General features: G+C 41.1%; 11 protein-coding genes across 25 annotated transcripts in view; 5 read left to right on the plus strand and 6 right to left on the minus strand.

Moving 5' to 3' along the window:
• Tollo (Toll-like receptor Tollo) overlaps positions 1 to 1,840 on the plus strand; it is an 8,185-nt gene extending 6,345 nt beyond the window's left edge. The window contains exon 3 of the mRNA XM_065482060.1: positions 1 to 1,840. This exon is cut by the window's left edge and continues 812 nt beyond it. Coding sequence (XP_065338132.1) covers positions 1 to 1,006 — 1,006 coding nt within the window. The 3' untranslated portion in view covers positions 1,007 to 1,840.
• A 44,880-nt stretch (positions 1,841 to 46,720) lies between these two features.
• On the minus strand, positions 46,721 to 47,964 carry LOC135934092 (uncharacterized). Of its 4 annotated transcripts, none has more exons than XM_065475613.1 (6): positions 47,841 to 47,964; positions 47,319 to 47,784; positions 47,216 to 47,251; positions 47,126 to 47,167; positions 47,024 to 47,071; positions 46,721 to 46,944 (listed from the first exon to the last, which is right to left on the minus strand). In XM_065475613.1, exons 2-6 carry the CDS (start codon positions 47,703 to 47,705, stop codon positions 46,861 to 46,863), a joined length of 597 nt encoding a protein of 198 aa, XP_065331685.1. In that variant the 5' UTR covers positions 47,706 to 47,784; positions 47,841 to 47,964; the 3' UTR covers positions 46,721 to 46,860. The 4 variants fall into 4 exon arrangements, with proteins under 4 accessions (XP_065331685.1, XP_065331684.1, XP_065331683.1 ...); XM_065475612.1 differs by having other exon boundaries at positions 46,721 to 46,970; XM_065475611.1 differs by having other exon boundaries at positions 46,721 to 46,973.
• Positions 47,965 to 49,635: 1,671 nt separating this feature from the next.
• Rich (Guanine nucleotide exchange factor subunit Rich) lies at positions 49,636 to 59,178 on the plus strand. Of its 4 annotated transcripts, XM_065475604.1 has the most exons (23): positions 49,636 to 49,892; positions 49,952 to 50,059; positions 50,320 to 50,472; positions 50,562 to 50,739; positions 50,797 to 50,930; positions 51,004 to 51,095; positions 51,633 to 52,008; positions 52,157 to 52,369; positions 52,423 to 52,623; positions 52,684 to 52,840; positions 53,093 to 53,319; positions 53,534 to 53,750; positions 53,855 to 53,964; positions 54,017 to 54,148; positions 54,305 to 54,544; positions 54,695 to 54,809; positions 55,228 to 55,847; positions 56,491 to 56,800; positions 56,864 to 57,029; positions 57,083 to 57,271; positions 57,746 to 57,873; positions 58,647 to 58,712; positions 58,866 to 59,178. In XM_065475604.1, the coding sequence occupies exons 1-22, from the start codon at positions 49,755 to 49,757 to the stop codon at positions 58,703 to 58,705; spliced, it is 4,263 nt and encodes a 1,420-aa protein (XP_065331676.1). In that variant the 5' UTR covers positions 49,636 to 49,754; the 3' UTR covers positions 58,706 to 58,712; positions 58,866 to 59,178. The 4 variants fall into 4 exon arrangements, with proteins under 4 accessions (XP_065331676.1, XP_065331675.1, XP_065331673.1 ...); XM_065475603.1 differs by having other exon boundaries at positions 58,647 to 59,178; XM_065475601.1 differs by having other exon boundaries at positions 57,746 to 59,178.
• Positions 59,179 to 59,247: 69 nt separating this feature from the next.
• On the plus strand, positions 59,248 to 60,653 carry LOC135934090 (uncharacterized). The gene is made up of 5 exons (XM_065475608.1): positions 59,248 to 59,478; positions 59,531 to 59,615; positions 60,000 to 60,148; positions 60,209 to 60,250; positions 60,310 to 60,653. The coding sequence occupies exons 1-5, from the start codon at positions 59,290 to 59,292 to the stop codon at positions 60,622 to 60,624; spliced, it is 780 nt and encodes a 259-aa protein (XP_065331680.1). The 5' UTR covers positions 59,248 to 59,289; the 3' UTR covers positions 60,625 to 60,653.
• Positions 60,654 to 60,696: 43 nt separating this feature from the next.
• Positions 60,697 to 63,796, minus strand: LOC135934091 (uncharacterized). The gene is made up of 4 exons (XM_065475609.1): positions 61,547 to 63,796; positions 61,405 to 61,489; positions 61,202 to 61,344; positions 60,697 to 61,143 (listed from the first exon to the last, which is right to left on the minus strand). The coding sequence occupies exons 1-4, from the start codon at positions 61,649 to 61,651 to the stop codon at positions 60,778 to 60,780; spliced, it is 699 nt and encodes a 232-aa protein (XP_065331681.1). The 5' UTR covers positions 61,652 to 63,796; the 3' UTR covers positions 60,697 to 60,777.
• Positions 63,797 to 63,946: 150 nt separating this feature from the next.
• Tnpo (transportin 1) lies at positions 63,947 to 72,286 on the minus strand. 3 transcript variants are annotated; one of them, XM_065475607.1, is made up of 16 exons: positions 72,157 to 72,286; positions 71,911 to 72,096; positions 71,488 to 71,563; positions 71,327 to 71,424; positions 71,105 to 71,263; positions 70,725 to 70,940; positions 70,366 to 70,668; positions 69,216 to 69,713; positions 68,645 to 69,064; positions 68,098 to 68,332; positions 67,674 to 67,772; positions 67,515 to 67,610; positions 67,016 to 67,091; positions 66,450 to 66,624; positions 66,041 to 66,166; positions 63,947 to 65,506 (listed from the first exon to the last, which is right to left on the minus strand). In XM_065475607.1, exons 2-15 carry the CDS (start codon positions 72,019 to 72,021, stop codon positions 66,059 to 66,061), a joined length of 2,670 nt encoding a protein of 889 aa, XP_065331679.1. In that variant the 5' UTR covers positions 72,022 to 72,096; positions 72,157 to 72,286; the 3' UTR covers positions 63,947 to 65,506; positions 66,041 to 66,058. The 3 variants fall into 3 exon arrangements, 2 of the variants coding, with proteins under 2 accessions (XP_065331679.1, XP_065331678.1); XM_065475606.1 differs by having other exon boundaries at positions 68,098 to 68,344; XR_010574064.1 differs by lacking the exons at positions 63,947 to 65,506; positions 67,016 to 67,091 and having other exon boundaries at positions 68,098 to 68,344.
• A 466-nt stretch (positions 72,287 to 72,752) lies between these two features.
• LOC135948221 (F-box/WD repeat-containing protein mec-15-like) lies at positions 72,753 to 75,434 on the minus strand. Of its 2 annotated transcripts, none has more exons than XM_065497384.1 (8): positions 75,361 to 75,434; positions 74,678 to 74,753; positions 74,464 to 74,608; positions 74,269 to 74,405; positions 73,943 to 74,172; positions 73,517 to 73,886; positions 73,240 to 73,458; positions 72,753 to 73,178 (listed from the first exon to the last, which is right to left on the minus strand). In XM_065497384.1, exons 2-8 carry the CDS (start codon positions 74,717 to 74,719, stop codon positions 73,092 to 73,094), a joined length of 1,230 nt encoding a protein of 409 aa, XP_065353456.1. In that variant the 5' UTR covers positions 74,720 to 74,753; positions 75,361 to 75,434; the 3' UTR covers positions 72,753 to 73,091. The 2 variants fall into 2 exon arrangements, with proteins under 2 accessions (XP_065353456.1, XP_065353457.1); XM_065497385.1 differs by lacking the exon at positions 75,361 to 75,434 and adding an exon at positions 75,211 to 75,235.
• A 236-nt stretch (positions 75,435 to 75,670) lies between these two features.
• On the plus strand, positions 75,671 to 77,540 carry LOC135946064 (uncharacterized). 2 transcript variants are annotated; one of them, XM_065494108.1, is made up of 3 exons: positions 75,671 to 75,808; positions 76,223 to 77,264; positions 77,321 to 77,540. In XM_065494108.1, the coding sequence occupies exons 2-3, from the start codon at positions 76,262 to 76,264 to the stop codon at positions 77,512 to 77,514; spliced, it is 1,197 nt and encodes a 398-aa protein (XP_065350180.1). In that variant the 5' UTR covers positions 75,671 to 75,808; positions 76,223 to 76,261; the 3' UTR covers positions 77,515 to 77,540. The 2 variants fall into 2 exon arrangements, with proteins under 2 accessions (XP_065350180.1, XP_065350188.1); XM_065494116.1 differs by having other exon boundaries at positions 75,671 to 75,800.
• On the minus strand, positions 77,530 to 79,787 carry dUTPase (Deoxyuridine triphosphatase). 3 transcript variants are annotated; one of them, XM_065494144.1, is made up of 5 exons: positions 79,684 to 79,787; positions 78,313 to 78,395; positions 77,976 to 78,112; positions 77,768 to 77,913; positions 77,530 to 77,708 (listed from the first exon to the last, which is right to left on the minus strand). In XM_065494144.1, the coding sequence occupies exons 2-5, from the start codon at positions 78,393 to 78,395 to the stop codon at positions 77,652 to 77,654; spliced, it is 423 nt and encodes a 140-aa protein (XP_065350216.1). In that variant the 5' UTR covers positions 79,684 to 79,787; the 3' UTR covers positions 77,530 to 77,651. The 3 variants fall into 3 exon arrangements, with proteins under 3 accessions (XP_065350216.1, XP_065350199.1, XP_065350208.1); XM_065494127.1 differs by lacking the exon at positions 79,684 to 79,787 and adding an exon at positions 78,503 to 78,663; XM_065494136.1 differs by lacking the exon at positions 79,684 to 79,787 and adding an exon at positions 78,496 to 78,627.
• LOC135946057 (DNA (cytosine-5)-methyltransferase PliMCI-like) lies at positions 79,035 to 87,582 on the plus strand. Its single transcript, XM_065494097.1, has 22 exons — positions 79,035 to 79,184; positions 79,246 to 79,495; positions 79,573 to 79,764; positions 79,829 to 79,947; positions 80,051 to 80,301; positions 80,492 to 80,815; positions 80,869 to 81,002; positions 81,055 to 81,246; positions 81,616 to 81,783; positions 82,255 to 82,405; positions 82,474 to 82,572; positions 82,620 to 82,860; positions 83,230 to 83,423; positions 84,137 to 84,370; positions 84,420 to 84,551; positions 84,822 to 85,024; positions 85,079 to 85,184; positions 85,594 to 85,761; positions 85,823 to 85,977; positions 86,614 to 86,845; positions 86,904 to 87,020; positions 87,274 to 87,582. Exons 2-22 carry the CDS (start codon positions 79,335 to 79,337, stop codon positions 87,331 to 87,333), a joined length of 3,633 nt encoding a protein of 1,210 aa, XP_065350169.1. The 5' UTR covers positions 79,035 to 79,184; positions 79,246 to 79,334; the 3' UTR covers positions 87,334 to 87,582.
• Positions 87,583 to 87,900: 318 nt separating this feature from the next.
• On the minus strand, positions 87,901 to 119,214 carry LOC135939633 (fibroblast growth factor receptor homolog 1-like). Of its 3 annotated transcripts, none has more exons than XM_065484115.1 (17): positions 119,079 to 119,214; positions 101,838 to 101,995; positions 95,132 to 95,318; positions 94,590 to 95,023; positions 94,351 to 94,526; positions 94,094 to 94,241; positions 93,636 to 94,034; positions 91,815 to 92,008; positions 91,222 to 91,357; positions 90,954 to 91,083; positions 90,762 to 90,897; positions 90,301 to 90,541; positions 89,749 to 90,050; positions 89,327 to 89,520; positions 89,062 to 89,202; positions 88,899 to 89,004; positions 87,901 to 88,709 (listed from the first exon to the last, which is right to left on the minus strand). In XM_065484115.1, exons 2-17 carry the CDS (start codon positions 101,926 to 101,928, stop codon positions 88,617 to 88,619), a joined length of 3,108 nt encoding a protein of 1,035 aa, XP_065340187.1. In that variant the 5' UTR covers positions 101,929 to 101,995; positions 119,079 to 119,214; the 3' UTR covers positions 87,901 to 88,616. The 3 variants fall into 3 exon arrangements, with proteins under 3 accessions (XP_065340187.1, XP_065340203.1, XP_065340195.1); XM_065484131.1 differs by lacking the exon at positions 91,815 to 92,008 and adding an exon at positions 92,218 to 92,402; XM_065484123.1 differs by lacking the exon at positions 119,079 to 119,214 and adding an exon at positions 104,354 to 104,375.
• Positions 119,215 to 121,896: the final 2,682 nt, after the last annotated feature.

A 121,896-nucleotide genomic window follows, 5' to 3' on the forward strand; every position in this document is an offset into this window, starting at 1 on the left:
CCAGCTGAGCAGCTTCGCCGTGTGGAAGCTTAGCGAGCTGCCGGCGCTCAACGTGCTGACGCTGGGCAGGAATCCGTGGTCGTGCGAGTGCGACTTCATCCAGGACGTGCAGCCGTGGCTGGCGCACGTGGACATGGTCAAGGACGAGCTGACCTGCTTCAACGGCACCGAGGACGCCGTGCTGCTCGTGACGGAGCCGGAGTGCGCCAACCGCACCGAGAGCAGCACGCCGGCCGCCACCGCCGAGAACCCGACCTTCGAGCACAAGACCATCCTGACGCAGCACCTGGACCAGCTGCCCGTGCTGGCCGGGTGCGCGCTGGCCGTGCTCGTGTTGCTGATCGTGATCGTGCTCGTGTTCGTGTACCGCACCGAACTCAGGGTGGTGTGCTACTCCAAGTACGGGGTGCGGCTGTGCCAGAAGGCGGCCGCCGAGCCGGCCGTGTTCGACGCCTTCGTCAGCTACAGCTCCAAGGACGAGGCGTGGGTGCTGGAGGAGCTGGCGCCGGTGCTCGAGCGCGGCGACCCTCCGTACCGACTGTGCCTGCACTACCGCGACCTGCCGGTCGGCGCGTACCTGGCCGACGCAATCGTGCAGGCGGTCGAGTCCTCGCGGCGCACGATCATGGTGCTGTCCGAAAATTTCATCCGCTCTGAGTGGTGCCGCTTCGAGTTCAAGTCGGCGCACCACCAGGTGTTGCGCGACCGCAGACGCCGCCTCATCGTGGTGCTGCTTGGCGAGATTCCGCACAGGGACCTCGACCCGGACATCAGGTTGTACCTGAAGACCAACACCTACCTGCAGTGGGGCGACAAGCTGTTCTGGGAGAAGCTGCGATACGCGCTGCCCGACGTGCCCAACAACCAACGCAGAAACAACCTGGCCGCGGCGGCGGCCGCCGCGGCAGCGCCCATGCCGCTCAGTCAGCGCCCGCCCAGCAACAACTCGAACCTGCACAGGCACAACCAGCAGCAGAACACCACCTCAGTCGCCATTCATATCTAGTGTGCTTCCTTTTTTAATTGTAATACGGAAAATAATTAATTTTATAAAATACATATAAACGACGACGACGAGAGAGAGCAGTATTTTTTAATTGTGTTTTAATTTGTGCGCGAGTGACTTGTGATAAATAAGACTGCAGAGCTTCGACCGCGACTGCTGATTAGCGGAAAGTTTGCACGACTGAATTTTGAACACCATTGTTTCTGCCGACATTTATTAAAATTTATAAAATTTTATTCCGCACAGTAATTTATAATTTATAAAATTTTATTCACTTCGTTAAGCATTTCTACAAGCAGAAGCATGGTTTTCGCTTTTTCAATCGTTGGACTTTCCAAACAGCAATCTGATTATAAAATAACAACTTATTAGTTAAGGGCCGAAGAGAATCAAAATTCAAGCGTCTCTCTCCTGTGTACAAAATTAATTTATTGTTTGTTTCGTTGACGAAAAATTCTAATTGACTTTACTGTGATTTTTTAATGTTGGCTGAAAATTGATGTTAGACCGAGTATGAGTTTGTTTTGACCGTTGCAAGTCGTATGTGCTCGCCTTTTCGCATGAGAGGATTCCCCAGTTTTGTGATATGAAAACCAAGACTATAGAATATTGCTTCCTTGAAATGGAATTGAACCTATTTCCTGGCAGCGTGTATCTGCACAGACTTTAGCGAGCGTCCAACACCTGCTACTGCCTTCGAGTTTCCCTCTTTTGTGCCTTCCTTGTCCCCAGAAGCAGAATAACTTTTTGTACACTGACCATCGCATTTTTTTCTCATCAAAGGTGCTTGCAGTGCGTCGCGCAATGTGAAATAAAATTCTTTGTGAAACGAAACTCCTGTTATTTTTTTCTCCTCCACCACTTCATCACTCAAAGGGCACTTTTCCGAGAAGGAAAATTCTGCATTAGTCTGTTTGCATTGGAAAGCAAATTAAATTTCCATGCTTTGTTGGTGCAAATTCCAACGTACACAATACCGGCGGCGGCCATAATAGCTTTGCCTTGCCATACTCTGCCGCCGCCGCCGCCGCACGGCAAATTTTCTTTTCTTACGAAATTGGCATTGAGACTTTATTAAGTTTAACAATGGGCCGGCAAATTAAGTACGCTTTCTTGTACACAGAGCATCTCGCGGCCAGCGAACGAACAATCGACTAGCCAGCCCGGGGCCAACAAATAATGCCCAACTCGCCTCTCACTCGCTTCTGCATGGCTAGATCACTATTCGATTTTCGCTGGAAACCGTGCGTTCGAGTCTCCATGAAATTTCATCTCGCCGCCGCCGCCGCCGCACTAAGTTTTTTTTTCTGACAAAAAAGTCAAAAGGCGTAATTGAAAGTTCGTAGAAAGCCGCGCTACGGAGTAAAGCGACCTTTAAAAGAATGAATAAATTTAATCAAGCGATTTTCCTTTCAGCCGGTTTAATTTATTTTTATGAGCTGGCACATTTTCATGAATAAATATTTTCAAGCGAGTGATAAAAAACACGAAAATGCCCAAAGAGTTGCATCGGCGCAGCATTCATCAAATTTGTCAGTGAGCGGCACGAGTGGAATCTTGATTTATCTAGCGCAGAGAACAATAAATGTCAACTCACGCTGGTAATTAATTAATTTTAACAGGCGCGCAATAAATCCGAGGCGGAACAAAGCCGCCGTATTTTTCTTTCGCAATCAAAATAATTTAGGCTGTATAAATCTGATAAGCGAGCCGCGCGTAGCAATAACAATATTTTGCCCACGAAAAACTGCGTGAGAGATGCACAAAGAGCTGATGGGAAAAATAAGGAGCTGGCGGCGCGCGGGAGTGATTGATTGACGCACCGGTCGCACTCTCACAATCGCGATTGACTCCGCGGACCGCCGAAGAGACCAGCGGGGGTCGACCAACTTTTTCACTCTCCAATTGTTTCGCCAGAATGCGAACCTAGCCAGCAGGATTGACTGATGGATGGATGAGGATCTCCGCTTGAAAAATTTGCAGATAAATCAATTCGATGCTATACAAAACCTGCCACTGGTGATTTTCGATCGATATTTGGCACGCAAGAAATTGAATGAACAATAAACGGTTCCACAATGGGCCAAATGAGCAGTTCCTGGTGGAAAGCAGAGGGAACGCCCTCTTAATTTTTAAAACTGCTTTGAATGGGTTACAAATTTTACCAATTCAATTTAAACCGTTCGTTTTACCAGTGAATTCATTCGCTCTACTTATGACACTAAATCAATTTAAAGCCAAATATTTTGGAAATAAATTTGAGAAAAGGAGTTCTTTCCCATGCTCTGTTGACAATGTTGCGGCCCTTGAGGCTTCGTCTTCAGTAATTAACCTGCAAAAACCACACTGCTGAGGATGTTGCCTCACCGGCCATTGAAAATTAGTTAATCAATTCGCAATTTTTCATTAAAGCGGTGGAAGAAGCTTCTCATTTTCTCATGATTAGGTGCGTGGGCAGGAAATTTCACAACAAATTTAATACACGCGAGTTGCTGCTCAGGAAACACTGCACGTACAAACGGCGAGCTAAAGAGCGAAATGTGCGGAGCGTGTATAAAAGTTGAGTGTGCATGTATGCGAGAGAGAGAGAGAGAGAGAGAGAGAGAGGACTTTGTATATAGGTGCCGCTTTTATTGCCGATGCTTCAGAATTAGTGCCACGGTCGTAGATTTTCGCGATTAATTTTTTGTTCGCACCGCTGCGCGTTGCCTCAATAAAATAATCTTGCCTGCTCCTTCCCTTTGCTCTCGGCGTGTGTGAGAGCGAGCAAGAGCGCAAAAAGCCATTGTTTACATGCACAGGCGTGTTGGTTTTTCTGCTGCTCTCCTGGCTGCGGCGTCTAGCTCGTTGCAATAAAAGCAGAAGCGCGGCGGCAGATGTGCCTTGTCATAGGCCAAATTGCGTCCAGCACGCTCTCAACCACTTTTGCCAGCCAAGCATGCATCCTGCTGCTTCCGCCGCCTGTCAAAATAGCATTAGCAAAAATTGAGCACGCTGCTGCGTGGGACACGAGCTCCGACAGCTCCAGGCGCAAGCAATCAGTCGTGAATTATTATATTGGACGGACGTTTAAACTGCATCAAGATAGCGGGCGAAAGCATGCAAATTGATGCATTCAACTTGCATTTTATGTTTTTCCTCCTAGAGCGTTTTTAAATTGTTAAATGGGTTTCTCAAATGTGATTAATGAATGTGGAACTTTTAAAAACAGAAAATCAAGGAACATTCTGAATGGATTAGAAAGTTTAAGAGATGTAGTCAAGCCAGCTACCCTGTACGATTTGAAATAGTTAAAACTAATGGCAAGTTTTCAAACGTACAGCAGAATTGAAATTGTTTTGGTATTTTTGTTTTTTTCTCCTTCCATACCCTATACAAGTTTCCCTCCAGCACATAGCAGAACGACACCAAAGAACTAATGAAAGATATGAAATAAATTGTAGGATTATTGTATTTTAAAAAAGACATAATGTAAGAATTATATCTGAAAAACATTCCAATCAGTCTTTTGCACCGAAATGGCTGTCTTGGTCTGACCTAAAAAATCACAAACGGAATAGGAAAACCCGTACATATCTAAAGTAGCGTGTTATTAAAAAATATTTTATAGCTTGACTGTATAAAAAAAGTTAATAACAATTTGTATCATGCCTTGGCAATAGAGAAGACACTTCCAATTGGCCGATTAAATTTTCTTTCAAAATATTGAGAGTACTTCAGCTTAAAATTAGGATTAATTTCGCCCTGAAAAAATTTACCATGTCGTTTTTTTTTTTTTTTTGCTCTTTTTATCCCTGTCCGAGGACCGGAGGACCGGGAAGGGCGCGCACTGCACTAGCACGAATGCTGAAACCCGGGTCCCAATAACACCGCGAACGGATAACATGGGCGCACCAGGCCGCACATTTCAGGGACGCAGCCCACTCAGGGCCACTTGCCTCCGCACCGAGGACCGCATTCAAACGCTAGACATTTGTCCCGTGAAGCCAAATCACGCATGCTGGAAAGGTGCAAACCAGCAAGTAGCGAGTCGGCGCCGGTGCGCCTCCCAGCCCGTCGAGCAATTTGAGCAATTCGAGTCACTAAACTAACCACTTTTTGCCATCTCTGACATTGGGTAGCCAGTATTAGATCTCCCAACTGCTCAAATACCTCTCATTGCTTTGACACTCCTGAGTGTCTGTTTATGAAAAGAATTAAAGGAGATCAATTTGCTCTAGTGCTAACAAGTAACCCAGATAAAACTGTTAAATTGTTTTTGCTATAACAGCGAAAAAATAGAAAAAGTCAGTAAATCCAGGAGAAAATTAAATCAGGTACGAATTAGTTACGGTATTGCTCAAGTTACAACTATAATAATACTTTTCTTGATTTTGCCCGTTCGATCTGACACCCTTTCCATCTATAAATGTGTTTGTATCAGAAATTTTAAGCGAAAAAGAAAATTATCTAGAAATTCTCCAGCTACAAGTGAATTTTTCGTATTTTAATCCCTTTCTGCGTCAGCTCTTGTGCTGTTGGATTATAAGTAACATGTAGAGGTGAATAGACGTGGAAAGCAGAATGGGACGGCGTCGCGCATTGGTATGGAAATGTTATGCAGACAGGCAAAAACAGCATTTTTGGCCATACCTGCGCGCGGTGCGGCGCGGCGCGGCGGCGGCGGACGAGGCAAAGGCGCTGGCCGCTCGCCAAACCCGCCGCGACTTTTTGCCGACGACCTAGCTGCGCCTCGGGAGACACACACACACACAAGTACGCGAAGCATTATTATTACACACTATACACACATAATGCATCCACTCGGTCGGTGCTTCAGGTGGAACTCGCTCGCGTAATGACGATGACAAAGTAGTTATGCTCTTCTTTATCAACGCTGCCGAAAAGACGGCTGCTGCTGCTGCTGCTGCGAGTGTATGTATTACTTTCGCAATTCGCGGCTACGTGCGCGCAGCCAAACAACACTTTGTATGCGCGCAGACGTTATTATTCATTGCGTTTTTATGCGCAATCATTTCATTATGCAATCGGTAATCGTGAAAGGAGGAATTCAGGAGCGAGGCCGGAGTAGGCTCGTTTAAAAAACGACCACATATTCAAGATGAGGTATTTGAGGCAATTTTAAAGCTCACGAATGCTTTTAAGAGTTAAAAATGTTGTACAGGGATCAGTTCTTTAAAAAAATAATAGAAATGAGTCCAAATATTTTCTTTTTTCATGGTTTTACTTGTCCATGATTCCGTTTGGAGACAAATTTCTATTTAAGTTATTGAATTAAAACTGTGTAGAACGCCTTAACAGAAGAGATATTTTCATAACTCTGCAGAAAATTTACTTTAACCGATTGATTTTAACTTCGTGTATTTCATAAATCTTAAAAACCAAAGTTCAGCCCATTGGCTTTAAGTATTCTCAGGATTGTCATGCAATGGGAGATATTATTTGAGCATACTACTAATATTAGAGATGACAGATGCACCTGTCCAGTAGTTTTAGGGACAAAACATTTAGGGAACAAACTACACAAACAATTGCATACTAACTGGATTTGTTCAATTTAAGTATTATTTTAATGTCATGTCGTCCAACGGTTTATATTCAATGCAGAACAAATTTTTGCTAGACAAATAAAACAAATTCATTCCGAAAATGCAAAATTAAAGAACTTGATAATGGAGGCTCTCAACCAACAACAATTTTGTGAGTTCTCTAAAATAAAATTTTCAAGGCAAGAGCTATAGTGAGTTGTAAGATTCAGCAGCAAAGCATCTTTATAAAGATTGGTATACCAAGAAGTCTAGCTTGAGCACTGCGTTTCATCTACAGCCGCTCAAGGGGAGAGGTTAAATAATGGTGAATTGCACAAGAGAGGAGCTGGGTACTGGGAAGAAGTTACGCATAAAGGTGCGCAGTTGAGCAAAAAGCTTGGAAAAAAATTACCACATTTAATTTAATAACGGTGTATTGCTGACAATACCAGGTCGCTTTCTTGGCAAAAACATGTTGTGATCTTAAAAAATCAAATTAAAGTATGTCCTCTCTATTAAACGTTACATCATCTGATCGAAATGTCCCTATTGAATTTGTTGTGAAATGTCCATCCTGTGAGAAAAGCTACGAGCACCCCGTAGAGTCCAACGCTTCCTGCCAACAGGTTCCAGTCTGCTAATTGCCAGTCGGTATACCAAGAGAGGAAAACTGGCTGGGAACCGTTTGGAGTTTCCAAGCTCAAATTAACCTTATTTGGCGCGGCAAGCAGCAACTCATAATCGGGACGCAGGAATTTGTGGAAAATGAATTTCCACGGCATAAATTAGCAGTTTGCCGGAGACTTTTGTGCGCTTTATTTTATTCCAGCTGGCGTCGTAAAAGTGCACAATATAAAAACCGCCGGCGTCGCTGGACTAGGGGCGCTCGCTCGCAATTTGCGCGTTTATAAATTACGAAAATGAGGCTGGCTGGAATTCTTGTGTCCGGGCAGCGCAGTAAAGAGCTGGGAAGGAGCGTCTCGCGGGACGCGGATGAATGCACCCGCACACGATTCCACCCGGCGGGTCAGCGGCGGCGGCGCAGAATGAGCGAATAAAATTTTACTGCCGAATTATGTACGCACACCATAATGGACAATTAAGTAAGCCCAGCGAGAGCGGACACGGCAAGAATTTTTATACTGCCGTCGCCGCCGCGCGTTTATTATCAAAGGCAGCCAGCAATTCTCATTAAGCATTTTTATTGGCCCGATGCTCACCTCGTTTATCACCAAGGTAGAGATGTGTGTTATTATCGCCATCAATTACCACCGACGACGAAAAGAATATCGTTAAACATATCAGGTGACGCGTCACCTTTAATGTACTGGACACACATCTTGCGAAAATAAATGCTAATTGTACTCGAATGATTTTACAATGGCTAATGCCACAATTGAACAAACGGGCTGATGGATTTGTCGCCACGCAGAAGACACCGTTTTTAGAATCATCGTCGAGAAGAATCCTGAATTTAACTAACAAAGTCATTATTTACCAAGATGTGTCATCTTGAATTATTCTTTTAAATTTAAATCGATGTTATTTTGATTATTTTTATCCACAGCAAAGAGAAAAGTCAAAATGAAGATCAAATTAACTCCAACAACAAATAAGAACATTTAAACTTTATAAACCTACACATATGCCTGTTGTATTTCATCCTTTTCTGAGCCATTTATATGGTGATAAACCTAAAAACAAAATTGGTGAACATTTTTAACTGTCTTTTTTTATTTAAAGTCTATTCGCATTAAATTTTCTATTATGTAAAAAACCGTTCACAGAAAAATTACAAGACTCTACACTGTATGTACCCAGGATGGAGTGTGTTTTAAACAAATGAGCAATTTGTGCAACATTGCAATCTGCTGACTTGTTCACGGCAAATTAAAATAAGCACCTTGCGATTTGCTGGTTATTAAACTCAAAATCACCTGTGCGTTGTCGAGTTTGAAGGCTGTTTAATCACCGGAATCAGCGGCGATATATTGTGGCGAGAGGGGTTTCTGCAGATTAATCGGTCCACTGTAATTACTTGGACAGCAGCTTAAATAAAAACAGGCGGTGTTTTCGCGATGGAGCTATTTATCATGTCGGTGCGCGCGGCGACTGCTTATACTACTATTTGGTGTAGCGGCATGCGAATTTATCATCAAATATTATAAAGCGCCCCGTTTAATGAAACAACACTCTCGATCCTCAGCGCACAGGCGAGGGTTAGTACAAAAAGTCACGCGATTAATTAAGCTGCAGCATTGCTCGCTCTCAACTGCTTTTCGCTGCCTGGCTACAGAGGGGCGCTGAAAAGACGCCACGCGGTTATTTACTCTTTGGAAATTGCTTCCACTCACACTATTCAGCAATAACTGCTGTCAAGGTAACTGAATTTTTTGCCCGTTTGATGTAGGCATTAAGCGCGCTGACCGAGGGGCCAAATTAATAGGCCCCAAACTTTCGTCGGCGGTTGTAAATCAAAGTCTGAAGTATGTGCACAAATTTACTTTTGATGTGGTATTAGACTAGCCCTATGTGATTAAAACCTACACAAAACCTGACAAAATTTTAGCTCTAAAAATAAATGGTTGGCTGTTAATTAATGGCTTTTGCATTTTTTTTCAAAAGAGGTATATAATATGCTATAAAAATCATAGCAGAGTGAAAAATATTTCGAGTGCCCCCCACCGGGGGTCAGGTTGCGATCTGTGTTGGTTCCCGCCGGTCAGAAGTGAATATAGCGTCGAAATAACGGAGGCCAATCAGGAGACAGTCCAGCGGCCAATCAGAAGCGTAAAAAAGAGGCGTGCCGACCTAATAATTTCATTTCCGCGTATTTTGTTACATTTCCATTAGCCTGATGTGCCATCTAATGGTCGATTCGCCAATTACCAGGCTAATCAGCTGGTGCTAATGAAATAAATACAAAAATATTCATTGTGCTGAAGCTATTTTCATGATAAATTTTTAAGCCAATTTCATTTTACGTTTTTAACTTACCCGCCTTACTCTACCAGACGCCATATCTGCACGTCGCGTGAATCCAGCCCCCGGTGGTGCCAACAAGCATAAAAAAATGAATTTTCGGTCAGTATATCTGGTAAAAGCGAAATACCAGATGAATCTTAAAATGATGCTGAATTATTTTTAAGACGCCAAAGTAATAATAAGTTTCTTCTGAGTAAGTGCAATGACCAGCATTCCTTTAGACAATGATTTTGAACAAACCCGTTGGAATCGCTTCCAAGAGAGCCTTTATTATCCTTTTTTTTATCTCCTCTTGTGAACGCACAGTTAAAATTCCATATTCGCAAATTCAAACACACCACCAGGTGGCATATCGTAAAAACTGGCATGCTCGTGGCAATTAAAATATTCAAAGCGACGCTTTTCGCTTCGTAAGCACGTGGCAATTTCATATGAATGCAAATAAAGAGAGGCCAATCTCTCACAGTAAATCTTCGCCAAACGGGGGCCTCCTCTCGCAATATTATATGCGATGGTGTGAGCAAATATTCCCGGAATAAAAAGCCGCGGGAAACAATGGTCGGTCGGTCGAGATGATGAAGTGTCAGGTAGGATCATTTCAATTTTGCATCTCGCACAGAGAGCGGCGAGGAAAACGCGAGAGGCATTTTATCTGCGCCAAAGATGAAATGGAGCGTCTGATGAGCCGCGCACAGTCCACCGGACACACACGATCATGGCACCTCTGGATTCCGCCAAACTGGTTCCAAGTCAAACGCCGCAACTGCTGCTGAATTATTTAAAGCGAAAAATCAGCTCCCTATTTGGCAATTAAACGACTCGAGCGCCGGCGAAAAATGAGCCCTCGCAATCAGCTGCCATCTTTTTTTATCAGACCGTCTCGCGTTTCGCTGCTAATTAGGTAGCTAGGCCATTTTGTCTCCTGTCGACAACTGGTTTCGCTTTTACTCAATTTTCTGTACTGAAGTGAGGATCTCATAATCAAGTTAACGAATGGAAAGTGGCTGTGAATTAACTTTACATCAGAATATCAATGAATGAAAAATAATTTAAATTCCATTAAAAAATCATTATATAGAGGCGCTTTAAAATTGAAAGGTATCGATTTTTTTAATAACCCTTGAGCAAGACTTACAACTTGCAAATGACTTTATTGCAGGGATTTTTTTGAGAGTCAAAACTCTAAATTTGAAAGGGTTTTTATAATTTTTTTAAGGTAAAAATTCAATTTTAAAAGACTTTATGGCCGGAATAGCTGTTGTCTGGCTCAGAAAACTTGCAAAAATCTTCCATGAGAGATATATGCTTTTTATTTATTCTTCTGCTACAAGTCTTACACTTTGGAGTTTTTTAGAACCATAAAAAATTTTACAATTTAAATTTACAACAGAAGACAAAAACATTTTGCTCTATTTGACCCTGAGGTGGCAGGGGTTTCTCTAAAGAAGACATAAATCGTAGGTAAGCACATAAAAGTGCAAAGCTCATTTTTATTATTCCGTAGAAACCAGGAGCAAAAACGACTATTACTGTCATTATAAGATTACGAGAAGATAAGGAAAAGCATGCAATGTCGCGCCGGCTGTGAAAAATAAGTTGTCTTAGAAGTTAATCGTAAAAATTTAGATCTGAGACACGTCCTGCGTATTTCAAATTACGTTTTTATGCCTTTTGCTGGAAAGCGTTTATTCGTTATTAAATTGTTTGAAATGCTGTGAACTGAACAGCTGCTATTTCATTTTTAATGACTTATTCGTAGAGATTTTCTGAAACATTTATAGCGTCAAAAAATACAACGCACATTAATATGTTAAAAATTCAGTGCACCCCGAGCTATTTTGCCAGGGAGGTACGTAGCTAGATATTAATTAATTAAACAACCTTGGGGAAAATTATGTAATACAAACAAAATTTGATGAATCATAAAATCGTGCTGGCCGCATGCTCTCCTCGGCGTTGCAAATTGTAGCATAATTTAGTCTGACAATTTTTTGTGGCAAAAAAGCTAATTCAACAAAAATTGCGCCTTTGCGCATAAAAGATGTGCATAATTTAAGCAAGGAAAACACATACGCATTATGTATGTACGGCAAGGTTGGACAATTTGGCAGACGAGAGAAGGAGAAAGAGAGATCGTTTGCTAATTTCGCATGCCCATTACGGGCCCAATTTCGGGCCCCCCAAGGCGTAATTGCATTTCCTGCGTGTCAGTCGCTCAACGCTGAGGCAAAATGCGAAATCGGCGTGACCGGCACCCGCTCCCTCAGTCAGCTCGTTGGGCGTTTTTGCTCAACGACCAGGGCCATCTTGAAAGAGGGCCTCACAAAGGGTTTTTTGTTCTACAACTTGTCTCAGAAATGCAGGAGAGGGATACCGATATTAAATTCCTTCCTCACACGCAGCGAATAAGTTACCAGATTATTTTATTTTAATTTAAAACCGGCACTAAATAAGTTAAGCATAAAACAGAGTTTTAAACTCATTTGTCAGAACCTTTTGCAACCGCAGAAAAGATTATTCTGGAATGATCTTTCTTCCATTTGTTTTTTTCAATACTTCAAGAAATATATTTTCGCCATCGGTGAGAACACTTGACAAGTTTTTCGAGATAATAGTATAGTTTAAAATATTAAAAATCTTTCAATTTAAATATTTAGATTCCTTCCATTCAGGGTTATTTGTTTGTTGTTTATTTTTTTGCAGTCGGCGAGACTATTTTCGAGGAGTCTCTTGAGCACACATTCAGCGCTGGCAGTCGGCACTCACCGCTGTACGCGATTTTCAACTCTCTTTACCTTTACCTTGGTGTCTGTGAAGTTGAGCGGTAGGGGGCGGGGCGGCTTTGAAGGCCGGTGAGTGCTCGTTACGGGCCCACTCTTCAAATCCGCGAACATGCAGCCGGCTGGTCGGACGGACGGACGGACGGGCTGCTTTTTCGTCTTCCAATTACTCCAGAGATTTATTTTGCACACACATATCTTGAATTTTAATCGTCCGTTTCGAATTTAACAGTAATAAAAGTCAGCCGGCCCTTCTCTCCTCTTTCTCGCGCGCCTCTCCTTACGCAGTTATTTAGACTTTTGTCTAAAATGATCACATGCCAGCGCTCTTTTAGACTTAAATTTGACGCTAATCAACGAAGCCAGTCGATAAATTGTTCCGCTTGGATTTAGATAGAATCAATACGAGGAAAGAAAAATGATGTAAATAAATATTGCTAGCTCAAACACCACCACTTCTATTCTAGCTTCTAACATAATAGGACTGTTGTTGTGAAAAGATAGAAGTAATAATTTCAAAAGCGTGATCATTCGGATTATTTTCAGTAAAAGATCTGCGTAAGAATAGAAATTAATCATCCAGCATAATCATTGTAATTTATTCTCCTGCGGTGATTATACCTATTTCTTGATTTGTAACAGATCATAAGAAAATCATTCACAATCAATTCTAAAAGTCACGCTTCCTTTACATTGCCTGTCTCACGATGCAAATCGATTTTCTATAAAGTTTTACCCCTCCATTCATCTTGTAAACGTGCCTCGCCCAGAAATGCCTTTCTGCTTTTCTGTGAGACAAAGTACAAATTACTGTCCATTTTTCAGGCAAGTATCTCATCTCATTTCCTCTGCATGCTCTCAACGCCCGTTGTGCAATCAGCCATTAATTCAAATAATATAAATGCACACACACATATACTCTGCTGCAGTAAAGATAATCCGCCTCTGCCTCTCTGCGAAGGTCGGCGCAAAAATCTCGCTGCCGTGTTTCTGATATACATTTATTGCCTTTGCCCAGGCCGAGAAGAAAGTGCATTTTTCATGCATCAGGCGAGCAGAAAACACAATTTATTACACGTTTGATTAATGCCCCTTAATAAATCATCGCAAGCGGTCTCTCCTCTCTCTCGCTCGTTCGTCGTCACGCGGTGCAGCAGCTGAAGAAAACATCATGGACACAAAAAAGGCAGAGAAACGATATGGGAGCCAGATGCAATGACCTTTTATAATTATTTGTTCGTGCCGGTGAGTGGCAAAAAATTCAATGATATCAGCCTCCATATTTTATTTACAACGACGAGGATTAAATTGAAGTGGAAATTCATCTGTGTGATTTCTGATTTCAGCGGAGATGGATTTAAAACTTGTTGGTAGCATCATAATAATCATAAACAATCCAAAGTCGATTCTGTCCTTTGTGTCATAGAATGAATTGCAGCAACTATAAAGACCGGTTCTCAACCAGCACTAAAAAGGTCAGAAAATAAATTTCAAGTTTAGAGATTTTAAAATTCTGCTCACTATCGCAGTGTTAAGTAATTGCATTTTTTATTTGTGAAATATAATTGAAGACGAATTTCCATGCAGCATGCCGCTCCGCGCGCCTCCAGTAGCAGTTTTATTAGTTTTAAAATTTTAATAAGGACGCGATTTTGCTGCAATTTAAATTTCAAATGAGAAGCAAATGGCCGAATTAAGCGTCTGAATAGTTTGCAAGTTGCGTTGCAATTAAGGGCGGCATTTTCTCGACGTAAATTCGCGCATTACTTGCGCTCGGTCTCGCTCGTTCTCAAGGCGATCTTAAATTCAAATGTTGTTTGTAGCCGACCTGTAGGACCCGCAGAATACATTTCCTTCAGAAATAAATAAATAAATCGTCGCTGAGGCGGGCGGCAGGGCACCTGTACAACATTTGAGTTTCCCTTTGCGTGCGTGTGTGTGTCTGTGACGGCCATTATTCACCGGCCAGTTATCTTTCTTCTCTATAACTGTATAGAACCGAAAGATAAAAGACTGGTATTCTCTCTGTGTGTACATACGAAAACGCCGCGGAAATTTATTCGCTTGTATTATCGCCACGAATTTGCACATTTCGCATGCGGGAGCGGCGCGAGATTTATAATTTCCTCACTCTAGCCGCTGCCTCTAGAACCCTGAGGTGCTACAATTTTTATTTTATTTTGTCATCACAGCATTGAAGTTTTCAATTTCTTCGATGACTTATTTTAAAATTTATTTATCTACATAATATTTTCGTGATTTCATAAAAAAATTGGAAACAGTTGGCAATAAATTTTTCGTCAGTCCTTTACTTTGTTGAAAACTAATTTTGATGCATATTTGTCTCAACAAACTCTTTGCTATCGTGAACGCTGGAGGTTTAATTATATACTCTGTAAAATAGACAGTAAACGGAACCGCTCAGGGCTCTAGTCTATGGTAAATTGTGGCATGAGATGTTTTCTATTCTTATTCGGTCGATGATAAATGAAGGGAAGTGGTCGTTGCAGCATGCTCACGGAGACGAGCGCGGACATTAAGCAGTGACTGCGCTGCTGCTGGTGCCGGCGGCTCAAAGAAGATAATAAGGTGAGCGCACAATTAAGGTCGAAGGGTGCTTCTGCGGTGGCACGCAGCGGCAGGTGATGAGCGAGCTTCAAAATTAATTGCAATGATAAATTGAAACATAACGCCAGCCAACGCGCGAGATGATGGAAAAGTAATTGGACCGCCTGACTTTGTCAGATCACACAACTCCGCGAATCATGTGCGCAGGTACGCGAGACACTAAATTTGGATAGCGCGTTTTAACCAACCCTTCCAACTTCCAAGATGATTTTTTTCCAGAGAAATTAAAGAAAACCTGGTGTAACTTTCCTGAATTTTAAGCTGGAGTAGTTGATGGACGGAGGAATTTGATTACTGAAGCCATAAACAGCCGTAATTTAAAAATTTATTTGCAGTTCAATGAGCCGTGAAAATGGAACAAAGATCAAATAGATGCGCTGCGATACAAGAAACTCATTGAAGTCATCAACGGCACTGGAATATCGGGAAGATCGTCCAGAATAAAGTACAGGATGGTCCAAATGGAAAAGCGCTCCAAATGTGACTGTCAAGGTTGCTTGCGTTATGAAGCGGGCATTTTAACATAAGTTTAGCCTTTTCTTTAAATGGTAAACGAGGATAGTGGAGGAAGGTTTGGTTTTCAGGAGTAAAATAGAGTAAAATTTGTATGGGCAGGAAAATAATGCAAAAATTCTAATAACTTAAAAAATTTTATTTATTCACTAACAAGTAAATAGTCTTCACTGTTTTGTACAAAAATCCAAATGATTTTATTCCTCGAATATCATAAATGCTCCAACTTTCATTTAAAATATGTTGATTAATTCAAAATAAAATTTTCTACCACTAGAACACCGTGTTACACTAAAAACAAACGTTGTTTCTAAACTATGTTCCTAATGTCTCTTTAGAAAGGCAGTTTGCATTCGGTCCATCCTGTACGTGTTGGTCAGATTCAGATGATATACCTGGTGCCTGTGCACTAACTGTGAGGAGAGTGCAGCAGTGTGTGACAAAGCGACCGACTGGCTCGTCTTGATGCGGATACACGTCGTTTGAGCCGCAGGTGAGAGCAAGTGCACTGCCCAAGTGCCCACCCGGCAGATTAAGTGTGTGTGTTCGCTCTGTTGCGAGAGAAAGATGACACGGACTGGCAGTCTCTGCGGCTCACCAGAGTGCGAAATAATTATTAAGTGCCCGGGAGTTGTCTTCGTGTGAGCGAGCAATCTCTCTCTCTCTCTCTCTCTCTCTCTCTCTCTCTCTCTCTCTCTCTCTCTCTCTCTCTCTCTCTCGTCGGTCGTGCGCTGCAGTGCGGAGATAGCATCGGCGGCAGCACCGGTTGCATACATTCTCGATGATTATTGCGCGAGTGGCGTGTGCTGATTGCACGTGACACTAATTGAAACGAGAGTGCACTGCTGATGCGCCTCTCTCGCACGTCATACGTACATGAAAAGCAACTTTGAACTTCTATTAGTTTCTGCAATTGGGATGAGTGTATGTTGCACAAAGGTGTTACACGTCGAATCACGATTTAATTAAATGATTTATTAATCAATTAAGACTAATTCTGCTTCTTGCTGTAGGGAAGCTGACGCAGCTGAACAAATATAATAGACGCACAGTTTTCATGATAAATTTTCTCTACGTTGTAATGAATTAATTATCTTTTCATTTATCAGGAATCTTAATTTGTCAGAACAGTTTTCAAGTTCTTTAGAGTGCTGACTGATGTATTACGAGTTTCATCTATGTATAAAATGAATTAATATGATAATGGAATGTGAACAAAACTTTCGAAAGAATAAGTTAAAATCCATCACAGTTGATGTGGTCTCAGCTATTGTGGCGGGCTTCAATTTAATTAGCAGAGTTTTCAAACTATTAAAAAAACTAATAAAATTGAATAGGATTTTCAATAGCTCTTTAAATTAATAAATATTCTATTTTTTTATAAATAACTGAAACAATTTCTTCCAAATATTAAGACACGATTCATGTAAACATACCATCTTGTAAGTTAGTGGAAATTACTGAGATTACCTATATTCATCGGTCATTCAATCTGATTGAATTTGCGCGAAAAATAACAATGTGATAAAAGAATTCTTTTACATTATTAGAATGTTTTCCGATTAAATTTTATTTTTATGCATTTTGATAGCTTCCAGGTAGAGGGTGAAGATCTTATCTGAAATTCTCTTCTGTGAGCAAAATTGGAAGCGAAAAGCGAAGCAGCTAGCTCCAATTTGCATGGTGCCGCCTTCGTCTTTCACTTTCCGTGTGTGCGCGCTTTGTTGTCAGAATGGAAGCCGGACAGTGCTGAGTATTCTGCTCACACTGCACTGCACCGATCCTATACATTCGGTGCCGGTGCGCCGAGAGTGAAAAAGGCCAGTCAGCCAGCCATCCAGCCATCCAGCGTGTTTTGTAATTAGATTTACAGATCTCATTACACTCACTCACTCTTGCAGGCAGCATCTCGCTGGCGGGTGTGAGAGGGGCAATAAAATTTCTGCCTTCTCGCTGGCTTTGAGCGCGTCGCTGAAGCACGAAAGACGATAAATTACAGACAACAAGCCGGCGAGATGCTTATTGGAATGGAGAGGTGTGTGCTGCACTTGAATTCGCGTCGCGATCGAATTCGCCTTTAATTAACGCCCGCTCGAGCAGGCCTTGCCAGAACTAATTCTTTATTCATACTCTGCGCACACTATATACGACGCGCAGTGTCATGAAAAGGCGTTTTTCCTTTTCCCTTCGTGCTGATTACTTGATTTCCGGTTCCTTTTCAGCAGAGAGTATTTTTAATTAAGTGTAACCTTTACTGGTTTTTTTCACGTCGTAAATTACAATTAAATAGCTATAGGCTGATTTCCGCCACCATTCAGGAGTTTAATTTGATCAATTGTCAATAGAAAGACCTTTTCAAATGTTTCCCTCTGGCTGACAAACTCCATTTCTGTTCGTGGCCCTAATTAATAGCAAAATTAAACGCGCTAAGTTTTTAAAATATTGATATCTAAATAAATAAATTAGGAATATCTTTTTTAACTACTGCTAAGTCCAAATACAAAAGAGACAAATAAGTGACGGATTTTATATATGAATGTCACCACTCACCCTTCCTTTGACACAATCCCCTTTTGTTTCGTTTTAGCTCTTCACTAAAGTAAAATACGTCGGAAATAAGTTTTTCTCTAATGAAGCATCCAAACCAAATCCGATTGCATGACACAACACACAGGGTGCAAATTGACTTGTAGTATGAAGGGAAGAAAACGCCCCGCAGAGCAGGTCGGTAACCGCAGATAAATGGAGCGTCAGTAGAGTAAAGAAGCGGTCTAGACGCACTAGGAGCTGGTTGGAGCAAAAAATAGAGACGCGCGCGCGAGAGAGATAAAGGATATTTGTTTCCATGCAGCCACAAATTCTTTGCAAACAGAGTGTTACGTTGCACTTTGCGCAACAGTGTTTTGTGTTCGTAACGCGATCCCATTCATTGTTTGACCCCATTTTCCTTTGGGATAACTTTTAATGTGCTTAACTGGAAGTAAAGGCATTGAGGATTAAAGGAAAATTAGACGCATCGAGTAACGAGAGTTTGTTGCCTTGGGAGCTGACATGAGTAGTATATAGTGGCAAATAGTGACATTAGGTTGTAGAAGATAAAAGAATATGTACTAATTAATGCAGCAATTCACAGATGAGTTTCCAGCTGAGTTAAACAAGGAAAACCAAGTTGGTTGGTTGGATGGATGTAAAGGAAAAACTGCTGACGGCGGCGCCAAGAGAAGTGTAATCATAAAGCGCTCAACAAATTTTAATTAAAACTGCTGCTTATGTTTACTCTCTTAACACAAATTCTTTATTGATATATAATGGCAAAATATTAGCCAGAGAGTTATTCTTCTGCAAAGCTATTTCATTTTTGCAGTGAAAATGAGAATGTAATTATTTGCACTGGCAGCGAATTGAAAATATGTATAAAATTTAAACTTTCAACTTTATTCATGCTTTATCTCTTTAAAAGTCACATTTATGTGCTTGGTTTTGCCGTAGTAAAAATCAGTTTTCACTCACACTTGTTTCCTAACAGACAAATGGCACATTGCTTTTAGCTAAAATAAAATAATATTAACCAAACAATCACTGAAATGATAACATGATTTTTGACCAGGGTTCGCTAATTTTGCAATGCGCAAAAATACACCACTATTTTATTGCGCAAAAAGACACACCAGTTTTGGGTTTTTCCGAATTTAACCTCGAAAAGGTTGCATTTTGCCCCAAATCATTTATTGGTCTTCTGGGGAAACCAGTGACTTCTATGCCAATTTTGTAAATATCCCTATTTTTAGTCATCCGTCATGATAATTTTTAATCACCATCAAAAATGCATGGTACTTCTTAAAAATGCGCAAAACTGCAGGGAAAATTTCAAAAAAAAAAGTTTTTTTTTCGGGAAAAATGCGGGTGTTTGCAAACCCTGATTTTTACGCAAGCGTTTAAACCAAACTAACAAATACTGATTTCTGAGCCATGATGCTTAAACTCCTGGCTGTAGCAATTCATTCAAAGAATCCACTTACATTTTGCAATCTTTTCTACTTGTAATTAGATATTATAATTATCTGATTCCAAATTTTAGCTTATGTTGTCTGGCTGTTACAAGCTTTGTCGGTTAATTGCATTTTCAGAGAGCAATATTTAAGTCAACTTTAAAATGAAAGTATTTCCTACGAAAGACTTTACTTTTTGTATGTCAACAAACCAAAATGCACCGAGCTTCGGCGACCTTGGACACCATGCAGGAAATGCACAGCACTCCAGATTTTATCGAAAACAAATAATGTTGTGCAAGTAAGAGAGTGTATTTTGCCCTTTCTCAAGAGACATTATTTAGAGCTTTGCGGTCTTGCTCAAACAAGGTCCATTGCCCTGTGAAAGCAACAACAAGTGGGCTGGTTGGGCAACTCGAGTGGCCACTGCGCTGCAAATAATAGACTGCCGAGTTGCGCTAAACCGCAGACAAAGTGTGAGCAAACAAAGGTTTATTGTCCGCGTGCACGATTAGCAGGCAAAGCGAGGCAAAGAAGCGCAAAATAAAATAGACGTAGGACAGCTGCAAGTAATTCGATACTCCAGCCGAAATTTGCGTGTTTGCGTTTTTGCGGCCGGCGTGTGAACCGAATTGGTGCGGCGGCCCGGGACATTCAATACACTCATGCTCACTTTGCGGCTTGCGCATTTTCGCACTCACGTACTCAGCCAGATTCCTGACGAAAATCACACCCAACTTTTGTGAGCTTGGGAAAATTTCACACAAAATCGTACTTGGTTTCAGGAGCAAAAAGCACGTTTACTAAATTCCATTTAGCCCCTAACAAGATATTGATTTTCAATGCAGACATGCAGCTTGAATATTTCGAAGTAAATAAATGGCTTCATGAATTTTTGTGGTTGATCCGGTCAGCAACGAAAGACTAAAGATTATTCACTATGGGCGATTAGACTGTGAACAAATCAAGTATAGTGTACTAAATTCATGCGCTTTCCCGCACGATGTAAATTTATATCGCCACGTAAAAATTAAATATTCAACACAGTTCGCAAGTTCCTGAACTCAAAAAGAGTGAGTTAATCCGTAATAGCGTTAAAATAGGATTTTAGGAAGGTGTGTTCGTTCAATTGTGCTGCTATGTGGCATGATGATTTTCTTTTAAGAATTTAATATTGATCGTTTAAGTCTTTTTCTTCTCTTTTTGAAAGTTTATTATTTTTTAAGTTAACAAAAGCACAAAAACCATTAGTCTCCAGATAATTACTCAAAATGTTCTTATTATTTGTTACAATGCTGCTTTTCCGGATATAGAAGTAACCAAAAGAAACGTCAAAAAGATAATCAGCTGTCGGAATACGCACAGGTATTTGTGCTCTATTCGTTTGTTCGTTTTAAGGTGCATTTTTATTATGCTTTTTAAAATTTTGCTTCCTTTCCCAAGTTCGTTTAAATTGTTGAATAGAAAGATTTTTACATGTCCCCATTATGAGTTCAATATGTTGGCTTCTGGTCGAACTTAAAATTACGTATAATATGATATTTCTCAAATATTGTTAAGAAATGGTGCAACCGTCTTTCGTCTTCTGCAAGACCATACAGTGAAGCATGTAAAAAGTACGAGTTTCAGCTTAAGGGAACGAAATGCTTGCTTTGAACGCAGCTAATAGACAAGCTAAGTGATTTAGAAACTTCCCCGAGGGCTATGATTTTCTCAAGTTAAAGGAAGTTTGGCAAGACACCACAGCAACTAAAACAATCTCGTCGTTGCGGTTTCATTTTTAGAAAAAGCCTGGCGTGTGGGCAGGGTAGGTTTTTTCCATCGTGCTTTAGCGCGAGCTGCAACTTGAGGATTATCTTTGCGCTCAAAACCTTTACCGCATTTACGCAAACATACTTGCTGCGGATTAATTATTAATCACGAGCCTGGAGTGAGCCAGAAAGACCGCAAAAGCCAACTTGCTCTTTCTCCCTGTGGTGGCAGCCGGGCTAGGCGAAACGCGAGCCGGGCTCCTTTTAATTACCGCACGGCCATGCCTCCCACGTGCCGCCAGGGGAGTAAATGTGCCTTACTCGCGAGCCTCCTTATATTTCGCGTGCTAATTATGACAAAATAAACCATGCATTATTCACAGCATGCGTCTCTTGCCAATTTGCTTTTCTTTCCCTCTCACGCCGCACCTCCCCGAGGTGCGGGCCAAAAGCAAAGTCGACGGGCAAACTTGCAATTCGAAACACTCTTGGGACGTGCGTGCTGCTTGCAAAGCTAGAGACTGCCACGTGAAATCCACACCAGTTTCAGTTTACACGAAACACGAAGGCGTGGCCTCTACAAAATAGAAAATAATTCAAATAACAATTTGGGATTTTCCCAAAGGTAGGTAAATAATCTCTATTTCAAAATTATTGGATTTAGCAAATTCTGAAGCAAAAATAAAAAAGATTTAGTGATAAGAGCAAAAATACATTGACCATTAAAATGGGATGAAAACCTTAATTGGCCTCAAGCTGGAAAAAGGAATCATTGCAGTAAAAATAGGGGCTATAAAAATTAATTATGAATAACATTGTATCATAATCTATCTATTTTTAAAATGTATTAAGTCTCACGTCTCACGTAATCAAAAATTTATTAAAAAAATCCACATGCCTGCCAGAAGGTCTCCATGATACATCAAACACATTATTAATTGACCATTTAAGTATTTATCTTTCTTTTCATTTTGTTTTCAAGACAAACTTCGCTTGACAGCTTCAGCGTGGTAAAACAAGAAAGCCTTTTATCCTGGGCTTGAATTTCAGTCTGAAAAGTGAAACTAAGCGACGGCGAGCTGCAGAGGAATATTTGCGGTTTCCCTCTCGCTGGCTTTTTATTTGTCCACGGCTGAGCTGTCGCTAAATTAGCGGCACCCCGCAGTCAAACTTCAATAGGCGCCGCTGCCGGCCATGCCTCGCGAATAAAAACCTCGCCTGCTGTAAATGTCGCCGGCGAGCGATAACACGGCTGCGAATTAATTAATGCACGGCTCAATAAAATCCCTGCCCCACTCGTGACTTTTACTGCGAAAAATCGTCCTTGTTACTGACACTTCAGAAGTTTGCATCTTACTAAATTCAAGTCAATTTATTTTTAATGTTTTCAATCAATGAATTACAATGTCACTCGCACTAAATTTTGAATTGATAATATTAATTATACTCGTGGTCAGAATTCTTTCCAGTTTAAAAATGATAGTATGGGTACGGTTAATTTATAATTTCTTGTACAAGTAGGTAACTCTTTTTATTTATTGGCGGGAGTGCCAATACCGATATATTTATCAAGTGATTGAGATTAAAGGTATGTATTTTGTGCAAGTGAAGAAAAGCGGTCTGCAAACGCAAGAAACAACGGGTGATTGTGCGAGAGGAATGCATGCACTCGCTGTATATGGCTTACGAGCCAAGCGCGGGTCATTGTACAACCATAAATACATGCATAGGCACATGCTGGCAACGAAATCCGCATTGGAAACGCAAAAAGGCGAGTAAGTGCTGCTCGGTCATACTGCTGCTCATTTGAATATGTTTTCTTTCGAGAGCAAACATGTTCCATGCAAATGATCAGCGTGATTTACCTCGATTCATGTGGAACGCGACGCGCGCGCTACATCACCGCTATGGGAGTACTTTTCGGTGTAATGCTCGCAAAACATGAGCCAGCACGCTGCCCGACCGGCCGGTTCAGCCAGGATTTAAATTTTAAATCGTCGCGAACGCGAATTTGGCCTTGAAACGAATGCGCCGCAATAGTCTGCCCTGCGCCCGAGTGGCATTTCGCTCTTGCGAAAAGGGCAAAAGTTGTATTAACTGGAATGTGCATCCTTGGTTCCATTTTCGTTTAATTTACATCGACACTGAATCCTTTGAAAACGTGGAGAATTAATTAACAATTCCTTGGAAAGGGGCTACGTTTCTAAATTTCTGACAAAACCGTTTTCATCCTAATTTAAAAACCGCGATCATGCATGGCATAATAATTCTTTTTTTATATCAAGTTAATTAACAAAGCAAGAGAATTGGATCCGATGCTTATTGAATAGAATGAGAAGCTCTTTATTTTGTCATTGTACTCATTTTATTTCATTTTTATTTGCTCTAATCAAATTTATGAGAGAAATACTAATCAGCTCGAAATCACGTGGGAGCTTGATTTGAAAGGAAAATGCTGCCGGATTCTATCTAAAATATGCATATCTAGTTCAGAATATCGCGGTGGCTGAGGCGTGTCGCGCATAATCCCGCGACGAGTAATGCGAGGCGGCAGTTTTTCTACATCTGGCATGGAGAGATGCCACACTTGACATTTACACACTATAATGAACAGGATTAGACTTCGGCGCACTTCGTAAAATACACCTCATTACGAAACGCATGAAAGGATTATCCTGTTCATATGTGTGGCCTTTGAAATTAATTGCAAACCTCCTCTGCAGCTCCTCGCTTTCTTTCTGCGGATTAAAAGCTGTTCAGAAAAAAATGTTTTGAAAGGAAATTGCGCTTCAACTTGAACAAAATGTTGCATTTCAAACTGGAACTCATTTATAACTGAACAAAGAGATCCTTGAGATTACTTTTCCCTTTGCGGCTCACGATATATTATTATGAATTTGTTTCAGTTTATAAACAAGCTGAACAATGTACTACAATATACATCCAGAGTAAAATATTTTCCATTTAGATGTTTATAGTGCCTAGGATCGTATTTACACGTTTACAGGGCACGTTTTCCTTCGCGTTACACACCCGGAGGCAGAGAGCTTTTTCAGTCGTAAATTACCCGATCGTAGGTAATTGACACTTATTGACTGGTTGAAATGCAAACGAGCTCTGAAAGTAACGAGACGAGAGCCATCCATCACGCGAAAACAAACTCTCTCGCAACACACACGCCAGCCAGCACATTCAATAACAAACCTTTTCCTTCGGAGAGCAAAGAGGGAGATAGAGCAGCCAGGCGGTCCAGCCGAGGCAAATAAAAATTCCTCTGCTTTACTGTTTTTCCTCTCAAACAATTAAAACTGAGAGTTCTTTTCAGGAATCTATAAATATAAAAGCTCCTTTTTGTGCTTCAGCGATAGATGTAAGGGATGTGTGACATTTTGATTTTCATTAAATATAAATTATGCAACATTGACACGGGATTTGAATTACAAAATTTAGTAAAAATATTGCTGACATTTTATGGTGCGATTTCTTGTCAAGAAATTGATGAAGCTAAAATTATTGCAATGGATGTTTAGTGTGTAAATTTGATGAAGAGATCTATAAAAACAATATTGATTTTTATATTAAACATGTATTTTTCAGTTTATTATAAAAGAAGCCAAACAAAAACATTGATTGCAGTAGACTACGTTTCACGTCCCCGTGCATGCTGACACGGCGGGTCAAAGGACAGCCTTGCTCTTCTTTGCCCGGGCATTTTTATGTTGCTCATTAGACGCGCGCGGCCCGCTGATAAATTTCCAGGAGAGACGCATAAAAGCGGCCATCGCCGTCCAAAATGGGCAGTAAAATTCGAGCCGTTTGTTTTATTTATTTTTCCTCCCGCCGCGGTGCCAGCAGCTGATCGTGCCCGAGATTATTATTGTTGCCTGGTCCGTTGGTGAGCACAGATTTGTATTTTTATGTGTGCATGTGCTCTTTCCGTTCGGTTGCTCTGGAGGCATTCGCTGCTGTGCTGCTGCTGCTGCAGATTCTGTCGCGAGATTACGCAGAAATCGGCTCTCATTAAAGTTCATTAAGGCCAGCGCCTGCAATTTCTCATTCCATCGCGATCCGCGCCTAGGTGGGCATTCCCATCTCTCTGCCGCCCCGATCGGAATAGTACGGTTCTCGTCAGTTACTTTAATTAGCCAAGCGCGAATGCGAGATTTAAACAAAATACAAAGTGTACGCCCAATTGCGCCCCGAGATTGGTTTCTCTCTCGCGCGCGAGGTTTGTTAACTTTTCCTTTTGCTCAGCGATGAATATAAAGAGCGAAACTTGGTAATTAACTGCTGTTAAAACCCGCTTTTCCATTCATAGTTGTTAAGAAGGAAGCCCACGCGTTTTCGACGGAATCGACCGGTGAGCGTTCAACTTTTTATTGAGCCAATTTCGACTCGCGAGTGCAAAAAGAATCGAGATAAAGCGCACACTTCCTCCAGCCAGTTAACAAAAGTTTGCGTGGCGTAAAGGGTAGGTGCCCTGCGTCTTGAAAATGTGTTTGGATTTTGTTTTACCAAAAGTCAACTTTTCTCTGGGTAGTTATAATGTATTTGCTGTCAATATTTCATGGCTTTGTTTGTTTGTATAGATTAGCAGTTGAAAATGATTTTTCGAGGCGAAAAGATCTAAAATTTTATTTATGATCAAGGGATCAAGGGACAAAATATTGTTTACTGATTGAACTCTTTGGAAAAGGGTAATTTGTGATTTATTCGGCTTTTTGATCCCAAATAATGTCAAATAGTCAGTTGGCAAAAATGGCGTTTTGAAATGGTTTAAGAATCCATTTTTTCATCAGAATTTCCTAATCTGTTAATAATATTTTACCGTCAGATGTGGTGAGCATATCAAAAGGAAAAACATCCACAACCAATGATTATATAAGCAAGACACTTTGACCGCGGAGCATACAAAGAAATGAAATTTCATCAACTGGTGGGGACTTTATTGTGTAGCATTTGTGTGTTGCATGAAGGTAAAAGGTTCAAATTTAGGCTCCTAAGAGAGCATTTCAGCTATCTTACCCTCTTGGGACTAATGCAGGCGACCCTAAAAAGTGCAATCATGGCGGCATCCAAACTAGCTGTGCCAAATGTAGAGTGCTCTCATCGAAATATGCTAACGAGCCGCGGCCATTCGCTTTATTCACCTGCTTACGAGCGAGTAGAAAAAAAATTTCCTTTCCGCTAATGGTGAAACATGCAAACACCCTTCTCGCGCTGGTGCTCCTCCCCTAATATCTTATTCACATTCATACACGCACGGAAAGACGAGAGCTGGCTATTTTAATCCGCTAGGGCCACATGCAAAAGGCCTGGTGAAAAATTAAAAAGATACAAAAAGCAGCTTATTCGTGGGATTATCTGGAAAGTTTTCCAGAGCAACTTTTTCTCGTCCCTTCTCTCCTCTCGTTCGCTTAATGCACGGAACGTAAAAAGCAGTGGATACAATTTTCTGCTTTTCAGCTTGTACGTTTCTGCAAAAGTGTGCAAATATTCATCCACGGCAAAGGGATATCTCTCTATGAAACTATACAGGAATACTAAATGAGAGAGAAAGAGGAAAGCTAAAGCTCCTACAAAGACAAATCTGCAGCATCACAAAGTAAAATAAAATATGCGTGTTTCAGTTCAATAAAGACTGCGCAGAAAAATATTGCTTTCAACAAACGCAGATGGGAATTATGCAATTTTAGTTTTGTAAGGCTTCAAACAATTTTTCTATCGCTTGCGTCGATCAAATTTAAAAAGCTCTCTGGCTTAATTTAGCTATTTTGCTCGAGATTAGTTTATTGTGATGAAACGCCTATTCGTTTTGAGAAAGGCAAATTAATTGACTATTCAATTTGGAGAGCAAGCACGATGAATCCTCATCAATTATGCATTAGTTGGCGCGCTCTCTTGTCGGCTAGTTTTTCAGCTCCAATAATAATAACGACGATTAGTATACGGCCACGACCACTGAAACTCGGGATGCTGATGAGATTTATAATTGCCTCTCATCTGGTTCGCGTTTTCGGCACAGACACGCATGCACGAGTTTCCATCGACGTCGATTATTAAATTATAATGGCTGTGCGATAATTTGGATGATAGACGCGATTCTATGTTGGCCCAGCACAGGAACACATAAATTTTTATGAGTTGTTGATTAAACGAAAGAGCTATAATCAGCCTGGGAAAATGTAATCCGGTCAAATTCTATAGAGAAAGTTTTATCAAACTTTACTGAAATGCCACGTAGATAAAAAAAATAGGAAAAATCGCAAGAGTTCTAGATAAATAGCCGCGTCGTTCTTGCCCAAATGTTTGAATTTTAATATTAGTTTGAAGCAGTCCTCATTTATATTTGCTATTCAGAAAAATGAATCAAAAAATTGTATTAATGAGCTATTAACTAAACATGCTTCTATACAGACACGTCATTAAATATAAGCTTTTGAAGCGGCACTTTTACAGTCATAGCGCCACATCGACTATATTCCCCGAGCCAGGATAATGGCTTTTGAGCACGGCAGCGGCACTCTGTCCAGAGCAGGGAGAGCGTGCACGAGGATTAATTATTTATTTTGAAGAGCCGACCTTTCATCATCGCCCGATTAATAATTATCGAGAATAAATTAAAACCTGCGTCTACGGAGAGCGTCGCACTTTGTTCTTTCCTTCCGCCGACTGAAGTGCGTGTTTTTATCCAGAGCTAGAGTCGTTGCCTCTCATGCTTTGTTTATTTTTACGACCTCCTATAAAACTCCAATAACAGCTTCTAATCGAATAAACACACCGAGAAGAGAGGATCGAGCCTGCCATTTTGTTAATTGATTTGTGTTTGTAACTAGCTTGTGATTAATTGTTGGCCTGAGCGATTTCATTCGATAAAAAGACACATTGCAACACACACAAAGTGGCAATTAAAATTGTCGTTAGTAGGGCTAGGATGGTAAACTCCACACTCGAACAAATGGTAAACAAAAAATTTAATATTTTACGGCGCGAAATTAGGAGGGAGATATATTGATTTTAAATAAAATGCGAAATTTTGACGGTGGACCTGTAGACTATTTTATTTAAGCTTCCAATCGTTGTGTCATATGGGACCGTCAAATGAGCATGATTTATTGAGTTTATGCCATGTGACTAATAATCATACTTTAAATCGTTTAAAACGGCCAAAAATCCATACAAAACACAATTTTTTGTTCATTTATTAGTATTATTTTGATTATGTTGAATTTTTTATAATAATAATGACATTCTTAATAGGTGTTAACACGCCTAAACCTTTATTTTTTTCGCCTTTCAAATGAAAAGATATTTATTGCTATTATAAAATTAATTTGATGAGAATAAACAGCAATAATTAACTTTTAATCAAATCATTTTCTTTTTATTTTCTGAATGTGCCTAGATCAGCATAAAATCAACTCCTTTTTAAACTAAATAATCAAAAAGCAAACTTATGTATGTAAACTCTGAAATTTGCAGCTTGAAAGGTTAGTTGAAGAAAATACAATGATTTAAAAAAGATCGGTTGAACATGGAGTAAAAAAGCTAAATATAAACAAAGATTTAAGAGAGATGAAAGATCATCAAGGCTGAATTGGATTGCTCGCCATTTTCCATTACAAGCAGAGCGTACGTATTTGTTTCATCCGTCAATTTCAAGCAAATTTGTTGCGAAATACGAGCGCTGGTCCCAATTCAACGTACCGCAAGATGAAATTTCGTCCTAAATTGTCTGGCTCGGCAAGATCGAATCGAAAATTGTTGAATCAATAGGGCCGCGGAGTTGCAACAGTTCAATCAGCGGCGGATTAATCAGGAAAATTATCCGCCCACTTGTTTCACGAGATCAAAGCGGCCCGAAATCGACGGCGGGTGTTTAATTGCTTTGCCATGCTCTCTGGCGCGTGGTGACAAAGCGGCCGCGTGATTTGGCACGACGGCGCGCTCAGAATTATTAATAAAAAGCATCGGCGCTCTCGGCCGTCAACGGACGCGGCAGATACCGGATTGACGCGGACAAAGTGTCTGTCGCCTCTCCTTTGCCGGCCTGCCTCTCCAATTAGCACCACGGCTACCTGATAAAGGGCAAGTGAAGCGTGCGACAAGAAGGAGCCTTGCTTGCAGACACTTCTGTGCTGCGCACGCCTCCGTGCCTCAAACTTGTGTATTCACACACGGTCAAAATTATTCTGTTGCTTCATTGATTCTGTAAAGGAATTGACGTTCACCCAAAATAGTCAAAATACGATGCTTCAATGATCTCATTCAGTTGCGAGGAATACAACTTTGCGATATTCATTCATTCGAAATTAAATTACAACGGTCCTGATATATTGAAAAATAAAAGAACTATCGATTAAAGTAGAAGTGGTGATACACAAAGCAGTTATTGCCACCGTATATGATGTTGTGTCTAAAATTCGTAAAAAATTGCTCTTGGTGAAAAAAATCAATAGTAAGGATAGATACGCGGAGAAGGTGATGTAACAGTTTTTCCATTCAAATATTTTTGAATAAATCTTTTTCAGCCAAAACAGGTTCAACAATCAACACAAAGCCGCAAACGGATTTTTCGTGCACACTCTCATTATCAAACAAACGTAAAAAAGCACAGTTTCATCAGACAACCAAAGCCAAAATTTCTACGTATTTAATATTAAAAGTAAAACGTAGGGAGTGCCAATTCCTTCGCCCATACTTTGTTGTAAATCTCGTGAATATGCAAATTCTCAATTTGGTTTTCAAGCAGCCAGTTTGGAGCTGAATATACTGGGCCGCCATGAAGAGAGAGTGGCATTCTGCCGGCGTCGGCCCATCTTCTCCTTGCTAAAAGGGTTAACTTGAGGCCACAACTTGACAATGAAAACGTGCTGGCTGGTGAGAGTGATTTGGCGAGGCGTGCTCAACATGCTGCATTATCACAAGACTTGCACGCCAGGGTCTTGGAATTTATTCCCACGAATATTAATCCAATCCTGACGATTGTAATGATGCGCATGTAATCATCATTTTATCTGTATGATTAAATTTAATAAGTTATTTTATTTAATTGCTAGTTGTTTTTTTCACAAAATTAAAAAATCATCAACTTCTCAAGTGCATCAGCCTGCAATCAACTCTTAAAGTTCTTAGTTTGAAAAGTGTTATTTCCTTTAATTTTCTTCCCCGTCATGTAGATCAAATATAAATTTTGAAATAAATGTATTAACGAGGGAAGAAATTCAAAATCGATTATGAGACTGTTTAAAAAGTGCAGTAACTACAAATATCTGGGACATCTCCAGCAAGCTTCCACGCGGCTTCTCCATACTTGCTTGTCACGTTAAAAATTCTTTTTAAAAATATGGAAGGAATAAAACGAACAAAATGAGTAAAAAAATCACGATACAAGATATTTACGCACTGAGCTGAAAACACGTGAAACTTTTAAATCTTTAATCTTTATGATAATATTAGTTGACCCTTTTTTAAAGCTTTAGAACGAGACCCAACGTTTTCAGCGGTACTTGCAGGAGAAAATTTTCAACTCTATTCCACGACCCAACCGGAGCACTTGCTGGTCCTGACATTTGCACACATACACAAACATTGAACGCGGAGCCAGAGAGTCGGTTTGTTTAACGTGGCGCGAGAGAGACGAAGAGCTAGACGTGCAGAAAACACTTAAAAGCCATCCGTGACAAATGTTACAAGGGAGTCACGTTCGAGTTTAATTGGATCAGCAAGCCAGCCGCAGATTCGGAGTGAGTGGCTTGGGCTGGAATTGTGTGCATTTGCACGTCGGCTGCAGCAGCAACCCTTAGGAACCGAAAGCGAGTTGACCAAGTGCGAAATTCTGCCTGTGGAATGCGCTGGCTGAACGGAAATTGGAATTCTCGGCCAGAAAGCTCTGCCACAAGCCTTTCAACAGTCCAAGACACCCTCCTGTAGCTCAAGTTTTGCACTGGAATGTTGCAAATTACTTTTGGATGGAGTGTCCTCTTTAAAGTAGGCCGATCGAGTCTCCCACACACTCTTACAGGATGATGATATTGCAGCTCAAATCGATGTAACGAAGAAATATTTTTGTGTTTTTATAAATTTTGGCAATTATTTTATAAAAAAAATGGGTATTGCCTTCCGTGCTGCTGCTAAGAGAGAACGCCGACAGGATTTAATCTTGTGCTGATCAAAGAAAGGTTTTATTATAATTGATTAAAATTTTAATGCTTCCCTGAAATCACTTTAAGTTGCGAAAAGTGTCTCACGAGACGTGAACCAAGAGAAGGAAAAGTGTGTGCTGCGTGTTTGCACAAAAACGCGAGATTCTCATTCCAGACTAAAATCAACAATCTGCTCGTCGGAAAATAAACAAGCCAGCTGGGTGGATTGTTGACACGATATCATTTAATGCAATTAAAGAGGCGGTGCTGGCCGTCTGGTATTTGTACATCAGCGCACACCAACATTTCCCGCGATTTTAACCTGAGATCACGTCAAGATCAGAGCAAACTCAATCGACGGAAAAATTAAACGTTTAAAAGGACAAAGTTGTATTAAATAGCTGTATCGAATATTCAAAATAAAGCATTCGCATTTGCATTTCCTAAAATAGCTATAGGACAAGGTCGGGAGCTCTTTTTGTTCATTTAAAGCTGATTAAAAGAGCAGAGTCGAGAGGGCGTCCATAAAGTCAAGGGAGAGAGAGAGAGAGAGAGCCCATAAAATTTTAAGGCCCAACGATTTTATGGAGGGAAAATGTTAGTCCGGCGGGCTGACTTGTTTATTTTTATTGTTTATTTATCGCTATCGCTGCCATTAATCTTGTAGGTGCGCGGAAAATGCCTCTGAAGAATAAATTTGGCAGTCTCATAGAACGAAGAGGCCGCTACCGCTACAGCCGCTGCGAAACGGCCGTCTATATAGAAGTCAGCACGCCTTCTAACTTATCGGAAAACAATGCGAATCCTTTCTCTTTCGGAATTTATGTGCGAATGCCAACCCCTCTTTAAATGCTTGTCTTAAATTACAAACTAATTCTTTTTCGATCTGTATATTTGTCCTTTCACGTTCGCTTTCAAACCAAAAAAATACGGTAAAGTCGAAGCTAAAAATTTAAATCCTTTTGACACGATTTTAGCTCTGGAATATTTAAAAAATAAAATGAAAAAAAATCCTCATCAGAAATCGAAATTAACTCCACGACCAACCGGAGGGAAAATTGAAAAACAATTGACCATTCCCGGCACAATAGAGAAATGAAGGGATCAAAGATGCACTGATATCAAATAAAAGGCGGACGGCGAAGGCCCTTTGAAGCGCCCTCTGGATATTAAAATTCTCATTTTTCAGCAGGCTGGTCGCGTCGGAATTAATTTTTGCATTGGGTGAAGAGCGAAGACGCTGGTGCTTTGACTTAATCTAAATTGCGAATCTGCATCAAAAACAAACACACACTGTAATTACAGCCCCTCGGCAATGCATATATACGTCAACGCGAGGCCCGACCAAATTACAGCCTGCCAAACCGCCCGGCATGTCAAGCGAGAGAAAAAAATGAGCCGAGCGCCGACGCTGCTGCGCGGATAGATAGATTGTTGGGAAAACGACGCCGCAATACAACATTATCTCCTTCTTCGGCTGCTCCGAGCATCCACACACTCACAATCGCACGCTCGACCTGGGAACACGTCTGCAAGTGGGCTGCGGGAAGATTTTGCATTTTTTTCAAACTGGTGATCTGAGAAATGTGAATCATTATTTTTTTTAATTCTGATTAAAATGTGTCATGTATCCAAAATTAGTCTAGCTGAACGTTTAGCTGAATTGTTCAGAAAAAATAAATTTAGAGAGAATCGTTACAGGACAATAATGAACAACATTTTGCATTTTTGACAGTAGCAAGTGGTCAGTTGAACTAGCTATAGTCCATGAAATTTAAAATATTAATCCTGAAAACAGTTTTATATAAAATTGCGCTTAAATATTTTTTCTTTTGATTTTTCTCCGCCACCTAATCAATTATACATAGTGTTGCTTGCGTGGGGAATTCCCTCTTTTGTGACATAAATCACGATATTCATCAAGCAAACAGAACTCACAACCTGGAAATGGTCCAAGTCTGGAGCCTTTGGAGCCAAATTTCATGGAAATTCACATGGTAATGGGTATGTTTTGTGAGATTCACGCAATTTTTATATATGCTTTGATACTGATTATTCGGATATTTCCAATTTTCAGCACGACTTCTTTGAATTAAAATCCTTTGAAGTCGCCCCGTTGCTCTCTGGAAAATTCCCTCTTGGCTTGAGGAATTCGAGAAATCTTGAGTGTCACTTAAGATTTATGTAAACGACGCGTCTTTAACGTCAGCGGCTCAAGATTTCCGCCAGCTCGCAGCAACCCTTTTCGCTAGATTTTTTTGGACCAAAAATGCGAGAGTGAATGTGTTGTGCGGCTGTGCTGTGGGAGAGCCGGGCGGGCGGGCGACGAGTGTCGGCGTGAAAGGGCCTCTGCTGCTTTGAAGTGCGTGCGCGGCTGCTTTTTCGACGGAGGTCCCGTCCATCTCGCTGGCAGGGACAAAAAGCGGCCGCCGGAATTCCTATTATTGCCAGTGGAAAGGATTTGTGCACATTTTTTCTCTCTAATTCCAGGCAAAGCAGCAGTGGAAAACTTATACACACTGCTTTGCAAATAATATATAATAATAATTTATTCCCGCGGCGCGCAGATGGAATTTCGGCCAAGTTTGGAGATTTCGAGGCAAAAAGCACGTCAAACAATGCGACAAGCGGACGCGGGCTTTTGTTGTGACAGTTCTTGTGACTGGATTCCGCAGAATTATAATTACACAGGCAAAAAGCAACGAGACAACCGTGAAGAAATCCGACGAGAAAGCAGCAAACTTTTAAAGCAGTAAAGTTACATGACATACGGAATACTCGGCGAGTGTGCGTGTGAGTGCTCGGATGTGTTTTTCGAAATAAGTTGATAGTCGTGGCTTAGGGAGAGACGACTGTTTTTCCATTTCTTGAAATTGCTCTTTCAAACATTCATCGTGGCGTATAACATTCAACGTGGCACGCCTGCAAACGTCAGATAGAAAATTTTGAAATGCGTCTTTTTAAAGTTGAGGCTTGCAACTAAAAAACGACTATCATTGCAATTTTTCTTTTACTGTCCTTTTTAGTTTAGTTTAGAACTTTAGTCAATTAAAAATGCTCAGTGCCCATTTATTAGTTTTTTGTTCGGACAAATTAAATTAAAAAATCATTTTTGCAGCTGTACTGCTATACCCGTTTTACTTTTCTTGCTACGAATTTTAATTTCTCGATTTCAATTATAAATGACAGAAAAGTATGATCGAAAATGGTTAGAGATTTTAGATATTTTCAATTAATATGAATACACTCTACAGAAAACAAGAAAGTTGATGAAATTTAGATCTAATTTAAAGTTTGTACTTGCTTTTAATACGATTCCAGCAATCATTTTGCTTTAAAGGCTCTTATTTGTCTCACTGTATGTACTACGTTGCAACTTAATTAACGAAGATGCAAGTTTAATGGGAGTAAATTGAGCGTGAGGATTTCACGAAATCTAATTCGCAATTTCATCTATTTGACTAACTAAGAGTACGAAAGTAATATGCAATTTCGCTGAAGCCATGGCTGCAGCATTTACTCTCTTGGCGGCACAAGCAGGCGCATTAATACAATTTAAATGAGGCCGTGCTGGAAAGAGAGAGAGAGAGAGCGAGAGATTATACGCAAGCCCATCCCATTTGCAGTTGGCGAGCAAATGTAATTAAAGTTGTAATTGTAAAAAGAGTCTTGGAATGCGCGCATAAGGGGTTAGCTGCGCGCTGCCGCTTCATTATTATTTTTTACACTGCCGGAGTTTCCGCCGCCGCCGCCGCTATTTTATTAGACGAAGGTCTCCCTCGTTTAATTTGAGTGTACAAACGCCGCATTTTCTTTATGGGCCTCCAAAGTCGTCGTCGTCGTCTGCAAAGTAGCGCTCGCAGCAAAAGTAACGACCATGCAGCAGCAGGCAGGACGGACTGCCTTCTCGCGAGGCAATCTCGGAAAACTGCAAAACACAAGTTTGACCGGCGGCAGGACACACTTGCCACAAATAAAAAGTACGCTGGACAGCCTCCCTTGGTGGCGATATTGCCTCGTTTCAAATGAAAATGAGCACAGCCAGCGTGGATGCCAAATGTGCGCTCGCACTATAGCTGCCTGCCAGATCATTGCTCCATCCCTCCTCGGCCAGTCCGCCCGGCTCGCCAGTCGCCACTGGTGGAATATGAGCCAGCGTGCAAAAGGATTTTAGCAAATTTCTGTTTATATAGGTCATGCTGATCCGCATTCATAGAATGCGATATTAAAACCAGATTCTTTGTGGGACCAGCAGCCCTATTGTAAAGACTATAATTGTGGAATATGTCTTGTGTTATTGTATGTTGTGTTGTTATGATTATTACTCAGATATTCTCGGTATTTTAATTGTAAAATCCAAATTCTCTCTTTTGGATTATAATTAGTCAGTAATAGAACCATAAAAACGTTGAAATAGGTGACTGCTCAAGGTTATTTCCATGTTGATTAAAAATAAAACCAGACTTCATCCTCGTTGTTTTAATTCTCGACCAGTTTCGACGTCCTAATCATGAGTAATTAGTTAAAATCATTCAACAATACATTAATGTCACATCTAAAATTACAAAATTCCGACACAAATTAAAAAGCACTTCTTGGCGGAATTGTTTAATTTTAGATGTAACTTTAATGTATTGTTGCATGATTTTAATTAATTGTTCATGATTAGGACGTACTTGATGACGTCGAAACTGGTCGAGAGTTAAAACGACTAAATTGAAACTACGAGGATGAAGCCTGGTTTTTTAATCAACATAAAAATGTGTGGTTACTCTTTAAATTGCCATTGTAATACATTTAATCTATCATGCATCCAATTGCAATCTACAAATAAAGAGTTTTTCATATTTTCTAAAATTCAGACTTCTTTTTAAACTCCAGCTGGATTAAGTTTAGTTAAATTTACATCACGGTTCCTAAAATTAGCCGGAAAAGTTGTGCCGAGTGGAATTACTGTCAAATTCCACGCAAACGAGAATGAAACAGTCCCACCTGGTCGGAATACAAATTAAAATATAATGCAAAAACACAAAGTTTTGCTCTCTGGCTGTCCCCGTTTGCTGAGAGAACAGCATGCACACTGACAACTTGAGTGGGCAATTCCGGAAAAATTAAGCAGAAACCCTAGCTTTTTGCGGCGGGCGAGATATTTCCCAGCAGCAGCAGCAGGGTTAATTAGGCGGGTGGCGAAATGAAGTTTCCATGCAAGGGTTGCTTGTTTCCACGCGGGCTGCACTTATCAAGGCGGCCAGACGAGGGCGGCGGAATGGAAAGTTTGCGGAATGTACATCTGCAAAGGCAGTTGCTTCTTTTACACACGAGCAGCTATAGCCATAATCATTATTATTTTAATACCAACGTCTCGAGCATTGCCGAGCATGAAACAATTCGCCGGAGCCTTTGTCAGTTTCCGCGGCGGCCAAAAAACAGCAGCTCTCACTCGGAAATGTTCATCCGAGAGCTGGAAAATGAAAAGAGTCGACCGAGAAAGTCCGCATTAATTTCGCACAGAAGCCATTACGCTAATTAATTATGCTAATTTTTTAATTGCGCCCAAAGTGTTTCCTTCCGTGTGCGCGCCGCAGAATTCTTAATGCGCGCGCCTTCGCTCCTCACCGCTCGCGAGACTAATTCCTCTTTTCGAGCAATTAAAGGGTGGCTGGAATTAGTGGATGATGAGGTGCGGCGGGTGTATTGCCTTAATTCCCCTCTTTAACACCCGCAGGATGACTGTAAATTTAGCAGCCCGAGTCGAGTTTGTTCGTGGAAATTACAAGTAAACGCAGCGTGAGGTGGAATTCTAAGAGATGATGAAAATTAAACAAAACAAAATTAGGGTGGGAATATTCACTCTTGCACGAACGTGGATGTGAATGCTCACAGCATAGCCCAACGGATCTTATATGACAAATCGAAGCATGCATTTTGTTACAATGGCCACTTCAATTGTGTCTTTTCTTTGAAACACATTAGGGAAGACTTTGAACAAAAAAGACGTGTTCCAAAAAAGTAATTCAAGTCTAATTCATTGATTAAATTATTTATTGCATTTTTACATAAAAATTACGAGAGAATTTTTTATGTAAACGGGAACTTTTGTAAAAAAATTTAAACATAAGAAGAATAACTTGATTTTTGTGTAAAGAGATCCAAGTAGCAGAAAGTCAGCAAACAGTGCGAAATATTAAACATGGAAGGAAAATTCCATATTTGCTATGAACAGATTCTCTAGAGGAACGCAGGATATTGAAACAATTCACGCAACAATTATTTAGCAAGCAGTTTAACCGTGCGTTAGGTATTAAATCAGAGAGGAAGGCTTATTCCGATGGAATGGTTATGGGAACGAGGAAAGGATCTTTTTCAGTTTGCTGAAAGGAACTTGATTTGCTCTCTGCGTCCAATTTCGTGTGTATATATATTCTGTAAGCTGGAAATTCCGCTCACGCCGAAATGCCGCAGCACGAAACGAGAAGAAAGGCTTCGGCCGGCAGTATGTGCCTTGTGAACTTGTGGACTTGTTTGAATTATAATAATTAGCACTATATCATCGTCGTAACAAGCGAGCGGCCGCCGTCGTGGGAGATAAAATCGGCAGCGAAATTACCTAAATTACAGAGCGAACCCCGCTCAAGCTGCATGGCTGCCTCACCAGAATGGACGTGTGTCAAAACCTGAAAAGGAGATGCGCGCATTGTGAAGAAGGCTGGAACGATGTATGAACTGTTTTTTTTTATTTTTGTGATTAAAATGCATGAAGGGCAAAAAATCTTGATGGTATGGGTCGTTTTTCTTTGTGATTCAATTTGTAACTCATCTTTGGTGTTTATTAAGAGTAGGATTAATTATCTAGAGTGATAATATTGATTTAATTTTCTAAGATGAGACTTTTGAAAGTTGGAACTCGAAACGTTGTTGAATACTTGTTACTGAATGGTGAACAAAAAATTTTAAACCTGTTGAGACTTTTTTAAATTAATATAACATTCATAAAATATGTTTCTACTATAAGTACCATAACAAAAATATAAAATGATTACTTAACATCAACCGTGTGTTTAATTAGGTTGAAGATGCCTAACATATCTCAACATTTTGGCAAAATTTACGACTTTGCGTTTCTCAACGCAAGGTGTATGAGATGCGAAGGCGCAGGTAAAGGAAAGAGCTTTTCGGCTTTCCCCACTCCCCCAGCATTGTGTCTGTTTGCACAAACCTGATTTTTTCCTTCAACACACAGCCAGACACCGTGCAGACAAAGAAACCCCTGATTAGCAGCTATTAATTAGCGCCAATTAGCGAAAGCCCGTGCAGCTCCTTATACTCATTGTTCCCAGCGTCTCTATTTATTTATTTGTCCGTCTGGGTGCCGCAGACTGGCCTCAGTCAGCTTCTCGAGGTGTGTTATTAAACCCCTGAGGGGTGCCACACGCACTCCCTAATTACCTGTATGCTAATGTTTGAGATAAGAGTTAATTTAATTACTCTCGCAAGTGGTGATAAATGTTTGGTGGGATTTCTCTTTTTTCTCTCGCGCACCTGCTTAATATTTTATCTCGGTAATTCATTTTGGTTCTGCTAATTACACGCATTTTCTGCTGTTCCTAAGGGACAGCCGATTGATGCATACATATTGGAAAGCCGAAAAATCAAGGGAAGTAAGTGCACGCCGTGAAAAAGAGAGAGATGAGATAATCATACTGGCGAGCAACGAACAACAACAAAATTGAGTAATAAATAATCATAATCTGTGTTGCGGTTGAAATTACGGGGTTGTGTGACGAGAGGAGCAGACGACCACTACGAGAACGACTCTCAAAATTTGATGAAAATTAATGATGGCCGACGAACGAATTATCCGCTGCCCTCCGCTTCACCAAACGCAAGAGAAGAGAGCTGATCGTCATTATAAGTTTACAAAATTGATACAATAATGAAGCACGTGACTTTTCCCTCCATAAAATTGGTCTACATAAATCAAAATCAGAAAGACACGATATGAAGATACTCTCAGCTTCTCATGCCCTGTTGATTTCCAATTTAAATCAAACCGAATAAATTTTTAAGGAATTAATATTTATCTCCTCCAAGATGCGAGTAACTTGCAGAAGCTTGCGTCTTAGCAACATCGCGAACGAATAACATAACGAACCTCAATGGGATCAGTCCAGAAAAATACCAAGAAAAGGATCATGAGCTTAGAAGTAAGGCAGGAATAATTAAACAAAAAAATGACTTTTGCAAATACTTAACTTTGAGCGTGGTCAGGGCACAGAAAATAATCGGCGTTTAATCTCACAACTAGCAGAATATATTTGTAGGGATTTGTCAGAAAACAAGCATCCTTTTGGGTATTTTCCAATATCTCCCGCAGTGAAGAACGCATATCCCATTAACAATTCCACCTGCCTAATGATTCTGTCAATCTGCTCGTTTCCCAGAAGAGAATCTCATTTTGCCCATTAAATAAAAGAAGCCGCGCTGCATTATTCGTCAGCAAATCTCAAACAGAGGCCCCCGTCAAGTGCGCGGGTTCCCACAGTATCAAATCTGCGAACAAGGCAAAGATGAACAAGTTCCGAGAAAAAGTAAATTTGGCCTAAAACTCGAATTGTTTTCCACCAAGATAAGGATAAAAGTATAAACACAATCTGAGCTCCTCCACCTCTGCGCGAGCGGCAAGTGAAATTATTCCCACAAATCAAAGTAATGTCGGCTGAGGGAACTTGGAAGAAAAGGGGCGGCAAAAGGAGAATAATTTACATCTCCTGCTAGAGAACGAGAAAAGATGAGAAAACCGACCGCAAAGTGACTCTTTGGGATGCTGCTCGCGCGCTTGAACATTTTATTGTATTTCTAAAGGTTGCAACATCGGCTCAATCACCTGACGGACAGTGTGTGAAATCCATACAATTTTATTATTTTACATTATTTATATATGTGTCAGCATATTTGAATTAAAAAGTGTATATTTTGTAATATTTTTCTTAGCGTGAAGTTTGAGGCATTTTAAAGGACCGTTAAAAAAGACAATCAGTCAGAATTACTGGATGTATCGGATGCTATTTAAAATTGAATTTATATCTCTAGTTTAAGATTCAAAAATATCTAAATCTTATTAACTTAATTTAATTCTCATATATAGCCACTTCAACGAAACCTGACGGGCTCTGTATTGGTTTTATCTGCGAAATTTTCCCACCGTTGGAACAGCCAAGTTAAGAGCTTTCAGATTATGTATCATTCCGACCCTCATTTGACCCTTAGAGCACCATACGGTTACTCAGTGACAAGATTATGGGTACATCAGGGCGTTTCCGGAGCACACTGGCAGCGTCCGAAGAGTTAAATTGCAAATATTCTAAAATATTTGACTTGTCCGTTCCAACGTACACGGTGTGCCAATCTCGCAGATCAAACCAATACAGAGCCCATCATCAGGCGTAGTTAAAATGGAAAATTAATTATATCTATCCTCGAGGCAGGGATTGATTTCTTACTTATTCTGATAGTCTTGTTTGACCTCAGAGACTATATATCCAAAACATGTTTCGAGGGTAAAAATCAACCGATCGTTCAATTTTTTCTCCAGTCTCAGCTGAAAAATTGTATACCTTTGGCCCTTCATATATACTGAAATTTTTATTCATCCCAAAACATTCCCAGGTATACTAAATACACTTAAGGTAACATTTTGCCCCATGCTTCGTAAAAATCCAGGGGGCTTTCTAATGAAAAATTGAATTTGAAAAATAATCTAAAAAAAATTACTCGAATTCGATTTTCAAAAGAAGGTTTTGCTAATATGAAATTTTCTGGTCTTCTCATTAGTTTGTAGTTCTAGCTTTACTGCAACTCGAGATAACTATTCATGATATATTGAGAATTCCGACGGGCCTGCTTATCAGATTTCACCCTGATTTTTCGGGACGTGTACTGCAATTTTTCACGAAACCCGGCGGTTACGTCACCTTTACATGAACCCAACAACATAACAAATAATAATCACATTCAAATAAAATTTAAAATTGCAGATCAAATATCTCTAATTCCTTTCTCAAATTTCAAATTGCTTCTTCACATCATTTTGCAAATGACCTGATACGAAGGTTAGGTTGGCAACCTTAGTAATTGGTTTATTCTCGCCCTGAGAGCTGACGGGAGAAGAGAGTGTATTGCCCTTTATGAATCCTGAAGAGAGAAAGAGATGCGGTCGGCCGGTCGTGCACGCACTCTCCTCCTTTCTTGCTGCGCACCTAAGAGGTGAAGACGCGCGGCGTGTGTTTTGTAAACTGGCCATTCGACACGCCGAATTTAATCAAATATTTATTAATCATCGCGCGCTGCGGACAAGTGTGGATAATGAAGAATAAGAGAGTCGTTGCCAGTCACCCGAAAGCAGCTTCCTCAAAATCCATTTGTTCCGCCTCGGTCCGCCTGCACGCCCAAACATCGCCACTTTTTCCTTCCTTCCAAATTGCCGGCTTTTCTTACTTTCCCGCACTATCATTTTCGTCCTAATTTCATGATTAAAGTGGCAGGTGGTGTCTTTTTTATTTTATCGAGCATATTTTTTATAGTAACGAATTTTAACAACTTCAGTTTATAGGCTGTTTAGTCAGACGTTCTGTTATCTAGAGTAATTTACTTCATTTGTGTACATAATTATTCGAATTTTCATGGAATTTTAACTTTCCACTCCACACTTTTTTACTACATCTGTTTCTGTGACATGTAGCCAATAACTGATTCGAGAATAAATAAATAAATATGAGTCAGATAACTGATTTAAAATACTATCGTCCCATTTTGCCTTTTGTTCAATAATTTTGCTTTAAAATTAATTAATCTAGAGAGCCAATTTTCCTTCAAAAGCAATTTAATAGAACTTCAAACAGATAAGTGAGTTTGCAACGACAAATTTAAATGAAGCTAGCAGATTAGATTTAAATTATGTGTTGCAATAAGACAAAACATGTTCACCAATTTATAATTCCTCCATAGACGTGATAAATATGATGTACTTTTAATTAAAGGACGCTCCATTGCAAGCCTAAAATGTTCCGATCAGCTTGTTAGTCTGAGATGTAAGCGTGTTAAGCCTCGGTGTGCTGCCTCATAAATTCCATTCAGGTTATCCAATGGAACGCAAAAGTGCTGGCGGAGAATCGAAGGCTGGCATCGAAAAGAAACTTCACATCGCGTAATACGTATAGAGAATGTGATATGTGAACAAATAATAATGTGGCGGCGGCGGAAAGGAGCAGCTGCGCGAAGAGACGGACACGGACAAGTCATTGTGCAAATATTTCTTCAAAGCCAGAGCCAGAGAGCGAGAGATGATCATATTCTCGTTACAAGCAAGCCGGAGAGATCGATACTCATGCATAATGAGCGAGCGACGCCCAGCCAATAACACGGACCGCTGCGAATTTATATGCAAACTCCGCCTTTTCAGTCAGTGTAAATCACGCGCGCATCTCATAACACCTGTGGCAAATTTAGCGAAAAAAAATAAATGTGTGTGTGTGTGTTTGTGGTCCTCTTCGCCTCCCTCTGCTCAACAACTAGCTCCGCGCGCGCACGCTTAATTTATTCAACACGATTGTATATCAAGTTTCGTCGCAAATTATTTTCAAGGATATTTTTACTCGTTTAGTTTATAATGAAAATTACACCGGACGAGGCGGAGACGCTCGCGGTGACCTCAAGTGCTGCTCACCAACTGCAACAGACTTGTAGCAACCTGATAATTTCGCATAATAGACAGTAACAACATTAAAAGTTGGATAGGGTGTGCGTATGGTCTGAAAATTAATAAATTATAGGAAAATGATGATTTTGATGTGAATGGAACCTTTGTTAGACAGAAAAATAGTTTAAAAGACAAGACAACAAGAAATGATGTAACGTTCACTGCTCGTTTTTTCTTTGGCAACCTGAAGCAGTGCTAGATTGTTCTTAAAGTATAGTTTTGAGGTCCAAAATTAAGAACATTTTGCCTTATTTTCTATAGTAAGTTGTTTATTGAGTTCATTGTTTGTGAAATTTAGCAACAGTTTATCTCTACAATGTGCAATAATGAAATGTAGACTGAGGAACAGTTAAATTTCAGCATTTGCCAAATTTGTAGAAAAATTTAACGGTTTGTCAGTAATTTTTACGCTTGTTTTCGATCCCCGTCGCGATCTATTCGATGGTTTGCGAATTATGAGCTAAATTTCCCTTCTGGTGAATTAAATCATGATTTCGATTTCCAATAAGGAGACAGTGCTCGCCGCTTGAAAAGCAAGCAAACTTTTCTTCTGAAAAATTGAATTCAAATTAAAAATCACTGCGATTTTCTAACAAATGGTGCATAAAAGCAATATATTAACAAACAAAACCAATATTCTGAAGCAAAAATGAAAAAAAGGAATAGGATCTCGACTCCGTATACGCTATGTACAGATAAATTCTAGTATAATGCCAGCTGTCAATCTCCTTGCCAATTTTAATTTTGCCACAGACAAGGACAAGTTTTGAAAATTTATTTTTAATTATTTATAGGAACTCACCATGCAGCATGCATATAGCGATGCTTTTTCAATTTATTTTTGAAGTGTAGATTCAAATTAAGGCATGAGCTTTAATATATGCTTTCATATCTTGATGAAAACCTACGAGGTCAAATATCTTGCTTGATTTAAAAGGGCCTTTTAGAATATTAAATTTTTTTCCATTAATTTTATTTTATTGTAGTTTGCATGCTGCAGTTCATGATGCGTGCATGTCGATTGCACTAGAATGGCGGAAAAAGTAGATTAAAAAATGCCAGCAGAAAAACTGGCTCCCGATCAGCGTGAGGTGCCATAAACTCCAACTTTTTCATTTTTTCCACTGGTGCAAACTCTCATACATTTTGCAGCACAGAAGTCGCCCAAGCTCCTGCTGGCGTTCGTGTACGCAATAAACACACAGCGGTACTGAATGCAGGGCAATAATTTTCATCACTCTCTTTACAGCACATAACACGCGGCCGCTGCTGCGGTGGCAATGAAGAGAACACAACATTACACCGACGATCATGATTAATAATTTAATCCCGCCTCTCGCTCCGCTCCAGCACCACTATTTAGCAGCTCTCTTGTTCTGTATGCGCACCTGAAATATTAAATTAATCCTATGCCCCATCCAAATCCACTCCACGCGTAAGTCGACAGCAACACTGACAATATGAGTGAATTTACTGTTCTATGACGCATGCAGTGACTTATGCAACCAGTGTGTCAGAGACAGTTTGTAACAAGAGGTAAGAACAGAACAATTACTGTAGGTTTTTGTGATTGATTCATCCATCTGAAGGATTATTATTTGTATTTCTTCATTTAATGAACTTTCATGGAACATCTCATTTGGAAAAATGTTCATTGATACGAAAAGCTTTGCAAAAAATAAACCATTATCATTTTTGGCATCCTGAAATACACGCTCTTTATAGGGAATATATGTGTTTAAAGGATTATTTTGTGGAAATCTTCCTCATTTCTTATGCCACCTTACTTTAGATCCTCACTCCTTAGGCAACTCTTTTACAGTAACGACACAGGTAATAATTGCATTCAAAGTGCAGCGGAAATTGCTCTCCTCTGAAAGTTGAAAACATCTCATCTCGCATCTTTTGCTACGGTAAAAATTTCCACGGGTGGCAAATGACTTAACGCCAGAGTTGACACATTCCTCTGCCGGCGGTGCATTTACACATTTTAAAATATACATGCAGGAGAAGTTTCTTTATGAAGGCGACGTTTTTGCCAGACGCCTCTGTGCCTGGAGTGCATTTTATGTGCACCATAGCAGCTATGGCGTTCACGATTTACGGCGCGAAAAGTGGTTTCGCTGCGATTGCAGCTCTCGCTATAAAATTTAATTTTACTCACTTCTCACCGCGCGGCCGAAGCGACGAGCGCGCGCGTGTGTGGTCTCGATGCTGTCAGGCAGGACATTTACTTCGAATTTTATATTATTTCAATTTTCCTTTCACTACTATATTGATGCGAGTGGGGTGGAACAATGTTGGTTATTGAATTTAAAATGTTTCGCCGAGCGTGGATGGAATATGAAGGGGAATTATCGCTAAAAGCCTGGAGCGTCGCAACCTGCGCAACTTGCCAGCTCCGCGGGTTGCCTATTTTTACTGCCGGCAAAACAAAATGAAAAAATGCGATTGCTTTTACGAAATTAAATCAGAAGTTGTGTCAAGCATTATAGTTATATTTCACGCCCTTGGGCCACAAGTACAGTGATTCCAATTAACGTTAACAGCTGTTTGCTGATTTATTTAGGCGTGCGGCAGCGAACTCACATTATCTCGGCGTTACGCACCCAATCATCGGCTGCAAACAATGCCTCTGCGCGTACGTGCTGCTCGTCGCGCAATTATAATTGACAGGCCAATAAATAGGGCTGAGAGCGCCTCGCAACGACCCCCTTGGGCCAGCTTGGCGTAAATGAGTTGACACATTTAGTGGGACGGCGTCAGTCTCGACGCATTCCAACAGCCACCGCGGCGCCACTCGCCGGCGCCGTAATACGTATCATGGGAGCAAAATTTCGTCTAAAAATTATTGCGTGCAATAAAAAGAGAGATGTATATCTGCAAGACACAGATACGGAACAGGTGCTCGAAATTTGCCAGAGAAATCTGTTCTCCTTTCAGAGGAATAAAATTTAAGACTCGTATCGTGGATTCGAGCTTTCTCATAAAACAAACATTAATTAGAACCAATTATGCCAATTAAAAGGAGAGCACCGTCAACTTTTTTGCATACTCCTGATTTCCAGAAACGATTACTGACTTGCCTCCGCTTGCAGATCTGGTTGCATGCTCTCGCAAGAGTTATACTTATCTCCCATCTTATCTTTCAACGATCGCCTTTATCTCGATCCGTGAATCTCTCCTCGCTTTTATACTTCTCTCTGGCCCCTGTTTTGCATACGCGCGCGCCTGCCACTGCTCTCGGCTCGGAATTCCAGTTCCTTTATATTTCTCTCGCGCAGTTGAACAAAGGAACGCGTTGCCTGCTCAAATATTGACAGCTTTTTATGCAAATAGAAGCGCAGCCAGCCAGCATATTATTACATCGGGCGTCACACCACTTTTGCAGTCGCATTCGCGAGCCATTTGAAATAGGTTTTGGTCTCTTTGATCTTGCACTGCTGCTGTGTTGTGTCCGCGCGCGTTTAATGCGAGTTTGACCGCATGCGGGCGCGCGTCCGCACAATCTCCCCTCGCCGCTCAATGTCACAATTGCGTGACAAACTTTTCCTGTTGTTTGGAAAAGTCAGTGGTTGAGACTCAAATAGCTATTCAATCAGTTTTTCCGCTCAAATCACATTAAAAAAACAACAACATACTAGTCTAAAGAATGAATTTATTTATTCTTCCTCACAATTCTAATAATTTTCAAACGCATTAAAACTACAAAATTTAATTCAATGTGCAAGCAGCTTAGCACTTTTTGTACCAATCATGATCATTGTACTCAGAAGATATTCAATTCTTGTGAGTTGATCTCCGCTGTTTCTGTTTCTGCTTTTCCTCTCTACCAAATGGATGGAAAGGGACGCCTGCGCCTGGCTGCTGAGGGAATCCAGCAGGGTTTCCTGCTGCGCCTGACATAAAATTTAAAGTATAAATATATGGATTTTACTCTCACCACCGCCACCAGGAAAAAAGCCACCACCGCCAGGATATTGTCCGAAGCCTGCAAAGCAAAAGTCAATTCGTAACACAAGTGATACTTTAAACCGATATATACCAGGTTGATAGCCTCCGGGAGGAAAGCCGCCCCCTGGGCCACCTGTGAAGAAAATTGGTAAAAATAAATAAATAATACCTTGTTATTTACCTGGATATTGTCCTCCAGGCGCACCAAATTGTCCACCTTAAAGAGCAAAATCCCAAGATATTTGAAAAAGTTGAATTGCATGTTTAATTTGTATTCCGTTAACCTGGATAGCCTCCTTGCTGTTCACCCGGAAAAAATCCTGGCTGTCCACCTGGAAAGCCTCCTGGTTGTCCTCCTGGAAAACCTCCTGGTGGTCCTCCTGGAAAACCTCCTGGTGGTCCTCCTGGAAAGCCTCCAGGTTGTCCTCCTGGGAAGCCTCCTGGTTGTCCACCTGGAAAGCCCCCTGGTTGTCCTCCTGGAAAGCCTCCTGGTTGTCCACCTGGAAAGCCTCCTGGTTGTCCACCTGGAAAGCCTCCTGGTTGGAAGCCATCAGGACCTGGAAAACCTCCTGCTGGTCCACCTTGACCTGGGAATCCTCCAGGTGGTGGCAGACCAGGTTCAACGCCCCAGAACTGCTTGCCCTTGTCTCCAGAATCTTCCACAGCTTCATCCTGCATCGTAAATTTTGCCTTCTTATTATGGGTGTTGGCTGGAAGGCCAAGGGACAAGCCCAACAGAGTCCCAACTAACTGAAAGCAAATTTTGTTAGGGAATATAAAATCGGTCTAAAAGTGCGCGCTGCTACCAGGAGCGAATATTTTCGTTTCATGGTCGCAATTCAAGTGTGAATTTCGCGGAAATTTTTCCTCATTTTATGTTGTCTGCACGAAACACGTCAACCTTTCGAGGGAAATGCTGCGTGGCTTGATATTTTTGTTATCAGTTCGCGACACCAATCACGAGTCGCACAAAAGGAACTATATGTTTTAAAAAGTGACAGCGCACTTCCATCGGCAAGAAATTTGTCGGAAAAAATTGATAACAAAAAAGCGCTTCCTCTATAATTAAAATATTAAGATAGGAGAGAGCAAGTCTTTTTTTTCTTTCAACAAGTTGATATTCGTGAAACACCAACGCATTTATTGTATTTTATTTATGGGGAATTTTGACAGCCTTTTAATTGATTTGCTTCCGTATCATATCAACACATATTCACGATTATTTATTGTTCTTATTATGCAACATTTCACACCTAAAACCGCTTATGATAGAGTTCCAACTTTCCACTAATTTTGAAGGACTTTATGATGCGCCAAAATTTGCAGCCCTGTGCAAACAGTTAATCAGGCGCTCTTCATTTTTTTAATTAACTTTTATGAATTAACTGTGCTGCACATTTCATGGTTGACTTAACATTAATTGTTTTTTGTGACCATTTCCTTTTCATTTTTTGCCTTTAATCTTGAGCATCAGTACAAAGCAAGGGACAACACTAAAACTCACTTAAAATCTGGCAGAGGGAGGAAATACCGTGCCACCGAACAGTCTTTCAGTGCGGATTGCATAATATCGTTCCACACTTTCAAAAAGCGAAAGTCAAACACGTTTTTTCTTATTTGGTACAGGCCACCGCGGCTGCTGGATCCTCGTCTAGGATGCTGTGCGGATTGTCACTGTGGTACTTGCACCCCATGCTCATTAGTATTTGTTTTTTTTTTAAATAAATCCATTTTTATATGTTTGGGGCCGAAAGAAGAGAGTTGGTGATTTTTACTTTGACCGGAATCAGTTTCTCAAGGCAGCTCTGTTGCCACCGGCTGGTTTACGAGATAAAGGAACATGAGCTTGGGCCGTCGTTCAATTCAATTAAAAATTATTTTTATTCTATTTGGTCCGAAATATTTGCAATTAGTATTGTATAATGCATCGAAACATAATTCTAAAAAATAGCTCAAAATTATGTTAATCTTAGTGTCGTTAATCCATTGTATTTACCTTCTGACAAAAAGAAAGTGTAAGCGACCAATCTGGAACTAAAATGGTTTAAAACTGTTAATCCTATTATAGAACAAAACACAATGGATGGTTTAGTTAATACTTCAAGTGTATACTTTGCTCTCAGACCTCTATTAATATTGCGTAGTTGTTTAAAGTGGTAATAAAGTATTGTTATAATAATATAGAACTTGCTTCTTGACGAACTAAAAAAACCTCAGAGGAAAAAATGAAATTGTGAGGAGCAAAAGAATCAAAACGTGGCTTCTATCCTTGAACTAGATTTCGATTATTTGATTTGTTTCATTGTATATATTTTTTGACACTCTGTTTTTTTTTGTGAAGAAACAAAACCACCTTTTTTACCTACTTGTATAATAATTATGCTTCGATTATAAGTTAAACAAAAAGCACCAGCCGATAATAATTACTCATTGGATTGATTAATGTTCGTAAATAAATGTATGTTTTCCAAAATTAAGTTTATTTTTATTTATTTTTCCCTCATTACAGGTTTTCGCTCATTCGTCCTTCCCGCCGCACGGTCACAACTTCAGTGAGGTGTATAGTTCAACAGTTGGCCGCAAGGTTGGGAGCGCTGGTCTTGTCCCTTAACAGATGACGAAGTGGGCAGGGCATGTGAATTTGCAGTTAGAATTGTTTACACGTCGGTCATCGGCCTGGACTAGCCCTTGGTGGACGTAGCAGGGCCCCTGAGGCCGCCATGTACTACCCCGTGGGCTGGCCGCGGGTGCTCAAACTGCCCCGGCGGCTGCTTTCGATCCGGCAAGTGGTCAACAACCGGGACAAGCTGCTCTACGCCGTCCTGTCAGACGACAGCCTCTCCATTTGGTTTTGCACGGTAGAAGAAAATTATTATTATTTGCCCTATTTTACAAGAAAGTCAACCCTTGTTCTCAGCCCTGCCTGCCCATCGTGACACACCGACGCGATGCCCACAATGTGGAGCAAGTGGGCTCGAACCTGCTGGTGCAGTGGAGGCCCGACTCGAGTATGCTGGTTGTCGCTGTAAGATTTCTTTCATAAAGGGATTATAATTTTTACTCTTCACGGATGCCTTATACAATGCTGAGAAGTGGACATTAAGGCTCACTATGAAGCAAAATTAAATTTTATTTGTAGATATTAGGAAAGTAATCATCATGTCTTGTGGGGTCTTAATTAATAATGTTTTTGTTTCTACACTTTTAAAGGTTGTAAATATGGGACTAAACATAGAGCATAATTTGGATATATATTTATTTTCTAATGACGAGGCTTGTTTCCAGACGTCCAAGGGCCACCTTTTGTTCTATGGGTTGTCCGTGTCGTCCGATTTCAAGGGTTTGTACGAGCAGCAGGACTCGCCGAGTCCCAACCTGCGCAGGGAGAGTGCCGAGCTTTATGTCAAAGAGGTTATACCCGCCCTTATGCTTACGCCTGTGAGTCCGCGGCTAGTATGTTCACGCTTTGGCTGCAAGTTTTTGCTTGACATTCCATTGCATTAAATACGAATTTGAAATATTCACAGGACTTCGCAGTGGATGTGAGCGCTGGTATCGCCAGCATCGTTTGCATTCGTGACGAGCTGATGGTGTCGACGACTAAGGGCCACGTCCTCAGGTACAGGTGGGACGGTTCCATGAACAGGGACTATTGCCTTGACCTGCGTAGAGTGCCCTTCTGCATTGACCAACAGGTTTCAAAGGGTAGATATTTAACAATGGGGGTTTTAAGATTGTGTGCTGAAATTGTTGCTCTTCTAGCTGAGCCGATCACTGACGATATTACCTTTATTTCCGAAATCGAATACTCGCCACTGGTTGGTGGGTTCGCTGCCGTCCTGAATGATGGTAGGGCGGCTTTCTTGACCGCTTACTCCTTGCAGTTTGATCCAAACGTATGTATCCATTTATTTAATGATTTTAAAAAATAATCTATGTTCTTGCTGATAAAATTCTTTGATTTTGCAGCAAGTACAAGGAATTTGGGCACAGGGTCTTGAAGATGCAACTTGTGCCGCTCTCAACCACAAGCACAGACTGATCGCGTTTGGCCGTAAAAAGTGAGTCAATTTCATCCTTGAAATTTCATATTTTATTTCCGTCCCTGTACAATTTATTACAAATTAGAAAAGGCAACAAATCTTGCTTAAAACTTTGTTGTGTTGGGAAGCGCGCGAGTTGGAAGCAAGCGAGTTTTTTTCATTAATTCAGAGCCATCTTTTTTATTGTTGATTGCTTTTCACGCTGCTGCGTTTATTACAAATTATGAAAGGCAACACATCTGACTGATCAGCAATATTTCAATTTCTTGGTTTTTTATTGTTTGAGTTTTCTGTCAACAATTTTTAAAGAACGTAGTAGATATTGACTTTTAAAAGAATTTAAAGATATTTTTCCATTTATTATCATCATCACTTCTTGCTTCATGCCATGATAAAAAGGATACTATAGTGTTGCCTAATGATTGAGAGAAAGCTGTTTTTTTTTCAATTTCTGACATCACTTATATGGAATGCCACAAGCCTTAATAGCAAAATTACAGAAAATATTTTGGATTATAAACCAACTCTCTCGAGCCTGACGGAGTGCATTTTTAGTTCGCAGTGCATTGTGTACTGCGTGGACGAGGTGACTGGTGGGCTAGAGGTGAGCCACCAGGTGGTGCTTTCGAGCAAAGACTTCCCCGGGGCGCCGGGCGCAGTAACATGCATGCGATGGACTCCAGATGGCTGCGCGCTGGCTGTTGCCTGGCAGGGTGGCGGCATCTCACTGTGGAGCACGTTCGGCTCGCTGCTCATGTGTTCCCTGGCGTGGGACCACGGCCTCAATGCGCCCATGTCCAGGATGCGCGTCTCCTCAATGGACTGGGCCTCCGAGGGCTATCAGTTGTGGATGGTCGAGAAAGCCGAGCCGCAAAACCGTCTCCTCCAGATGGACATGGTCAAGAGCCCGCAGACCGTCAACCCTTGCATGGTGAGCCCTGACACTGACACACGTCAAAATGCAGAAAAAAATATTTTTTGTTAATTAGCAAAGCTCTGATAAGTTTCCTTTTTCTACAAAATTTAAGGCTACGTTTATCGAGGTGCTTATGCAGTGATTTAATTCCCCTGATTTGCAGAGTCAGCACGGGCAAGTGCATTTGCAAGGCGACGATCGGCTGCTAGTGCACCTGGGTGACTCGCGGGCCAAGGCGTATAAGCCAAGTGTCTCACCTGTGTCCGTCGACGCGTCGCCGCAGTCGGCGCCTGACTCAGCTGCCTTCACGGCTAGCAAGCAGTGGGTCGTGGTCACCATTCCACACACATATTCGTCCACTAACTGGCCGATCAGAGTAATTACTAAAGTCTCGCCTGTGATTGGTCCTGATTGGTGTCTTGATTTCAGTATTCTGCCGTCGACGCTGAGGGTCAAAACGTGGCAATCGCCGGTAGAACAGGGTTTGCTCACTACTCGCTGTTGCACCGGAAGTGGAAGCTATTTGGAAACGAGACGCAGGAGAAGGATTTTGTCGTAACCGGAGGCATCCTCTGGTGGCATTCATACATTATTTTAGGCTGCTACAACCTCGTCCAAAGCCGAGATGAAGTGAGTGTTGTGTTGTCTTTTAATACATTTTTAGACTTCAGTTAATTTCGCCTCTTGCAGATCCGAATTTACCCTAAAGAGACTCGGCTGGCAGACAACTTTGCCAAGATTGAAAAGGCCGATGCGCAAGTGCTGATTTTGAATTCGTTTCGAGACCGGCTCGTCACTTTCTGCTCTGACAGTTTGATTACCATCTACAGTCTAGTGATGCAACAAGGTAATGCTTAATCTCATGCCTCTTGTGAAATATCAATTTTTTATCTACCAAAACTCCTTTTGCATTGGAATTTGCTCTTTTATGATTTTGCAATTGAAAGATCTAATCTTTGCTTCAATCCTGGAAACATGCTAAAATTTTATTGCTTTGATTTGGGAGAAAATTAAAACCTTCCAGTCAAGTCCTAACAAAATCGCATTCATTCACTCATTCATTTTTGCTAGTGTCAAGCTACTAACTTTTGTTTCAAAGGTTCAAACAACGTCGACCTGGTCCACCTGCAGGCCATCGACATCAACGCTCTGTGTGTGCATCCAGCCTGCGTTGTGTCCATCACGTTGACGTGCCTGCGCACAGAGAGCTGCGTTGGCAACAAGCGGGAGCAGGCTGAGAGTTTGATTGTCAATGTCAGCGGCCGGCTGCTGCTCGTGCAGCAGGTCTGCGCCTCCCCTGAAGGAGAGAACAGCAGCACTACCCTGGTTTGTTAACCATCTTTGATAATTTACCGTTGGATTTTTCCTGTCCAATGTTGAGTTTATTTTGCTGTTTCTTTGTATCTCTTTGTGCGATTAAAGGGATTGAAAAGAGAACAATCATGCTATGGCAAATTTTTATGAAAAGGAAAAATTTTCTCTTGCACACACTTCGAGCCACTTTTTTCATTATGTCTTGTGCAATTTTCTTTAATTTCAGTGCACACCGACTGTATTGGCGTCCTGCGTCGAAAGCGTGTGGATGCCGATGAAAAGCAAGCGTGACAAGCCCCACCTGACTGAGGCTCTGTGGCTTTATTGCGGAGCTCACGGCATGCGAGTGTGGCTGCCTCTTTTCCCCAGAGACGGTGACAAAGCCCACACTTTTATGAACAAAAGGATAATGCTCCCGTTCCAACTTAGGATATATCCTCTCGGTAAATTTAGTTCGAAAATAGCATTGATAGTGTGGGGATAATTTCCTGCAAAATTATTAATTGCCAACTGTAGGTATGCATTGACTTATTCTGATATCTTGCAGCCATACTGTTTGAAGATGCTATAATACTCGGTGCTGAAAATGACACGGTGCTATACAGCTCTGATTCTTCGTCGTACTTTTCTCTTCCATTCTGCCTGATTCAAAGAACGGTGCGTGAAAGTCTTCAATTTTTCCATTCCCGTGCTAACTTGCTGAAAACAGAGTCAAGTCTATCTGCACCAAATCTTGCGGCAGCTGATTCGAAGGAACCTTGGCTCCCACGCTTGGGAAATCGCTAGATCGTGCACAAACCTGCCCTATTTTCCACACGCACTGGAGCTTTTGCTGCACGAGGTAGGTTCAAAATCACTCGTTTTAGCCTGAATGTGAACACCAAACAATTCAGAGGTTATTTGAACCAGAATAGAATGAGGGAAAGTGTGGCTGTTTAGTGGTTCAGCGCACTTTCAATATTTCTGCATCGCGGATATTTATTTTTTGTGCCAAAAGGTGCTGGAGGAGGAGGCGACCAGCAAGGGACCCATTCCAGACGCGCTGTTGCCCAGTGTAGTCGCGTTCATCCGGGAGTTCCCGGTCTACCTGCAGACGGTTGTGCAGTGTGCGCGCAAGACTGAGGTCGCCCTCTGGCCCTACCTATTCTCAGCGGCTGGTAAGCCGAAGGAGCTGTTCCAGCACTGCCTGCAGAAGGAGCAACTAGAGACTGCTGCCTCCTACCTCTTAATCCTGCAGGTTTGTACTCCATCATGACCTTTATCTTATAACTCACTTTAACCTTGTTTCTAGAATCATAAACGCCTGAACGTATGATTTAAATACTTTTTTCTAAATTTGAAATTATTTACATAATTCTGACAAATGGTTAATAAATTTAATTGACAGAATTTGGAGCCGAGTGTGGTCAGTCGGCAGTATGCGACTCTTTTGCTGGACACTGCGCTGCAGCACAACAAGTGGGAGCTGGCCAAGGATCTCGTTAGATTCCTTCGTGCTATCGGTAAAGTATTGAGTCAAATATAGTTACCGTTTATATATTGCTAAATCTGGCAGAATGAAAACTAGAAAATAAAATCTCGTGGATTTTGGTCTGTTATATACCTTCCATTTGATGCCATTATTTTATAATAAAGAGTCAAAGAGAGAAATTCATGAAGAAATCAACAGTTCTGAATTTCTGAGATCAGATTGCATAGGTGCATTTTTTTAAATTGGCCATTTTTGTGGAAAAAACTATATGACATTATAAAATAGGATTTTTGGAACATGTTGGTCTTGCATGTTTATTTTCCTAGCATCAGCCAGGAGATAATAGCCAAGTTTTTTAAATTAATTCAAATCAAACCGCTTAGCACTTTAATTTTTTTCATTGGAGTAAACATGATCATATAGCTATAATAATGGCTGTTGTCACGCAGATCCCAACGACGTAGAGTTGCCTCGACAGCCGATGCTGGCGGCAAGCAAGTACGGGATGGCGCAGTCTCCGCCAGTGAGCCCTCACGAGGAGGACCTGTCGCTGGTGCTGGGTACGCTGCAAGTGGCGCGAAGCCGCACGTACAGCGCGACGGCGGCGGCGGTAAACACGGCCAAGGTGCCTGACGCAACGAGCAACTCGAATCCTGGCACTGGCTCGCCGCACCCGAAGAAAACGGAGGTGCTGTTGCGCTCGAGCAGCAGTGTTGGCGAGGCCAGCAACCACAACACGGCCAGTGGCGTCGCCGGCAGCGGCGGCCCCGGGACGTCGCGCACGCGGAAGAAGTCGGCGCCGTCTGGCCGTCGTGACAGCACGTCGAGCAGCGCAGCTGCCGAAGATTTCTTCATTGACACCATCCTGCAGCGGCACGCGTGCCGCCTGCTCACCGACAAACGGCTGCGCGATCTCGGCCAGTTTGCCGCACACCTTGACTTCCATCTCGTCACATGGCTCTCGTCTGAGCGGCACCAGGCGGCTCGCGTCGATGACTTTGTCGAGACGCTGCGACACCTGCACCAAGATTTCAGCTGGCCCTACCCGGCCGGTGCTATCAACTTCCAGGTAAAATTTAAACTTTGAAATTGCTTCTACCATAATGGAATGGAGCATCTCCTAGGCTGACATTGCCATATAATTTTTGGCACATCCTGTTAAATAAGAACATTACATAACTTCGAAAATCTCAAGAGTATGTTTCAAGCATTTTAGGAGAGATAATAACTGCTTTTAAGCTGAAAACTGTGTTTTTAATATTCATAAAAACGTTCTTGCGCTTTCCGAAAAAATTAATTACTTTAAAGTATTATAAATAAAAATTTATTGCGAAAAAGTCTGTCCAAATTTCAAATGGCAAAAATGGAGCTAGGTCACTCAGATATTCATATATATTAATTAATTTAAAATAACCATTATTGGATGAAAACTGACTTCACAAGCCGATTTTAATTGAATTAACATGTTAAATCCTTTAAAAACCTCTCTTGCATAGACCTTCATATCACGCTAACTTGACTAAAATGTTCACCTTTCTATCATTGAAGAAAGGATTCATTGATTAAAACGTAGCTTGCTAATAATGTTCTTGAATTAATGATTATTTAAAACCTAGTTGGTTGAAATAACAAAATAACCAGATACATTTTTGAAATTTTTATTTGCTGTTGATTACATTTCATATTTATCCAATCCGTTTCTGATAATTCAGACAAAAAAGCGACCAATTGCAAGGAAATTTTCTACGCAGGGGTACCCTCCGCTTCCGTCTCAAGCGACGACGAGGAAGACGTCCGGCTCAGGCTCGTCGGGTCGCTCGTTCCCCGCGTCGCCCAGCGTGGAGGATCGACTGAAGCTGTTGACGCTCGACATCCTCAAGGGCAATCATGGCCGCGTGCACGACTCTGGCTACATCAGCAACACCAGCACCAACCCCATTCCGCCGTCATGGGGTCAGAACGTGTCCACCGACTCGAGCATGCACACCGTCGAGGCGAGATTGCAACCACACCGCGGACAGGGTCAGTTTTTGGTTTGGTTCTCATATTTCCCTTTAGTAACATTTTCTTTTAATCTTGTTTCAGGTGGCAGCTTTTTGAGTGAGGAGAGCTCGTCCTACATGGGAGAGGAAAGAGACAACGTTGACGAACAAGTGCAAAGTCCTGGCTGGGCGACCACTCCAGAAGGGGAACACTTTGCTCAGGACCACTCATCCGGCAGAGTCCCAGCAAGGGAGGAGGTGCAGTTGAGGTACAACTCTAAAGATCCAAGTTGAATTTAGTCTTAACTTCCGAGTGTCTCAGGTACCTGCTGCAGCTGTTCGTTGAAGCTGGCTGCCTTGAGTGGGCACTTGTGCTGTCGATTCTGCTACGAGACGCCATGGCCGTGCTGCGCACCATCTTTGCGGCCCGGACCGCCGACCAGTCCATCGAGGTCGTCAGACGTTTGAAAGATGGACTTGAGGCTCTGATGTCCTGGAGCAACACTCAGTGGTATAAAATTTGTTTACTCTTGCGTAGAATTAGTCATCTTAACTGTCTTAAAGTAGTCAAACAATCAGCGTAAACGCTTGAATGTAAAATATTTTTGAGGGCTTTAGTTGGAATTAATTTTAAGCGTACCGACGTTTTTTCTGGTATAAATAACTTCCCTTCACCTTATAAAGCACAGTTTTTGTTTTCAGTAGATGACAAACAATTTATACTTGTATAATTTTCTGTTTGGTGGGTGCATGCTGCTTAATTATATATCCACACACTATTTTTATTTCTTTTCATGGTAGTGTTGATTTTAGGAACATTGTTTTCTTTGAAGACCTGTTAACATTTTGCTTGAAATACAACCCATGCACATTTACCATATAATTTTTCCGCAAAGTGAATTTTAAATAAATTCTCTGTTCTAATTGTTTGGAAAATTTGTGTCATGCCTTTCCTTTGATTAAAGTTGGCCTTATTTATTTTCAGTTATGGCTACCGGGGTTTCATGATGGCGATCCAAAATCAGATCCAGGTGCTGAGCAAGATCCTCAGCAGCGCACCAAGGGTGAGCGCCGAGAACGTCGCCACCCCGGCTATCGTCGTCCCCACCGCAGGTACGAACCTTTTGAACAAAACTACGGTCGCGGCGCCATCCGCGTCACCGCATTCAGAGAGCCTGATGGCCGCGCAGCCGGTCAAGCCGACACTGGGCAAGCTGAGGCTCGTGTCAGCGCCGTCCTCCTCCTCCGTGTCCCCGAACGGCTCCAGCCTTGACTCGCTGGAGGAGGAGACCGCGGAGGAGGCACTGCAGCACGCCGAGCACCCTGACTCGAACACCGGAGAGGTGGTCGAGGAGGGCGGGTGCGTCATCTCGTAGACGCTGTGCTTTTATTGAGGATGTGTGCCGTGGGAATTCAATGCTGACCATAGGATTATTCAGTGTAAATAACAAAATTTACTCGGACAATGTCAATTTTGAGCTCTCAATAATGTCAATTGATTCACAGATCCAAAAGCTAGTGAAATTTGACTTCTTTTACCTATTTGGTCAATTCCCTACCTGTTAAATGAATGGCATGCATCCTCTTTAAACCGTTTATAGAACAGATTTTAACGCAGCCTGAGTACAAAACAAATCGGTTTCGCTGTGCCAAAAGTTGACTTGATTTCTGCACTGTTGCAGGGAAACACATTATTTGTACGCTCTCTTAACTTATTCCTGGTTGATATTGTTTTGCTTGGCGCTTTCTCATCTCTCAAATTTTCGATTGAGCGTCTGACGTAGTTTTCATTCATTTAGTTCCTCGAAAAACAATGTTATGATAATTATTACTGTTAGTCAATAAATCTAGGATGGACATGTTCAAAGAGTGATTTAAATTTTCAGATGAGAGCAATATTCGCAAATTCTTGGGTGTCTTGTCTTTGAGACGGTTTACCTTCTGAGTTTCCAGTAAGACAATTTTTTAATTAATATTCCTATCATTCTCATTCGTCTCACTCAAAGCTTGCGTCTTTTCTCTGTCGCTCACAATCAGTTTTGTGTTTTCTCTGTGTTCCACATATTGATTGGATATCTCTTATTAAAATAGTAATTTATTTCCAGTGCAATATATTAAAGACGGCCCACTTGAATTTACGACGGTAACTATTACACGATATTTAGATTGTAAGTCAATATTTCGGTGAAGCAAGCAAGTGTACAAGTCAATGGTATTATTATTCCAGCTTGCCTCACCGCATGTTGTTTGCTATAAAAATGTTGCTAACCTTCTAACCAGATTTAAATGTTCATGTTGTTCAAGTTTTGTAAAAAATGCTCACAATTTCACTAAATCCCGATTTTCGATGTGAAAACACGATTTATCCATGCAAACTCATTCAATGGAAAAATAAACCATATTTTTGCATAGAAACCACGTACGCCCTTTTTTCTTGAAAAATGTGACCCCTAGCTATCATACTTTTTTTGTTTGTTTGTTTGCACCAATTATTGGCTGTCTCGATTGTTGAAATACCGCATTTTCAAAATGGAATCGGATGAAGCAACGGTGGAGGAAGTCAGAAAAGAAGCGAGGCTTTCTGCAAATGAGGAGAAGCGCGCTCGTTTCGTAGTGCCCGTGCAATTTGAGTGCGAAATGAGGGAACGACTCGAGGGCATGATGCAAGTGGTTGAAAGTGAACTCGACGACTTGGTTCTGGTTGCTAAGGCAACTTTGGTTGGTGAATTTTGGATGAGCGTGTATCGTTGGTCATGATTTTTTTTCGTAGGACACCTGCAAAGAGTGGCATACCACCAAATACTGGGACTTGTTCCGCGTTATGCAGAAAATGGTACTTGCTGACAAAATCCAAGGTCTGTGGAAAAGCCTATCAATTTTAATGTTTTAAATGTGATACATGCCGAGATAATCGCATTGTGAGCGCGCATGCTTTCTTGTTATGTGAAAATATGAGCGATGTAGGTCATGGCTTGAGTGCGGGATTATTTTTTGCTCCTACAATTTGACTTGCATAGCACTTTACGATTCCTTTCGAATTGCTCTCTGCACTTCTGCAGTCGGACTCGCACTTGTTGGTTATTAGAATGCCTGAAATTTGAGTTGTTTGCTATCAGGGGGTAGCATATCTCGAAAGAAGGGGACTGAAAAAAAAATTGAAAAATGCTATGTTAGGTGAACATGCGCGCTCTTATAAAATTTTGTTTTCGACTGTGTTGACTCGCATCTGTTGTTCTCAGAGATATTCCCTAAATTAGATGAGTATGCAAATGAGACCGAGGCTTTTGACGACTTGCAGAATCGCTCAAGGAGGGTGCAGGAGTTTTATCAGATTGATAATTTGGCAGCCTATTTCCAATCTGTATCTTCAGTTGCAGATTTTGAACAAGTATTAAGCTCGTAATTTAATGCCATTTTAAATCTTTAAATTTTGGGCCATTCGTTATAGCTACCAGCCGAAGGAGAGGCTGCTGCTGAAGAACCTTGTGCTGTATGCTTTGACTTCCCAGCTTTTTTAAATATTTTGACTTTTTCTTGCAATTTTTATAGAGCCTGCCATTCAGGCGTCATACAATTAGTCAGATCTCCAATTACTACGAGAATAAGGAGCCAATTTCAGAAACATGCAGGCGTGACACTTGGTGCGGACCTCACAATCAGACTCAAAAGAGACGAAAGTCCGAGGCAATGCCAAAATCTAGTCTCTCCGTGATAGATGACGACAACAAAGGACTTGTGATAATCGGGACGGGATTCAAGCCGGAAACGATGACCAAAAGCGTGGACATGCTGAACGCAGCTCCCAACCCTCAAATAATTAAATCACCGGAGAGTGAGGAGCAGGAGGAAGGATTAATTTCATAAATTTCAAATAAAAAAAGACGTATGTTTTTTTTAAATGCGTTTTTAGCTGAAAATAATTTTATCTCCACATTTGATACAAAACAAATGGAAAATTTTTGAAATAAACATAAATATCAAATAAAAATATTTAATGAGGTAAAGGGTTTCCCCCTCTTAAACTCTCGGAGATGTCGGAGGCGCGCAAGGACTTGATAGGGCCTCATGGTCCTCGTTGTCAGGGCTGTTCGGCTCAACGTCAGTGACAAGCAGGTCCTGCTGCAATTCGCCTATTACTTCGGTCTCCTCTGGGCTCCCCTCGTTGTCATTTGTGGCTGGTTTCTGCAGCGGCATTAGCATTTCAGGGAACTGCAGCACGTGCCACGATTGCTGGCGCTCGACCCGACGGTTCTCAGTGCCAGAAGAAAACTCTGAAATGTCGCCAATGGTGTGGGAACGATGATGCTCGAGCATTGCTGGCGGACAGATTTTGGTTTCAGGGTCTTGACAGCCGTCGCATCCAGGAACCGTAGGGACGGCGGGCTGAAGAGCATTATTTAATTCTTTATTATTTAGACAATAGACTGGTAAAATATTTTACTTGTTTCAGTCCGTTTCTAAAGTAGTGATCCAAGCTCTCCTTTATATAATAGTCAAGAATATGAGGCTTGATTTTGTAGTTTGGCCCGTCCCATTCGCTACCTTCAAATTTCACGTCTTGATCATCAAGCAAGGAGCAGACCCCTAAATTGACATTGAGGTAATTTAGGTGCCATAACAAGGAGACAACAACAGTCGCTTTACTTAGAGCATCTTCAGCTTTGATCATGCCTTGGAGAATGCGGTAGATGAACCAATAGCAGTTTTCTCCAGGTTTCACCCTGATCACCTGAGTATGATATAGGGGTTTGAAGAGATTTCAACGCATGAAAATAAAACAATTCACCTCGGTTGCTATGATCTCACAGAGACTAGTCAATTCTTCGAGGTTCGACTCAATCAGCAGCCGCATGCCGTCGGCACGCTTCTTTTCTATCAGCTCTTCATTCATTTCCTCCGCGAATTTCTGCTTGCAACAACTGCAAGATTTAATGTATTTCCTCTTAAGTGTGCAACAATAGAGAGCTATATTAATATTAACAAAATTAAACTAAATATTCTTGGTCTGATAGTGAGATTTTGTTTGAATTGTTTACATTTTTCAATAATGTTGATACTGCTATGAAATATAGACCTAGAAATTTTTGTGGCTCTAGGAAAAATCAAGATAAATTACTTACATTCCCGGCCAAAATTACCTTGCGAATTTTTTTAATTTATTTTTAGTACGAGTAGGAAAAGCTAAACGCAGAATGTATTCTACCACTCCGGTTTTATTGAATTTTCTCCATGCAAATTTTCGACAGGAATAATTTTTGTTACACTCTTTCCTAACGCGTGGATTACAAAACACTCATATCCAAGTCACATACATTTAACTACAAAGGCAGCAAACAATTTTGTTCTTTCTGCGCTGAGAACCTCATATTATGCAAATTAAACTCGTCGAGTCTTAAGCAACAATAGGGTTCAGCAAGAACAAAGTTTTTTCAGGGGCAGTGAGCATTTTTTGCTAGGAGCAAATCAAGCAGATATAAAAACGTCATTAAATTTTACAACAAAATTCACAATGATCAAGTGTGCGTGATCGGCTGCCAAACGAATTTTTCTTCGCGAGAAGAATATGATTGTGATCCCCTTTTTTCATGTCAACTTACAAATTATTGAACGTCTGCTACGATCCATTTTATTCGGCACAAACATCAGCATAATAATATAGCTTTGTACGAGAGCGAGTAAAAGTCAAATTAAAACCATTGGTCTTGCTCGCTTTAGTTAATTACCTCTGATAAATCTCACACAAATTTGTCGCTTACGTCGAGTAGTAGTGTAATTATGTCTCTTGCGTTTACACGAAATTTGTACCCCGTTTTGTGAAAAGATTTTACCTTTTATCCGTGATTTTGAATATCTATATTATGTGAGGCGGATGCGCGTTTTGGCATTTAATGAGAATATTTTTAATGCAAAGGGAACTGCAATCACAGTCGTATCTTTTACAAAAATTCCTTACTGCACACACGGTTTTCAAAAATTCGAATGTAATCGCGGTTCTTCGTCACTTTGGCAAAAATTGAAGGCTCCCGACACACTCAAGATTAATATATTTAGTTTAATTCACGAACATGCTTTTGGTTTTTGCATCATCGTCACTTTGTGCTTTAAACATATGCACGAACATTTTTTTGCGCACAAAGCAACGTTCGCATTTTTCTGCATAACAATTTCGTCCGCAATACATAAATTATCATCGATTCATAAAAATAATAACTTTGGTGCTTGCATCTTAACGTAATAGATGAAGACAATAATAACCCTGAGCAATAAATCAACTATTAGACATTTTAAGCAGTGATTTGTCTTCTTCAGTATTATTTTTATTCCTTTCCAAATCTTGCGGTGGGACCGAACATTTAAAATTAAAGTCAATTCCCGAATGGCGTGACGATTTATCAAAGCATTGCTTTTTTACTGCTGTATACAAATACACAATTATTGTGATAAGTTTTAATCAGGAATGCGAATTGATCAAAGCCAGAGGAAATTTCTAAACCATAATTTATCACAGTCGCAGATCTGTGTTTCCAGTGAAAAATTATCGGAAAGAAAAGAGGGAAGTTGCAGGTTCAATATTTTCGCACGCTACTGCACATTTCATCATAAGATATAGAGTTGTTACCACGCTTTTTAATGATATACCCTGACAAGAATTGAGTTGTAGGAATATAATTGTTTTAACAGTTCAATCATTAAGCATTTCAAATTTACTTAATTTACCATGCAAATACCAGCATGCACTACGATATATATAATTATTTATTATACGCTTCTAAAGTGTTTCATTTAAGAGCTCTTTTTTGTTCAATAAAATCACAGAGTCGATTATATAACAAACACCTACGGCATGCGCAATTTATTCTTAGAAACGATTTGCGCGGAACCACCTTCGTGAAGCAATCGGAAAGAGGTACAAAACGTACAAATAGGATAGAAGCCAAGCTCTGAAAATATGGAAAATTTGATTTCTGGGCTCAACGGAATCATCTTGGCAGGCGGAAGCAATCCTAGGCCCTGACCTGAATCACAGGTGGCTCACGCAAATCTCGAGATATCACCAGACACACACGGCAAGAAACACAAGCTATTCATGCAGAAATTGAAAAAGCAGAAGAGTCACTCTGCCGAGATACACGCGCTGCAATAGACACGCAAAGGTATACGAGAAAACAAAATCAAATGAAGAAAATAAAGGATTTGACACTGGAAATTTATTCAAGCTAGATGAACAATTTTAACATAAAACAAAGCACTAATGAGTAAAACATGTGAAAAGGTCGACACCTATATTTTCAATCAATTTCGGGCTCGGTCGGTTCGGAGATGTCTCGATATTGCTTGCCGACGTGGGAGCGAATTAGTCGAAAATTAGGCGGAAACTCGTCACACTGAGCTAGCTACACTAACTTGCGGCGTTGGTCAAATTTCGTCAGGATTGTGGATAGCAAGTTGGCGGACAATGGCAAATAATAATTATACGAGAGGTGACTACAAGAAGTCCCTGACAACAGCCTAAGAACGCTTCTCAATACAATAATAATAACATGTAACAAAAAGACTTTCTTTCGAATAGACATCTCAGTAGCATTTAACATTATTCCCCTCAGTTGCAGTGAACATTTACTTTATTAAGTCGTTTTTAATTACTTCATCCGTTCTTCATTTCTTCTTTTATTAACCTATCATCACAATAAAGAATTATTAAATCCCTAACATTAGCAGTTCTTTTAATTATAAATTGTTTAAAAAGTTGGTTCATATCTTCATCTCACAATAATCATTATAACAATGTACTATAAAAATCAGTCCCCCCATTTATTCAACAGCCTATCGAGTGCGAAAAAATATTTAAAAATTGCTGTCAAAGCAATCTCGTCATCATACTTACAATAAATAACAAAAATAAATCCGTACTTAATCAAACAGAGCACCTAATCGATCGTAAAAAAAGTAAGTTTTGCCAACTTGAGTCTACTACTTGAAAAGATGAACAGCAACGCCAGCAAGTTTTGAGGTTACGTGCGCAGAGGACGCAATAATTAGCAGATGTTTCACTGGTTCGGGTCTTGGAAAACATTGGTCCTAACAGGCATGCAGAGTAGTTATTAATTAATTACAATTGAGCAGGAACCAGCCGTTGTAAGAGGCAGGAACACTACTGCGTGTACTTGCCAACAACGTAAAACAGAAATGAAAGTAGTATGTAGGACAGCGGTGAGAACAATAGATGCGGATTGCGCTCGGAAAAAGATGGAAGAGGTGATGTCTAACAACGATTCTACCCCTACGCTTTGCTACCAAAACACAGTACGTTCTGACAATAATTTTGTGATATGCTGGGTACTTTTGTTTCTGCAGCATTTTCTCTGCGTGGGCTCTAAGTTCGTCTTGCGTTACACTGTTTATTGGTTCCCCGGAAAATATAATCGCCCGTCGTTTTGAATTACAAGCCCCCGAGGTCGAATTGATTCCCGCGAGTCGGCAGCGCGCAACCACCTTCTTTCTTGCTACGATACACGAGTTTTTTTTCATTTTGTTCATTTATTCAGAGCCATCTTTTTCGATTGTTGGTTGCTTTCACGCTGCTGCGTAAGTGAGAGATAAAACAGGCCCGCGATAAGTAGCACCCCCCTCCCTGCAGCTCGTCTTGTAGTTGTGTGTGTACTCAAATTAGTAGTGGTTTCACCCACCCACCCTCCCGCCCGAGATTCCCTACCGTACGACGGAGAGGAGCAGCGACTGTGTCCTCCTGAAAACAGACAGGTCTCCAATCAATCACGATTACTCCACTTTCCTACTTACAATTAGGTCGTTTCACTATGGAATAACACCGAGTGCTCCAAAGCGAACATAGTAAATTCATGTTTCAGGCATCTTGTTTGGATGCACAACTTTGTATCAAATATGAAATAAACAGAGGCTTAATTCTGCTGATTTTTGGTTGTTCAGGATTGCATAAAAAATGTGAAAAGCAAATAAAAAATCATTGAAATTTATTTATATCGATTTCTAGTGATAATGGTAAGATGCTCTTCGAATTTGCGAAAGGGTTGTCAGCGGCGTTGTTGCCTTAGTAAATATTTAGTAATGTAGGTAACAAAACTAAATAGCACAATATTTAACGATATACGAGAATTACAAGGTCTTACAAAAACCCCTGCTAGCGATGCAGATTTTCAAAATATTCACTGCTATGTATACTCATTGCAGCGAATATCAAATTTAATACTCTGCAAACATTTTTTGCTAGAAGGTACCAGCTGGCATGCGCCATTGTTCTTACCAAAGGTGGTAAGGCGTTTCACACGCCGTACATGGTTGTAAGCCTCTCTTTCAGCTGAACAGGGAACTGGTCTGAGAAACGTTTCCAGTTTTCCTCGCCGACTTGGTTCTTAAAGCCGTGCAAGATCTGAAAACACAGGATAAAATAATCTCCTGTATTTAAAATTCATCAGAAATTTTGAATTTGTTGCTGTTTACAACTCAATTAGTTTTTCAAAACTTGGATATCTTAATTAATAATTTTTATTCAATTGTGAATGAATATACGTGAAATTTTACTAAAATATTTACGATTGTGGGTATGCATTAAGTAATTATTCAAATACTACGTGTCTATAGTGTTAATTATTACTACAAAACCAAGTTGAAGTTTGCAAACAGAGTGAATAAAAGACTTAAGTATGATGTACCTTTGAGAAAAGTTCCTTTAGGTCTTCCTTAGGACTGATCCAGGAGGCGACCGCGTCACAGAAGAAAATGAAGTCCTGCACGACTCCGGCCGGGTTGACTGTGATCATTTGGCAGATACCCCGAAAGGCAGAGTCCTTCTCCTCGTTGTCTCGGATGTTGCGCAGCGAAGTGCACCTGCCAGCGAGAAACAGTTAGCGCGCCACGACACGCATGCAACGACAAGTAGTGCCACGAGTGAAAGACATCTCATTTTTTGGTTTTCATGCGTTTGAGACTGACACTGAAAATGACAAGTCACGGTTGTTGCTGACTTGTCGATTAACTGAATCAGTGAAAGGGAGCGAAGGGATTAAAAAAGTCGAGTGATAAAAGAAGGAACTGAACGGGTCAAACTAGATCTAATAATCGGAAACGAGATGTTAGAAAAAGCAAACTATGTATTTAAAAACCAAATGCATTCAACACATAAACAGAGAATTCCCTTCACTGTTGGCAAAGCAAATTTATTTTAAAAATATTTATAGGTATTGATAAATTGATAATAAAAATGAAAAGGGTTACACACCACTGCCGCACAAACTGTTGTAACAGAGGAGCCACCTCATGAGGGCACACATACCCTAGCCGGCCAATAGTAATAGCTATTGGGCCAAAACAAAACAAAGAGAAAACATACACTTAATAGAAACATAATATTAAATAATCGTTAACAAGAATGATAATCAAGGTGGGTGCAGTTTGCATCACTTTAAAATAAACGATGAATTAAAACAATCATCATCAATCCCACCGAAAAACAGATAATCTTTTCATGAAACACTGATCAATCGAGTTGTGTGAATAGCAAGAATCTCATCAAGTGCCAAAATATAATTACGCTAAAACTCGTTGCAGAGAAGCCAAGTTATGAGCTTATTTCGAACAACTACAGAATGAGTTTAAAACTACCTTGTCCCTTGGAAAGAAATATAATTCATTTGTTTTAAATGGCAATAAATAGGGACTGTCACATTTCAAAGATTCTAGAAAAAATGATGCGCTTAATAATGTGTTAGAAACATTACCTGTATTCTCCAATAGGGTTTTCGGGGTGTTAGGCCTATTGATGATAACTACTAGTTGGTCCAAAACCAGTGGGATGTAATTGCTAGTACCACCTCCTATTTTTCATTGAAAATATATTATTATTCAAGAGACGAGTAAGAGGCAACAAGATGTTTTACCTAATTTTATAGAAATCTCTCCAATCGCCCAGGTGGCATTGTTGCACACAGAAATGAATTCAGGGTTCAAATTTTGCGCCAGAATAGGGAAGAATTGAGCTGAAAACAGATATATCACCATATGTAAAATCATCTTAAACAAAAATTCTACGTAATTTTTTATTGTTTTAATTATTGAGTAAATTAAAAGACAATTAGCTCTGTGAGTCAAGTTTAGTGTACCTAAAATTTAAGTAAGTGTTAAGTAACAACTAAGCACAATAAAGGATGCACATTCTTTTAAACGCAGACAAAGATGTAGCAAGGATCGTTTCAAAACTTTGTGATAATTTACAAAGAACAATTAAATCGAAAAAAATGTGACGAATCTCAATGAACAAAGGCGTTCTTCTTAACGTATTGCTTATCAGATTTCTAAACTCACGAATGCAAGGCTCGACGTGCTGGAAGCAAGCTTTGGTGAGATCGCCAAGCAGGGCGAAGGAGCTCTGCCGCACTTCAGGCATAGGGTCTTGCATGCACTGGAAGAGCAGCGGCATGATGTTTGAGTTGACCACCAACTTTTCTATATGGCCATTGAGGCCCTCCGCCAGTCCAGACAACAGGTCAAGCGCCACTATCATGAAGTCCTTGTCTGGAGCCTCGTACTGCTCTGGACTCTGGGTATTGGCCTGGTAAATAGACAATTTTAAATTACATTAAACTGATAAACAGGGTTCCGAATTATGTTGACCAATTTAAATTGTCCGGTTTAATCCGGGGTTTTTAATTTATCAATTCATTTATCATTAAACCTTAAAAATATCAGTGATGAAAAAATTATTTGACAGTGACATGTGACGAAACCAGAAAAATAAAGTCATATTGGGCCAAACTGGTTAAACCCGGTTTTAACCAGTTTAATCCAGACTGCCAGCTTTTTCGGAACCCTGCTGATGAAATGTATGAGAGGACTGAAGGGAGACACTCACAAGGTGCTGGTTCAGCGTCTGCTCGACCAGCGACACGCATCGCCGGTAAACTGGCTCGCAGTAGGGAAGGAATCCGGACTGCAGCGCCGTTGCTACGCTCGATAGACACTCGAGCAACGGGAAGAGATCCTTGTCTTCGTCTTTCAAGACGTTCCACTTCTGGATGAGGGGAGGCATCAGCAGGTTGATGTAGTCAGGCTTGTTGAGGTGGTGACCAACAGAGTCAGCCAAGGTGCCGATGGCGTCGTACAAGATCAGCAGGTTCTTATGCTGGTACTTGCTGAATGCGAAAACCAACGTTTCCAAGATGAATCCCAGATATGGCACCAGCTCGGTGCATGCCTCTTCCTCCAGGGTGGCGAAGGCTGAGCAGGCTGCTTCCTGCACCCTCTTGTTTCCATCCAGGACTCGTTTCAGCAACTGAAAACCGCACAATCAATAACATCAGCATTTATCTCATTACATCATTATGCAAGAGTTTCCAACTACTCAATTTCTTAGGAAAATGATAGTTTTATAGCACCAAGGAAAATTCTTTTATTTAAAAATTTAATTAAAATTGAAAAATCACCTCAGTCATGAGTGGCTTCAAATACTGCTCGTGAGGCTGGGTGACTACCCAGTGCGAGTAGCGACTCAAGGTCCAACAGGTGATGGCTCGGACTAGAGCCTTCTTGTCTGATAGGCAGTTTATCAGGTAGGGGATGAGCTCTGGCAGGTGGGGGATCATGCCCTGCATGCAGCCCTCAGCAATGGCCCCGAGTGCCAGGATGCCGGACTCTTTGATCTCCCACTCCTGATGGAAGAGCGTCTCTTTCAGGATAGGCACCAGCACAGGCAGCGATTCCTCATGAAAGACGTTGGCAAGCACGTCCAACGCAGCCGCGCTGCACTTTCTCAGATTCCAGTCAGACAGCGAGTTGTCGTCGTCAAGCACGTCATCGTCGTCATCCTCCTCGCCTTCTCCGTTTTCCTCCGCGTGCTTGATGGTGTGCGTCCGCGACTTGTGAAACCGAGGCCGAATGTCTTCTTCTCTATCCGGCACCATTCCGTCTTCTTCCACGTCACCCTGATTGAAACCAGATATTTATTAAATTATGTTGTAGCAATAAAAACAAACTGATTCAACAGAAAAAATTTTAACAACAAATAATGTGTTTTAAGATAGCTTCTTTGCAGTTTAAAGTTTAAAGATTTATTTTTAAATTGTGCAATGAAGAGATTAATATCACAGGAAATAACACTATTAACTTTGAAATGCCTCTGAAGATGCTAAAAATAGTAACATCATAAGAAGCACTGAACAATTTAATCAGCTTTCTGAATGTAGGCAGTTTTGGATACTACTATCAACTAACTGGTAAATTTTAACGAGGCCAAACACATACCCCTCTCGAAAGTCTGCAATTTTTGAGGAAATAATAATTAACTATCAAGACTGAATAGTATTCATTTTTATCTTCTCGCAGTGAAATTTTTATAATTTTTCTCACCCCAGAAGCAATTAATTTCCATTGCTTAAAAAAGAGGGCGTAACCAGTAAAATTTAAAAAATTGGATTTTAGGGCACTTATGGTCAGAAGTATATTATGAAGTTAATTGGCCGGTTAATTTTCAAGTAATATCGTTTTTTAAAATAAAATTAAAATCCCTATCATTACAATTTAAAGATAGATTTGAAAAAATATTGAAATATTATTCAAAGTCTAGCCGTTTCTTACTTTCAATAGAATGATGTCAATCTCAGCGTACTTCATTCCACGCACGAGAACGGGGACAAGTCTATTCAAATGAGGTGCAAGCGCGTCCTTGCACACCGGTTGCTCAGCCAGCGACAGCCAGAACTCGCAGGCCTCAAGCGCAACCGTTTCATCGGGGTCCTGGGTTCGCAGTAGCATGTACTCGATGATGTTGTGCATGTGCGGAATCAATCTATCCATTCGCACTTCAAGCAGCATGACCAGAGCGCGGCACACGTTTTTCCTTACCTCAGGATCTTCATCCGTGGCCAAATGGAAGAGACTCTACGAAAGGAATTACAACAACATTTTTTCCTATTCAAGGAAGAGAAGGGACATACTGTTAAAAAGGAGTCGATGTGCACCATCAGCGCCTGGGTTCTCCCGACGATGAACTGATTGACGCATGCGATGGCGTGAGACCTGATCTTTGGACTGTTATGTTGGAAAAACTGTAGAAACTTTGGAATTAGAATGTTGAGTGGTCGGTTCAAGGCGTCGCTGTCAAGTCGTTCTGCTGAGTCCTCGCAAATCTTCTGCAGGGCGCCAAAAGCTCCCTGTATTTGAAAAATTCAAGTTAACTATCACTATTTGGTACTAAAAACAGCGTCTTAGGTTTAATTCCTGATATGAGACTCAAGTTAACGAGATTCCCTCCCACCCATATTTATCTACAATCAAAATTCACAACTGGGCTTAAATTTAATGAAACATTTTTTACCTCACAAACGTTGTAGTCGTGCGAGTCTAGCATTTGACACAAAGCTGGAAGCAAAGCAGGCCAATGGACCAACTCTTCTTTGTAAGCAATGGTGGTGATCAAGATTCCAACAGTGGCTCGTATCAACGGGGAAGGATCGCCAACAGCCGACAAACATTCCTGCGTTGCGTGAATATCGCAGTTTAATTAATGTTTGAAACGGCAAAAATGGAGTGAATTTACCTGCTTGATGAATTCTGTGACTTCAGGAGGAAATTTGTGGTAGTAGGATTTAACATTATTCTTTAAAATGAGCCCACTAAGAGATCGGGTTGGTTCATCTGTGGAATTTAATGAATTAAATGCTGCTGATGAAAACATTAAATTCAAATTTATGTATCTACCTTCACTTGTGAGTTTAGTAAGGACGAATATTAGGTAGTTGTTGAAGTCTGGGAAATTGTTCAACTCTTCCAATTTCTAAGAAACATGTTTAGGAAAATAGCCGAAAACAGTGCTTATTATCAACAAAGCCAACTTTGTGGTTTCATTATCACAAACATAAAAATTGAAGTCCTGTCAAAACGCAGGAGATAACGGAGACTATAAAAACTATTAACGTTAATTTCCAAGTTGATCATAAAATGCGAGACAGAATGAGGTCCCGTGCAATTTTAGTGACGGCCCCCATGTATGATACTTCACTATACAAAGAATGGATCAATATCAGGGCAAGTCCCAAATTTTAATATATCTATCAAGTGGCTCTTGCACCCAGATAAATTTAGGCGCGTTTCTCACGCCAAATATAATTCAGTAAAGGATACTTGTTGCACTGCTCGTTGAGTAACATTGTCAGGCGACTGCGACTCCTTTAAAAGCTGCAAAATTTGTCTCAAGCCCTCCTCTTGTGGCTGCCACGCCATATTCGATGACATTGTCAAGCTTGTGTGGCGAAAAACTCAAAACCACCGCGGATTCCTTGCTTCTGTGCGGTTGAATTTGATGCAATTCTTTGGAAGACACAATGAGCACTTTGAAGACGAGAACAAATGATAATCCGAAGGCCTTACCAATAAAATTAGGAAGATTCGGTGATATGTTCATAGAATTTCACTCGCCGACTTGTCGGTCGATTGTCAGCTAAAGCAGTCGCACCAACATAATACATGCTTTCTCGTTTCCCTCAAGATAATCACCTTGAAGTTCGATAGCCTCAAAATAATTTCCAGATTTCCGTTGAACGGCAGCATAGCTTAAGACTGAAATATTTAATTAAAGGTAAAAAATCTTCACAAAATGTGACCTATTAGAGGGCAAAAAAGGCAAGATATCAAGCTGGTAAAATTTGGTCGTTGGGAATTTTTTTAAAATATATGTTATGTTGGTAATAAATAAGTGTGCATTTCAAAACGCGGATTGGTCGCTCCCTCAGAACCTCCAATGCTTCAGGTGCATCATATTTGCGCACGTCTTTTCAAATTTCAATCATTAGCGGATTTGATACTCATTGTCAATCGGGTCAATCGAGCCAATGAGAGATGACTTAAATTGATGTCGGATGACACTTATTAACCTATTTTTATTGATTATAATAATTGCGTTTTGTTTAATATTATACTTATAAGAAACAGTGCAGTCAATGTATTATTAAATTATAACCAATATATTTGTTTCCAATGATTAGATATAAATTAATTTTATTGCGGATCATAGATTCGGTGTACAATTTATTTTTTATAAATAAAGTGTAGCTGTAACAACATTTATTAATTAAAGAAAATTTGTGAATGTTACGGAAAATTTAACAACCATGTAAGGAAAGATAAAAATGCAAGTCTTTGACGTGTCAGTGGGATTGTTAGCTTTGTTTTAAGTTAATAATTTTAAGGAGGCAGAATATACATGAAAAACAATTTCAACAATCGTTTTTCTGACTCAACGCGAGAGTATAAACTGTAAAATAATGAAACAAATAATTAAAATGACTTTTAATAATGGTGCAAATTCACAGAAACTCCTTCGGCACGATGCAAACCAAATCATTGGACATTGTATGAGCAGCCGCTACCATACTGTCTCGATAATGCATATTCTATAAATAAATAGTTAATTTAGTAAACCACATAGTTCAAAATTACTTAAAGCTCGCTTACACTGCAAATGGAGCTGCTGCAACCCAGATTCAGCATTTCCCCAGACTTGGCCAACACAGAATACCTGTTTTCCTCTTCTTTCAAAGACGGTTTCGTCCTCCAAAAGGCTAAGCGGCTTGACGAGCCTGTATTAAGCCCAAATATCAGAGAAGTGTAGCTAGCAAACATTCCAAAGACTTTTGCATTGGCGCCTCCTTGTGCATCGTAACCACAGTAGCCCTGATAATCAATCAAAGCATTTCGTTTTCCAGCCATCTCAAGTATTATTTGAGCTTACTCTGAGAGCCAAAGGCTCATTCTTGGTGATGTCAGCAGAGTAAAATTTGGAACTACCGTCTGCCACATACATAATGTTCTGCTGGGTGGCCAAATGCAGCGGCACGAGCGGCGTCACTTGTCCAAAGTTAAACGAAACCACTTCATCTTTGTCGTTCCTCAGATCATAACAGCAAATCTTCTTTCCAGCACCGTTGGCCAGCAAATAGTTGTCGTTGATCATCTCCAAGCAGAGTTTGACGTGGTTGTCCTTGAAAATGGTCCTGAAGGACGTGCCAGTTCGCCGATCAACGAGTACAGCCTCCTTGTGTACGCCAGCAGCAATCACATTCTCATTCACGAGTTTAATCGATAGCACGGGAAACTTTAAACTGTGAGAGAGACAGAGTTTGGTCAAAACTGATCGTTCTTAAATAATGCCACTCACTCCAAGCTCCACACTTCAACCAGGTTGTCACCGGAAAAGTTCCAGTGCTTCAGCGAGTGGTCAAAGCTGCAAGAGTAAATGCTGTGGCAGTCTTCTGACTCAATCCTCCAAATCCAGCCATTGTGCGCACAGGGCAGGATCATCGACTTTTCCAGTGCCTTTTCCTCGGTGTTGATGTTCCAGATTTTGATCAGTCCATCACGGGAGCCAGTGAAAATTGTTTTGTGATTCTATATCACAGTTTTTGAAATTTTTTAACAAGCCACAAGTTAAATACTTGATAATATATAATTGCAGATATCAACATAGACAAATATTAAGCTTACCTCTAAAATATGTAAGGCGTCAATATCAGTTTCATGTGCCCTTTCACTCACTAGCTGATCACATGTGCTTGGCTCTCGTAAATAAGAAGCTTCGTTTTCAATGCATTTGCAAGCTTCTTGCCAGTCTACTTCAACTCCTAAGAGAGAAAGAAAATAGATCAACGTATTTACTCAACAATTTTATGAACAATTTACCTTTTTCGTTTGGGAACCACCTCCCGGCTATTCTAGATTTCCAAACTAAATCGTCGCTTAAAATGAATTTGAACTGTTTGCAAACGCATTTTAAGGCTGGCAAAGACTTGTTGATATCCAGATATGAACATATATGAAGGAAAATCTGCATCACAAATTCCAGGATGAATTACAATTCAAGCTCAGAAGATTTATCGAATCAAATGAAACAGACCTCGATCGGTAAGTTGGACAGATAGTCTACATCGCAGTCCATTGTTGAATGACCGGCTGATCACATTTCAAAGGTTCTGAAAATTTAACGAAAATTGCAAAATTGTGGGTGTGTGTACTCAAAATCCGGTTTTAATTCGTAAAACGCGAGCAACAATAAATTACATGCATACGCTCTCAAACATATAACGTTGCACGCAGTCGCAATTCTTTCTCTGTTGGGCGTAACAAAATAAAAAAAATCAACCTACATTATTCGTCCTACACATCAGGTTTTGCAAAAGAACATTGCGGTTAAATTATTCCTGCCTCAAATATATAAATAAATGCAATAATATCTATAGTACATATTTATGTAGATACGTGTGTCTATGTTATCAAAAAATTAAGTTTGTGAATACCTCAAGCTAACACATTTCGAAAATCGAAATCAAAGCAGCGACAAGCGTAAAGATAGCACAACAAAACTACTGTTTAATTATTTTGGACCTGCGGTGAGGCATAATTGGAGCTTCCGCCTACACCACCTTTTACTCTTTTCGGATAATTCGGTTTCACAGTGTTAGCTTAAACTAAAGATGTCTTGGCATTGGCAATTTTGGCACAAACGGGATTTTGCCACAGCCACAGGCAGACGGGACAAATAATGGTGAGTCTGGATTTGGAATCAGGATGCTTGCTTACTTGGAATCACCACCATCAATGTGGATCAGATGATTGTGTTGTATTTATTACGGAGATCAGCTGGTACAAGACAAAAGACAAGTTTTGCGATTACCAACAACATTTTTTCAAAGAATTTTTTATTTCTCGATTTATTGCATTCATATGATGCTGATTTGAAATAAAAAATTGCAAAATGATCAAAATTTCATATTTTATTAACGAAAACGCAAAAATTGGCGCATTATACCTGTTGCAATATTTCAAAGAAAAATTGTTTGGTTGCAGCACTGACTCAACATATGGGACAATATGGGAGTACATTGACCTGTTCTAGTAAACAACTGGGTCTGGGGTCTGGGGTCGTGTGAAGCTAAATGTAAGGAGAGCAGAGCAAAGGCCAGAGAATTTTGAGATGAACAACAAAGAAAAAAATTTGTAACGGGGAAAATGGGAAAAATGTAAGGAGGTATGGTATTTCGAATTTATGTATTATATATAAGTTTGTCGTTTAACTCAAAACATTTGACTTTTTATTAAGTTCTTGATCTGCGAGATCTGACAAGAGTATGGGCAGAGGGTTTTCTTAATTCATTCTTAGTTTGAAGGATAATTGTTCAATAAAAATCGTACATCCATGTGTACGTAGTAATGACATGTTGTGTCGTGGAAGATTAGACCTTGTAAAAACATGCGACGTAGAAAATGCTTTCCCGAAGATCTCTATACTGATCACAGAGATGTAGAATGATCGTGCCAGCAAACCATGTTGGCGTGATAGAGGAATTATATATAAATCTGACGAATTTAATAAATAAAATATTATTATTTCTAAACAAAAATTGCATAGTGTTTTAATTTTCTTCAATTATAATGATTGCAGGAATTGAATGAGCGCGAGGTGCTACACAGGCATACCATCATGTCGGCTCTGTTAGCGTTGCGAGAGTTTCACCTAGGCACTCGCCTTCTAGCCAATAAAGTTGCATTTGAAGCTGCAAAGTGCATGACGCCAATGCAGAACAAATCCAGCAAAATAAATGAGAACAGCTCCTGCAAGAAGGAATCAAATAATGAGGACAGTATGGATAGTTTTGTGAATAATTTAGTTTCTATCAAGTCCGAGACATGGAAAAACAAGATGAAAAACAAGAGGATCAAAATATTTTCGCCTGTCAAGATCCAAATAGTGCCTGAGGAGGATGGAAATTTGACCAAAAAGCATAAAACGTACCCCATCAGTCTAATCAAACTGTCCATAGACGGAGAAAAATTTGATCACGAAGAGATGCTGAGAATATTGGAATCGCCAGAAATTCTCAGCAAGGTCGACCACGCAGTGCTGAAAAGCCTGGCACTGACCTTCATAAAAATGGACTTCGTCGAAGGAATATTTCAGCTGGAGTCGACTTGTCACCGCCTGCCTATTCCTCCCATGTTTGACTTCATCGGGAGCCTCTTCAAGTCATACCTGGCTACAAACCAAGTGGCCAAGGCCCTTCAGGTCGTGGAGCAGTTCTACGTGCGCTTACCGAACTCAAGACGAGAGGCAAGGAGCCACCTGGCCTCAATAATCAAGGACGTGGTCAGCAAACACAGCAGCGACGCTCTGCTCGTGCAGTGCAAACAGCTGGCCCTGCGGCTCAATAGGGACTTTGCCGACAGCCGCCCAGTCATCTTCCTCTGGCACGCGTGCTTCATCAGCGAGTGGTTCAGCGACCAGCAGGTGGCTAGGGAGTTGCTGGCCGAAATTTCTCGCAGCAGGACGCTCGTGGAGACGTTCAGCAAGAAGCTGATGACGGCCACGTACACGGCGCTAGGTAGAGACAGGCCCGACCTGGTGCAGGACCTCATCCAAGACCTTATAAGCAACAACCTCCGTGCGCAGCTCACCATACCCATGCGGCTTCTCTTCGACTATAGATGTAGGTTTACTTAAATTTGGCTGAATAATTAATAATCCATTCATGTTCGATTCCAGGTGATATGGGCGATCTTCGAGGCTGTGCGGCCATTATGAAGTCGACAGTAGATCTCAAGGTTGTGTTAACAAGTAAACAGCATCAAGAATTTTTGGAATTGATGACGTTAAGGAAACACTACAGATGGAAGTCTCCAGCAAAACGCTCTAGAGATACGCCTCCAAACACGGAGCAATTTAAGTTTAAATTTTAGTCATGATTAAACAAGTTTTACTATGAGCAAGTTGGCATTTTTATTAAACTTATGAATGGCTAATGAATAAAGGACAATGTGTAGAGATTTTTACAATGGAGGGTGACAGATCACCTATCATCAGTTGAGAAATTGGTTTAGTGGACCCCTGTAGATCCAAACCCAGCAGCTCCTCTCGCAGTTTCCTCGAGACTCTATATCAAATAATGTACAGTGAAAAACACATCACTAGTCAAAATTTAACTTCTTATACCTTGACTTCTAGGATCTCGGGGATGATAATTTTCTCACAGATCAACTGAGCAATTCTATCCCCCTTTGTGACATTGAAGTCTTGATCACCATGGTTGAAAAGGACAACTCCAAGATTTCCCCGATAATCAGCGTCAACCACGCCAGCTGAATCCAAACAAAATGAATTAGCTAACGCAGCTGATTTATTTTTTGGTGCACGTGTTTACCTCCAACATCAATGAAATTCTTAAGGGCAAGACCCGACCTGGGAGCAACGCGTCCATAGCAACCTGGAGGAACCTCAACCTGCAAGTCAGTTTTGACCAGGAACTTGCCGCGAGCAGGAACAACGCAGTCATAGGCACTGAAAATTGCAGATAAATTTATGACGTAATTACATGGTGTGGGTGAGCAGTTATGATATGAGGAGGGCTGGTGGTCTTGTCACCTCTATTTTAAGCAGGAACATTATGAGAATGAGGGGACAAGCCTATCATAGACCCAACCATAATAATTTTGTAGATTAAAAAAGTTCAAAATGAAAAAAATTGCGTTTGTGTATACCTCCTTAAATCCAGTCCAGCCGCAAGTTCCGACCCCTTCATTGGAGCAAAAGCGTTTTCGGTCAACTTTGCGAAACGCAACATCTGAAAACGACAATACGATGAATATTTTTACTTAAACCATGCTAATAAACATTACGGAAAAGGTAATATCACTAAAGCAAATGATAAAATTCACACTTACAGCTTACAGCTAAAGTTTCAGTAAAATTGGAATTAAATTGAATGCCGACACAGACGACAAACAAATTAGAGGCAGTCGAGGCAGCTGAAGCAACAATTCTGGCGGTAAAATCGATCGGTTTTTAGTGGCCTCCCTCCAATGTTATAATATTTTTGGCTGGAGAGGGAGGGGATGGTGCTGGCTGCTGCTCTGCTGCTGCAGTGTTGAGATGCAAACACATGGTAGGAAGAAAAGAGCGGCAAAATAATACCATCTAATGTAAACGTCCTCGAGAGTCGAGACAGTCGAGACGCAAACTACCGATACCGGTAAGTGGATATTATGTGTTCTTATATTAATTTTATACGCCTGACAAGTGACAAAACGAAATTGAATAGAGAAAGGTTTAATTAGTGTGTACCAAATCGAATAAAAATAAAACATTTAAGTTGTTTGTTCGCAGTGAAGCGAAAAATTATTTTTAATTGAATTAAATAAAGAACATACTTTCTAAAGTTGCGCTAGCTAATCGTTTTACATTCCAGTGAATCTAGCCACCCGACGGAAATACCCGAAATACCGACACTGAACCACAACCTGCACAACCACCGGCATCCGACATTATTCTGCAGCATGATCTGACGACCGAATTGTTGTTTTTGCTCTGGATTCTAAATTAAATGTTTCGCCTCCTTGAGTTTCGACAGTATGTATGTAATCTCACAAACACTTAAATTTCAAAATCTGAAATACATTTATATCTATTTATAGTTATCGGACTGATTGTGAGCAGATTAAATCTGTCTCATTCTGGTGTTGTCTAACAATTCTAAGAAAGATCCGTAAAAATCAACCAAGCGATGGACAGTCCAGGCGAAGAAGAATCTTTTCGTACTCTACGGCGGCCTTTGAGGAATGCCAATACAAGAGAAGACGAAGATCATGATTTAAGTCCTGCAGCAAGCAAAGGTCGCAAGCGTAGATTATTGTCAAATTCAATGCCTGCTACTAAAAAGCAAAAGTTAGTATCTATTATTGGAGATAATGTAATGCTGGAGGATTTAAATTTAATGACTTAAATGCTACATAAATTTGCAGGCTATCCAAAGACACGACAGCATGTTGCGAAGATTGCGGTGCGGATCTCTTGACCGCCGCCTCCGTTACTGCCCCTGACGATAAGTTTGTGGACGAACCAGTTATACTCACGGACGAATCTTTGCAGTTAGCGGATTCAAGACAGTATGATGATTCAAATGGGCTGCCGATTCTTCAGGTCTCTGACGCAAAGTAAGTCGAGAGAAGCTTCCACGAATGTTAAACAGAATCATACCTCTGGTTTTCTGAATTTCAGGTTCTTCTGTAGGAACAACCACCTGTGCAGCATTGATTCTAATGTAGTTGAAACGGATAAAGATCTATTCATGGCTGGTACCATTAGAGCAGTTGAAGACACAACAGTAAAGTTAGAACGTTAGTATAATATATATTTACATTTTTACTTTATTTTGTAAGTATATACAAATACATACATTGCAATTTGGATCAAATCTTAACCATTATTTTATTATTTTAGAGTCGTCAGCAGGCATCGTTTGCCAGAAATCCTCCACAATCAATGAGTGGTTTGTCTCTGGCTATGGCACAGCCCATGTTAATTTATGGGTGGTCTCTGAATTTGGAAATTACAAGATTGTGAGTGTGGCCGAGGAGTACGTTCCATTCTTCTCGAGCGTGCTAAATATCTGCCACTACGCTAATCACCTCATTAAGAGTATGATCGAGAGCAGTGATGCAAGCCTTGACGAAATACTTGCTGATTTCTCGGTAATAATTAAAGTCTTTTGTATTTATTCACGCAATCAATTTTGGAAGAATATTTTGACTGACTTTCTAATGTTCTGCATGTGGGGAGATCCAATAACAGAATTTCTTTAATGAAAAATAAAAGAAATATGTAGATGAAGGTGTTTGCTTATGATTTGTACTAAATATTTTTATGTGAATGTTTTGATAGACTTCGAACAATCCGCTGTTGACCATCCCCACGCTGGAAGAATTGGTAGAAAACGCGCAGTTTATTCACGCCCATGTCACCGCATACTTCCTAGAGCCTTACGCAGATGGTACTAACGACGCGCACCTCCTCTCACTCCCGTTCTACCGGGAGTTCTGCGATCTAGCCAATTTAGACTTGCGTAAAAAGGCAAAAGGCAGGAAAGTGCACGTAAAGAAATCTAAGATAGCTTTACCGAGCATCACCAAGGCCACAACCACGCCAATTGTCAATGAGGCTTTTTCGCTTGTCTTTGATGAGCACATGAAAATTGTGGGCGACAGCGTAAGGAACTATTAGTTGCATAAATTGCTCTGCTCATTCCGTGTCTTGTGCAGATCAACCATTGCAACGCAACAAGTGACGAATTTGAACAAAAAATCAGCACATTTGAGGAAATTCCGGACATAGGAAGGAATTATATTGCTGGAACTAGCATCGGCACATTTAATTCCACACTCGATTACATCAAGTATAATTTTTGGTTTGCTTCCTTGATAGTTCTACAATCAGTTCATTTCTAGGAAAATCGGAATCATCCAAAGCTCAAACAGTATCATTGTAGAGCCTGGTTCTTTTTTGAGATTCTCCTGCAACAGAAAACTAGTGGTGAAGGGCCGCAAGCTTGAAACACCGTATTTTGGCCAAGTGCAGTATCTGGCCAAAGCAAGAGAAGGTGCTGGACATGAGGGTCACTGTCACGTACGCCTTTTCATGTGAGTAATACTACCTTAACTCTCAGTTATCACTCAAAATTTTAAATAGTTGCATAAGTGTTCAGAAATTATGAAATTGAAATTAAATTAGTTGTTTCTTAAGATGAATACTTCTAACAGAAGAAATAGTTTCTACTTTCACTCGTATTTTACCTACAAATATAAAAATGCTTTATGCCTTGTCTTCCAGTGTAAGTACCGCGTTTCAACTGCATTAAGTAGCTTTGATTCATTATTTTCAGAACTGGTAGTTACATCTTTCTAGAATGAAAAAGATGTTTGTCTAATTTTATTGCAGAGAAATTCAAATTGACAGTTCAGCATGCCCTTTAAATTATCGCAATATCCGTAATCCATCTTGAATTTTAGGCAGAGCCACGAGACCATTTTGGAGACAGTGGCCGACAGGCGAGAGGTTTTTGGTTCGACTTCCTGTGTAGATGTTCCATTTCAAGACATACAATGCACGTTGCCAATCCTGCACTGGTTGGAGTATGAGAAGGACGCAGTTCCTCATCAATTTTACTATAAAATGCGGTATGTATAAATTACGCATTCAAAGTACCTATTCTTGAAATGCGTATAAGTAGTCAATTATACACAATCAAAGGGAAAGATAGTTGAGTTTATCAAGCTTTTCTTAACCTCATTGCTGAGGAACGTTATCCATTCAAATCTTTCAATTATTAAACATCAGGTTGGGAGAAGAAGGGGGTTTCAGGCAAGTTTGGCTTTTAATATATTTTGTTTGTTCTAAAACAAAAAATGCATTTCAAAATATGTTGCCGTAACTCACCATGGTTGCAAATATGAAAAAAATAAGTGAAATGATTTACTAAATGAATCTTTATTAAACATTTAAATTGGGTAAATGAGAGTAGAAATAAAAATTCTCTGCTTTCTTTTCCTTTGGAGACTCTGCTTTTATCATTCTAAAAAATTTTATAAGTTGATTAGTTTATAAACGAATTTGCGCTGGTAAGTTAATTGTGTTTTCTGAAATTTTAGCCATGACCTTGACAGTGGAGCTTTTATCAGCTTGCCAAACTTGAAGGACGTGGCTGAGAGGCAGGGCTTCAAGATCAAGTGTGAATGTTGTGAAATGATAGAAAAAGAGAGACTCAAACATCTAGTTCGGCCAATTCCAGGACCTATAAAGGTAAAAATATAAATTGTACAGTATTTTCTTGCAAATGAGTACCTCTTTCTTCAACTTGACCCCTCCAGAGTTTCCAGTATCTCGGTGATGTCTACTGCTGTAACTCATTCGTTTTAATCCAAGGTTTGGATGAAGAAATACCCAAAGCGCCAGCAAAGAAGACTATTGTATGTTACCAATTTTGCAATTTGATGTTCACTAATTATGGTTTTAGAAACTGGACCCCTCCATATACATGGAAGCGTTCAGGAAAGAAAAGACCAGACCTCCTGAAGTTTATTATTATCCTCTTGATGTGTGCCAAATTGTGTCAGTGGACACTGAATGGAACAGTCAGACATTGTTTGATCCCTACCATGTGGATTTGAAAGTAAGACTGTTCCGGAGGGCAGCGCAGACAAAGCTACAAGACACAGAAAAGATGTCACACCACCTCCTCTTTTACACTGACAAAGGTAGAATCATTTTCTAATTTGTTTTAGAACAAACAAATATTAAAAGCCAAACTTGCCTGAAACCCCCTTCTTCTCCCAACCTGATGTTTAATAATTGAAAGATTTGAATGGATAACGTTCCTCAGCAATGAGGTTAAGAAAAGCTTGATAAACTCAACTATCTTTCCCTTTGATTGTGTATAATTGACTACTTATACGCATTTCAAGAATAGCTTAAAGACCAGTTCTTTAAATAATATTGAACCACTTTCTCTCTTCTCTTTTAATTGCACATTTTCATGCCTCAATATGGATATAGTGATTTGCCCTAATCAACCATATTAAGAATAATACTTGGTGACCAAATTATGTAAACCTTGTTCACACCAGTTTTCAAGATCAAAGCAAAGGATATCCTGGGAGTAGCGTATGTGGCACACAAGAATTTCATCAGGGCCAAATTGGAAGATTGGCTTGAATCTGGAGAAAAGCGGTTCTACTTCAGATCCTCATATGACAAGGACACCCTCAGCAATAACTTACCATTTCTTGCAAAGCAGTGCCAAGGAGCTGTTAATCCTAAGGTATGTCCCAAGTTTTCCAAAGGTTTGATAATTTGATAGACAAAAGCACATATACATATGTATTTTTACTGTGAATGCTACATGAAAATGCATTCAATAATGTTAGCACAGAACTGGGAGGCGCACCGGCGCCGACTCGCTACTTGCTGGTTTGCACCTTTCCAGCATGCGTGATTTGGCTTCACGGGACGAATTTCTAGCGTTTCAATGCAGTCCTCGGTGCGGAGGCAAGTGGCCCTTGAGTGGGCTGGGTCCCTGTGCGGCCTGGTGCGCCCATGTTATCCGTTCGCGGTGTTATTGGGACCCGGGTTTCAGCATTTGTGCTAGTGCAGTGCGCGCCCTTCCCGGTCCTCGGACAGGGATAAAAAGAGCAAAAAAAAAATACATTGAGACAAATGATTAACCATGGTAATCTTTTGCTGCACTGAACCAAACATCTCTAATGTTTCGCATCCGGCATCTTTGATAATGCTTTCGTTGTATAAGAGTTTTACCATAAGAAATATTTAAAATAGCATAAATTTTGTATCAAAGCTTCAATACTTTTGTTGGACTTAAAAGTAAATAAAGGCATACTAATTTCTCATAAGGTCATTGAAGGTGCACCTAATTAATTCATGTGCCTAACGGACCTAAAACAATTTGCGAAGATTTTACTGTTAGTAAGTCTGCAGTGTTGATGACATAACTCACATAGTATGTCATTTTTTCAGACTGGAATGGGCATGGCCCCACCAGATCACGTGAAGCCATCTAGGCGGCTGAAATGTCTGGATGTGTTCGCTGGCTGCGGTGGGCTGTCTGCTGGACTGCATGCTGGCGGGCTAACTGACAGCCGGTGGGCTTGCGAGGTCGACAAGGACGCCGCTGATGCATTCCAGAAAAACTTCCCTGAGGCGGTTGTCTTCAATCAAGATATCAATTCTTGGTTAGAAGATATACTCAGTGTAAGGATCTCAATATCACTGTGGATGCATAATTCAATTTTTTTGGTAGGGAAAGGAGAAAAATGTTCTTAACCAGCGCTACCCGAAAGTTGGTGAAGTAGAAATGATAGTTGGTGGGCCGCCATGCCAAGGATTTTCTTCAATGAACCGCTACCATACTGGTATTGCAGCTAGGTTTAAAGTGAGTATATGATTGAACGTTACATTTGAGTGAAATTTAACAAAAAGAGATATCAAACCAATCTGATTTACAAATAATGAAGATCATAAATGGTAAAATAATACAGTTATCAAAGGATCTTTTTTCTAGACCAGCCTTATTTGAATTGATCCTGTAGCTTTTAATTTGTATTTTATTTGTAATACACGAGCATCCCCATATACTTGTCTTTCCTTTTTGTAAATCATAGGATGTGTGTTTAACTAATTAATTTGTGGTTCATAATTCCAGAACTCGTTGGTGGCCACGTTTTTCAGCATAATTGAACACTACAAACCTAGATATTTTCTGTTTGAAAATGTCAAGAATTTTGCTATCAGCAACCAAGGGCTCTACTTGAAAACAGTAATAGGCTGTTGTTTAAAGCTGGATTACCAGCTCAGATACTCCGTGCTTCAAGCAGGGAATTTCGGTGCTCCTCAATCGCGCTACAGGTGGGCCCATTTTTATTCTAATGCGCGTGAGACTGATTTGTTTCCACTTCTCAGGACGATCATAATTGGAGCAAGGAGAGGGGAGATTCTACCTCAGCTGCCTAAGGTGCAGTACACCCTGGACCTTCCTGCCTACACTCTGGCACTGAATGGGAGACAGGTAAACTAACTAATCCTCGCAGAAAAGCAGGGTTGCATTTGCTTACCACCAAGTGTTTTCACCACTGGTTTTTACCACTCAATTTTAACCAATTTCTTGCGCAAGAAATTACTTTATTCCATTTTATTATCTGTAAAAATCTAAACTTTTGGTCAAAAGTGCTCAAAATTTCCTCTAGTATGCAGATATTTTCTTTAAATTGCTTCCTCAATTTCTCCAAAAAATTTTCTCTGACAATTTTTCAAGTCGAGGTTACATGCTAATAATTTGTAAATTAATAAAACTTAAGGTGAAAACATTGCCTGCAAGGAACTAGGACACTTTTAAAAAAATGCGTTTTTTGCAACCCTGCAGAAAAGTCTGCTCTCTCATGTGAACGCCCCTGGTGATTGCTTTACATTAATTCCAGATTGCCGATGGCACCACTTACGGTCTTCTGGGAGAAGAAACCTATAAGTCTGCACCATTCAGAGCTGTGAACGTGTATGACGCGATCGGCGATCTTCCTGATATTCCATGTGGTGTCACTAACTCGCGGTCAAAGTATTTGCCTTGCTGTTCCAGCTTCCAGTACAATGTATGACCAGTTTTGCTTTGCGTAGCTGCTGGTGATCAATAATTGCGTTGCATTGTTTCAGATGCGTTTGAAGAGCAAAGAATTGAAGGACCACATCACTAGGAACCTATCAGCGCTGGACAAGGCCCGCATAAAATGCATTCCTCCTGGAGGGGACTGGCGGGATATGCCAAACTCCCGATTGCTGCTGGAGGATGGCACTACCACCGTACCACTGTGAGTTCTTCCTCAACTGTATCTCATAAGAAACCAGGGTTGCATTTGCTTACCACCCGGTTTTTTCACCACTGGTTTTTAACATGTTTTACCACTCATTTTTACCAATTTCTTGCTCAAGAATTGTAAGAAATATATATCTATTATTTCCATTCCATTTTTAATTCGTGAAAATCTAAAATTTCGGTCAAAGTGCTCTAAATTTCCTCCACTATGCAGATATTTTCTTTTAAATTGCCATTTTGCTGCCTCAATTTCTCCAAAAATGTATATCTGACATTTTTTCAAGTGGAGGATATTTGCTAATAATTAGTAAATTATTGAAAAATAAGGTTAAAACATTGCCTGCAAGAAACTGGTAAAAGTTGAAAAAACGCATTTTACCACTGCACTACCATTTTTCTTAAAAAATGCGGGTTTTTTGCAACCTTGAGCTCGCCACTTGCTGGTTTTTGCACCTTTTCAGAACAAATATCTGGAGTTTCGGGGAAGTAAATATCCTCTTTATTAGAAGCGTTCATCATACAGCTATTTCAAATCAAAAATCTAGAGAAAATTCATTATTATTTCATTCATTTGACTTTTACCAGGTGTCATCACGAATCTTGCTTTAATTTAGGCACTTAACTTTTTCAGGAAGTACATAACAAAGGATGGAAAGCGAGGCGTTTGCCCTTGTAATTTTGTGTCAAAAGAAGATCGAAAAAACGTGGCCTGCATCAAACGCGACGAGCGCAAATCCATTGTGCCATGGTGCCTGCCACACACAGCGGACAGGCATGCCCACTGGGCCGGCCTCTACGGCAGGGTAAGACTGGGTGGGCAATTTCAGACCACAGTGACCATACCCGAACCCATGGGCAAGCAGGTACGCCGCTCATTGTCAGTGTTTTCTCTTGAGTGAGGTTTACATTTGTTTCTCTCAGGGGCAAGTCTTGCATTCGACGTACGACCGGTGCTTGTCTGTTAGGGAACTTGCGCGATCACAGAGCATCCCTGACCACTTTGAGCTTAGTGGCTCAATGGAGGATCGTTACCGACAGGTAATTTAATTTACATTTACTCCTTTCATTGCAAGTTAAGATGAACCATTAAGGGAATTCGACAAAAAGACTTGAGATATATTAATTACTGCATGCTACAAAATTTTTAATTTTAGCAACAAATAATGCATTTACGAGATGCTTTTTTATATAAAACATAACTTGAGGCATTTGAGGATTATTTTTGTTGGAAAATTGGGCAGCATTCTGCGACACATTTAAAATAAATGGGAACACTCTCTTGTGCTTTTAGGTGGGCAACGCTGTTCCTCCTCTTCTGGCTGCATCCATCGCGAGAATGTTTCAAACTTGAGCGTGACAGTGACAGCGTCTGAGAGTGCTCTAAGAGCCTTTTATCGTATTAGGTTTAGGTTTTACTCTTGTACCCCGTCATCAAAAAACTTAAAATCTTTATATTGCTCCCATGGAGCGGGAAATCTGGTAAGATGGACTTTCTACTTTAAAAAATATGAACAAATATTTTTAAGAGCTTTGTGAATTTTTATAACATTGTTGCTGTATACTCCAAGTGTAACAATATATACTCCTCTCTTAAATCTCATTGCCACAACTTTTAATTTAAATATCACCTCTATTAACTGTACAACAAAAAGATAATTTAGATTAGAGTAGTAATTGACCTGCTTCGTCTGTGAGATCTTAAAATATCTGATGTTTTGTAAATATTTAGTACAGATATTGGTAAAAAAAAAATTAATATTTATTATATTTTCTTTGTATGGGAGAAGCGAGAAGGCAATATTGCTACCAAATTTCGTAGCAAGTATAGATATCTTAATGTAAGCCTGGAGGCTGCCATCACATGGGAATATTTCAACTATTCCTAAGCAGACTTTCTTAAAGAAAAACGAGTTAAAAGTTTCATTTCTATTAGACTTTATTTGCTTTGAGATATACATACATTTTGTTGCAATTTGGATGAGTGTACGAACAATTCTAGAACATAATTCAAATGTATTTAAGACATGCTTTCTTTATACCCACATACGCAATAAACTTTTGACTAGTGTACATTTTTACAAATAATAACAATGATTCTAAAAGAGAGCATTTTTCTGAACGCCAGTTGTAGCTTTTCATAAGCACCGTTCGAATTCACTGGGGCGCACTTACAATTACAAATATCTGTATATGCGAACAAAATCAACTGTCAGCTGCGTAATACTGGTAAGTATGTGTTTGCACTAACATTTAAGTATTTGGTGAACAAGTTGCATTGGGTACAAAAATAATTGCGATTATCATTTTACACCAAAATCATTTAAACTCGAAATTTTGATAAATTTCTTTGCAGGCACTTGTGTTTAATTTTTAAGTCAAGTACAAATAATTAATTATATAATAATTGCATCAGTGTTAAAATTAGGTAATATTGAACACATGAGATGTTTTGCTCCTTCGCCTTTCAGCATTTCTAGGAAAAAACTACAATAGTTTGATTATCCTCTTTGCACTTTGGATCTTGAGCTGGGAAATGCACTTTTTCTCTCTTTAACACGGAAAGTTCAACTCTTTCCTTAGGAAAATATAACAATTGGTGGGAGTTTGTATCCAAGGGTGGACGGAAGGGAGATCTCACAGCAGGTAGGGGAACTGCGTACTCGCGTCACTGTTTTCTGGGCTCGTCTCTGGCGTATCCAGCTGAGGGAGACCCAGGTCCAGGTACTCCTGCAAATAAAAATATATATTTTATTCCCACCTGGAATACTTCCATTCCCTTATTATTTTCAAAGCAGCAATAAATTAATTTAAATGGTTTCTACTAACGGTCGGGAGAAGAATTTATTTAGGAATGAACACAAAAAAGTTTCAGTTAATTACTTTTCATATATGATAAAAAAGAAGTAAAGATCTCACCTCATTTGCCGTGATGGTCAAAATCCGGTCCAGCTCCTCTACAAGTTCAGTGAAGGTGGGCCGCGCATCTTTGTTGTAGTTCCAGCACTTGCCCATCATCATATAACTGCAAGAGAATACACATTTTAACCCTCTCCTTCATTGGATTTGACAACTCTTATACATTTCTAGTGAGCAGCATGGTGGCTTTTCCATGCGGTGGCCGCTCCTCAGCAGCTGGAACAGCTTCTCCACGCTAGGTACAGAAGGGTATGGTGTCCCTCCCAGGGTCATGATCTCCCACAGGAGCACTCCATAAGACCACCTGCAGTTGAAACATTTTTAATTTCTCGCTTGGCTAATAAGAGCAGCTAACTATTTTATTTTTAAGCTTCAGAAGCAATTATTTTAATTTCTTATTATTTTAAATATATAAATAATTTACTCACACATCAGACTGTGTGGTGTAGACTCTTTGGAAAAGCGCCTCAGGAGCCATCCACTTGACTGGTAGTCTCCCGTCTGTGGTTTTTCTGTAGTAGTCGTGTTGGTGCACATCCCTTGCCAGACCAAAATCTGCAATCTTCAGAATGTAGTCCTCGCTCACAAGGACATTTCGGGCCGCCAAGTCTCGATGGATGCACTATAATCAACAAAGGAATAATTTTAATTTTTGGGAGCTCCTTTTCTTGTATAACTGCCAAACACTTTGGGAAGGGGAAAATTTCCATTCAGATAAGGAGGACCAATTAGAGCAGATATTAACTAACCTCTAAGGATTCTCCCCAAATAGTTAAATCGTGAAACACTTCATTTTAATCAATTTATAATTTAAAACTTGACTCATTTATAAAAAGAAATGCAGTCTCACCCTTCTGGAAGCGAGATACTCCATGCCTCTGGCGACCTGATAAGCGAAGGAGACCAAGTCCTTCTGAGTGAGAGTATTCTTGTCCTTGCAGTGACCGATGGCTGGTTCGTAGCCTGAGGAGGGGCGGTGCTTACGCAGGAAGTCCCTCAGGTTGCCGTGCGGTGCGAACTCGACAATCACATACAGCGGACCGTCCTGCGTGCAGCAGCCCAGCAGGTTGATGATGTTGATGTGGCTGCCGATCATCTTCATCATCTCCATCTCTGACACCAGGTCCAACATCTCAGAGTCTGTGTGACCCTCTACAAAACACGATTTATTTTAATCGATTCACTATCGCGTAGCAAAATCCTTGAAATTGTTTTAAAGATTTTGGTAAAGCACAACCATCTTCCATCTATAATATTTATTTAGTGAAATAGAAAAAGCTGCGCGGATTTGAAAGCTTTAGTAGCTGATTTTCAATTCTAACATGTAATATCCAATAAAAGGGGAATGTCGCAGTGAAATATCCTGCAATTCCCTGCATTTGAAGATTTTCACCTTTCTCACCTTTCAGCATTTTGACAGCAACGACTGTTTTAACTCCGCTGTCCAGGATTCCTTGGCCCTCGGCCTGCATGACTTTTCCAAAAGCACCCTCGCCAAGCACCTTTCCCAAGACGAGTAGGTTGCGCGGGAACTCCCATTCAGAGTCGAGGGGTAGCTCGTATTCGGACATTGGGGACATAGAGGCTGAGCTCGTTCTAGACGCCAGTGTCGTCTTCTTCTCGATTTTCACAATTGGCATCATCTGAAACTCGCAAATCTCATTTGAAAATTTTTGACTTAAAGGGAAGAAAAATTCATATATTTTTAAAGTGCACGCCTTTCTAGCAAATTTATATTTTGGCAGGTTTATTAATATTTGTCTTGGATATTTTTTTAACAGATATAGTTTTGATAATACAAGATATAAATTAAAATTTTAGATGCAGTTTTATTCGAATTCGTTCTATTTCTTGATGACTCACCAGTCCAACGTCCTGTTGAGAGCTGCTGGCACCAAGCTCAAGCAAATTTTGCTTTTCCACGATAACCGTCTTGATGAACTGCTTAACGACGGCCGATCTCGCGTTTTCGATCGCTAACAGCTTCTTCATTTTTTCCCTGCGATTCAAAAAGAGTATAACTTTGTTTGCTAATAGCAGACAAGGAGAGCTCACCTCTTGAGTCTTCTGATCATGGCGATGGTGATGATGACCGCGATCAAGAAGACGGCGAACATAACACCGAGCATCACGTTAAGCATCAGAGGGTGCTGCGCTCTCACTAACACTGGCTCAGGTTCCAAAGCTGCAGAGGTGCAAAAAATACTATCAGGTAAGTTTATATTTTTTTTAATTTGTTGAGCAGATTAGACATTTTTAATTAACTTGATTTCTACTTGGAATTATATTCAACTTGGGGCCAAAAGGTGTTAACGTGACTTACTGTCGACAACTCGAATGTACGCCATGCTGTGCGAAAAGCCGATATTGTTTCCGGCCACGCAAGCGTACCAGCCTTCGTCATCGTAGGTGACGTTTGCGATTTCCAGGGTCTGGGGCGAAGTTGAGTTGGTATTCGTCTGAAAAGAATAAATTTCTCATTAAATTTAGTTACGATTTTCATAGAGAGACCCTCGCAACAGTCACAACACACAAATTAAAAGCAAAAGAGAGCAGAGCAGAAAAAACGAGTTAAACCTATTTTTTAAAATTTAAATGAGGCAATAAGACAGTCGTTAAGTTTAGATTTTGTATTTCTAATTACCTTGAATATTAATCAAACATTACGTCATTAGGAGGAAGAAACTTGGGAGCGCAATTTTTCCTATATGGCTTCCAAATAAAAGCTTAGATGGAGTTTTGGAGGGTTTTTTTAAAAAAAATAATTTTCGAGAAAAATCAGTTGAAGCAGAAGCAAAAGTTAAATGCACGAAAATGTTAAAACGTATAAAATTCACACACATTCAAAGCGGTTGGTAGTGAAGCAGAAAACGTTGAGTATGATCCCAATCGGCATGCGAAATTCGCGTTTTTTACCTTCACCATATATTTATCGTCGTAAGGGGTTTCCTCGACCTCCTCAGCAGGGTTGAAGCCGGTTGGCACCTTGTACCAGGCCACGTGCGCCAAGTTGTCGGACAGCACCTGGCACATCAGGGTGGCGTTGGTGCCGAGTTTGACCGTGGAGTTCTGCGGCCGCGTCGTAAAAATGGGCCGGTGCATCAAGCGTTCTGCTCACCCGCACACCACAAACCGATTGGTATTAGTCAAAATGATCACAATTATCAAAATCGGATAAGCACAAAAAGAGAAAAAATCCGCCACCAACAAATACACATTAATAATGACCGCCACCGCACCCTAACCAAAACAAGAAAATTATTCCTCCACCGCTTTTTTGGAACACCAACACCGATCAAAGCAGTTTATCCTGCTCTACCTGCACAATGACGCCCTGTGGAAATTCAGAATCGTCAGTTATTGTGCTGATGTTGGTTTTGATCCACTGGATGTAGGGCTCGAGGTCGGACAGGGTGGGACACTGCAATACGGCCATCTCGCCCACCACTACCGTCGTGTTGCGCGGGAAGCCCTCCTTTATGTACGGCTTGTGGGGGAATCGCTCTAGAAAATCACACAGGCAAACGTGCAAAACTCTACTCTACTAGACAATAACAATAATCATATATCATGATCAGACTGATTATCATATTAATTTAATCAAAATAGGTCGTTTCTCTAATTTACTAATATTAAAAATGCTAAAATTGTTTCATTCAATCTTTCCTGCTGTAGTATTTTACACCTCTCTACATCACACACCATGCAATATGGAAATCCACTTTAAATAATAACAAGTAGAAAACATAACAAATGGCATTAGTGGATTTATAAGTCGATATGGGCGCACAAAATTTTTATTTTGTTGAGAACGTTTCCGTTTATAACAGCAGTAGATATGTAGGGTAGTTTCTGCCCACCATATGATCTGACCATCCTCCAACTGACCATCCCCAAGAGATCACAACACCTTCCTACTACACAGGAGAATTAAAAAAAGAAACAAGTAAAATTTTATTTATTATAAAATGCAAAATATGTTTTCACCAATCGTCAGAAATTTAAACTAAATTTAAAGAGAAGTGCAGCGGCGTGACCAGAAATTTTGATGTGAAAACAAGCACAAACGGTTAAAATTTATATTTGTGTGTGTTGAAAAACAGTTGTGATTTTCGTTTGACAGCATATATATGTGAATGTGAAGAACTTGTTGCGAAAAGGGAAGAAATTTCTTCTCATTGCATATTGATGGGTAGAACACACCCAAAATTGATTGAGGTGGAGAGACGATTCGATGAAAATCCATTTAGTTGTCTCAATATCAAATTCAAGTTGTTTGAATCAGAGCAGATGCACCTTTGTCAAAAGTTTTACAATGAGCTCATTCTTTACCAGTGAGGTCTTGATTATTGTAATGGTGTATTTATTGTATTGTTTTTATCATAATATATTTTGCATTTATAATTTTAAAAAAATATAATTTAAAATGTCAAATTTTTCTTTTTTTAATTTTCCTGTGTAGAAGGAAGGTGTTGTGATGTCTTGACAATGGTCAATAATTGTAGGTTGGCCAGTCGATGACGTCACTGTTAAGATAGGTCAGTGTTACCATATATGGGATCACCATATATGGATAATTTGATGGGCACAAACTGCCCTATGTATCTACTCACAACCTGCTGCCCAATCAAGAGATAATTTAAAGGCAAATATTCCATTTGTTAGTCTTATTTCTTTTGTAAACAGATTTTTTCCAATTTTTGCCGATGAAATTCAAACAGGAAAAAGAGTACTCACCGACTACGTCGAGCCTGAAGGTGTAGTCGATGCAGCCTAGCTGGTTGCACAGCACGCAAGTGTAGTTGCCGGAGTCAGCCGTGATGAGGTCCTGTAACTTCATGGTCCACTGGCCGTACTGGATGCCGCCGAGGGCCCTCTCAGGCACGGCACCGTCCTTGTACCACGTAATGTTGGGCGTCGGGTTGCCCTCGCCCTTGCAGTTGAGCCGCAGCGTGTTGCCAGCCGGCTTCACCTGCGCCATGTGCATCCGCTCCGGCTTGTGGAAGGTCGGTGCTCGCAGCTCCTCCGTCTCATTGTACGAGCCGGCCGAGCCATCTAGCGAGTTGGCCTCCTTCTCCGCGTCCTCGCCCGGCAGGTCCTCCACCTCGTTCGTGTCCGTGTTCACTGATAGGGGAACTGCCCAATCGAATTTCAAAATTGCTGCTAATATTTTTCTCGTTCAAAATAAAGCTCACCTTCCATGACGGTAAGTCGGGACGAGGACTCGATTACAACGCCGGTGTTCTTGGGACCCATGGTCAAGCAGTCGTACCAGCCGCTGTCCGCACCGGTCACTTGCTGGAAAGCCAGCATCCTGCTGTCGTCCGGATTGATTCCTCGCGACTGCAAAAATTAAAGGTGGTCACAAAAGATTCCAGCCAGATTATTACTCATTTAATTATCATGATGATATAAAACAATAATCATTTCTTAATAAGCGAAGTTTAACAACCTTGACGCGGTGACTTTCCACCCAGTCAGGATCATTAACTAAAGAGGCATCTTCGTTATCGCTCCTCTTGATCCAGGTGACCTGATTTTCTCCCTTGGTCCGACAGGTGAACACCACGAAGCTGTACATAGGCACACTTCTGTCTTCTTGGCCGGAAACGTAGATTGGCTCTCGGTCTGAAAAGCGACAGATAGAGTTCAAGACCAAAACTCCAAATAAAATTCCAAACAAGAACTCACCAGAGACGAAAAGGTCAAAGTTCTGGCGCACAAGGCCCATCCGGTTGTTGAGCTCGCAGGTGTACCTGCCCTGGTCCTCCAGGGTGACGATGGGGATGCTGAGGGTCCACTTGTCCTGCGCGGTCAGCAGCTCCTTCTCCAGCTTGCCGTTCTTGAGCCACGTGATCCTAGGCAAGGGGCGTCCACCACTCGGTATGCACGACACCTCAAAGTTCTGGCCCGGAGTCAAGAAGAAGCTTTCGTTGGTCACGGGCTCGAGACGCGGCTCTTCGTCCTCGGGCTGGACGTCCTCCTGCTGCAAGGCAAGCGCCAGAGGCTGCAGGGGTCTGATCGCCGCGGTCTCAACCCGCACGCTCACGTTGCGCCACTCGCCGTCCGTCGGGATGCACGCGTAGTCGCCAAAGTCGCTGTCACGCACGCGTCTCAGATGAAACCTGAGCGTTCGTTTTACAGTTTTAAAATTTTAATCAAATCAAAATACATTAAAACATATTGTTTTATTTTTATTAATTCTCTTGATCAAAATAGTGGCGCACACTCACCCAAGTTTAGTGATCCTGATGTTGCTTCCTTTCGCGACAATGTGCCTTCCGTTCTTGAACCATTTTACTTGGGTTTTTGTCTGTTCCGTCGTAGAATCGCTGCTGTCATTGTCTGGACCGCTGACCGCACCGCATTGGATCTGCAGCTTGCTCCCGGCCTCGACAACAATGTCAGTATTTTTGGACGCTGCAACACAAAATAAACGACATAAGTATCAAAATTAGTTTCCAGAAAGAATGATGAATTGATTATTCATAGTGGATTTGACTTGATAATAATTTAGCCAAGTTTGTGTTTTAATAATGTGTGTCAATAAAAGTAGAATTATTGTGGTGGTAGGCAACGTGCAGCACGAGCTTGCCGGCCGGATTGCATACGAGGCGCCGTGGCAGGCGCACCAATGCCAAAGCGCAAATACTGCGGCGCCCGCGCGTTTCTACGATTATTTCTAGCGTGGATGTCATGTAAAAGAGCGAAACGTCGTCAAAACACATCAAAGTGACGCACACGGAAAGATTCCGACGTTGCTGCGCTGTCCGGACTTCATGCTGCTCGTTAAAAACGCTTTATTACAGCACATCAGATACTTTTTCAGGGGGCGGGTTTGCCCGCAGGGGGTGCGGAGGGGCGGCAGCCATGTGGTGGCCAGATATCTGTAGTACGTTAGGAGCCGCATCAAAGTTACTGAATTAAAATGCATCTGGTGTGTTTATTTGTTTTCGAGAGTTGTTCGGTGAAGCCAACGGCGTGAGTGACCTCCAGTCTTAATATCGATAACCTTTCCACTTGTTGTGCGCTTCGAAATAATTTATGTGTGGGGGTGGAAACTGTGGATTTGCAGGTGTATCCGTTACTATTCAAGTTGGTTGCATGCTCAAATCCATTTTCTTAGGTCAAATAGGGCGTAGAAAAATATGAATGTAAAATTAAAGACAAATATTACTCCAACTTCAATTAAACGGCAAGAATTAAGGTTCTATCTTTCGTCCTTGAACTTTATTTTGTTTAGAACGCATTTTAAACTAATTAGAAAAACCATACCGAATATTGTGTGAAAATGGTTCTTAAAAAGTCAAAATACCATGTTCATTTTAATAACTGAAATACTAAACTTCGTAAAATACAGATTAATATTTTCATAAACGACAACCGTGAATTGTACTTGGGATTAATTTTCTCGGCGGTCCCGCGTGCACCCCTTTCTCCGAACGCTGCTAAAAGTCGATTTTTTATCCGGCTCAGCTGCCTCACCTGCTCACCACATGCAGCCGAATATTGTAAACACAAAAGTCTCCGAGGCGCGCGCCTCGCATCTTTCATCCCACATGCTCATCTGCCTCTCGCGAGATTAAAAAAGTGAAACGCCCGCACGCCACTGTCTCCCCGCTCGCTCCGACTTATTCATCTCGAGTTAAATCAAGACTCGGCAGTCGCTTCAATTACCGAAATAATGAGTTTTAGAGCTGAGACTGGCAAGAAAGATTGAATTTTATTGATTTACACCCACCCACGCAGTTTTAATTATGAAAAAGGTGCGATTAGCTTTCTGAGGAATTTCAGCTTGTTAAGTTATTATCTCTATCTGCAGACCAATTAATGTTTATCGGCCGAGTTTCGCTTCCGAGAACCGCAGTCGCTGAAACATCCAGCGTTATTAAGTAAGATGTGCGCGCGCGAGCGTTCTGGATCTCGCCGCGTATGTATATGCACTTTCCGCCTCTGCCTAATTATAGCTCCAGCGGCCGACCAGCAGCTCGACACGACTCTGCACACATGATAAACACTGGCTTGCAATTTTCCTCATCGCGCTATTTTCTTTGCCTGCCGCTAATTTTAGTTTATGAGTATTATCTTGTCTGTCAATTTGAAATAGGCTTCCATTGAATTCATCATCATCCAATTAAATTTTTTAGTCAGCAATGATAAATATATTATTAAACTATTGAATTTTTTAGAGAACCAATTGCAATATTTTTTTTTTAAATTTAAAAAATAAAACAAAAATGGACCAACTCATCAGAATTACTGAGACGGAGAGGCATTGGATTCTGGGCGGCCTACACTGTTGATCCATTTTCATTTTGAGCCGGATTAGAATTTCCGCCGCTGAAACTAAGCGTGACACGCTATACCCAGATTTTAGTGCACGTGTTTGTATCTCTCGTTCTGCAGCGGATTTTGTGACACTCATAAATTCGAGCCGTTTCGCGCCAACTGATGCTGTGACTGCAGCAGCCATGAGCGTCTCCGATGGATGTTACACCGCACTCGCGATTCCAAATGTTGTGACAAACGGATTATTCACACACGGCACACATGTGCCACCGATTTGTCATAATTTCGATCACCCCAGAGCCACGCCGACTCAAACCGAAAACGGCAGAATTATAAATTTGAAATATTAGTAACTCAGGGTGGAAATAATTATCAAAGTGAACATGCTGAGGGTCAATATTTAAATACATAGAACTTGATAGCGAAATGTATTAATGTGTTTTTACTTTTTAACCTACTGGAGCTTTTTAAACAGTCGAATAAGTAAGCGATTTAAGTGGTAAAAATATCGACCAGTCGTGTCAGGGAAACATGAGCATGAAAGTCCAAATTCCCGGCCGTTTTGCCAGCAGATGCGGGCTCGGAGGCGCTGCACGCGCGCAAGCGATTGGAAACACGTGTTGCCGCTCGAATTGCGCTGGCAGAAACCACACGAATAATAAGCAAATGCATCAGGGCGTATAGGGTGCCGTTCAAATTCCACATTCGTACTCACTGTTTGCTAGTAAGTGCAGCTAGCAGGGTATATTCAGCCACGCCGAGTAAACAAAAGCGGCTCTCGTAAATTAGAAACAATAAACTGCCGGGAATCATAATTGGAGCTAGCGTGTGCGGCGGCGGTCGTTTTCCTCGACTTCACACGAGGAAAACGAGGTTTTTCGCCGCAGTGGCTTTTACTGCTGCGTGGCTTTCACCAAAATAAAGCATCATTTTCACATTTATCTTTTTCGTGCCATTGCTCTCTAAGGATGGACAACCCTTTATTCATAAAAAGGGGAGGGTAAAATCTTTTGTCCGGCTTTTTCTTAGTGGTTCAAAACGAAGCATTAAGCCGGGCGTTTTTTTCTATTAGAAATAACTCTTGACTCTTTTGATCATAAAGTTTTAAAGTTAAAATCAAGACTAAATTTAGCTCCCTTCTTTTCTAATTTGAACACAATTAAAGCTGAAAATAAATTAACTGAAGCAAGGGACACCTATAGAAAGAAACGTGGCATCAACAATGTTCGCCCTGTTCGCCCGACTTTTAAAACAAATGTTCTGATTTCTCGGCTGAATGAAACGTTATAGCCATTCGCTCTTTGGCCGTCGCATCCTCGACTTCCTGTTTACCGGAGCAGTAACAGCAGCAATTAGAGCCGAATTAAAAGCGCCGTCGCCTCCTTTATCTCGGAATAAAAGGCGGCGATTGTGTCACCTCTCCCGCTCTTTGTTTCAACGCACTAACTCTCGGCCGTGCCAAACAAATACTACAAGTTTTATGGTTTTGTAACGACTTTTAAAACATCCTCGGCCGCGTCCACAGTTTGTCTATTATTCCAACCCTCGTCAGCTTCGTTTCTTATTCGGGTCTGGCGCGTTCAATGCCCGCTCTTTGTTTCAGCTGCTCTGGAGCCGAGAGTGTGCCTGCAATTACATGCCGCTTGCCTCACTTGTAACTCGACTCCTGGCCGATTTCGCGATAGCAAAGCTCTCGGCAGCAGTGGGCAAAGTTTCAGGCTCCGGGGCGGAAGCAATATTATATTCGTATTTGTAATCGGCGCATGGAGGCGAAATGATCTTCCCGCAGTGGCCGCCGTCTATTTTAGATTCGAATGTGGCTATTTTCTGCCAGCCCGCCTACTTCACCTGCAGCCTCTGACGTCATGTGCCAAACACACGAGTTCAACCGGAAATTCTGACAGTCGGACAAAATTTTGCTCGCAGAGCAATCAATCAGAGTGATGCGAATGGATGTGTAGTTTATTAATCTTAAATGATCGCATCAAGACTCGGCTAACATCTCTAAAACGTTCGAAAAATCAAATCATGTATTTTTCCAAAAATTTCCTTAATTTACAGAGAGCATTCCCTAATTCCAAAATGTTTTGTGATCCCGATATCAAGTCTCATGTTTTGATCCTATTGGTTTTATTTTATTGCATAACGAACATTAAAAATTGATTTGCAAACACGAATTATTTTTAAATTTTTCTGGCATAGCAGTACACGTTTAAAATCCGATTGATTGAATATCAACACTTGCCTTGCTTTCATATAATTAGCGCAGTGGAAACATTTCGGTAGGGCAAACACGCGAGAGAGCTGTCGTACTAAACCTGAGAGGAATTAGTCAGTCTAACTCGAATTCCCGGCGCTTTCGGTGAGTGCCGGCTTCGGCTTTAGTGCCGCCAATGAAAAATCCTATTTGACAAGCAAATAGCGTGCCTCTTAAATTTTAAATCCTCGCCTTGTTTGAAACCAAAATAAACGCGGGGAGAAAAAATAGACCAGAGGGAAGGAGCGGCGACTCTCGCACAAACGCAAAAGCGAGACAAAAAGCGGTTTGCAGCGCGAAAGAAAATAATTCCCGATGAGGGTGACTCGTCGTCTGACAATTTCTCAATTGTGAACTCTGCAAAGCGGCGGTGTAATAAACCAGGAAACTTGCTTTCGGTGCTTTGAATCGGAATTTCACATTGATCTGTTCAAACAAACGCATAAATTTGTGTTACTAATTGACATTTTAAACAAGCTGCAATTAAGGCTCTCACCCCTGCTGCTGTTGTTTTGTTTTTCCAACACAATCTCGTTCTCAGATTTGATTTGCGTTGGCCGCCTGCCAAATTTCGGCGTCGGACAAAAGCTGCCCGAGCGAGAATAATAATACCGACGTGCGTGCTGTGTTTGCCCAACGCGGAAATCGGAGCCTCGAAATAATCTAATCTGCTGGTTCGAATGGCGCGGCGGGCCGGCGTTGCTGCTTCATAAAAATTTGTTTATCTTCACCAACAACGGTTAAATTGGGACGTTAAAAGTGGCCTTTATGGCAAGACTCGTGCCAAAAGAGCGCCACGCGCAGATGGCCGCGGCAGAAAAACCAGCGCGCTCTTCTGCACTTTGTTTTACATTGTGAAATCCTGTCCGAGAAAGAAACTTAATTGCAACGCTGGTCTACTTGACTTGGCTCTCGTCCGCAGCCTAAAACATAAAATTTCCGAATTCATTTCTATGAATTTCAAATGAAACGAATCGAACAAGCTTTCTTTCTTTAGCATTACCTTTTTGTATGCCATTTTTTCTCCCTCCAAACTTTCCAGTTCCCTCCCTCGAATAGATTATCGACATTCATTTTCCACTTAGCCCCTCCCCCTGCAACCCCACGTGAAAAGCGTGAAAAGGTAGATGTTCCTCTATAGCTAATGTCCACATTTATTTCGAATTCCTTTCACGGTCGAGCGGGCAGGTCGTAATTTCTAAGCAAGCCAATGAAAATGGTGCGGCGGCCGGGAGTGATTTACTTGGCGCACAACGCACCGTTTTTGTGACATTCACCTCATAAAACGGGCTCGTTCATCACCGTGCAGCCGTTCTACTGAATCCAAGCCGAAAATTAACGAGATTCGACATTAAATAGACGAGGACCTAGCTTTGCTTGGGCGGGGAAGTGATTCAAAAATAGCTGCTGCTTCCGTGAAAACGCCATTTCTTCAAAACAATTTTTGATTCTCATGAACCCGCGGTTCAAAGCGGCCGCGAGCGCAACTTCAAAAGATGTTTGCATAAGCAATCGATAAATAATAAATATTTACGAAGCCCTCAAGAACTCCAGAGAAAGGTACTTCTTGTGTTTTTAACGGAAATTTTCGAAAAAGCGCGGTCTTTCTCTTTCCGACTTTAAGACTCTTGTTCTTGAACGACTCTGCATGTGCGTTGTCGCGCACATGTGGTGGCCAGATTTTTTCAATTTAAGGAATTTGGAGCCTGCGGCTACCTGTGGGGAGCTTCACGCACAGAGCACAAAGCACCCATCTGAGGGGCTGCTGGGGCCTAGTAACTCGATATTCTCAGGCCATAGTGACCCTGAAGACGCCGAGAGAAAATTCTCAGGCCGAGCTGAATGAAAAATCGCTCTTGCGGCCCCCCGTGGGTCCAAGCAACACATGACAGTCAATAGAGAAGAAAATCAAAACTTTTTGGCTTTCCTACCGCGTATGTCAAGTTAACCTTTATTGACTGAGATTCCCTCGCGCAGCATTTTATGCAAATTGGGCCGGCGCAAACAATGGCAATAGTTAAAACCGAGTGGGATTAGAAAAGCGACGGAAACTTTTGTCTGCGGCTAAACAAAGGCCGACGTGTGGTGCGGAATGGATTCGTTTAGATCATTTACTTCTCCATCTATTTACTCACCGGCAGCCTACGTGACCAATAAAACTTTGCACCTATATTATCTGATCTTGGACCTTAGTGGTCGCATTGAATCAGGGAAAGGAAGGAAAGATTAAAAATGCGATAATAGTGCTTAGAAATGACGTCACGGTTTTTATGCTTAAAAGTGATGCCATGAATTCTTTGAGAGAGAAAGGGACAGCTTAAAAAGAGTACCGAGAGGGCATTCAGTGTAAAATTACGCTCGATTAATGCAATTAGACTGATTGCACTACTTACCCAGCAACTGGACGACCCTGGAAGACCTTGGTCCGGCGTTGGCCAAGCAGAAGAGCACAAAAAGGAGCCAGCAGTAGCACTTGATTTCCATGGCGCGTCTTCAATTTCACAACTGCGCGTTGCCAATTATTGACGACTGCATTCTCACACGAATAAGGCTGCAACAAATAAAATGAATTCTTTAGACTCGGGTGCATGTCGACGCGAAATAAAATTACAGGTCGAAACGCCGCTAATTAGTGGAAACAATCGTGGTGGTGAACCTGTTTTTCAGCACCGCAGAGTTAATTATTCGTCTGCAGTGACGGTAACCCCCTGCGATTCTTAGAATTTAGCCTTGCATCTTAAGCAGGTTTGCAATCTCAAAAGAAATTACTGTACAATTTTTCTTTGTTGGCTCATACTGATTTACGTTCAAGCCTCATTGCAAATGACGGCAGATAAAACATTTAAATATCACAACAATTGCAGCTAACAGCGTCCGTCATCAATCACGGATTAGTGCAGCATCATCACTCAACGTCGCAATCGCGAATTATTCTCTTGGGCAACGCCGCAAAAACGGCCCTTTTGCTCAATTCGGCGCACGTAAATAAATTGTCCCCACCGCGAGAGTGCTCGTTCACCTTGGCTGCACTCTTGCAGCGAGGAAGAAGCCGCATAATTTATTGTTTTTGCCACGGAGTAAGTCACGAAATGCACTTTTATCTCGTGCATCGAACACGGCCGAGTAATGTTTGTCACGACGACCGGCCGTGCAGGTTTCCTTTGATACCACTTTTTGCCGAGCGTATTACGTACATGACCTGTCCCAACCGCGGCGGGTACTCTGGCAGGAATTTGCCCCGCGGACGCAATTCGCTTGGGCGCTTTTGAAATCGAAAGTGCGCGCGTGTAAAACAGTTGTTTGGCCCGCCGCTGAAGGTGAATCTCACGGACGCTTTTTGCTGCTGATCAAAGGATCGATTTCTTGTGCTCACATTGTATCTGAGAAAAAGCGGCTCTGCACTCGTCTCGATTGCTCGGATTAAAACACACCTGTCACACCCGAGAAAATTGCCGAGCCGGGATTTCGAATTAGTATTAAAGTACTTTTTACTTGCTAAGCAAATGTCTTGGGAATTTGCATTTTATGTCTCCAACTTTGGAGGGAGACGTTTAATTATTGCCGGTGTAGCTGTGAGACTACTCGCACAACTTGAAGATGGAAGATTGTGTGAGGACTTCATCTACATTAAACTAAACAACCTTACAATGGAAGCTATGTAATAAATTACAAACAAGTACGAGTTGTTTAGAAGACATGAACACACAAACACATTATGTTTCGGAAATTATCTTCGCGCGAATAAAAAAATGAATTTTTATGAGCCGTACCTCAAATAGATAATGTAAGAAAAATATTAAGTTGACTATCGTAAAATAGTAAATTATTTACTCCCCAAAATTGATATTAATTTGGTTTATTTTTTTGCGTGAAGAAAATATTGTCAAGTGCTATAAATAATTCATAAGCGCACGCAAACTTCGCTTTTAAAGGCGCAAGCCTTGTATTAACTCGTCCCAATGCAAATATATAAAGTGTCTCGTCAACAAGCGTGCAAAGTATCTTTTTCAACAAGCAGTGTGAGGTATTAAGTATGCGAAATTGCGCATGTGAGTCAGCTCAATTAAGTAACAAGCGATAAATTAAATGCGTATCAACAACGCTGCAGGCGCAGAAGTGATTTACTGCGCATTCAAATGCAAATCAGACGCACGCTAATCGATTGGCCAATCGTTCTCGGCTCACAATCAGGCCCGAAATTAGTGTCAGCGACAACCTGAGATCGAGATACCGACAGAGTGGCCCGGAAAGGTTGAATTATATTATAGGAGTCGCTTTATCTCGACGACGAATCGTTTATCATCCTATTTGAGTCCCTTTTCATCATCGCGCTTGACACTTCCCTTCTGCCTCCAATTCCACTTGCTCAATCGACTCGTAAATATAATTCTCGGCTCCCGCTTGACGAATTACGCTCGCTTCAGTTTATTTCTCGGCTCTCTCCACTAATGTGACGCTAGATGAGTGATTATTGTTTTACGCTTGCTCGCTTTATTCAACAGAAGCCGTACGGGTGATTTGGATGTCGACAAATCATGCTTAGTGAATTATCAAAACGTATACACAGATCTTTCAAATCAATTATTAACCATGAGGGTAAACGAGAAATCATTTTTTTAAATTGGGCCATGCTGGTTATAAATAATTCCAGGCGAAGATCTTTGGCAAGAAAATGCGAATATTACTAATGCACAAACCAAAGCAAAGCAGAAAATAATGGACGTTGCATAAAAGCTCCGAGTTTAGAAATCTAACAGAAGGATAAATCCGATCGACACTCTCTGCCATATAAATCATATTAATCGGCTTTAGTTTTTCAGCAAACACCAGCAGAGTGGCTATTTTTTTAATTTTTAATCCTTCTATATGGAAACCATGAGAAATCAGTGGGCAAGCGCAAACTACGCACCTGATGCCCTTCGACCTTGGCACATTAGGACTGTATTAAACAAGAGCAGTCAGTTCATTAGGACGATCCGAGGTGTAAAAACTGAGACGCGCGCTCGAGAGAGAAAGAGTTGAGAGTCTGGCTGGCTGGCCGTGCCTGCTGTTTATTTATCATCAATCCACGCGCTGCTGCAGCTTTTATTTATCTTTCGACCAGACGAGAAGAAGAAGCAGCAGCGGGAAAGAAAAGCTCGCAACTCCTCTCCAATTTACACATGGAGGTCTGAGTTAGTCAAGAAAGGTGTTGGCGGAGAGAAAATAACAAATGAGAGCAGCTTATCGCTTGGGAAAACAATAAAACTTGGCTGCTTCAGCTGCTATAATTGTGAGTGGGAGTGAAACGGACGCGTTCAGCTGGCTTTCAGCGTGATTGATTGATTTTTAAATCAGTTTTCGATCATAATTGAAATTTAACTGCCCATACCAAAAGGGAAGCAGCTCGATTTGATTTCTGCTCATAGCATGAAATTTGGAACATTTTAATTGCTTAAACGGTCGTTGCTCTTGTAATCATTTGCATGGCGCCGAGGTCCATTCCAACCAGAGTTTTTTATACGGATTTTCGAGCTGGAGCGTGTGGTTTTCTTCCACAACTATCAAAGTCTCGCATCCACGCACTTGTGCAGCATCGTGCAATTAGTCCACATAAACTACTCGACGCTGAGAGTTCAAGTGGGCCTCGCTCACATCATTTTTTTCACGCCGCACTCGAGATTGGGATCTGCTTTGATGGTAAACAATAATTCCGGCGTGTAAGTATTCATTTGTGTCGGTGGAAAACAGACAAACATTGATTTACTTTGTAGATTCAATTCACTTTAATATTTACAATCGCAAAAATGGAAAAAAGGGCAGCAAACGGCCACGTCAGTTGAATTGTTTGCCTTTGCTGATGTAATTTCCTTAATATACTCTGGGCAGGAAGAGTACCGCCAGCCCGTTCATATATTCCCATTGTTCTTTAGCTGAGCGTACGTTACTAGTAGAGAGAAATTCAATTACCAACTTGAATAATCGTCGCCGGCCTGAATGAAAGCCGATTGAAATGCACCGAGCGAGTGGCCAAACAATCGATAGGCATTCTCCTTTTATTTTATTTTTCGTCTTCTATGTCTGTGAGTGAGAACGCCGCTGCCGCTGCCGCCACCGCCGAAATTGGCCGCGACGCCAGAAGCCAACTCGACGATTGATTAGCCATTCACTCGAGCGTTGCGAACAACACCCACACATAACAAACAGAGAGACACTCCATATCAAAATATTACGCCCCGTGAATGGCTAATTCGGCGGGGAGAGAGGAGAGAAAAAAAACAAAAAAAAAACAGGCAGCGAGACACGCGGATGGAATCATAAATGATCAACTCCCCTTGGAGAAAAAAAGGGAATTCGTCTTATCAAAATCCTAATCTCCAGACCCCCGGGGGGAGTATTTTTTCAAGTTGGTGCTGGTGGTTGCGACGGTGCATCATCCCTTTATCACTCTACTTGAAACACAGGAGCAGGCCGTGCTCTTGACGAATCCGTGCACCTCCGACCCCTGAAGGCCACCGAATTAAGTCAGCCTCGACACGTGAAACGCGATGATCGATCGCAGACGCCTCACCAGTTTTTATTGGGGGCGTTTAATTTGTTTCTCCACTTTGCTATCGCATTTCACCCTGGGAACTGAGCAATTCTGGCACCTGTTGAACCTCTCTTTGTCGATCTGGGAAAAGCGGGAGGAGAAGTGAACGAGCGGGGAAAGCAAGCGCTGCAAGGGGTGCTTGAAATGAAGATATCTCGGCTGTCAAAAAATTCGTTCCATGACGGATCGGCCAGGCCGGCGGGAACAATCGCAGCAGCAGGCGTTTTCGCGTCCGCGTCGCCGTGTCCCCATTTTTGGCAGCGACTGTGCGCTGTCGATAAAGGATCAAACCGCTTAGCAATTCACTCGGGCGTCTGGCTATAAAGCAGAGCCGATAGTGCACACGCTCTCTCCCACACAATGGCGCCAGTGACGAACGAAAGCAATGCGATGATGGCGACTTTTGGCCTTCGAAAGAAAATTAACATTAAGCTTGGTTAGTCCTTTGGCCGCACAAACAAAAGCATTAACTTTTATTGTGTAGAGATTTTCGCAAAATAGCTCAAAAGCTGAAATTTAAGGTTTGGCTGATAAAAAACAATTCAAAAATTATTTTTCCAAAAGGCACCTGTGATATTCCCTTCAGTTGATGCGCATTTTCTACACTCCAAGGTAAAAAGAGGCTTAATCCTGTGTTATGATCGAGGTGCCGCTACAGGTAGTGGTTATAATACAACTAAGTTGAACAGTATTATTTGTCAAGAGGAAATATTGTGTTGACAGCTTCTCTATCTGCGGGTGCTGGATTAGGGATGAAATAGAGCTGATGGAATTGTCATCCCCTACCAGCAGCTTTCAAAAGTGCGCCATATACACAAGGAGCGGCTAATCGAGCTGAGGATCTCGTTAACTGACCTCAATCAGCCTGTTGCGCTGACAGGCCAGTCGTCTTTCTTGAATAGCAATTGACCCTGTCTTTCTTGTCGTTACAATCGTAAGCGGATCAAAGAAGAGCGTCCATCCGAGCATGAGAGCATGGACCGGACTGTTGGGGGAGGGAAAGGTCCGAATCAAGCAAAATATCCCTTCGCTCTTGATAATTTTAACTCACATATATATTTTTAAGCAAGTTAGTTTTACTTTTTATGGCCGAGACGCATATAATATCTTGGATTCAGATTAAGCAGCCTCTGGAGCTGGAATCGGCAAAAACAGTCATTCGAGCACATTAATACAGCATTTTGCCCGTGAAATGATCCCCGGCTTGTCTTTCGTTTTATTGCCCGGCGCAGGATGCTCAAGGATAATACTTTATACGAATGAAATTCGACTCCGGCGTGTATCTGCTGCGCGCCGCTGGAAACGCGCGTCTTCGTTTTCGTGCCCATCACACAGAGAAACACAAGCAGCGTCATTCTTTTCCTATTTTCCTCCGCTGCTTAGGAGAAGCAGTTTTGTTAGCATCTTATTACTCCCACATGTTTCTTTACTTCTGGGGTGGAAGTACTCGAAAATAAAACAGCGAGGAAGATGCATAAATATAATTAGTATTTTTTTTTCATGGGAAACAGCTCCTCTGACCACCGAGGGAGAGAGGGTTATTTATTTTCACTTTGGCGGGAGACGCACAAAGTTCACTCACGCCTTCTGGGTGGCATATTCATTAGAAGGCGACTTTCTTTGTAAAAACTTAGCGTCTGACTTTTGGACGGAAATATGTATTATTTTATGGCAAACCCTGTTCTTGGGGGTCGAGGGTTTTCACGACAATGTGAAAGGAGGCTGGGTGCTGTGTAAAAAGCTATTGTATGGGAAGAAAAACGAACCTTTTTAAAAGATTTTTCCTTGAAAACTCAATGGAAGCGAACAGTTTCTCACGTAGCACATATGTTTTAAACCCCCGAGGAGTATGAATTGGAAAAAATCGTTTGAATGAGCCTAGAGTAAAAACTATACGAATGGGATAGTAGTTTTAAATGCACCCATTCAAGAGTGTTTGACTAATTCTTATTGCGAATTTAAATTTTACATTGATCTTTGTCTAACTAGGAAACTACGAGGATGCGAGAAAGTGATTCCACTGAATTTTAGCTGTGTCGGAGCTGCAAGAGAACGGTTTTTGAAGCTCTCGAGTGTGAGATACGGTTAAGTTTTGTAGCAAATAAATTTAGAATATTCCCCGAAAAAAATTGAAAGATTCCAGGACGAAAATTTTTGGGCGAGTAGCGTTAGAAGAAATTAAAATGGTAAAACTGCATTACTTTTTTAAATATGATTCATGATTTTTATCATTTCTCTGCGAGTCGTAACTGTAATGAAGTATTTTTGAGCAGTGCTTTAATTCTATTTTCGACGCGGAAATTAGAAGATCGATATTAGAAAGAGGAAACTAATTTCCTAATTTGGCCCACGTCGTTACGGCAATTTATATTCATTAGTCCGTTGCTCGTCGTCTGTGCGAGGGGGTGCAACCCCCGCGAGAAAGCGGACGCACCAATTTAAGAGGTTGTCTCGGCAGCCAATACCGTGTCAATAATTATTACAATTGCGCTGCGCCGTGCCGTCGGAATCAATTTTCGGGAGAGCGCAAAGAAACGAGCGTCGGCGACGCAGAGGCACACAAAAAACGAGACGAATCAAGTGTGTGAAGCACAAAAAAGGGGCTGCAGGGGGGTGCGCTGTTCATCTTCCTGCGCGTCCTGAGGCTCTGTCACAAATATGGAGGCAAACTACTTCCTCTAGAGAAGGACGACCCAAGCGTTGCTTCTAGTCATAGTTTATTCATTTTTTAGTTTGCATTTGTCATAACTGAATGATTTTCAAAGCAACATTCTGCGCAGGAATTTTTTTGAACTAGCTGTGCCATCAGTGACAAATATTTATCCCATAGAATTTTACAAATTTGCACTCGGAAATTCAGTAATCCTTTTCAAATCTAAAATTCATGAATTTTAACTCTCTAAATGCCAATTTTAAATTCTGAATTCCTTTCCCAGTCGTGCGTTGGTGCCTGGAGGAGTGCATGGCGTGGAAAAACGCACACGAAAATGCACTCAACTTTACAACCCCGAAGTGCAAACGCCTCTGCTGTCGGGTGCGTGTGATGCTTGTTTCTGCTCGCTCAGAAACCAGTCAGATTAACCTGTAACAATAAATAAATGGGCCGGCGGCACCTTTCGCCACTCAGCGATTTTATTATGCGCCTGACGACGAAGACACGTAAGGAGAGCGACGTGTCCCCAGGTAAACGGGTTGTCATGTGAAAAGAGGTGAAAATTATGTCTTGTCCCGCACCACCTGGGAGTTAATGGAACCCCGCTGCAGCAATAAATAGCCGGCTTTATGGTTGCACGCGTCTCCGCTTATGGGAAAAGGCGAAAAATCCATTCATTTTTTTACCTGTGCGCGCACAATTTATTCCAAGCAGCTCATTAAAAGAGGGCTTGCGCGTAATAAGCGGGCGTTTGCCCCGAAAATTGAGCGCCGAACCAAATTTAGCGACGGCGCGATTGCCGCGTGGGCGTCGGTAAATATGTACATATACGCAAATCCGCCCGAGCATGAATGTTTCCCGCGATAAGAACACACTTCTTTGCTCGTAATATTTTATTAGCATTGCTTCTGAAAGGCTCGTTCCACATCTTTAAATCAGAGAAAAATACTCCACGCTTTGAGCTGGAATTTATACACGTACGCGTGAATAAATCTGAAAAATATTTGCATTGCGTGTTTGATGTCAAGGCGGCTCTGAATTTATGCCTTCCAGTGCGGATTTTGCGAATTTATTTCGTTTGCTAGACTGTCTCGTTTTGTCATTCAACGGCGGTAGGCGCGCAGCGTTTGCAAATTCTTTCTCACAGGCCTGGCCCAGGTGTCCACGTGCCAAATTCATTCACTGGCTTTTGCGTTCGTTGGGGACGCCATTAATTTCGTTTCCAGTCGCGCACGCATACTCGCCTCGTTGACATGCACCTCGGGCTGCGTTTGTTGTTGCTCAAAGAGAGTTCTTTCAGCTCGATATGGCGCAAAACGGACCCTAATCCGAATGCACAACGCTTGCTCGATGCCGAATTTCGATAGGCACAAAGGTTGCGAGGACAACGGCTCCGTGAAAGGACAGGCCGGCCATATTCGCGTGCCACGCACAACGGTTGTGCTGATCAACGCCGGGCACATGTACAAAAGCGGCGATTCTTAATTTGAACAGTCACAACTGCTCGGGTCGGGAATGAAAAGGCACTTGTTGCCGACAATAAGGAGGGGCTTTTTAACATGGAATGGCGGAAGTGTGCAAAAATTTGTTTGATTGGAAAAGTAAACATAACTCTAAAATGTAGAAAAAAACACCATCATTACTTTCCATAAAAATCTGCAATACAAATATCATGCTATCCTAAATTAATTCAAAATTTCCTCGTACCTTTAAAGCATTATTTCCGTATTATAGTGTCGATGCAAATAAACGTTTTAATCACGTACCTAAAATACTTTCAGTTTCTGTTTTTACAAAGAAGACGTCACTGCGTCTATTTTATTCTGCGCTGATTTTGCTCAAGTGCGCCGATTTTATCATCGACTGGTTATTTTATCCGTGGCGTTGAGGCTGAAAATAAATTTCACAAAGGCTGTTTATTTAAATTGGCTGATGGCGACGGGTCACGACTTTGATTAAACCGTTCGGCGAGAACGAATTTCAAGCGCAAGCGAAGTAAATACGCGCCGACCGCGCATAGTGTATTTAGATGTTTATTTATTGAACGTTGGCAAAGTCACAACAAGCACCTCCACCTCCTAAATATCAGCGTCTCGCCGGCAAATCCGATTTCGAAGAAACAAGTAAGTGCAAACCCGCATATCAGCAACAAATTGCAAGCATTTGTATAAACGGGTGAGAACAGAAGTTTCCACAAATAAAAAAACTAACAGAGTAAATAAAAAAAAGAAAGAGAAAATTAGAGATTGCGAGTTTCGCAAGATTGGAAGATGATTCTTCAGCGTTGCAAAAAATCATCTCCCTCGATCTCATCTGTCTGCCATTTTCACACACTACTTGCCGGAAACAGTCAAGATCATCGTATTTCCGCTGATAAAATGCGATTTTTTTATCGCGAGAAGTTCAATTTTTAATTTCATCTCAACCCACAGCACATTTTAATTTTTCATGTCAGTGGTTTCTTGCAGACTTTACTTAGTTCATAATGAATATCAGTAACGAGACCCTTCATTAGAGAAAGGTTACCGTTAGCTGAGAAATGCTAATGAGCACCGCAAACGGCTGTAACTGAGTGTCTCTTACGATGTCCGGGGCAGAGGAATTCACAGAACCACGTACGTGTAGACCTATAAATTCGACGCTAATTTGAATTGAGTGGCGACAGGAAAGCGCAAAAGTGTCCCTTTTTTTAGTCCTCCCGCGCACTTTTTGCCCTGCATCGAATTCGTACGCACGGAGCAAAATTCCGGTCGGCTCTGAAATCCGATCCGCACAAGCGCCGGGGCAAAAAAGTTACAGCGTTGAGATCATCAGCGCCGCTTCTGGATTGTCAGCCCATCACAATCACTGGCATCGCTCCGTTGCTACCGTTTTTCCTCTCACCGCAAAGTCAACTCAGCTCAAAATATTTGCATAAGAAATATCTAACGAACGAGCATTGCAAAAATTGTTAACTGTAGAAGTAAAGGATTTTTGATAGTTTTTTAATTACAAAAAAATTAAAAGAAGTGTGACTTTAATATTTTTAGACCGTTAATTTCGAGTTTTCTTTCATCACTCAAAATAGACGATTAAATCAGTAATAACCTCGTCGCTAAGTGCAAAAATCAACAGGCGAAAACGTTTTTGCAGATCTTGACCTTCTCGACTGTAAAATATTTGGCTTTGGCAGGAACCACAGTGAAAGAAGCTTTTCACTAAACCCTCCTCCGCACAAAATCTGTTCAAACACCAAAATTTTTTATGCCCAAGCGTGAGTCAGTCCCAGCGAAGTTTATCGGGCCGTTGACTCGCAAGTTGCAATTAGCGTTGATGGTACCTTCCAGTGTGCGAAAATTTGCACATCGAGGAGAAGCCCGAGATGAACGTGCACATTTCCCAGAAGTATTTTTGGACAAATATTTGCCGGCCGAACAAATTTCCAAGAGCGCTGTCGTGCTGACGATTTTTCACGCCGGACGACGCCGATTTTTTCTTCATTTGTCGCGGCCGCGGACCACCCGCCAAGAGCATAGGACAGAGCTCGTTGGTGCCAGGCCAGATTAATTGGATTTGCACGTTGGGCAAGGACATGTCCGTCTACATGTGGTCCTGCTTATGCTAGACGACCGTCTAATTGAATAATTCGCACTCGCCAATTCGTAGAACGAACAAACGGGCAAAAACGTCGTATGGTTTTAACCAAGCGTTACGTGTGTCAGCCCAAATATTGCAACTCTAATTAAACGTGGAATTAGAAAATGAGACGAGTTCAAAGTGAAATCCCTCGGCACTTTGAATGAATGAACATTAATTTACAAATAATATCATATAAATAAATAAATAAATATACAAATAATTTAAACAAAAACATTTTATTTAAAAGTTAAAATTAGTTCCTGGCGACATGACTGTAGCAGAGAAAAAGACGTAATTTAAAAGTTTTAATACAGAACAAGGCTTAATGTTATCGCCTATTTGCAACAATCAGCTTGGTATCAAATTGCCGCGCAATTGGAGCATCATTAAAAGGAACAATTGAGTGGTTTTATCACTCCTTCTGAGAGCTGCAGCCGCCGGATTTCGGGCCTCAAAGACCAGACGGACGGCTTTTTACCGCGCGCAGCACCTAAATGTGATACACACGATTTTTAATGAGAGTGGAATCCTTTAACGATGCCTTTCAACTAATTTTAACGATTCCCAATACGCTCACACGACGAGCGAACGAGAAGCGAAAGCGGACGACCACGTGTAGCAACTTTTTGCGTGCCTGGGCGGGAATTTGCGCTTCAAAGGAAGCAGGGCACTGAGTTGAATCGTGATTCAGTGGCACAACCTTGATTGCGATGTACTGAACTCTCGAAATTTAGATAATAATCAAAAACACCCTCAACACTACAAATTCAAAATGGCGTCATGGTTACAAAACTCTGAAATTGCTTGTAGGACAACATTTAAAAATATATCCTGGTGTCGTAATTTCATTTGTGTGTCAACGAAAATTATTCTCCTCAAATGAAACGCACAGAAAATTCAAAGTCTCCTCTGTGAATTTTGTATATAAACGTATTTATCTCTAACATTTGGCACAAAATCCTCCTTTTCCCCGTTAAAAGTCGCTTAGCGACGCCTCTAACTAGGAAATAATAGATATCCAAGAATCCAATTATACCGGGCCTGCGAAAATTCCAGTTACGCCACTGCCTTTGAGTAATACGCTTAGCATAATGCGGCTCTCGCGAGCCGGGACAAAAAGCAGCGAGTGTATGTGCGGTCCGGCCCTTCACCAGCTCAATTAGCCGCATTTGAAGAAGATTCGCCCAGACACAATTTTTTGCCAATCTCAAGGGCTAATTGTGCACACAGGGGATGCTGATACGCGTATTACGCGCGCGGCTTCATTTATCTCTGAAATAATAGCGGCGCGATGTTTAAAAGCGTCTGTAAATCACTGGAGTGAGTAAATAAGTCGGACGCTTCATAAATCAATCTCTCCAGCCGGCACCGCCTCTCTCTCTCTCTCGCTCTGTCTGATCGAGAAACAATCAACTCGCACTTCTTGTTTCGTTGCCCCGCTTTTAACATTCTCAAAAAACACACTACGCCGGCCTATTCATAACTGATCAGCCCGCATTATATAATACCACCAGAAAACACTTACAGCTGCTGTCAGAATAGGTGTAAACAAAATAAATTTGATGCTTAATTGAATTCTGGAGATTTTTTCCGGGGGATTAGAAAAACGGCTCCTAACACCTTTCTTTATTGGTGATAAATATTGAATTTAGGGAATTCGGCTTTGGAGAGAGCCGCTCTTGTTGTATCGTGGCGATATAGATAAGTCTGGCTCATTATGGCGGTAATTTTTCAGCTTTATGTCAAGAGATACTGGCCGATTTTAATTATACACTTATCTCATATTGACGTCGCTCTCAGAACAAAAAAACTGGACCAATAAAATACAATATTCGAATGCGCATGTAGAAAAATGCTGGTTAATTAAGTACCCTAGCATAAGTTTCTGCTATACCCCAGAGTAAATATTGACAAACAAGTTTAGTGTATGTGTGTGTGTGTGCAAAGGAGGAGGCGCAGCGATTATAATATTTAATTGCGAATGTTCGCCGACCACGACTCCCCTCGGCATAATAATCGTATTTCACAACCATTATGCCGGGCAGCGTGAGGCCCAAAACCAGTTATTAATTACTTGCAAAGTGAAAATAAAAACGGCAATTACACGTCTGATGACGCCCCGACATGTCACCTCTCATCTGGCAGACGTGCGACGTAAATATCGTCCTCCGAAAACTAGTCGCTCCGCGTGCCTGCGGTCTCTCGGGATCGAAACGCATTAATGAGCCCTAATGGTTTGTTATACGCACCGAGTTGACCGTCTTGACCTCGCGGTTAACTCCCTAAACAAGAGCCAATTGTCTACTGCGTGTTTTTCTCGACACGAAGCCTGCTCTAAACTCGAGAGAGCGAACAAACCACCCGCACCTTGCCACAAAAGAGGACCGATTGCTTAATGACGCGCGCGTTTCATTATTTAATAACAATCGGGATTAGCTTTTATCGCCCGTGTGCTGCTGCGAGAAACACGCCATAAAGAGCGCGCGCTTTTATTGGGTTGTCGCGCACTGAGTGTGTGTGTGTGTGGATTTATGTCGGCGACTACCTTTTCACCTGCTGCGGCCGCAATTTACGAGCAAACTCTTTCTTATCTCTTGCGGCACTGTCATAATAAAGCCGTGAAATGACCGACAGCCATTCTCAGAAATGCTACGATTGCGTTTGGCTGGCATTTTTGTTTCATTCTCAGATAATTCGTTCAATTTTCATCTGGGAATTTGCAATTGCGCCCCAAAGCACGGGGTGTGAATCAGTAAAAAATTTACCGTCGAAATATTCAAACAAATGTTGAAACTTCCGAACGAGACTCTCTACTTTTTTGGAGTGGATTCATGCCGTTTTTTTATCATATCCACAAATTTTTAATGTTACATATATAAGACGTCTTGTGTGTGCATGGTCTGATATGTGATTTTCTTTTGGACACGCAAGCAGATTGAACTCGAGGAAACACGTGCAAGGAATGTTTGGACTAATTACGTCCGAAACTGGTTTGCAGTTCAAGCTAGTTTCCCCCCTCCAAGAAATTTTTCTCAATTTTTCCATCTTTTGGACAGCTGGCTGATTCTGAAATTGCTTACATAGACGGGGAGATTTAATTTCTCGCTCAATAGATAATTGCATAGCCGATAGAATGTGGCGTCCATTTCGGAGGCATGTTTTGCGCGCACCCGTCAATTATAAGGCTCGACTGACGACTTTGAACATCGCATCACCATTCTCTGGAGTTGAGATTTAGACTTTTGAACTCATATTTCAAGCACAGCACGTGGATTAAAGAGACGTCGGAGCGAACGAATGAGTAAAATTTATTGCCGGGGCGTGTCTCTCGGCTGCCAATTTTTATCTAGCCTAGTCGCCTCCGCTTCTGTTGGGGAAAATAGATAAAGCGAGTGCAAAGCAAGAAAGAAAGCTATAAAGCTGATTTTTGTGCACCAGCGGCTGGCCTTGCTGCGTTCCGAGTAGAGGTTTTCGCGCTGCGATATAATTTATCGGCGGCCGCGGTCCTCCAAGACATTGCGTCTCTCACATTAGTTTCAATTGAGTAATGACTCAAGACAATAATCTCGTGCCGAGCGCGCCTTGGGGTCGGCCCGTCTCTCCTTTCGATAGATAACAAGACGCGGCTCTTGATTTTGGCAGCGGACGACCACAGCGAGACATAATTTGACGTCTATTTGTTTCATCTGTCAGGAGAGCTGTTTTTAAGTGGAGATTTGCAATGAATAATTGTTTGGGTTTATATTTTAGATATTTTAATTTTGTAAAAAAAATCATAATTTATGATTTAGATAAGTGACTGCAGTTATAATTTTCTTCAATTATCCCTCAACAGAAAAAAATTTTATTTAGTTTGAATATCTCTCCAGGCATTCCGTTTAAGGAGACGGCATCAGGCATCTTCAATTGATTCTAATAAAGATATCATTTGATTCTTCCATCATAAATTTGCAGAATTAAGTGTTATTTTTTGCGTAACGTGCGTCACATTTTGTTACGAGTCAATGCGAGATTTCATTTTACGTGGCTCTTCGGCTTGCCTTCAGATCAGAATTGCCATTTTAAAGCCTGTCATTTCAGATCTCCATGTTTTAGGCCGATAAGAAATAAATTCGAGATCGAAGTACGCTGCGGCCAAATATCGTCTGCTTATCTGCGCGAGGTGACACAACCAATTTGAATACCCGTCAAGCGGAGATCGTAATCCCGTCGCATCTCGCGAGTACGTGTGTAAAGATGCTTTCCAATCGGGCATGCAGATTTTATGAATTTGGGTGCGCCCGAAATTCGCATTCGCAGACGCGTAATGTGCGTTCGACGAACGTAAGAAGAGGAGAAAAGAAGAAACGGTCGTGCATTCGAATGTCGGCATTAAGCGCGCCTACCTGCGATGTAATCTGCTCAGCCGAACGCGCTTTTTTATTGCTCGCCGATTTATTTTTCCATCCTCAATAGGTTATTTGAACAGAAACAGCTAGACAACACTCACGCACACAAAGGCGTATTGTCTCTGTTTGAGTGTCTTTTTCCGCAGCCAAGGTTATTCTTTAGTTTGTTGAACCCTAATTTGAATCTTTTTCGCGCCCATCCCTGCAAATAAGCCCGACACCGAGAGCGGTATCAAAGGTCGTAAATCATGCGATTTTGCACATCTCGTTTGAAGAATGCGGTCACGGAGTGCTCAATTCATCATTCATTGAGCCCTTCTCACTTTCAGCCTGGAATATTTGCGTCGCTCGGGGCGCTTTCACGTAATATCGGCCTGGTACTACGTGCTGAGAAACAACTTTTTGAAAATTTAATCGAGAGATTATTTTGCACGAGTCCTCGCATATATTATCAGCTTGGGCTTGTGTAAAACCAATATCGAGAGGGGTAAAATAAAGTGGTCCACTCTCATCACTTTGCCTATTTTACGCAATTATGATTTCATCCAGCCCGGCTCTCGTTATGAATAATCAATTCGGAGTCTTTCCGAGAAACTTTTTAACAGCTTTTCTGTGAACCCGTGCAACATAATAAAAGTGTTCACGGCGAGGGAATGTTTTCTTTTTTGCGCGCGCACACGCAAAAAGGAGAAGAATTTTCCTCTCCAAACACCCATTTGCACTAAAAGCCAAGAAAGCGGCGCGGCATTCGGGCAGATAAGCCAAAGAAATAATTAGAGATGTAGGCTCGACAGGAATAATGATAATTCCGCCTCGCGTAGGTTTATTTTGTGCTATAAATGTAAATGAACCAGTTTCGAATGACGCCGCCAGCAGCGAAATAGCCCGTCGGAACGAGACTGCGAATCATTACTGTGCCAGTGTGCGTATAACTTCGCCTAGACGAATGTTCTTGCGTTTCGGCACGTGTAGGTGGATCAATCGGGCAGTGCGCAGGAAAGTGCCATTTTATTGCAATTCAAACACTGGCCTTGGGCTTCTTATTCCACAACGACCGCGTAGCTAATGATAGTAAACACTTTGAGGAAATAGTAGCCGCCGAACTAATGCGAACAGGTGTGCAGGATTTTGTGCCGTTTTGGTCCAAGGCTGCAAATCGAGACGAGACGTGAAGTGAATTTAATCATTTCGCGGTTGCAATCAATTTTTTGATTTGAGTGTGAGTCAAAACTCATTGTCACATTAAATTGTTAAAATTTTCACAAATGAAAATAAGATGCATAAGTCTTCATACAATCAAGAAAAAAATCGACCCATCTCCGGCCCCTTGTTGATGATCTCCGTGTAAAAAGCGGACAAGTGCATCAATCACGCGTTTATACTGCGCACAAACAAATCATTAGAAGCACCGCGGCTCGCGAGATGCGAGGTGCGCGTGCCGATTAATAACAAATAACAAATCACCCCGAGGAAGGGTTTGGGGGGGCCTCTTTTGCGGCTCGCGATTAGCAAACGAATTAAGCTGTTGCAGCGGTGGCGGCGGCAGATTTTAAACGTGTGCGCTGCAAAAATAAACAAACGAGCAGCCCGTTCGGGAAAAGATCAGCAAACAGCCGCCGAACCGACTAACGAACGAACAAAATTCGGCGCAAAAAAGCAGCAGCTAACTCTGTGCATGCTTCTCGGAAGTTGTGAGCGCGCTGAACACAGGAGGAAAGAGGAGACCCGTCCAAAGATGCGAGCAGAGCAGCGAGTGTGTGTGTGTGTCAGCCGAGAGCCGGCGCGCTCAGCGAGTGCTTTTAATTTCACTTCAGACTTCAGAGTGCGAACGGACGGACAGTTTTATTTTAAATTACTCAGCAGAAATGTTGAGAATTTTGAACGCTTTGTTCAGAACAGACGCTGCAAGTCACGCATTTCTTGAACAGCTTTTTGAAACGAGACGAGTTTTTTGTAATTAAATTCTTCAAGCGGCAATAATCGGAGGCCGACTCAACACAAAATTCAGAATTGCATCCGTCTAGTTGGAACGCAATTAACCATAAGCAAATGGGCAATTAAGCAATCAGAGCGGACACAAAGAAAGCAATTAGGGGGTAACGAGGCGCGGGCGTGTGGATGCAACCCGCATTGCACTCGTCGCCAATCAACCCGACTCGAGAGTGCGCGCCAAGAAGAGGAAAGAAACTAATAATTTATAATGGAGCGCAGAGGCCCTGCTGGGAACAAGACGATGGTCGCCGACTTGAGTGATTGATCTCAATCGACGATGCATGCAAATTGGCGGCAATTGGACTTAGTCCGGCAACGAACAAGCGGGGGAGTATCGGCCGAGAAAGAAAGCAAGCAAAGTATACTCTCCTCGCGGCGACGAAAATTCTCCAAACATTAATCTGATTCCTACCTTTAGCAATTCGAGTACGGTGTGGTTTATCCTAGCGAGAGTTTCAGTCAGTCAGGGTGCACGCGACGACGGGAGACGCAGAGACGAGGTCCACAGCCGGCAGAGGTGCGCGTTAGACTGACTGAACCAAAATAAGACGCTCCCCTCTTTGTGTTGCTGCGGCTGCGACGTTGCGCTGCTAGCCGCCGCACCAGCCAATCGCGTGAGTTTGCCAAGCGGGGTTCATTCATGCCCCAAGTACAACAAGGGTTGCTTGACGAGACTGGGGATCTTGAGTTAAATCCTTTGATACCGAACTGAGAACTAACATTAAATCAGAGCGGTGTCATTTACACCAGTAATCTCGGGACAGATTTGACTGTAGGATGATTTAAATGATTTACTCGCTGAATTTTTATTTTCATATAATCCCCAGATGATATTTCAAAAATCCTTTAACTACCTTTTTTTAATTAAAAGTGCTTTTCCTCTTATAAAAATCAGAAGAGCTGAATTATATTATATACTGCGGTAAGAGTAGAAAAATAAAGCAATTTACAATTTTTTCAGTCCAATTCCTACGCGGTTTTTGGAAAAATTCCGGAAATTCTTTAATTAATTTTGTAAAACTTCATAATCGTTAGAATTTCTTTAAATGCCGTCTAGTATAAGTGCGAATATTAAAATAAAATTTCATATAAAATTGACAAGAAATTGATAATTCGTATAATTCCTAAAATGGCATTAAGATAAACGTATTGCTCAATTTATTAAACTAAGAGGTTTTTTAAATTTCCCAACGCTATCAGGACGAGAAAAATCGTTATTTCCCAATTTTAAGCTCTAGCCCTGTCGAAACACGATAAAATAACAAAATTAAGTGTTCAAAAAAGGCTCAAAAACCGGCCCCGATCAAAGACTTATCTCGAGAGTGTTTGTCAATTTAGCTTGTTCACAGATAAGAGCGACGATCTAGTTCACAACTGGTTGAACACACATATCTTTCTATTTTTGCTCTATTCTGGCTGAGTTTCCTAATCCAAATGTACTCGTGTCGTGCAGGAAGTAAGTTTTACGATGGAGTGCTAATTTTCGGCCGAGCATTGCCGCGTGCCTCGAGTTGTCGACTGAAACCGTGGGTCATGTAGCATTTAAAAGCCGCTGAGCGGCGCCAATAGAGCAGAAGTGGACTAATCAAAGAGATGGAACGCTTCCAGGAGTGAGCGCGCAAAATATGAACGAAAGCAAACACAAGGGCATAAATCAAGCGGCCTTTTTAATTTCTGCGCCCCGCAATCAAACAGAAAGGCCGTTCACGCTGAGAGGCTCAAAGGGTTCCAATTAATAACAACACTTGCGGTGCGGCGACTTCTTCTTTTCTCTTGGACCGAAATCAAACTTTGGAAAGGCCGCTTCCGGTCCGCCGCGTCGGATTTATAAAATTTATAATTTTAGCCGGAAAAAGCGGCAGTTCGTCGCGGTGGGGAGATAAAGTCTCAAGAAAAAACGACCAGACCGAGAAACTCCTTTTAGCTTTCTCAAACGAGCGTGCGAGAGAGCGAGTTATGGTTATTTACGTGTGATATTTTCGAGCTGCCCTTCTTTTTGGGCACTCTGCCACTTTTCAAACTCGAGCATTTTTCTGCACGCCTCTCGCACCGCGCGCACAACAACAATTATTCACCTAGCCGATGTTTCATTCACGCCCGTGGCCGTGGGCGGCCGGCCGATTTTTTCAGCAACACGCCAGCCGCCTCTTTGAACTTGTCCAAAAATTCGCGTTTATCCGCAATATTTACCGGCACGCAAGTGTGCGTTCCATAACCTCGCACGCACGGCGGCATTAGACGCACAGCGAGCAATGAGCTTTTCTGCGCGATATTGCGTGTGCTCCAGTTAGCCGATTGAATCGAATAGGGAAATGAATAAAATAAAAAAAAAACGCCCAGCGCTGACGCTAAGGTCGTAAATTTTATGGCAATTATTCCGGCAATTGCTCGCTGGCTGCGCAAATATAAAGTTGATTTACGGCAGGGACGAGCAGCTTTGCCCTTATGAGAGCGCAGAAGTGTGAACAAAAAGTGAGATGACGCGACATGCTTTTTTGTTATTTATCTCTCGGTAACAAATAACTCCACGGGAAGCATGATTTTTCTTGTGTGTGCTTTTTATTAATTTTTTTAACAGGCATAAAGGCACACATTGAAGATTTCTTCAAGTTGGCCTTGTGTATTTACTTATTTCTTAGAATATGCAAATGTGGTGAGCAGAAAACATCAAAATATTGAATTGGAGGATTATCTTAAATGAATTCTCCTTAAACGAATATTAAAAGCGTAACAATTTTTTTATATTAATTTGCAATTTAAATTTTAAATTTATTAGGACACTTCTTATACTAACAAGAGAAACTGATCATAAATATTTGAACCGCAGAAACCATCTAAAGGGGATGTTTTGAAAAGGGATTTCTTGTGGGATTAAATACTTTAATACCAATAAAGAAGCAGAATGATGCAAATAATCATGCTGATCAGAACAACTCTCTTAATTCTAACCAAAAATTATATATATAGTGCTGCAAAGATGAGCTTTTCCCAACTATCTTTTAATTTTCTCAGGTGGAAAATAAGATAAGGAATCAGGCATTAAGATTGCCCTGCTATTCAAGTTTTAGAAAGAAAATAATTTTATTTGTAATAACTGAAGAATTACAAAATAAATATGCTAGTAAGATCAGAGTAGGGCGTTTCCCTAGATTTTATTTCAAGTTTAAATAGTGCCATAAGCGCAAACACCTAATTTCCCAGTGCATGGTGCAGCTTCCAGTTAAGCGCCT

Source organism: Cloeon dipterum, chromosome 1 (assembly GCF_949628265.1).
Source record: "Cloeon dipterum chromosome 1, ieCloDipt1.1, whole genome shotgun sequence".
Classification (NCBI taxonomy): Eukaryota; Metazoa; Arthropoda; class Insecta; order Ephemeroptera; family Baetidae; genus Cloeon; species Cloeon dipterum.

Coding starts and splice junctions, on each gene's coding strand:
- LOC135934092 (XM_065475610.1), bottom strand. CDS start 47,705: ATGAAGCTGTGGAAGATTCTGGAGACAAGGGCAAGCAGTTCTGGGGCG. Junction 47,252..47,318: donor ACAGCAAGGAGGCTATCCAG/GTTAACGGAATA, acceptor TTGCTCTTTAAG/GTGGACAATTTGGTGCGCCT. Junction 47,072..47,125: donor TCCCGGAGGCTATCAACCTG/GTATATATCGGT, acceptor TTTGCTTTGCAG/GCTTCGGACAATATCCTGGC.
- Rich (XM_065475601.1), top strand. CDS start 49,755: ATGTACTACCCCGTGGGCTGGCCGCGGGTGCTCAAACTGCCCCGGCGG. Junction 50,060..50,319: donor CGAGTATGCTGGTTGTCGCT/GTAAGATTTCTT, acceptor GCTTGTTTCCAG/ACGTCCAAGGGCCACCTTTT. Junction 51,096..51,632: donor ATCGCGTTTGGCCGTAAAAA/GTGAGTCAATTT, acceptor GTGCATTTTTAG/TTCGCAGTGCATTGTGTACT.
- LOC135934090 (XM_065475608.1), top strand. CDS start 59,290: ATGGAATCGGATGAAGCAACGGTGGAGGAAGTCAGAAAAGAAGCGAGG. Junction 59,479..59,530: donor TGGTTGCTAAGGCAACTTTG/GTTGGTGAATTT, acceptor TTTTTTTCGTAG/GACACCTGCAAAGAGTGGCA. Junction 59,616..59,999: donor ACTTGCTGACAAAATCCAAG/GTCTGTGGAAAA, acceptor TGTTGTTCTCAG/AGATATTCCCTAAATTAGAT.
- LOC135934091 (XM_065475609.1), bottom strand. CDS start 61,651: ATGAATGAAGAGCTGATAGAAAAGAAGCGTGCCGACGGCATGCGGCTG. Junction 61,490..61,546: donor GTGAGATCATAGCAACCGAG/GTGAATTGTTTT, acceptor TATCATACTCAG/GTGATCAGGGTGAAACCTGG. Junction 61,345..61,404: donor CAAAGCTGAAGATGCTCTAA/GTAAAGCGACTG, acceptor ATGTCAATTTAG/GGGTCTGCTCCTTGCTTGAT.
- Tnpo (XM_065475606.1), bottom strand. CDS start 72,021: ATGTCATCGAATATGGCGTGGCAGCCACAAGAGGAGGGCTTGAGACAA. Junction 71,425..71,487: donor TACTAAACTCACAAGTGAAG/GTAGATACATAA, acceptor TAAATTCCACAG/ATGAACCAACCCGATCTCTT. Junction 71,264..71,326: donor TCACAGAATTCATCAAGCAG/GTAAATTCACTC, acceptor CACGCAACGCAG/GAATGTTTGTCGGCTGTTGG.
- LOC135948221 (XM_065497384.1), bottom strand. CDS start 74,719: ATGGACTGCGATGTAGACTATCTGTCCAACTTACCGATCGAG. Junction 74,406..74,463: donor GTGGTTCCCAAACGAAAAAG/GTAAATTGTTCA, acceptor TTTCTCTCTTAG/GAGTTGAAGTAGACTGGCAA. Junction 73,887..73,942: donor GTTGAAGTGTGGAGCTTGGA/GTGAGTGGCATT, acceptor TCTCTCTCACAG/TTTAAAGTTTCCCGTGCTAT.
- LOC135946064 (XM_065494108.1), top strand. CDS start 76,262: ATGTCGGCTCTGTTAGCGTTGCGAGAGTTTCACCTAGGCACTCGCCTT. Junction 77,265..77,320: donor GCTTCTCTTCGACTATAGAT/GTAGGTTTACTT, acceptor GTTCGATTCCAG/GTGATATGGGCGATCTTCGA.
- dUTPase (XM_065494144.1), bottom strand. CDS start 78,395: ATGTTGCGTTTCGCAAAGTTGACCGAAAACGCTTTTGCTCCAATGAAG. Junction 78,113..78,312: donor GCTGGACTGGATTTAAGGAG/GTATACACAAAC, acceptor TGCAATTTTCAG/TGCCTATGACTGCGTTGTTC. Junction 77,709..77,767: donor CCGAGATCCTAGAAGTCAAG/GTATAAGAAGTT, acceptor TATTTGATATAG/AGTCTCGAGGAAACTGCGAG.
- LOC135946057 (XM_065494097.1), top strand. CDS start 79,335: ATGGACAGTCCAGGCGAAGAAGAATCTTTTCGTACTCTACGGCGGCCT. Junction 82,406..82,473: donor CAATTCCAGGACCTATAAAG/GTAAAAATATAA, acceptor TGACCCCTCCAG/AGTTTCCAGTATCTCGGTGA. Junction 85,185..85,593: donor TGGCACTGAATGGGAGACAG/GTAAACTAACTA, acceptor CATTAATTCCAG/ATTGCCGATGGCACCACTTA.
- LOC135939633 (XM_065484115.1), bottom strand. CDS start 101,928: ATGGAAATCAAGTGCTACTGCTGGCTCCTTTTTGTGCTCTTCTGCTTG. Junction 91,084..91,221: donor GTACATTCGAGTTGTCGACA/GTAAGTCACGTT, acceptor GCACCTCTGCAG/CTTTGGAACCTGAGCCAGTG. Junction 89,203..89,326: donor TACACCACACAGTCTGATGT/GTGAGTAAATTA, acceptor TTTCAACTGCAG/GTGGTCTTATGGAGTGCTCC.